Genomic DNA, 144,179 nt, shown 5'->3' with positions numbered 1-144,179 from the left:
GAGAATGAAATTGCAGTGGATAAACAGGAGAAAGAGGAATGTATCTTCTCACTATAAAATATTGTACAAGGAGAATTAACAACTTCTGTGCAGGACCTTTATATCATTAGAAGAGAGCTGGGGTATAGTTAGGGCCAAGAGGTGAAGGGAATTGTTAGGATATTGTGCATTATAGAGAAGTTCTTTGAAACAGAATGGGATTCAATGTGGTTCCAGTAAAAAGAGGTAGAAGTAGAATCAGCAAGATAATGATAGCTCTGGGAGGGAGAAGAGATAAATTAGATGGAGGGCTTTGCAATGTGGATTATAGATCAAGGGCACTAGAAAGGCAAGGAATACAGAGGAAGATGGGATATACTTGAAAGTAACTAACTAGCCTCAGGGTTCCAGCTGGGGCTTTGATGGTAAGTTGTTTTGTTGCCACTGTAATTTCAGATCCAAGCTTTCTGGGGGAGCTAAAGAACAAGAGGTGAATTGCAAAATAATATTAAGGGCTACTAGATTGAGAAGAAGCTAGGATAAAAATAGAGAATAAAGTTTATCTAGGTGGAATACATTTTAAAAGGGTGTGGTGATTTGAGGGAAAAACAAGAAAAATAACACAATTTCTTTATTTTAAAAATTTATCTTTTGTGTTGTTCATTTACTTTTTAGTGGACGAGGTGGTCTGAGTGTTCTCCTCAGCTTGACCAAGTTTTAGACAATTTCTTTCTGCCTATGTATGTGGCTCAGTGGTAAAGAATCCGCCTGCAATGGCAGGAGACCCCGGTTTGATTCCTGGGTTGGGAAGATCTCCTGGAGAAGGGATAGGCTACCCACTCAATTATTCTTGCGCTTCCCTGTGGCTCAGCTGGTAAAGAATCCAGCCGCAATGCGGGAGACCTGGGTTCGATCCCTGTGTTGGGAAGATCCCCTAGATGAAGGGAAAGGCTACCCACTCCAGTATTCTGACCTGGAGACTCTTTTTGGAGGGTCACAAAGAGTCGGACACGACTGAGCGAGTTTCACTTCACTTCCTGCCTATAAGCTCCCTCTCTCTCATCCCTCCCTTTTAGGGAATCCACATGGCCTCACCCCCGAGGTCCCCCCCCCTTCCTTTCTCTAGAGCATTTCATTTAGAACACGTGTAATTGTACATTCTTTTTCTGCTCTATTGAGATGTAAATCTTTAAAAATCCCTCTTGCCAGTTTTGACAGTTTCCAGTACTGTCTTTTTCAAGGACCTGGAAGCTATGTCTTTGAAATATAATCATCATAAAAGATAGTGCTCCCACCTCCCTGTTTCTCTGGGAGGGCAAGAGCCTAATTTCAGTTGCCCCAAGTTGAAGAACTATCTCCTGTCATAAACATAGGAGAAAGTTTGCTTTTTCTCTGGGTGAGGTCAATTAGCAAACACAAATGGCTGATGTTCCCCTCTCACCCCAGTGATGAAAACAGTCTGACCCTGTGTTGCTGCGAGTTGAGCATAGCCGACTTCTGGTCGCTCTTTCCTATTTCAGTAGACTTGAGTGAAGACTTACACTGTTTAACTTTGCTCCAGCTTTTGCTTTGACAGGAGTTTGAGAGTATTTTCTGTCATTTTCTTAAAGACAGACTTTTCAAAAGTAGACTGTTTCCTAACCAAGGGCAGGGAAATAACAACTTGAAATAGCTTAGGAGATTTGATCATTCACAAAAAGTTTCCAAGCCTGCTAAAATTCTGGAGACAATTTTCACAGAAAACCTCGAGAAGTATATATTAAAGTATTCTTCTTTCCCTGGGATAGAAGAATGACACAGAATATTTTCAAAGTTAAGAGGAATAGAAGTTTGCCTTTGCATTACTAGTATTGACTTCTATCTAATCTGGGCTTTCAATGAGTCTTGCAATGGGATGATTAAACGTTCTGCCAAGTGGGTCTCTGAGAACTTCAGTTGTATTTTCCAAAAGGCACCACTGACCACACATTATTTCCTCCACGAATCACCCTCTCATTTATGTTTAGTCATCAATGGCACACTCGTGTGCCGCAGTCCATAGGGTCCATGAAGTCGTAAAGAGTCACATGACTTAGTGACTGAACAACAGCAACAATAAATGACAAATCAGGTGCTTAGCCAGTGCTTGATTGTGACAGTCTTTACCCTGTTTATAAAAGCAGGTGTTGGGGTACCGTATATTAGAAAACTTACTAATAGTATGCTCAGTGAGACTTGAGGTGGTGATTAGGAAGCATCTCCTTGAAATTCTTGTCTTGGAATACATGCTTAAAGGTGTGGTTTAGATATTTTAGACCATAACTGCTGCTGCTGCTGCTGCTAAGTCGCTTCAGTCGTGTCCGACTCTGTGCGACCCAATAGATGGTAGCCCACCAGGCTCCCCCCGTCCCTGGGATTCTCCAAGCAAGAACACTGGAGTGGGTTGCCATTTCCTTCTCCAATAACTGCTACTAATACAATCTTTATCAATAGATATTAATTCCCTTTCCAAATATTTTTTCTTCTATTGAGAGAATATACATATGTACTGGGTGTTAGTTTGAAAAAATAATATATGAATCAAATATCTGTGAACATGTGAGTGGATACTATTATACTTACATGAACCTTCCTTAAAGAAACAATAACAGCAACAACAGCAATAATACTTATAGAAAAATAATTATGCATTATCTGTGGCAAAGAGTCGGACACGACTGAGCGACTAAACAGCACTAATCTTTTGCTAAGAGTTTTGCACGCATTATTTAATTTGTACAACAACCAGATATTTAAATTATGTACATAATATGCATGCATGCTCAGTCACTCAGTCATGTCCAACTCTTTGTGACCCTTTGGACTGTAGCCCGCCAGGATCCTCTGTCCATAGGATTTTTCAGGCAAGAATACTGTAGTGGGTTGCCATTTCCTCCTCTGGGGGATCTTCCCAACCGAGGGACCAAACCTGTGTCTCCTGTATCCCCTGCATTGCAGGTGGATTCCATGGTGGTTGTAAATTCTGAGTTTCTTTTCCCTTTTCCAGCTCAGCTTGAGGGAGAAGGATAAACACCCCTTCCACTCTCCCTCAGGAGAGGAACCATCGCAATGTCTCTATATGGATTTCCTTCATTTTTATCTAGTTTGAATTTGTCAAAGGATTCATTTTGATGGCTCTTATTAAGTTCAATGTGTTTATCATAATGTATCACCCATTTTCTCCAGCTTTGAAGTATTAGGTAAAATTTTGAGACAACAGAAAAAGTTCTATTCTCTTTTCTCAATAGCAAATTTGATTATAAATTTGTTCCTCCTTATCTTCTGAATGTACAGACATGCTTAATTTTCATTTCAGTGTAAGTAACTCACAAAGGGAAAAATCAGAAAAGATAAAAGAGTGATTAGAAGACAAACACATTAAAACAAAACAAAAACAAATTTAAAACTAAGTGTATTGCTCTGCTTGAATAAAATGTCATAGAACTGGATAAATGTCTAAGAATCAAGGATTAGGTTATATAATCTCCAAAAGGCATTCAGGTATTATTTTAATTATCTTTAAATCCTTTCTATCTTTATTTCATAAGGGTTGAGTTTCATAGAATTCTCCTACAAATCAGAGAGATTAATGTACTCAGAGAGGCTAAAAAAAATCAACTTCTGGGTGTCATCTCCCCAGGAAATCATTGGAGAAAACTAATGGGCTATTCTGTCCTAACCGAGAGTTTGTTTTGCAGGGAAACACTTCACTAGGTCAATTTCTGAGGCAAATCTGATTTAAAACCTATCTGGGGACATTAGCTGCTTTTTGAGTCTCCTAAGAAGCAACTAGAAAAGCCACATTTATTTTCTTTAACTGCAATGAATTTATGACATTTCTATTCTAGTGTTTCCAGTGTTCTATGAGCTAGATTACATTGGGCAATGGACCCAAGTTAGGACTTCTTGAAACCGATTGCTGCTTAGAATGAGATTTTGATGTGTGTGTGTATGTGTGTGTGTATAAACGTGTTTATTTCTCTTGCATAAATAGTCAAAAGTGGGATTTTTGAGCCATACAGTAAGTGTGTTTTAACTTTATGAGAACCTGCCAACTGTTTTCCAGAGTGACTATGCCTCATGCATATTCTCCTTTACTTGGATTTTTTTCTCTATACCAACGGTACGCTGATAACAAGGACCTCCTTTGTGGCTCAGCTGGTAAAGGATCCACCTGCAATGTGGGAGACCTGGGTTCAATCTCTGGGTTGGGAAGATCCTCTGGAGAAGGGAAGGATACCCACTCCATTATTCTGGCCTGGAGAATTCCATAGACTGTATAGTCCATGGAGTTGCAAAGAGTCAGACCCAACTGAGCGACTTTCACTTTCACAAGAATAAAAGAATTATGACAATGGGAACTATGCTATCTGTAGGATAGAATTAGAAGGGAAAACAGCTTTCTAGAGGTGGAAATAGTATAGCAATGGAAAATATATGCTCCTGATTTTCAGATTAGTTCAGACTTCAAGCATGAACCCAGGTCCTGATTTTGGCATTCAAAAGGACTCTGCTAAATTTTCTTTCATAATAATAAGTAGTACAAGAATTATAAAGTTATGTACATTTAATTTTTTGCTGTGGAAGACTATTTTATTTTTTAATTTAATGTCTTGAGGTCTGGTTCAAGATCCTGCAATATACATTTAGCCATAGTGAGGGTTTGTCTTGGGACTTATTAACTCAAAGTACTCAAAATGTGTAGTTATATAAGTATGCTTCATCTATACTAGAGTTCCATTGCATGGAGCTCCTTTATCTTGATTTAATGAACATTTATATAATGCTTAACAGTTTTACCCCTCAAAACACTCATTTTGTTATTATCTCTCATAAGAAAAGTAAAATTTTGGCTCAAGGTAGCTTCTGCTTGGAAGTCTTTAGCTGCAGGATCTAAGGAGGTCCAAAAGGAGGCCCTGACAAATGAGAACTAAAGCATCATTTGTTCACGTTGTGCTCTCGTTTCTTTGACCTTTAATGGGAAAAGGACGATTGCTGATTTCTGTTAGATTCAACCAAGGTCATCCATTTAAGACATCAGATTAGGGACTAAGGCACAAAATCAAGCCGTTCCCATGCTTAAACCCTTTACTCAAAGAAAACAATTGCAATTTTCTTCAAATTCTCCATTTTCATTTGAGTTTTCAAATCATCTTATTTTTGCTGCGGTGCTGCCTTCCCCTGTTCTCTCTGGCTAATTCCTTATTTGAAGGCAGAACCCAAGCTAAGGTTCATGGTGAAGCCGTAACTCCTCTGCAGATTGACCATATGCTGATTCATATTGTGCTCTAACTTTGATTTCCACTTGGTGAGATTAAGATTCCATGTAGTATTGAGCCAGCCATTATCTGTATGTAGAATTCACGAAAAAATATCACCCCCAAGACAGTCTCCAGCCCTTCCTCCTTTGCTGAATAGCAGCAACTTCAAGTTGTAGGAAAACAAAACAACAACAAAAGAAAAGGCTGGGCGGTAGGATCTGTGTCATTCCTACTTTCAAGCACTGATGAAGGATATGGGTATTTAATTTTAACAGCTTTCTATAATTTGACTCATTATATTTCGTAAATACCTTTATTGTATCCATGAATATCTATGGTTAGTCTGGAAAAGCTGCTGACTAGGAATGAGATAGTATTTAAATCTTTATTCCAAATTCAGGTTTACCATGGGTACCTTGGCTGCCTGGCTTTTATCTCTCTTAAAGGCTGTTCGTAAACTACATCTTTCCTTCAGTCTCTTTATTTACACTATATTAAAAATGACAAAATACTCTTTTCCCTAGCAATTATCTTCTTATCTCAAATTACATCTTTTGCAGAATGAAATTATCTAAGGAAGCAATTGTAATGTGTATCAGCTCAGATCAGTATGTAAGCTTATTAGTAACTTTACTAAAAGTTTTAATTTCCTAAATTAAAGTACAACTTTTAAATTTCTGTGAAGAAATTAATTATTGAGATAAGTTGGTTAAATGCAAAGAAATAGTTGTTTCTGCAGTTACTAAAATTTTAATTTTGAAATGTTAATCTCCATGTAGTGAAACTATTATTGACCAGATCTGCTTAAAAGGCTGTCATATAATTATTTTTGCTAGAAATTGCTTTAGTATAGCTTTAGTATAATACTGGTCAGAGAGAAATGCAATAAATTAGCCTATAAAGACTATAAAGGCTTAATTCAGTTTGGGGGCATCCTCAGTTAGATGACTTTGTTTAATGAGTATCAGTTCATTGGAGATAGGAGCTCTGGAATTTAATGCTTTGAATTTTACATGCTTATAATTTTGTGATTTTTGAAATATCTATTTTCTCTGAAGCTACTTACTCTTTTATTTTAGATGTTTTTCTGGAGGATAAATTAATTGATATGTTTATAACCTTTGAAAATTATTTTCTCCAATAAGTGGTTCCTCTGCACTGAAACTGAGATTGATATTATCATTTTTCCTACCTTGTTGCAAAAAGCAGAATTTCATTCTTTTTTAATGACTAATAATTCATTGTATGCATATATACCACATCTTCTTTATATATTTATCTGCTGATAGGCATTTATGTTGCTTCAGTGTCTTAGGTACTGTAAATAGCGCTGCTGTGAATATTTGGGCACATATATCTTTCTGAATAAGTATTTTCTTTTTCTTTGGATATATTTCCAGCAGTAGAATTACTGGATCATATGTAGTTCTATTATTAGTTTTTGAAGAGTCTTCATACTATTTTCTGTAACAGCTGTACCACTTTATATCTGCACCTACAGTGTAGGAGGGTTCCCTTTTCTCTACATCTTTGCTGACATTTGTTATTTGTGTTTTTCTTGGTGATAGCCATTCTAACAGGTAATCACAATCTCACTGTGATGTTGATTTGCATTTCTCTGGTAATCAGTGATGTTGAGCATCTTTTCATGTGCCTGTTGGCCATCTGTAAGTCTTCTTCAAAAAATGTCTGTTCAGGTCTTCTGACAATTTTTAAAATTATTTGTTTTTTGATAATGAGGTGTATGAGTCTTTTACATATTTTGGATATTAACTCCTTATCAGTCATATTATTTGTGAGATTTTCTCCCATTCTTTTTTTTTTTTTCCATATTGTCCATGGTTTCCTTTGCTATGCAAACTTTAAAGTTTAATGAAGTTTCACTTGTTTAGTTTTGCTTTCATTTCCTTTGTCTTAAGTTGTTATTGTTGTTCACCTACAAGTCATGTCCGACTCTTTGCGACCCCCTGGACTGCAACATGCCAGGCTTTCCTGTCCTCAACTATCTCCTGGAATTTGCTCAAATTCATGTCCATTGAGTCAGTGATGCCATCCAACCATCTCATCCTCTGTCGTCCCCTTCTCCTCCTGCCTTCAATCTTTCTCAGCATCAGGGTCTTTTCCAATGAGTCAGCTCTTTGCATCAGGTGGCCAAAGTATTGGAGCTGCAGCTTCAGTCTCAGTCCTTTCAGTGAATATTCAGGGTTGATTTCCTTTAGGATTGACTGCTTTGATCTTCTTACTGTCCAGTGGACTCTCAGGTGTCTTTTCCAGCACCACAATGTGAAAGCATCAATTATTCGGCTCTCAGACTTCTTTGTTGTTCACCTCTAACATCTGTACATGACTACTGGAAAAACCATAGCTTTGACTATATGGACTTTTGTCAGCAGTGATGGCTCTGCTTTTTAATACACTGTCTAGGTTTGTCATAACTTTTCTTCGAAGGAGCAAGCATCTTTTAATTTCATAGCTGCAATCACCATCTGCAGTAATTTTGGAGCCCAAGAAAATAAAATGTGTCACTGCTTCCACTTTCTCCCCTTCTATTTGTCATGAAGTAATGGGACCAAGATCTGTTTTAGGTGGTGGTGTTTTGGTCGCTAAGTTCTGTCCAGCTCTTGCAACCCCATGAACTGTAACCTGACAGACTCCTCTGTCTATGGGATTTCCCAGGCAGGAATACTGGAGATGGTTGCCATTTACTTCTCCAGGGGATATTTCAAACCCAGGGATCGAACCTGGATCTCCTGCATTGCAGTTGGATTCTTTACTGACTGAGCTACGAGGGAAGTCTCTCTGTCTTAGGAGACAGATGCAAAAAAAAAAAAAAAAAAAATTGCTGTGATTTATGTGTGTCCTGCCTGTGTTTTCCTCTATAGGTTTTGAGCAAAAGACTCAAGCCAGCACTTACAAGAAGAATAGATCTATACAACCAATATATTTTTAAAAGGGTACTCAGCTTCACTGGTCATCAATGAAACACAAATTAAAACAATAAAGGATAGGACAGCTAATGTGAAAAACAGTCTCAAAGTGGTTGAGGACATGCAATAAATGGAATATTTGTAGACTGCCCAAGAGAGTATCAATTACTGCAACCACTTTTGACAGTACCTACTAAAACTGAACTTGCATATGCCCTAAAACTTATGACTAAGGCACCTAGAAACAAATATAAGAATATTTCATAGCATCACTGTTTGTAATGTCCCAACACTGAAAATATCCAGTGTTCAAACATAGAACAAGGGAGTACTATACAGAATTAACAAATTTCAAACCCCATGCAGCTAAAGAAGGTCAGTAGTTGCTTTCAAATGTTACTTAAATCTTTAGTTCACTGTTGGATTTTATTTTTGGTGGTGACCTATTGGACTTGACATAGTCATATAACCTAAAATAGAACTTCCTATCATCAAATGGTATATTATATGTTATATGTTGGAGTTTTCACTTTCATGCATTGAAGAAGGAAATGGCAACCCACTCCAGTGTTCTTGCCTGGAGAATCCCAGGGACGGGGGAGCCTGGTGGGCTGCCGTCTATGGGGTCGCACAGAGTCGGACACGACTGAAGCGACTTAGCACAGCATAGCACTATAACTTTTGTATATTTCTATACAATTGTACTGAGGCTTAAACAGAGTTTGGGAGACATGACTTAAAAATAAACAAGACTAGAGCTCAGTCTAATAAAGTATAAAGGGCAAACTGTCTCTCTTACATGCTTATTTACAGCTTATTTATTTTGCTATAATTTTAAGAATGGATTTTGACTAGATGCTCACAAGGAAGTTATATGAGTTCTATTCAATCCCGTTTAAAACTGTCTAACAGTTGAGAAATCTGAGTAAATTAGAATTTCATAATTCCAATTTTACTTCCTTCTATGTGCTGTCTCAGAAGTTATTAGAGGCTGACTGCAGTTGACCATGTCTGTTTAATACTGGTTTTTATTATTATGTAGGTACTGCATTTTAGGAATTGTTTAGAAACATGAAACTTGTGATATGAGTTTCACAGGAAACACCTGTGAAACAGTTATTTTCCCCATTCTACAGAAGAAAATTAAGATTCAGAAAGATCACAAAGCTAGCGGGATTGGAACGATGGCCTGTATTAATCCAAATTTTATGCTTTAACAGCTGTGTTCCTTTGCTTCCTTCATTTGTTCGTTTAACCGTTTTATATTAATTTTCCTTATATGTCAGACATGGCCCTGGATACTGAGATTCCCTTGGTACATAAGCCAGTCTGATATGGGAGACAGTTATCAAGTAAATGAGTAAATAAATAAAGAAAGGTATCAGATCAAAAAATGTATGAGTTGATAAGGTGGAAACTGAGAAATCAGGAAATATATCTAAGAAGAAATATTTTAACTGAGATCTGATGGACGATAATTAACCAGCCATGACAAGATCAGAAGGAAGGTATTGCTTGGCAGAAAGAAACTAACTTAAAAGCCCAAAGGCAAGAATTCTAGGGAGAGAAGAAGAATTTAGTTCTGTTGTTGAAACAGAGTGGATGATGTGAAGCATAAGGCCAGATGAATCAAGGAGGCAAGCGGAATGAAATCATGTAAGACTTTGTAAGTCAGGAGAAGAACTTATATTTTGTTTTATGTATGATGGCAAACTACTAGAATTTTTAAACTGGCTATTGCGTGAATCATGAATTTTTCATAGTAAGAGTTAAGGCTAAGAGTCTAGATAGGGGATCACTGTGTTGATATAGGTGAGAGATGCTGTGCTGTGCTGTGCTTAGTCTCTCTGTTGTGTCTGGCTCTTTGTAACTCCATGGACTGTAGCCCGCCAGGCTCCTCTATCCACAGGGATTCTCCCAGTAAGAATACTGGAGTGGATTGCCATGCCCTCCTGCAGGGGATCTTCCTAACTCAGGGATTGAACCCAGGTCTTCTTCATTGCAGGTGGATTCTTTACCATTTGAGCCACCAGGGAAGCCCTAGGTGAGAGATAATGCTAGCTAAATATGAGAGGCAATGCAGGTGGAAAGTAACAGATAGTTTTGGGTTACATTTCTGAGGCAAAGTTGATAAGACTTGCAAACAGATTAAATGTAAGAGGGAAAGAAAACTGTAGAAGTTAGCTTATTGACTTAAGCAACTTGTTGGATGGTGCACTATATATTAAAATGTGGATCAGAAGGAATTCATTTTGTAGATGTTATGACCATGTCCTATTCATTCCATGGCTGAAGGAGAGCTCCTATGTCCCAAATCATAGAAGATGGTAAAATAACAATACTGATACTAGATAGATGCGATTGACAACTTATCAGTCATGTATTCTCACAGCTCAGCGGAAGAGGATACCACGTGCCATGCCAGGTCTAACAGGTGTTGCACTCTGGGCCGCAGTGAACCAGAAGGGGCTGTGGAAGTAGGTCGTATAGTAACAAGAGGGTGAGTTGCCCATGGTTCCTGCCCTCTGATTCCTGCAGTAGGATATGATTAGCTTGCTTAAATAATTTCATAAGTTGATAGGCAAGTGATTTTGTTAGCTTGAGAACCAGGTGGAGGCAACTGGTTCAGCTGAAAGGGAACTAGTAAGATGGGAAACATTTTCTATTGGGTAGGAGCATTTCTGGCAAGAGCATGGAACTCACAGCTAGAACTTTGGGACCCTGTGAAGCTCGGAGATGTCATGGCAGCACTTAAGATATCAGATCTTATAATACAGCAGGAAAATAAAGTTCTCTTTGGTCATATTATGTTTTAGATGCTTGTGTGAAGATTCTATTCAAGTAGAGCTGTCAAACTGTATATACACATCTAGAACTATGAGAGGTCAAAGCTGGAAGCAATGATTTAGGAGATAGAAATATTTAAAATGATGAATCTGGATGGGAGAATATATTGATAGGGAAGAGGAAGGGGCCTAGGACTTAGCTTTGGATACATTTTCAAAGGTATCCAAATGTACACTGAGAGAAAGAGTGTCAAGCAGACTAGGAAGTGTAGATGGTGAGATTGGATGAAAACCAAATGGCTGAAGTTTCTTGATCCAAAAGAAGCATTCCAAGAAGGAAGGGATCATATATGACAAATGCTCCTGAGTTGTCTTGTAAGATATGTAGTCATTAGAATTAAAACATGATAACCACAACAAGAGTCTCTGTGGAGTTGTGGAAAATGGAGAGGATATTGGAGATTCTTTGTTGATCCTCATTTAGAGTTCATCTCTCTTTCAGAGACCAATGTAAGAATTTGTGAGTTGGGTTTTACGTAAGTACTTAACACCTGAGAAGTCACAAAAAACAGGTTAGAGCAGCCAGCTCACGGTGCTGCCTTCCTCTCATGTCATACTCCCTCAGTATTTACCTTTGGAGCCTTGATAACCTTCTTTTAGTTTCACAAGCAGGACAAGTTTCTGCTCCAGAGAATTTGTATACACTTTTTTTCTCTGCCTGAAAAAAGAAACTCCCATTTTCTTAAGGATAATCTAAATCAGGATCAACTTAGGTTTCTGTTTAAATGTCTCTTTTTTCAGGAATCCTCCATGTGCTTTCAAATGAGGTTATGTTTCTCCAATTGCATTCTCACTGTGAATTCTTCCTTCACAACTCTTCCATGGTAATCATTAAATGCATATCCATGTAATTATTTCAGTATTGTCTCCTTCACTTGACTATAGGTTCTATGATGTCTCAGACTCTATTTTGTTCTTAATGGTATTTCATGTGCTTGACACAAGTGCTGGTATGAGAATGAACAATAAATATTTCGATTATTGTCTTCCCAGTCATAAGTAAAAATGGAAGAGCTTCATTCAATAGGAAGGATAAGGACAGAACCCATTCTTTTATTTTTTTAATTTTTTATCTTATGTCTAGGATAGCTTTTTAGAAAATTGAAGTATAGTTAGTTTACAGTGTTGTGCTAGTTTCAAGTATACAGCAAAGCAATTCAGTTATACATATATATCTGTTCTTTTCAGATTCTCTTCTAGTTATTACAAGATATTGAAGATAGTTCTCTGTGCCATACAGAAGGTCCTTGTTGTTTATCTTTTTTATATATAGTAGTGTGTATATGTTAATTCCAAACTTCTAATTTTAGGATAGCTTATTGGAATAATTTTATTGAAAATATTAGTATGTGGTGTGGAATTTCCATGCTGAACTTCATCCTTTAAAAGTCTATTCAAAGTTTTAACTGTAATATTGAATTAAAAAATAATAATTCCAAGGAAGACTACCCTAGTTAATATATTTTATTATTATTATAAGTTATTTTATCTATCTTTGTAGCTATTTTTATATTGCATATATCTGTTAAATATTAGTAAATGATAAATATGGGAAAATTTTGTTGGTATTGGAATAGTGCCTTGGAATTATTTTTTTTTTGTTATCTCATGGACATAAGTGTTAGTAATCTACTCAGGAGCAGTAGAAAAGGTTCTGAGGAAGGGCACTCTGACATGGATTCATTACCTTTACTTCATGCTGATCTTCATCTCATTCTGAACTTGATGTCATTACATTCTTAATCTCTGTATCTTTATTCCCCCCTCCACCTTAAGTCCTTGATCTCTTTACTCATACCTGACTCTCATGTCTTCCTTCATTTCATCCCTAATCTTAAGAAATTAGTCTCAGCCATGCAGTAAGTTCATCTGTTTTACATTAAAGTCTTCCTGAAGCAAAAATGATTTTATTAATGTTGCTGGGTTAAAATAAAATGTTATGTATCCAGTAGCTCCGATAGTTTGTACAAATAGTGTAAAATAATTTAAAAATTTTTTTTGGAGCTTAATGAGGCCTTGCAGGGCAGGGAGGCCCAGCCCGCGTGTGGCCGCAGCCAGGGACACTGAAGCTGGGGGATTGCCCTAAGGCGCTACCCGGCTGGGCTGTGAGCTGGCTGCAGCATTGGCAGTGAGGCCTCCAGGATGCCAGTTGGAGCTCTGCAGCGCAAAACAGAGGCTGTGCCCCGGTTACAGGCAGGGATAGAAGGCCAGCGGGTCGGCTCTCCCATGCACAGTGGATGCAGATGCGGCAGCAGCGATGGATGTCCTAGAGGAAGACAGCTTTGCTCTGTCTTCCTCTTGTGCCTCTGATGCAGAATTTGATGCTATGGTTGGATATTTAGAGGGCATTATCATGGATGATGAGTTCCAGTTATTACAGAGGAATTTCATGGACAAGTACTACCAGGAGTTTACAAGCCTTTTTAAAATAAATATATTTCTTTGGTAGAAAAGTATGTAGAAGAACAGCTGTTGGAGTGGATTCCTGGATTTAACATGGCAGCTTTCACTACAACTTTCAGTTCAGTTCAGTCGCTCACTCGTGTCCGACTCTTTGTGACCCCATGAATCGCAGCACACCAGGCCTCCCTGTCCATCATCAACTCCTGGAGTTCACTCAGACTCACGTCCATCGAGTCAGTGATGCCATCCAGCCATCTCATCCTATGTTGTCCCCTTCTCCTCCTGGCCCCAATCCCTCCCAGCATCAGAGTCTTTTCCAATGAGTCAACTCTTCGCATGAGGTGGCCAAAGTACTGGAGTTTCAGCTTTAGCATCATTCCTTCCAAAGAACACCCAGGGCTGATCTCTTCCAGAATGGACTGGTTGGATCTCTTTGCAGTCCAGGGACTCTCAAGAGTCTTCTCCAACACCACAGATCAAAAGCATCAATTCTTCAGGGCTCAGCTTTCTTTTCTTTCTCAACTCTCACATCCATACATGACCACTGGAAAAACCATAGCCTTGACCAGATGGACCTTTGTTGGCAAAGTAATGTCTCCGGTTTTCAATACACTAAACTTTACAGCACCATAAAAATGAAGTGGCTGGTGACATTTTCAACATGCTGCTCACATTTATGGATTTACTGGCTTTTAAAGAAATGTTTCTGGATTACTGAGCAGAAAAAGAGGGCCGGGCACTGGACTTGAACAGCGGTTTAATGGTGACTTCACTGTGCAAATCATCTTCTGTGCCAGCCTCCCAGAACAATCTGTGGTCCTAGGCCCCACCTCTAGGCTGTGGGCTCTTCCTGGAGGTCACCAACTCAATAGAGTGGGAGAGGCTTTGGCTAATGACGTCAGAAGAATACATACTAACTCTGTTCTGCAACTCATTAATGTTAAGTATTGATGGGTCAGAAGAAAATTACTTGACCTTCCTGGGACAAGATGTTCTTGTTTTTGGTAACCCTAGTACTCCTTCCTGAGTAGACCCTTCTCTCAGACTTCTGAGTCTGGCTCCTGCAGCAAACCCAAGTCCAGCATTCCACCTGGGATTCCCATCCCCAGCATTCATGTCGGGGTGTCTGTGTTGGGAAAATCCACCATCACCAACTCTCTTGGCTGAGCTGGTCTTACATATCCCATCAGGCTTTTCGTGCACTCATAGCTCTTAATATGGATCATAGTCCTGCAGCCTCAGTGGGCGTTTTGACTGGGGGTAATTACCTAGGGGTTAACTCAAGTTAGCTGCCCATCTCAAGATTTCTGAAAATCCTACCATCACAGCTAGTAGGAATCAACTTGCAGAGATTTCCTTTACCTAAAAGCTAATGTGAAAATGAATTCCTAGTCTTACATGTGCAGTCTTTGTATCACTGTCTTCTACAGGTCCAGATGTTGTCCCATTGTTTCTATAACCCTTGTTTACGTGTTTTTGAAAAAATATTTTCGTAGGTGAATACTCAGGCTAACCTAGTGGATACAGTCTTAGAACTTCTGTGATTACTCATTTCAAGATCAAAGTATTATATGCTGTGTGCTTTTTAGCTGTTAGTGTTGTGAAAGCTAAAATGCTTTCTACCTTGGTGGTCCATTTTACTGGGTGCCAATGAATGTATGCTGGAAGTAGTCTAAAAGATATCCTTTTCTTAGATCATGTTTGTGTTTGTGCAGGTTTGCTTAATACCCTTTCTATGTAAATCAGCTCCTTAGGTTTGGGGTAGGGGCTCTGCATTTCCTTCTTGGCTGTCAAAATAATCCCACCAAGATAGTGTTCCATGGTCTAGCTTAGCATGAGTAGGAGATAGCAAACAGCTTTACTGGTCATCTGCTTAGATTCAGTACATTGTCTTATTACAATGTTTGATAGAACGTTACTGGCCAGAAAACATGGGTGAAAGAAAAAATATAGTAGTTCAATTCCCAATGTATAATTTTTTTGTTTGTATTTTTCAAGTAAAAGAATCTCTAAAAAAAATTTTTTTTAATTGCCTTTACTGACCTAGGAAACACACTGGACTCTGAATTTGATCTGAAATGTTACAGAGGAGAAAGGCCTTGATCATTTGTAATCAGATTAGCATCCGTTCTTATGATGTTGATGCATGGTTGGAAGAACCTAAGGAGAATGTGAGAGGGCACTTTGTGTGAATCTAAATTGATGTTAAAAAAGGTAACTGGCTCTGCCTAGTGGAAGTGATTTATTATTTGGCATAGTCAAGCCTCAAAATAATTTTAGGGTTGCCTAATGATGTACTGTTAGCTTCCTTTATTTTTAACTTTAAAAATAATTTAAAAGCTAGTGGGGAAAATGTAGATTATTTAGGCCTCCTTGGCCCTGTACACTCTGCTTTCTGTGCTTCACTTCTTCTTCTCCTTGGAGAAGAGATTTATCCTTGAGGATTCAGCTCAAGCATCACCTCTCCTGTGAAAATTTTTTTCTCTATACATCTCCTTTTTTTCTTCCCAATTTTCCCACACAGACAGAGGTGCTCTTTCCAAGGCACCTTATAAATATATTCTTTAATCCTTTGCTATATTGTAGTGAAATTATTTGTTGGCAAATGAAACTGGGACATAGCATTTTGAGGATTCAACAAGAGAGATTCAAAAGAACAGATGTTATGTTCGTCAACAGTGTCTTAGTCATAGTTAAAGAATTGTCCAAGGAGAAACATACAGAGAAAACTAATAAAAGAAAATGACTATAACTCTTGTTCTGATTCCATTCTCAATAAATTTCCTGAATAATTGTTTTTCCATGTAGGAAGCTAATATGCTAGTTAACTAGTATTCTGATATCTTCTCCAGTTGCTTGTGAGATTTGCTAATATTACTCAACTACTGAATTTGGAGTTAACTCTGGGATGCTGCAAGCTTAGACTAAGAACCAGGACTGACATTTGTTTATTGAGGTAACCAGACCTCATAAGATGTTTCAGCATCTAACTGGTCAGGATCGTCTTTGAAAATTCTACATGTTTTGAAATGTTTGATGGTAGTAGTTCATCTACTTCAAAACCACCAAATGCAATATATACTATCCATTCTTTAAAGATTACAATATCAGAATGTGTCAGGATTCTTTGCTTCCTAAGATTATTAGCAGAGTCAGAGACAGACATACATAACCTTTATTTCATTTTATGTAGCTGGATCTCACAAATTACTAGTCAAAGGTATAGATAGCTTCTGGAGTCAAATACTCTGGATTCAGAGCTTTATTTTCACCAAAAACAAGCTGCATAATTTGGGCAAGATGCTTAAAATATTTGTGTTTTCATTTATTTACTAAATTAGTAAATAAATACACGTATAATATTTCACCTTATAAAGCTGTATAAAAATTAATGAGCTATGCATGATTTAAAAATAGAGTCTAAGTGCTTCATTTGGTAATAAAGAGGGTGAAGCTGATCGAAGATGAATTTTATTTGTTGAAATAAATATGTGAACTTTAAAAATATTTTAGTAAATTGGGCATGATTTTCTCTTGCCTTCACATAAGTGTTTTTTTGTTGGAAACAGACAAAATAAACTGAGCAATCTCTATGTCTACATGGCAAGGAAATCCTTATTCTTTGGCATAAGATTATGGATTATTGTGAAAGTTCTGTACCCTCACAGTCTGTATATACTCACAGTTTCTGAGGATGAGCATAACAATAAATTTAAAAATTATGGTTGTCTCAACCCTGTACTGAACAATGAAAGTTTGTATGATCATTGAGAAGTATTAGTACCAAAGCAATTATATAATGTTTAGATAATTTTTAGCTGCTTTCACCTTTATCCATACATGGCTATCCTTAATAGTCTGCTCTTCTGTTATTATGTGAGATAAATAGACTACATTTTAAACTTGACCTGATCTTCGTGGACTCTGATGGGAAAAAAGGGAAATGATTGACTCATGTTTGCTGGAGGTCCTTTGATTACCGAGAGAAATTAGGAGGTGAAATCCAAGAGAAGTTAAGCCATGGGGAGGAGGCACTCATCTCTTTGAACTTGAGGTAGTTGGGGTGATAGGTTTTTCAGCTTGAGGAGAGCAGCTAGCTAGCACGAGTACTATAATTGTCATATCAGGCTCAAAAGAACTTTCCAAACAGTTGCTTAATTTTGGTTTACTATGAACTTGGAGCTCCAAGTCTGAAAGAAGGTTTCCAATAATCCAAGAACAAAAAGGAAAACTGCCTAAAAAATTCCTTCTTATATTCATACTTATAAAACCTAAAAACATAATTTTCTGAAATATTTAAATCTTCTAAATTAAAAGTTTTATTTTCAACACTTAGGCAGAATGTTAAAATATATGTTAACCTAAGAAGATACAGTACCTTTCAGTATGTTAACATAAGCAATTAAATTGCCAAGCAGAAAATAAGTATAATTATTTATTTTGTATGCTTATAATCTTAAGAGGTATTTTTACTTATCTTGTGTCTTAAAGACCATAGTCAATAGTAAAGGGAGCTGATAACATCTTGTTTTTACATTTGATTCTATACACGTATTTGTGAAGCATGTATTTTTAGATATGACAGTCATTAAAATCAGCTACTAAAATACTCCACTGCCAGGTAGACACAATACTTTTCCTCTAGAATTTTATCATTGCTAAAACCAGTGCCTGCTGCTTACTTCTATTTTTTCCCTTTTTTGAATTTAAGTTTGTAGTTATATTTGTTCTGTTCTTTTCCCACCACTGTACATTGGATGTGGGGTGGGACAGATGCTTGTCTTTTAGATTGTAGATTGCTGTGCCAGGAGTAACTCCAATCAGGTAGATGGAGAGGGCTGCACACCACCAGGATATCCTAATCTTTGTACTGGATGAAGTAACTGGGTATCACTTTCTGATGTCTACAATGGGGTGTGTGGGGAGTCTATTCCATTTTGAGCACAAATGGTGCTTATAGACATTTAGTGGTCAGATGGATCATCTGTGGCAGGGGCTAAATTTCCGTGAAAGAGTTAGGCTATCCTCCCATAGTGCAAAGTTGTTGCTGAGGAGTGGCTGCCTAGCCAAGGTTGATATTTCTTTGGCTTCCTTGCATTTAGATGGTGCCATGTAGATTAGGAATCAGACATACCTAAACTCATTTCCCTCATGCTTTGATTCAAGATAATGAACTCACTTTGGAAGCTGGGTTTTGAAAATACTGATGCTGCAGAGGAAAAGAGCTCGGTTCATTCACTCAGCTTGGAGGAGAACCACATCTTCCTTCTCAAAGACAGAAATTCCATCTTTGAACTTTGTGTGAAAAATAAACTGTTAAATATATTTAATGATTATTTTATAATATACATTTTTTTGTTTCATGCACTTAATTGATCATTACTTGTACTAATGCCAATATGTGTTTGATATTTAGAAGTCAAATTCTTCAAATACACTATTTCGTGACTTTAAATTGGCTATGTTTGTGAGGACTATTTTTAGTTTTTGTTTCTCAAGGAATGAACATCTGATTTCTGAAACTATTGTTCATTTTTAATTTGAAGTAGTTAAGCTATTAGCTTTAATGCATCACAGGTCTGTGTTTTCCATAATATCACCTTGTTCTTTACATTTTAGAGGACTAACAGTCTTTCTAAAGTTTTTGAGTTTGCAGACAGCTATCTCTTTGCCATTTCCACTATTGGTATTGCAAACCCAACCTTGGGATAATGTAAAGGTAGGATAAAAGCAGAGCACTGACTTGCCCAGCGGTGGTACAGGATAACTGGGTTGAGGAGATGCAACATAAAAGGATAAGGTGAGATGAAATGGAATTCTTGTGTAGCAGCAGGGTCTACTTTGGTGAGTTGGGAGGTAAATTGCACAAGTTTTTTGAGCATATTAGCCTGGATGACTATTCTTTAGTAAATAAACTGTTATTCTGTACCCATACTTGCAAGGCTTTGGAATGAAAAAGGTAAAGAATATTGGCCAAGAATATATGTTCTTCTTTTCATACCTTTATTGTGTATGCAGAAAAAGTTTAATTTCAGTCAGATCCCTCATTCTTTAGTAATTAGACATATTTGTCAAGATTTGCATTTTAGCATTAATTCTTTGAATATATAAACTATTTTTAAGCATGCAACATTGTTTTTGAGATGCCTGTATGCCTTACCTTTGTGGTGTTAGTCACTCAGTCATGTTTGACTCTTTGTGACCCCATGGACTGCAGCCTGCCAGGCTCCTCTGTCCATAGGATTCTCTAAGCAATAATACTGAAGTAGGTTGCCAATCACTTCTTCATGGGATCTTCCTGACCCAGGGATCAAACCTGCATCTCCTACATTCCAGGCAGATTCTTTACCATCTGAGCCACCAAGGAAGCCCATTCTTTCCCTAATACCCAACATTTTTGAGCCTGTTTCTCTTACTTAAAACCCTCATACAGCTCTCATTGATCCAAGGTCCCCACTGGACTCCCCCTTAATCTGTTGCACTTAGTTCCAACTTGCCTAATTTAGGTTCTTGGTGGCTTCTTGAGTGCTAAGAATTTGTTGCTAACATCAGTGCATATTAATCAGTTCATTCATCCGTGCATCTTGCAAACTATCTCTATGCCCTACACTTGCGTATTTTATTAATGGTGCTCTGCCAAATGAAGAGTCTTGTACTTTGAAGCTCTGCCTAAATTTTAGGAACACAAAGCTGAGGCTTTACATATTTTAGTGCTTCTTTAGTCTAGTGCATAAACATATGCTCAACGGTTAAATTCATTTAAAATTCATTTATCCTCTCAGGCTAACTAGGACTTCCCACCCAGATCGACTCAGAGTATTTGGAGGTTGGAGGAAGATGGAATCTAACAATTGAAACCTCTGGTATAGATAATGATTCTGATTTAGAATGTAGGACAAATTTCTGATACCTTTTATTTTATTTTTTTCAAAATGTTTTGTTTTATTTTATTTTTTTAAATATAAATTTATTTATTTTAATTGGAGGCTAATTCCTTTACAATATTGTATTGGTTTTGCCATACATCAACATGAATCTGCCATGGGTGTACACATGTTCCCCAAATTGGAGTTAGTTGCTTTACAAGGTTATGCTAGTTTCTGCTGTAAAATGAAGTCATTCAGCTATTTGTATTCATATATCCCTTTCTTCTTGGACTTCGCTCTCACCCCTCCCACATCCATCCCACCCCTCTAGGTCATCAAAGGGCACGGAGCTGGACTCCCTGTGCTGTACAGCAGGCTCCCACTGGCTGTCTATTTTGCACATGATAGTCAATCCCAGTCTCCCAATTCATCCCACTCTTCCTTCCCCCTGCCCCATGTATCCATACATCTGTTCTCTATATCTATATGTCTATTCCTGCCCTGCAAATAAGTTCATCTGTAGCATTTTTCTAGATTCCACATACATGGGTTAATATACAATAATTTGTTTTCCTCTTTCTGACTTACTTCACTCTGTGTGATGCCTTTTTGATTCATACACTAGAATCCTTTTCTACATCCTTTCCAATGCATTTTAGAATGGGCTGTGGGCATCTTGTTATAAACTGAAAAGAATATTTCATTGCTAAAACAATGTAAAGTTAATTAAAAGAGGTCTTCATCTCATCCTCCTGAAATCTCAGACCAGGCAGAAGTTCAAATTCTTCAGGAGGAGATTGGGCCATTCATCACTGCTTGTTTGGCTTGTCAGAGTCACGGGAGTTCCTTTCTAATTTATACCATTTCTTTAGGAATGTGACATTATATTTAGAGAGTAGTTATGTTAATTTCCCCTAATCGTGATATCATCTGCCTATCAATAGCCAAATATTCTGACCTGTAAAAACCTGTAGCAATTGTTTTTCAAGTTTGCAAGGTATGGTAACCTTGAAAAAATGGAGAGATTTCCTGTGAATTCCACTTAAATAGTTTTACTCTTCTCCTCAGAATAATACTCTTAAGATTTTTATTACTTGTGCAGCATATGCTTATTAAGGAAAATATGATTAACACAGGAAAAAGAAAAATTGTAAACTGTGTCTTCAGATGAGGGAATGTGGTATGGTTGATATCTGATTGTTAAAGGGGTGTAGCATGGTTTTTACTGTTATCTTGGTGGCTGCATGGAAAGCTTGTGCTGGAGTTGTTGAAAGATGGTAGTGGTAGGTGTCAACTGTTTGCTGCTGCTAGAACGCTGCTGCCCAGAATCTTTCGCCTTCTATGTTCTGAGTTCCTTCTACTGACTCCCATTACAGACCCTAACAAATTCAGGCAATAAGACAATGTATACTTTTACCAAGAATTAGTCTTGGTTTCACAGTGAACAGCATACAGAAGAGGGGGCTTGGTGGTGAGAGACAGCTGGAAAATGTCATCTGACATACTCTTATTTGAGAAATGGTGGCTATATGAAGAAATGATGGCTTCAATCTCCACTATACTTTGTATCAAAGCTTTTATATTCACTCATTAATTTAACAATTATTTAGTGAGTCCATTCCCTAGTAGAGTTTATATTGATCTATTTGGGGGTAGGTTATAAATATAATGAATAAGTAAATTATATGGTATTCTAAACAATGATTAATGCAGGCTAATGTTAGGTCAGCTGGTAAAGAACCTACCTGCAATGCAGGAGACTCCGGTTTAATTCCTGGGTCGGGAAGATGTGCTGGAGAAGGGATAGACTACCCACTCCAGTATTCTAGGGCTTCCCTTGTGGCTCAGCTGGTAAAGAATCTGCCTGCAATGTGGGAGACCTGGGTTCGATCCCTGAGTTGGGAAGATTCCCTGGAGAAGGGAACGGCTACTCACTCCAATATTCTGGCCTGGAGAATTCCATGGACTGTATAGTCAATGAGATTGCAAAGAGTCAGACACGACTGAGCGAGTTTCTCTTTACTTCTGTGAAAAAATAAAGAGCAAGGTGGATAATTGGGAGGAAACGGAGTAGGGGTGAAGATTTGTTGTTTTAAATGAGCTGATCAGGATTAACCTCACTGGGCAAAGATTTAAAAAAAACGATGGAGTTTGTCACGTGGTTGTCTTGGTGGAAAACATACTGGACAAAGGAATATTTTGAGTAGAAAGCAGGAGCAGATTAACTGGACCATAGACTCAAAAGCCAGTTCCAGAGTCCTGAGGTTGTAGCATGCTTGACACATTCCAGGAAAGAAGTTGATGTAGATGGCCCTGTGGATCCCGTGGGATATGGGAGAGAAAAGCAGAAAAACTAAGAAGGGTCATATCATGAAGGGCCTTGCAGGCCATTGTGAGGATTTTGGCTTTTATTCTGAGTGGAATGGGAAGACATGAGAGGATTTTAAGCAGAGATGTGAGATGATGTGATGCAGTTTTAAAAGAATCACTCTGGTCGCTTTCTTGAGAATAAGCTTTAAGGAGGGCATGGGATGGAGATTGTTGCGATAATCCAGGCAGGAGGTAATGGCGACATAGATCAGGTTAGTAGTGGTTGATGTAATGTGACTCTATAGAACATTGGATATCTTTTAAGAGCTTAGAAGATTTCTTGATGCTTTGGATATGTGGTGGCTGGTGAAGATATCTTGCTTTTTTCTCTCCTTCCTTCTTCATGATAAATTGTTGGGATAGGTAGCAATTGCTTGTATCTAAATGAGGTTGAGAGACTAAATCAAAAAAGCTGTTCTTGCAGCTGGTGGAAATAGAATCAGTGTGGGTCACTGCTGTCCCCTGACCTGAAATTGTCCCAAAGCACTCTTCCTTGGAGCAGTCAGTGATGCTGCCAAGGAAACTGGAAAGGAAAAATTTCTGCTTTTCCTCCCTCATCTCTTATCTCCTGAAGTTTAACATTTTCATTATTCAACCTAAAAGGGTTGCACCATTCCTAAGAACTGAGTTTAGTTCTGTGTGTCTGAAGCTACTCCTTCTATTAATTGGCCATTTCTAACCCTTCACCTGTATAGCTTTCCATACTCAGGACCTACAGCCAGATGGCTAATTTCCAGAACACTCAGGTAATCTCTGAAATTTTGTGCAGACTCTGGAAACAGCCCAGAGCTCAGAGATAGGAGGCTATAAGCTACTTATGTCCCTCAGGATCTTTGGATGAAGGCAGAATGATACAGGCAACAAGGGTTTCTTTAATCCCCCCATAAACACAATGACACCAATGATGTTTTCGAACCTTTATTTAATGTTTGACTCTGCCTTATTCACATACTAGCTCATTCAACCCTCACATTAGCACTTTGAAGAAATTACTGTTTTCTTTTTTCACTGATGAATTAAGTGATGCTCAGAACAGACAATCACTTGCCCCAGGTCCCCTAGCTAGCAGATGGTGAGGCTTAGGTATAAACTCGAGTCTGTCACTTGTTACAGCTCTGATGCCATGGCTCTAAGATGCTCTGCTCCATACTCAGCTGCATGCACTTGTTTTATTGGAGTTGAATTGCTTTACAATGTTGGGTTAGTTTCTGCTGTACAGCATCATGAATCACCCGTATGTACACATATATCCCCTCCCTCTTGAGCTGTCCTCCCCGCACCCTTGCATCGCACCCCCGTAGGTCGTCACAGAGCACCAAGCTGAGCTCCCTGTATAACAGCTTCCCACCAGCTCTCTGTTTTGCTCATGGTAGTGTGTCTACGTCAGTGCTACTCTCTCGGGTCATGCCACCTCTCTTTCCCACTGTGTCTACAAGTCCACTGTCCGTGTCTGTGGCTCTATTCTTGCCCTCCAGCTATAGGCACTTTTGAGTCTATGTTCCAGTTAATCTGCTCCTGCTTTCTACTCAGAATATTATTCTACAGTTTAATATCTTTGCTCCCCATAGATGCTTTTTCTGAACCAAAGTAATTTAGGAAAACTAGACCTTTATGGGCTTTCCTAGCTGGCATTAGTAGTAAAGAACTTGCCTGCCAATGCAGGAGACACAGGAGACATGGGTTCAGTCCCTGGGTTGGGAAGATCCCCTGAAGGAGGAAATGGCAACCCACTCCAGTATTCTTGCCTAAAAAATTCCATGGACAAAGGAGCCTGGCAGGCTACAGTCCATGTTGCTCACACAGAATTGGACACGAGTGAAGCAGCTTAGCAGTAGCACTAGACATTTTATGAGGAAAAATAAGGGAGGAAGCACAAAATAGCATTGAGGGATGGTTACGTATGTTTAGAGAAGATAGAACTTTCCATAACATATGTTTTGCTAACCAGTAGGAAAATATTGACTGCTTTTATTTTTAATATTATTTTTAATGATTTTAAAGGAAAATAAAAATAAATCAAATCTGTTACACATACCACACATACAAAGGGTAATGAATGTATTAAATCTATTAATGCTCAGTATAATTATTGCAACTTGAAAATACTTTATTCACTAGCTACAAACCGTATATACATTTATTTCTTATGTACACAGAATTTTTGCCAAGCTATTTACAACACACAGTTACTATTGGACATTATTCTCCACTGATGCTTGGCCCGAAGGAAAATCTCACAACCTGGCCGATGTCATGCTTGAATTTTCTTAACTTTTGGCACACTGTCAACAATAAGTGGTATCTCAGATTGTTACTTTTAAAAGTGTGAGAAATCACTATAATTCTCCTGCCTTTATAGTTGATGGAATAATTTGCCAGACACTAATCAGAAGTTTTCTGATGGAATTCTGCATTGACAAAAATCAAATTCAGATTCTGAGCTAGCTAGCATTGATTTTTCACATTTATTTTGTGCTTCTGAGGTTTGATACTAAGCTTCTTGGCATTCTTCTGTGTGCTTTGTAAGGATGGAGCTCACTGTGAAGTACCTAGGATCTCTGTTTATGAGATTGGGCAGATCTGGAAAAGAATATGAATTTGGCTGCTGGGTCAGAAATGTCATCATCATGAATTTGGAAGACAGAATAATACAGCAGCATACTGAGCTTGCTAAAAAAATGAAAGCTGTTAGCTTGTATTCTGTAGTAATCACATTTGCTTTAATTTTTTTCCCATGCAGGTAATTTAAAAAACATTTTGTCCAGATGCAAAATAATGAAAATACAATGTTAGTTATTTTTTTGTCTTTAAGAAGAATATTTTAATTGAATCTTTTCTTGAGAACTTTTAGAGTGCTCTCAAAATAGTTTGTATTTTTCTGCTGCTGATCTAGGTACAAAAAAATCTAGAATGTTTTGACCATCTGCTGGTATTTCCAGTCAGTGTTTGCCTACAAACAATGAAAAAGATTCACAGTGAACTTGAACATCAGAGAGTAGAGTGAACTTTGGAGGCCAATTCTTCCAAACCCTGACAAATATGAAAACACTGGCACAGCTTTATTTAAAATGACATCTACTAAAGCTGGTTTCCATGTGGTATTCTACAGTTCTCAGTGTGAAGATTCAGACAAAAGGACTAAAATCTTATCTCTTTCATTCTTTCATATTGTACTCATTTGTTTTATTATTATTACTTTTCAAATTTTTGAACTTAAAATATTCTGCTTTATAAGGTCTTGGTTTAAGAGTCATGAGCATTGAGTTAATGATGTCAGTTTTCTGTAAAAAGTATTAAGGATACTGTCTGGACCTCAGGTACTTCCATCATGCCAGAAGGATGATCCTTGGCAAGCAAAGCAACAACAACAAGAAAACATACAAAACAGCTGATTGGAGCAATATTTTCCCTTAGATGTCCTACGAAATTATGTTGAGTTTCTGTAATGTGTGAAGGCAGGAGCTATGTTTTTCAGATGTATTAATGTGCTTTGGTAATGGCTGATTACATTGAATTTGAGGGCGAGATTTCACATTCTAATCTACAGCTGAATATGGTCCCATGCATGAGAACATTCATTAATGCTGGTCTCACAATCATTCATAAGTTTAAGAAGAAGAAATGTTTGCTTTAAAATGTTAGTGATAAGCATTTACATGTTTTGGAATGAACACTTAAACACTATATTCAATGATTAGGGACTAAATAATAATACATTTGCTTATCTAAAGCATGCATACAAGCTTCACAGACTTTATTGAGCTGTTTGTGGTAACTCTGTAATGGCCACTTACTATTTCAGCATTCAATTTTGAATTTAATTCCTTGAGGTTTTTTTTTTGCATGCATTAAACCAATTGTATGTGTCTGCACACTTGCATGTTTATGTATATATGTGTATCTGTTTATTAGTGTAATTAAAATAAATTTAGCTTAAACACTTATGATAGGGGTGTTTAGACATTTAAAACTTTGTAACAATTAGATACTTCTGATGCTGGATCCAAAACAGGGGAGGAAGATTGGAAAATTTAATGTTCTGGCGGCAAACACCATATATTCTCTTGAAATAATTGTTTTTTATCTTGTTCTTAAGAAAAATGGTTCTATATTGATGGAGGCATAACAATCCAGTACAGTGTCGCAGGTAATTGTAGTTGGATACCTTTAAAAATCTAACTGAATGTTTTGAATGAGAAGTTTGTCCTACACATCCACATTCCCAGAAGGTTACTGCTTTCTTGAGCCGGATTGATGATATCTCTAATTCAAGAAAAGATGGCTTTTGAGCACTGAGTCTGGAAGATAAATTCCACACTTAATGGTGTGCCTTGATTTGTTATAGCTCTCAGAAATGTGTCCGTATATTTTTTTCTTATAGTAAAACAGATTCTTCTTTAGGACTATTAGCTCATTTCTTTCTGGGGGAATTTCTGAATTATCTAAGCAGATAAAGGAAGGCTCTTTCTGTATAAATAGGTATATTATACTCCTGTTTGCCCGGTATTAGTTCACATGTATCCACATTTTGTCCAGCTTTTTATTCTAACAGTTGATTCCGTTTTCTACATCTTACTTGATTTACCTAGATGTATACTAGTATGTCCTGTGGAGGAGGGCATGGCAACCCACTCCAGTATTCTTGCCTGGAGAATCCCATGGACAGAGGGCATGGCAGGCTACAGTCCTTAGGATCACAAAGAGTTGGACATGACTGAAACAACTTAGCATACACTCAAACAAGTACTTATAAGTAGTACATAGACTTTTGTCCTAAGGCTTTGCATTTAAGTGTATTTTCTGGTACCTTCTCCTAGTCCTTACTCTTTTTTTTTTTTTTTTTCCAGTGGGGGAAGGGGAGAGAATAAGGGCACTGTACAGTTGTTAATACTCACCTTAAACTTTTCCCTTGGGTTATGAAGGGAAAATACATTTTCCTTTGGACCTAATAGATGCTCTTGTCTGCTGTCATAGCTATAAATTAGTATCTTTAATTCTTGCCTAAAAATTGGTAGTCAGTTTCAGAGATAAATGAGATTCTTCCCTTCTTCATTAGAAAGCCTCTTTACTATTATGTAATCTATTTTTTTCTTAAACCTACAAATATTTGTGAAAAATAAAATAAGGAGGCACTTTGGCCACCTCATGCGAAGAGTTGACTCATTGGAAAAGACTCTGATGCTGGGAGGGATTGGGGGCAGGAGGAGAAGGGGACGACAGAGGATGAGATGGCTGGATGGCATCACCAACTCGATGGACGTGAATTTGAGTGAACTCCGGGAGATGGTGATGGACAGGGAGGCCTGGCGTGTTGCGGTTCATGGGGTTGCAAAGAGTCGGACATGACTGAGTGACTGAACTGAACTGAACTGAGGGATTTGCTTTGTCATTTTGAAGTTTTATCTTTGACTATTTCTTAGTTTGGCTCTTTAAAATATGTAATAGTCAAAAACTAAATGATTATGTTTTTCTTTTGAAAACACTTTCCCAGAAAAATAAAGAGAATAATGTGTGCAGCTACCTAATAATTTGATCAGGTTTCTTTTTCAATTATATTTCATGGCGAATATCTTTAAATCTCAAAAAACTTTTATCCTACAGAGTTAATTCTCTTTAGCAAAGATTTTCATCAATTTTTACTCTAAGAGGTTAATTTCCCATCATTTTAGTTGTAAAATAAGTCATATAACTTTTTTCTTTAATAGCTATAGATGAAAATTTTCATTTTATATAGATTTTATTTTTATTCACTCACATCATTGTATTTTTATGGTTCTTTAATCTTTTGGGGAAATCATATGTCACCTTAATGTCATAAATATATATTGCAATTTTTCAATGAGAAAAATGAAACTCTTTACAAATACTTGTCAGAAATATTTTTCTGTTACATACAATTACTAAATTTTTCAAAGAATAAATTTAAAGCCCATTTTATTTTTGAGGGGGCAAATACCTTAATAGTGTCTTTGCTAAACTCAAATGCTACCTTTCTCAGTTGAAACACAGTTGCCTAAAAATTGCCCTCTTTTTTACAGAGACTATGTAGGACAGGGCTGACAATCAGGAGAGTGTGGACACTATGGTGACGCCTTGATGGCCTCACTCTACTCTTTCTGCTCAAGAAATGAATTTAAGAATATTCATCCACAGAAGTATAGGGTGAGCTTATGAAACTTGAAGTGGTGGAGCCAGATTTGGAATTCTGGCGGGAGCAACCATTGAAGCTTGGGTCTCTTGGAGGCACTCTCTTCTTCCGACTGGATCTGGTGTTATCTGCATCACTGGGGTCAAACACCACCGTCATGGACTCCATCCTGGTCACAGTGTACAGGCTGCTTTGCCGAGTCGGGTGAAACCTGGTAGTCTTGAGCTCCAGCTCATCATAGCTAGAAACTTCAATGAAAGGACACCAGCGGAATGCTCTCTTGAAGCCTGCTCGAAATCTGAGGAGAAGCAGGCCACAAGAAGAAAAAGTCATATTTTCAAGTGGACATTTCCTTCAACTTCTACAGAAAGCTCTGCTTAATGCAATTAAGCCAACTCATTTTTTATATTTAATTTTCTAGTCTAACTTTTAGAATTTATGCCACAGTATTGGTACTAGTTTTCTAAGTCCTTTTTGTTTGAATTGAATCTTAATTTCTCATTGATCAAAAGCAAGTTGTCAAAGAGTAAAAGTGCAGTATCAGTAATCAATATGCCAAAGAAGCAGTGTAGGTTTCTTCAATAACTTTATACATTTGCATAAGTGAATTAAGCTTTCTGGGTACCGCCCTGAAAAATGACATAGTTTGAAATAGATTCTTATGGTAATAATTACACATTTATAAATTAGTCTCATTTAATATTAAAATTAATTGCTCAGCTGGATGTTTTTATCTAATTGCATATGAAAGTGAAAAATCCTTGGCTTTGTAAGCCATTAAATGAAGTTGATTAAAAACATATGCTCTGCTTTTGGGGTTATTTGAATTGATATATGGCTTGTGCAATTAGTGAAAAAAAGTAAGAATTAAATAATATTTTTAAGAAACTTAAGGAATGGTGTGGTAGAGGTCTAACCTAAAATAGAGCTGAGAATTTAGGTTGAGTAGTTACTTACACGAAGTCCTGTTTCTACTTGTGTACCATATTGGTTTATTAAGGAAATTATTCACCTTATGAAATTTAACACTACCCCCTCCATGTGCTAACCTTACAACTAAGGTGTTTTTAATCTGGAAACCAAAGTTTACCTTTTTTTTCCCAGTCTTAAATTTAATTGTGAATATTTCTCCTTTTCTTTCCAACTTCACTTAAAAACTAGCTTCCCCTCTTCCAGAGGTTGCACCCTGTCTTACTCACTGACTTCATCATACTGGAGGGAGGTTTGGGATTCTTCTCTTTAGTGTTGCTTCTGTTACTCTTATGACACTTTCTATTTTGAAGTCTATTTATAAAACACCCTTCTTAATAGGGTCCACTCACATATGCCATCATCTCTCCATCTGTGCATTTTTACAAAGTGTCTTCATTTCTTTGAGGACTTGAGCACACCTTCACCTCACCTCCTTTAATAATAGGACATTTCTTTTTCTTTGACAAGTAAAATTCTGAAGGATTTGAAGAGAGAATTTGGCCTATTTAGAAATCAGCCGTTTAGAACCCCCAAGAGCATTGTTTTGAGGGGGGAATTGTTAAGGTGAGATAGTTCATTAAATAGGGAGGAGTTGGGCTTCCCTGGTGTCTCAGCTGGTAAAGAATCTGCCAGCAATGCAGGAGACCTGGGTTCTATTCCTGGGTTGGAAAGATCCCCTGGAAAAGGGCATGGCTACCCACTCCAGTATTCTGGCCTGGAGAATTCCATGGACTGTGTAGTCCATGGGGTTGCAAAGAGTCAGATATGACTGAGTGACTTCCACTTTCACTTTTTCACTAGAAAAATACCTAGCTCTGTGCTCCTCTCAGTGAATTTTTCAATTTTCCATTCCTTTTGAATTTTAACTGGGTACCAAGAAGCTTAAACAATATTATATGCTTTCTAGTGAAGCCAAAAGTGACACGGAACTTGCATTTGGTAATCTTATTTTTACCTCTTATTCAGACAGCAGTAGATGATGGGGTTGTACATGGTTGAGCTCATTGCCAGCCAAAAGCTAGCCAGATAGACCTGCTGAATATATTTCCACCTGTTTAGTTGTTGATAGATTGCAGTGAGGATGAAATAAATATGATAAGGCAGCCAGCAGATAGCAAATGTCACCACAACAATAATCATCATTTTTACAACCTGGAAAGAAAGAAAGAGGTAATTTTTGGCAAATATGGAAGTCATTATATTAGTTCTAATAGCTTACCACAAATCATATTTTGCTACTGATACAGTTAAATATATGGCTTGCCTAAGAAATAGTCAATAAGTTAAAAAATGGCAAGGTAATATCGGGAGAGTTACCTAAGTTTCAAGAAAGCATTCTTGTGTCACCTCATGAATGGGTGGCACTCACTCAAATATAAATATATTTTAATTGGCTTGAAGAAAATAAGTGTTTATAAAACAACAAAGACCCTGGGAGCAGAAAGGAGAAAGAACTAGGATTTGGCTGTGCAAGCCCACACTATAAAAGAGTGAAGACATTCTATCTAGAGAAACAGACTGTTGAGTGACAGTTGGGGTGTATCAGACTGTAGGGGTTGAGCAAGTTCCTCCGTATTTATTATTGCCTGAGTATAGCTCATGACTATTCAGATTTCTTTACTTTAATGCCATGCTCACTGGGAAACCTTCAGAATGTTAATTTGGTTTCTTTTGTAATTGGATATTGGGAGAGGTTTCTCTCAATAGTGATAAAGGATATTCACGTTAGTCTGAGAAAATATCACTAACTTTAAATTTGTAAGTAGGCAGTTGGCTTATACACCTGGTCTATATATCGATTTCTGTGATTTTGGAAAGCATGGATTATTTCCTCTTTCCACACTTTTGAACTACAATATGTTTGAAAGCTCCTGTCAAAGTAGAATACAATCTCTCCTCCACTAGTCTTTAAATTCCTAAAAAGAATAGAGAATTCTTAATTATCTTAATATCCCTAGCATCTAGCACAGTGTCTAGTATATTGCTAGAGATAGATAATTAGATATAAGATGAATGAATAAGGAACTACTATACAATTTGTAACAGGAAGTTGAGTGGGAGGATGTTTTGTATGTCTCTAAATAGGATAAAATAGGATAAAATTTGCTAGACTCAAAGTAATCAACACAGTGATTACTGTGATCACAGTGATCAATACAGTGATTAAGTGCATAGAAAGCCAAGTGGCTTGGCTTGGCTTTCTAAGTGAAAGGGAAAAGTTAGTAACAACATTCTAGAATAACCTCATTTAATATTTCTCACTTACTCAACCAATCTGTTGAGTAAATTTGTTCATACTTCTTTTGGGAATTTGTAAAAAGTTTAAAATAATGCATATTAAACAAAATAATTTTGAGGTTTACCCATAGTCATATTAGAACACAAATCAGAGAAAGTCCTGATGTAAATGACCTATGTAGCATCTTGAAACTATGAAAATACATTATTTAAGTACTGGGTTCATCATTTGATTGCAAGTGGGGTTCAGATGAAAGTTGACAAGGTTAAAAATCATGAGAGACAGGATTCTAGAAATAGACAAAGCATGAAATGGGTCAGGGTGGAAGGCAAAGCTTTCCCAAGGGTCTAATCATGGTAACATCTAGGTATCTAGTATTAGGTGATAAAAATTGGCCATCAGAGCTGAAAATCCAGATCAGTTCAGTCAGTTCAGCTGCTCAGTCATGTCCAACTCATTGCGACCCCATGAACCGCAGCATGCCAGGCCTCCCTGTCCATCACCAACTCCCGGAGTCCACCCAAACCCATGTCCATCGAGTCGGTGATGCCATCCAGCCATCTCATCCTCTGTCGTCACCTCCTCCTTCTGCCCTCAATCTTTCCCAACGTCAGGGTCTTTTCCAATGAGTCAGCTCTTCGCATCAGGTGGCCAAAGTATTGGAGTTTCAGCTTCAACATTAGTCCTTCCAATGAACACCTAGGACTGATCTCCTTTATGATGGACTGGATAGATCTCCTTGAAGTCCAAGGGACTATCAAGAGTCTTCTCAAACACCACAGTTCAAAAGCATCCATTCTTAAGTGCGCAGCTTTCTTTATAGTCCAACTCTCACATCCATACATGACCACTGGAAAAACCATAGCCTTGACTAGACGAACCTTTGTTGGTAAAGTGATGTCTCTGCTTTATAATATGCTGTCTAGGTTGGTCATAATTTTCCTTCCAAGGAGCAAGCATCTTTTAATTTCATGGCTGCAATCACCATCTGCAGTGATTTTGGAGCCCCCTAAAATAAAGTCTGATACTGTTTCCACTGTTTCCTCATCTATTTGCCATGAAGTGATGGGACCAGATGCCATGATCTTAGTTTTCTGAATGTTGAGCTTTAAGCCAAATTTTTCACTCTCCTCTTTCACTTTCATCAAGAGGCTCATCAGTTCTTCTTCACTTTCTGCCATAAGAGTGGTGTCATCTGCATATCTGAGGTTACTGATATTTCTCCCGGCAATCTTGATTCCAGCTTGTGCTTCCTCCAGCCCAGTGTTTCTCATGATGTACTCTGCATATAAGTTAAATAAGCAGGGTGACAATATACAGCCTTGACGTACTCCTTTTCCTATTTGGAACCAGTCTGTTGTTCCATGTCCAGTTCTAACTGTTGCTTCCTGACCTGCATACAGGTTTCTCAAGAGGCAGGTCAGGTGGTCTGGTATTCCCATCTCTTTCAGAATTTTCCACAGTTTATTGTGATCCACACAGTCAAAGGCTTTGGCATAGTCAATAAAGCAGAAATAGATGTTTTTCTGGAACTCTCTTGCTTTGTCGATGATCCAGCGGATATTGGCAATTTGATCTCTGGTTCCTCTGCCTTTTCTAAAGCCAGCTTGAACATCTGGAAATGGGCAGTTCACGTATTGCTGAAGCCTGGCTTAGAAAATTTTAAGCATTACTTTATTAGCGTGTGAGATGAGTGCAATTGTGTGGTAGTTTGAGCATTCTTTGGCATTGCCTTTCTTTGGGATTGGAATGAAAACTGACCTTTTCCAGTCCTGTGGCCAATGCTGAGTTTTCCAAATTTGCTGGCATATTGAGTGCAGCACTTTCACAGCATCATCTTTCAGGATTTGAAATAGCTCAACTGGAATTCTATCACCTCCACTAGCTTTGTTCATAGTGATGGTTCCTAAGGCCCACTTGACTTCACATTCCAAGATGTCAGGCTCTAGGTGAGTGATCACACCATCGTGATTATCTGGGTTGTGAAGATCTTTTTTGTACAGTTCTTCTGTGTATTTTTGCCACCTCTTCCTAATATCTTCAGCTTCCGTTAAGTACATACCATTTTTGTCCTTTATCAAGTCCATCTTTGCATGAAATGTTCCCTTGGTATCTCTAATTTTCTTGAAGAGATCTCTGGTCTTTCCCATTCTGTTGTTTTCCTCTATTTCTTTGCATTGATTGCTGAGGAAGGCTTTCTTATCTCTCCTTGCTAGTCTTTGGAACTCTGCATTCAAATGGGTATATCTTTCCTTTTCTCCTTTGCTTTTTGCTTCCCTTCTTTCACACCGATTTGTAAGGCCTCCTCAGACAGCCATTTTGCTTTTCCAGATCAGTAGCTCACTAAATGTCATCATTAGCTACATCATATAAAATGTTTTTATTTTTTCCCATGTTTTTTCAATTGCATTTTTTTTTCTGAATAACTGTGTTCAGAATTCTGCATTTTATCTCTCTCATTTTAATTTATATATTTGTAGAATACAAGTAAGGGGCATATTTAAATATAATTTACATTTATACAATGCTTCACACATCTAACAACTTACTGACTGGTTTTCAATTGGACTTTGGGAAGCTAAGGCAAAGGCCAAAGGACTTGACCACTGTGATTCATGAAATCTAAGTTATATTTTTTAAAACCCAGACTCTTAAGTCTGTTTTTTCTGCTTGCAATTAATAACACTTACTGAATGTCTACTGGGTCTAAAAAAACATAATAGAGAAAGATAATGGGTGGAGAACCAATTCCTTATCCTGAAAAAGATTATGATATAATGAAAAATATTGAAATATAAATTAAAGTTCATAGAAATCTGAATATAAACATGTGTAAATAAAGTAAAAAATAATATTTATGAGACCTTGAAAGTGAAAGTCGCTCAGTCTTGTCGGACTCTTTGCGACCCCATGGACTATACAGTCCATGGAATTCTTCAGGCCAGAATACTGGAGTAGGTAGCCTTTCTCTTCTCCAGGGAATATTCAATCCAGGGATTGAACTCAGGTCTCCCATATTGCAGGCAGAAGCCACAAGGGAAGCCCAAGAATACTGGTGTGGGTAGTCTATCGCTTCTCCAGCAGATCTTCCTGACTCAGGAATTCAACTGGGGTCGCCTGCATTGCAGGCAGATTCTTTACCAACTGAGCTATCAGGGAAGCCCATTTAATCGTTTATTATAAGCAGGAATGACTCAATGCATGTTACCTGTAGATTAGGGGAGATTAGGTTGAATGACATGGGTTTGGTTGATTTTTTTTTATTCTTGAGTATGTGAACGTCATACTGTTCTTCCAACATGGTGCACAGAAGTCCTGTCCAAGATTATTCTCCTTAGCTCCTCCCTCTTCCTAGTTTTCCCCACTCTCCCTAGCTCCTCCCTTCCCTCTTGCCCCAGTTATTCTCATTGACTAACAACCTCTTCTCCCAGAAACTTTTGCACAATTATCACTTTTTCTATGATCAGCCTATTCAAAATTGCAATCTGTCCTTCCAACACTCCCTAACCCCCTTAGCCTGTTCTTTATTTTCAGTTTATGTGTCATGTGTATTCTTTACTTTGTGTCTCCTTATGCTACAATACTAAAAAAAAAAAAAGCAAGTATTTTCTGCTTGTCTTATTTACTTACATATTTCAGTCATGTAGACTAGATTTCACACAAAATTGGTGTTCAGAGTTTTGAAAAATAAGTTAATTAAACTGAATAAAAAAAGAAAGAAACTAAAAGACATGTAGTTGATTAGGTGATGCTCATGATTTTACTCCATCATGAATTACTCGTATCATTTGTCCTCCAACTTTAGATGACCATATGTAATATACAATGAGTTATTTCCCTTTCCAGGCAAACAAATTCAAGTAATGTGTATGAGTGCAAAAGTAATATTATCAATATATTATTTTTGATGCATGAATGCATTGCATTTCATTCTGAATAAATGTTAAGAGCAAGAAAAACTATGACAGTGTGAACATGGTTCAAGCTACTATGTTAAATACAGTATCAGCAAATATACATAAAATTGCTTTTATACAGATTAACCGAAAACTCTCTTTGCATGAAATTGTTTTCCAACAATAGCTGAAGAGCTGCAAAGGCTATCAGAATCTTTTAATGTAACTGCCAACCATCAATGCAGAAGAAGTCCAAAAAGAAGGAAAATTAAACTGCATGTGTAGAAACAGTATCAGATGACTTATAATTCACATACACATGGCCTTAAGGATTCTGTTGCAAGACATTTAGAAGCTTATTTGAAGATTTTTTACGAAAAATCTAAAAGAATCTAAGAGAATGGATCTTTTACAGTGAAACACCTGCTATATTTTATTTATTGCTATACAATGTTTCAATCATTACTGTGGGTCCCTGCTCATAAAATTTTGTGAAATGATTTCAGATATCAAACTCTCAGTCCTCCAGGTTTGATGTAAATGCAAAAGTAGTCTCTCAGGTGGACAGAATTATTTTGCTTTATGAAATACTGAAATCATGAAACTGTAATCATCTCCCTCATAAAAAGGCAAGGGAAAGAGCACTTGGAAGCACAAACCTTGAGCAATGATAGATGTGTAACTGCTCAGTTCCCCCCATGTCTCATGGCTAGAGAGTGGCACTAGCTCAGATAGGCTCTAAATGCTCTTCAGGAAAGTTGGTAGACTTAATATGTTTTAGGCAAGATAAGAGACTGGGATGGAGATTACTCAAATCTCTCACCATGTCTTAACAAATTTTATTGTGACTTGATACAAAGATGGGTTGGTGTGGGTATTTCTTGAAGCTGAAAGACATATCCAGCTTCTGAGGCAATGGGATTTATTTTCCATGGCAACATGGACACTTGTGGCCACCCTGTCCTTACTAGCACTTACTAGCAGAAGAAAAAGGGAGGTGGGACAAGTAGCTCTTGTAACAACACTGCCCCTCTTTAATAGTTTAGAATCCACTTGACTCACATAGGCAGGATTGAATGCATATCAAAAGTTAGTGAGAATAAGCTTTGGGCACCTTTTATTCATGTATCTAAGGGAAAAATATTCTTTGATTTTCATATCTTGTGCAGGTTAGACTGGAATGCCTGCAGCTGTTCTTATCTATCATATTGAATTGATGCAGGATGGATGATTTTGAGGTTTTTAGTTGTAAAAGAAAAATGGATCAGGCTAGGAGATTAAGTGAAATATTGCCAATGTTAAAAAAATCTGGGAATTATACTCTTCAAGGCAGAATTTATTCTTTGTAAATGTCTAGATTGGAAATGGTCAACCTGTAGTGAGAAGAAACATCCTGTTTTGATTAAAATCTCAGAGCATGTTTTAAAGAACCATCCCATGACTATACCCTACTACTTCTCTGTAACTTTTGTCTGCACAAATGTTCTTAAATTACAAATGTATCTCTTTAGGTCAAAATTACATGCTTGCTTATTCTAGCTTCATATTAGCAAATTATAATATTCTCAAGAATAATATATGGAAAAAATTAATGACAAACATCAAAATATAAAGTACTGCATCTTGGATTATTTAGGTGGGCTTTTTTGTGATTTCAGTTTCAAGGAACACATTTTAAAATGTCAATCCCAAGTGAGAAAATAAAACTAAGTAGTAACACTTGTGAAAAAAGTTGAGGGTAGTCCAGAAGATGAGTTGAATTTTCTCAATAATTTCAGAATTAAATGAGAATATTGTGTTAGTGTCATCCAAGAAATTTGACACTGTTGCCAAATCCAGCTACGTGACTATCCAGTTAACATTAGCTTAGAGCAATGATTGTATGGAATTATGTTGAGGTCAAACAAAAAACCATATATGTATATGCATGCAAATGTGTAAAATGCTTCTCTGTGTGTGTGTATGTTTGTGTGTATGTGTGGTATTGTGTTTAGATTCCACTTCTTTACATTTCATTGGTTGTTTCACTTTTAATGTAATTTTAGTTTTCCAATGGAAACAGCCTTTTAAAGTATTATTAATTTCAGGTTAATGATGTTCTGAAGCCAAAACAAAAAGGAATGTCACATAAAGGAAGGCAAGAAGACATTAGAGAATAAAGTAAATTAAGGCAAGAGGGATAAAGACTGATGTTATGGGATCATGGCTAGAGATAGAACTTATAGAGGCTTACTAGGGACTGAATTATGTCCCCACCCCCACATTTTTAAAGTTTACTTATCCTTTAATTTATTAAATTTTTTCTAGATTTATTGAGATATAATTAGCTCATAACACTATGCAAGTTAAATTGTACAGCATGATGATTTGATGCATGTACATATTGTGTCACCTCACACAGTTACTTGTGTGTATATGTGTGTATGTGTGTGTGTGTGTGCTTGTTGAGAACATTTAATATCTACTCTGGTGTAAAATCTATGAGGCATCCCCAGTGGCTTGTGAACTGGCTTCCTGATGGGATCCATGATGGGTTGGTAGGATCTGAATGGCTTTGACATGTTCGGTTTGGAGCCCTGCCTACTTCTCTCCCAGCTCTCTCCATCCCCTAGTTGTGCAGATCTCCACAGTCCTCTGGATAGAGGGAGACAGAGATGGGCTCTTTGGCAGGGCTCTGCACATCTGAGGAAGCTGAGAACTCATCCCTGACATCCTCTTATTACCACCACCCCCTCCCTCAGGGAGAAATCACAGCTCAGAAGACCATCTTGGTACCAAGTTGCCTTGCCATGGGAAGGATGTGATATGTACAAAGTCAGTTTGTTCCTCTTACTCTTTCCAGGACATCCAATCTCAGATTTTTTTTTTTTTTTTGTACTGCAACTTCTCTATTGGAATCCCGGACTTCCACAAAGGTTCTCTGATCCATGGGTGACCATCTAAGTCAGTTTTTTCGAGGGACTCCTGGTTCACAGCTAAGGGCCACTCCAGGGTTCATGGAGTGAACAGGGTGCGAGGTCTGTATGTTTATTATCTGACTCCCAGTGGGCAAGACTCTTCCCAGGTTTGGTGCTGGTGACAGAACCAAAGCCAGATGGGGATGTGGCCAAGTCCTCTGAGGTGTGGAGTTGTTTCTGGGTCTATAGCTGGGACCATGGTAGGTAAGCCATCCTCCAGGGTGTAGGTCTAACTTCTCAAAGTGATTCTGCTCATTCTTGTACCGCACTGTGGTTTTAGTCTCCTACCTGGATCCCCCAGCTACCAGAAAGGCACTATTGTTTATGGATAGATTTCCAATTGTTGTTGTTGAGGGGGGTATGATGAGGGACATCTTATTTGGCCATCTTTCGGATGTCACTCCCCCAAATTCATATGTTGAAGTCCTAATCCTCAGTACCTCAGTGTGTGACTGTATGTGGAGACAGGTCTTCTTTAAAGAGATAATTAAGTTAAAATAAGGTTATTAGGGCGGGACTTAAACCGATATAACTGGTGTTCTAAAGGGAAAAGACAATTAGAACACAGACACACAGAATGAAGACCATGTAAAGACAGAGGTTTGCAGCCATCTTCAAACATGGCTGACAGGTCTTAGAAAAACCACTCTTGATGACACTTGAACTTATACTTCTAGCCCCTGAATTGTGAGAAAATATTTCTGTTGTTTAAATAGCAGTCTATGTTATTTTGTTATGGCAACCTGAGCAGATTAATATTATGTTTGAAATGCTGAGGACAGTTTAATATGTATGGCTTCATTCCAGCAAAGTAGGAGGCAAAATACTATACATTTTCCCAGTGAAAATAGAGATTTCCAGAGAGATTCTGATTGCCTGAGAATTGCTTTCAGGGAAGTAAAGGACAGATCAGGATCTTTATTTCCATCAGTTGAGCCTCTCTTAGGTTATATATGGCCTTCCTCACAAGCGCTGTTTTCCATGATAATTCCTTTGCAACAGAAATGACAAGCACACAGAAAGCTTACTTGCTGGGCAAGGTGATAGGTTTTTCGTGGTTGTTATACAAATCAAAAATCCAATTGAATCTGTCACTTGAACTTAGACTGAAGAGTGGTTCCTTTGTTTAAGGCAAAAGGCTTCTTTGTTATACACTTAGATATTCTCTTCTGAAGGAGCAGATCTGGCTTGTTAGTATTTAGAGGAAAATAATCAAAATAGAAAATAGCCATAAAAAATTCTATGGTTTATAAAACAATAGAAGTAGATCTATTTGCCAATATTTCAGCTATTCAATTAAGCAAGATCAATTTCAACAGGGATTAACAAAAAACAAATTGTCACCTATTATGAATATTGGGGCCAAGTCATGTTTTTGAGGCTTCTTTTATGGTAGAATAGGGAAGAATGTTAAAATATGGTTTAAAATGTGGTTTACTTTAAAGGCATACATCCAGCAAATAACACAAAAATGTAATGAAATTAAAAGTGTGTGTGTGCTCGGTCTGTCCAATTCTTTGAGGCCCCATGGACTGTAGACTGCAGTGCTTCTCTGTCCATTGAATTTCCCAAGAATACTGCAGTGGGTTGCCATTTCCTGCTCCAGTAAAGGTTTAGGATCTTTTGACAAACAGAAGGGGAGAGACTCAAGAAAATTTCTGCCTCAATTACCCTTCTATGGAAGAGGGTTTAAGAGAGGAAAGAACTGAAATCAACTGCCAGGTCACCTCATCTTTCTGTGTTCTAGAAGTTGCAAGGAGAGATCTGTTTTCTTGCGAATGGGCCTGGCCAGAAAAAGGACTAGGCTGATATCATTTGCAAAAAAAAAAAAAAAACCAAAACAGATTTCATGTCTTGTTATGTGTTGACATAGCTTGTCCTTTAAAATATATTATTAATATGTTATTATTAATATATTGTGGTCCAAAATGTTGAGCCAGCCAGTGTCTTTTGCAGTTGACTTTTTATCTTGAAGGTGTGCATACTTTGTTTTTGTGAAATGGCATAAATCTGGAATATTTGAGATTACTCTTTTCTGTATTTCTGTAGAAAATATGATCAGTCACTGAAAATTAATTTTTTCTCTACAGTATATGACACACTAAAAATATGATTTGTAAATGATGCTGTCCTTATTTGTAGTTACCTTGAAATAAATCTGCATGATTTGTACATGCTTACCCCTGGAAAGTCCCAATCCAGTTTCTTTCCCTGTAAAAATTTCTACCGAAACTTTGGGAGAGTAGTACCTCAAGCTCACTTTTGGAGTAGCTTCCCTCATATTTCTTCATGCAGGTAGGGTTTAGATACTTCCTAATTAGACCTAGTGAGCTTCCCAGGTGGCACTAGTGGTAAAGAACCTGTCTGCCAATGCAGGAGGTGTAAGAGAGGCAGGTTCGATCCCTGGGTCAGGAAGATCCCTTGAGAGGACATGGCAGCCCACTCCAATATTCTTATCTGGAGAATCCCATGGACAGAGGAGCCTGGTGGGCTACAGTCCATAGGGTTGCAAAGAGTTGAACACAACTGAAGCGACTTAGCACACATACATGCAGTTAATCCTAGCATATTATATCTTATAACACAGATACATATTATAGTCAAGCCTGTTTCTATTTCCTTCTCTCTGGATATGGGCACGTACATTATTAATCTTTGTGTCTCCAAAACTTAACATAGTTCTTGACATTCAATAAATACCTTTTGATTGAGGATATCTTAACTTTACCATCCATGTTATGAAAATTTTGATTGCAAGAAATATCATTTATCTTTTTCTTACCAGTGTTTTGCCCTATCATGCACATAATAAGAATTCAAAAATAGTATTAAAGTAAACTTAAAAGCAAAAATTATTTCAAATGTTTTAAACCTAATTAAAATAATTGTTATTGCCCTTGGTCTTGATATTTAGCTGGACGTTTGGAAAGAACAGTTATATGAACCATGTAAAGGTAGAACCTTAAGAAAGAAGTTCAGTTATCTTTGTTTACTTAATCAATTATATCCTTAAATTACAATTGTTCTACAATAATGCCATTTTTTTCTAGAGAAACCTAGGCCCTACGCTCTAGAGATACAGTGCTAAATTAAAAAGAAAATATATTTTCTATTTTCAGAACACTTACATTATACTAAGTTCAGTTCAGTTGCTCAGTCGTGTTCGACTCTTTGTGACCCCATGAATCGCAGCACGCCAGGCCTCCCTTCCATCACCAACTCCTGGAGTTTACCCAAACTCATGTCCATCAAGTTGGCGATGCCATCCAGCCATCTCATCCTCTGTCGTCCCCTTCTCCTCCTGCCCCCAATCCCTCCCAGCATCAGAGTCTTTTCCAATGAGTCAACTCTTCGCATGAGGTGGCCAAAGTACTGGAGTTTCAGCTTCAGCATCAGTCCTTCCAATGAACACCCAGGACTGATCTCTTTTAGGATGGACTGGTTGGATCTCCTTGCAGTCCAAGGGACTCTCAAGAGTCTTCTCCAACACCACAGTTCAAAAGCATCAATTCTTCAGTTCTCAGCTTTCTTCGCAGTCCAACTCTCACATCCACACATGACCACTGGAAAAACCATAGCCTTGACTAGATGGACCTTTGTTGTCAAAGTAATGTCTCTGCTTTTGAATATGATATCTAGGTTGGTCATAACTTTCCTTCCAAGGAGTAAACGTCAATTTCATGGCTGCAATCACCACCTGCAGTGATTTTGGAACCCCCCAAAATAAAGTCTGACACTGTTTCCATTGTTTCCACATCTATTTCCCATGAAGTGATGGGACCAGATGCCATGATCTTCGTTTTCTGAATGTTGAGCTTTAAGCCAACTTTTTCACTCTTCATTTTCACTTTCATCAAGAAGCTTTTTAGTTCCTCTTCACTTTCTTCCATAAGGGTGGTATCATCTGCATATCTGACGTTATTAATATTTCTCCCGGCAATCTTAATTCCATCTTATGCTTCCTCCAGCCCAGTGTTTCTCAAGATGTACTCTGCATATAAGTTAAACAACCAGGGTGACAATATACAGCCTTGACGTACTCCTTTTCCTATTTGGAACCAGTCTGTTGTTCCATGTCCAGTCCTTTTTTTTTTTTTTTTAAGGTTTCAATATTTTATTCAAGTTTTATTTTAAGTGATGTTAATTACAGCATTTGAAGGGGAGAATCTAATTCCACACAAAATGGAACTCTAAAATGTACCCATTAAACTGCTAAAAAATAAACTTTAGTGGTGAGAATACAACAGAAGTCCAATTTAGATTCTGAGTGTTGTCACCATGTGATTACAGTCACAGAGACTCTTCCCAGCTTGCAGCTGGGGCTCTTAGAAGCTATTTCATACTCTGGTGCAAGGGCAAAAAAACCACAACGTGAGAGGGAATTAAGTCCTGAATTATTGGCTTCATCACAACTTCTCCACCCCAAAATGGCACAAAAGAAACAGCTACCACATCCTGCAGACTACTTTTTGTGTAAAAGAGGTGATGGATGGAGGTGGAAAAAGTCCCTGCCTAAAAAAGTCCCTTTCAGATAAGTTTGTACACACCATCAAACAAAGAGCCTCTCCTCAATCAATTAGGGGAGGAAACCAGGGTTCAATTCTCAGGAAGTTACAATTTCATTCAGTTACTCAATAGGAATTTACAAAGTGCCTGCAAATTATCAGCTTCCACTTGCAGCCATTTCTAGGTAAAAAAGAAACCTGACATCTCTAATGGGGCCAGCAAGCTCCCCACCAAGTCTACAACTGAAAGGACCTTTTTTTAAATTGGGTTTCTTCTGTACCTCTGAGAGGGTAACACCCTAAAGCTGAATCATCTTTAACCTGGAAATCTAACACTGTCGGCTCTGACAAACTGACACTGTCGGCTCTGCTGGATGGCAAGAACGTCAATGCTGGTGGCCACAAGCTTGGTCTAGGACTGGAGTTTCAAGCATAAATGACTATTGTACAATCGTTTAATTTTGAACTATTTTGCAGCATAGCTACCTTCAGAATTTAGTGTACCTTTTAATGTTGTATGTCTGGGATACAAGTATTGCTAAATATCATGTTAGACTTCCATGTCCAGTTCTAACTGTTGCTTCCTGACCTGCATATAGGTTTCTCAAGAGGCAGGTCAGGTGGTCTGGTATTCCCATCTCTTGAAGAATTTTCCACAGTTTATTGTGATCCACACAGTCAAAGGCTTTGGCATAGTCAATAAAGCAGAAATAGGTGTTTTTCTGGAACTCTCTTGCTTTTTCCATGATCCAGAGGATGTTGGCAATTTGATTTCTGGTTCCTCTGCCTTTTCTAAAACCAGATTGAACATCTGGAAGTTCACGGTTCACATATTGCTGAAGCCTGGCTTGGAGAATTTTGAGCATTACTTTACGAGCATGTGAAATGAGTGCAATTGTGCGGTAGTTTGAGCATTCTTTGGCATTGCCTTTCTTTGAGATTGGAACGGCGGAGCATGTAGGAAGCATGGCCGAGAGGACCTACCCCATGCCCAGAATCAGGGGTGGTGACCCAGACTGCCAGGCTGGGAAGGCGCAGGGGTGGCTGAGAGGAGCTACCCCATGCCCCAGGAGTGGTGGCTGTTATGGTGCAGGGGGGCTGAGAGGAGCTACTTCACATTTAGGTCAGGAGGGGTGGTGACTCCTCCAAGGTAAGGAGCAGCAGCTGCGCTTTGCTGGAGCAGCCATGAAGAGATACACGTCCAAGGTAAGAGAAATCCAAGTAAGATGGTAGGTGTTGCAAGAGGGCATCAGAGGGCAGACACACTGAAACCATAATCACAGAAAACTAGCCAATCTGATCATATGGACCACAGCCTTGTCTAACTCAGTGAAACTAAGCCAAGCCATGTGGGGCTACCCAAGATGAACGGGTCATGGTGGAGAGGTCTGACAGAATATGGTCCACTGGAGAAGGGAATGGCAAACCACTTCAGTATTCTTGCCTTGAGAACCCCATGAACAGTATGAAAAAGCAAAATGATAGGATACTGAAAGAGGAACTCCCCAGGTCGGTAAGTGCCCAATATGCTCCTGGAGATCAGTGGAGAAATAACTCCAGAAAGAATGAAGGGATGGAGCCAAAGCAAAAACAATACCCAGCTGTGGATGTGAATGGTGATAGAAGCAAGGTCCAATGCTGTAAAGAGCAATATTGCATAGGAACCTGGAATGTTAGGTCCATGAATCAAGGCAAATTGGAAGTGGTCGAAAAGGAGATGGCAAGAGTGAACGTCGACATTCTAGGAATCAGCAAACTAAAATGGACTGGAATGGGTGAATTTAACTTAGATGACCATTGTATCTACTACTGTGGGCAGGAATCCCTTAGAAGAAATGGAGTAGCCATCATGGTCAACAAAAGAGTCCAAAATGCAGTACTTGGATGCAATCTCAAAAATGACAGAATGATCTCTGTTCATTTCCAAGGCAAACCATTCAATATCACAGTAATCCAAGTCTATGCCCCAACCAGTAATGCTGAAGAAGCTGAAGTTGAACGGTTCTATGAAGTCCTATAAGACCTTTTAGAACTAATATGCAAAAAAGATGTCTTTTTCATTATAGGGGCCTGGAATGCAAAAATAGGAATTCGAGAAACACCTGGAGTAACAGGCAAATCTGGCCGTGAAGTACAGAATGAAGCAGGGCAAAGCCTAATAGAGTTTTGCCAAGAGAACACACCATTCATAGCAAACACCCTCTTCCAACAACACAAGAGAAGACTCTACACATGGACATCGCCAGATGGTCAACACCAAAATCAGATTGAGTATATTCTTTGCAGCCAAAGATGGAGAAGCTCTATACAGTCAGCAAAAACAAGACCAGGAGTTGACTGTGGCTCAGACCATGAACTCCTTATTGCCAAATTCAGACTTAAATTGAAGAAAGTAGGGAAAACCACTAGATCATTCAGGTATGACCTAAATCAAATGCCTTATGATTATACAGGGGAAGTGATAAATAGATTTAAGGGACTAGATCTGATAGAGTGCCTGATGAACTATGGATGGAGGTTCATGACATTGTACAGGAGACAGGGATCAAGACCATCCCCAAGAAAGAGAAATGCAAAAAAGCAAAATGGCTGTCTGGGGAGGTCTTACAGATAGCTATGAAAAGAAGAGAAGCAAAAAGCAAAGGAGAAAAGGAAAGATATACCCATCTGAATGCAGAGTTCCAAAGAATAGCAAGGAGAGATAAGAAAACCTTCCTCAGTGATCAATGCAAATAAATAGAGGAAAACAATAGAATGGGAAAGACTAGAGACCTCTTCAAGAAAATCAGAGATACCAAGGGAACATTTCATGCAAAGATGGGCTCGATAAAGGACAGAAATGGTATGGACCTAACGGATCAGATCAGATCAGATCAGTCGCTCAGTTGTGTCCGACTCTTTGTGACCCCATGAATCGCAGCGGGCCAGGCCTCCCTGTCCATCACCAACTCCCGGAGTTCACTCAGACTCACGTCCGTCGAGTCAGTGATGACATCGAGCCATCTCATCCTCTGTCGTCCCCTTCTCCTCCTGCCCCCAGTCCCTCCCAGCATCAGAGTCTTTTCCAGTGAGTCAACTCTTTGCATGAGGTGGCCAAAGTACTGGAGTTTCAGCTTTAGCATCATTCCTTCCAAAGAAATCCCAGGGCTGATCTCCTTCAGAATGGACTGGTTGGATCTCCTTGCAGTCCAAGGGACTCTCAAGAGTCTTCTCCAACACCACAGTTCAAAAGCATCAATTCTTCGGCACTCAGCTTTCTTCACAATCCGACTCTCACATCCATACATGACCACAGGAAAAACCATAGCCTTGACTAGACGAGCCTTTGTTGGCAAAGTAATGTCTCTGCTTTTGAACATGCTATCTAGGTAGGTCATAACTTTCCTTCCAAGGAGTAAGCGTCTTTTAATTTCATGGCTGCAGTCACCATCTGTAGTGATTTTGGAGCCCCCAAAATAAAGTCTGACACTGTTTCCACTGTTTCCCCATCTATTTCCCATGAGCTGAAGATATTAGGAAGAGGTGGCAAGAATATACAGAAGAACTGTACAAAAAAGATCTTCACAACCCAGATAATCACGATGGTGTGATCATTGACCTAGAGCCAGACATCCTGGAATGTGAAGTCAAGTGGGCCTTAGAAAGCATTACTATGAACAAAGCTAGTGGAGGTGATAGAATTCCAGTTGAACTATTCCAAATCCTGAAAGATGGTATTGTGAAAGTGCTGCACTCAATATGCCAGCAAATTTGGAAAACTCAGCAGTGACCACAGGACTGGAAAAGGTCAGTTTTCATTCCAATCCCAAAGAAAGGCAATGCCAAAGAATGCTCAAACTACTGCACAATTGCACACTATACTAAAGAGGTAGTTATTAAATAATAAATAGACATATATGTATAAAACTACAAATTATGATGAATTCTATAGAGAAAAAGAATGTCTAGGTTATAGAATACAATGGAAACTCTATTTGAAGAAGTAATATTTCATCTGGAATCCAGAAGATGTGCAGAGAGAAGTATCAAGTATCTATGTCCTGATAACAGTGTGAATGAAGGAAAGGGCAGCTGAAAGCAAGCATCATTGGAACATACTATGGGAATAATGCAGTTGCATAGGATTAGAATGAGAATAAATAGTAAGATTTGCAAGATTCTGCAGGACCCCATAAATTGTTTTTGGAGTTCCCAATTTTTAAAATCTATTTTTCTTAAATATATTGGGGAACCACTATAAAGCTAAGCAGATTGCAAGAGTTGATTTAGAATTTTAAAACATCATTTTTCACAGCATGATGACTACTGTTAATAATACTGTATTGAATATTTAAAAACTGCTAGGAGAGTAGGATCTTTGAGATTCCCATAAAAAGAAAAAATTATATGTACCAATGGACTTATTGTGGTATCATATAGTGATATATACAAATATTGAATTTTATGTTGTACACCTGAAACTAATATAATGTTATATTATAAATTACATCTCAATAAAAATTCTTGGATGCTGAATAGAGAATAAATCTGGAGAGAACAGGTGGAGATCTGGGGAAATGTTGGAAAGGCTGCTCTAGCGGACCTAGTGGCTGTTGTAGTAATAGTATCTTGGAGAGTTTCAGTGGAAGTAGAGAGAAGTACAGAGATGGGAGATATTTTTAGGGAGGAGAATCAATAGGATTTAGTGACGCATTAGGTGGCAGTGAGAGGGATAGGGAAGTTTCAAGGATGACTCTTTGCAGAATTTAACATCTGGGTAAATGGAAGTAACAAGTACTAATATTTGGATGACTGGAGGAAGACTCTCCTTTATGCCAGATATGAAGACAAACTCAAAGATCAGTTTTGTATACTATAATTTAAAAATAGCTCAGAAATAACAAAAGCAAGGACATCAATTACGCAGCTGATTATTGTATAAACTTAGAGCTAATGGAGGAAGAACTGACTTGGAATAGACACATCAGAGTCAGTGATCTACAGATGATATTTAATGTCATGGAAATGAATGAGTATAGGAATGAATATAAAAATAGAATAATGAATATCTTTTATATAATTGGTTCTCTTTCTATGGAGAACTCTGATATAGCTATAATATACTTCACAGTTCCCTATTATATACTCTATATGTTTCGCCATTCTAGAAGTAGTCCAATTTCTGGGCACTTTCATTTTAATATAAAAATATATTTGATCTAGGGGAGAATATATATTTTTCTGATCATCTATTCTATTGCTCATCAGTAGCTAATGCCATTTAGTTACTGCCTTTATAGCATTGCTTCATACTTTGTTAATCCATTGATTCTGCAAATGTTTATTGAGCATTATATATATATATATATATATATATATATATATATATATATATATAGTATTGCCTCAAACAATTAGGAAGCCTGAGAATTTCCACAATTTGCCATCTGCAAGGTGGAGACCCAAGAAGGCTGGTGGGGAAAATTGATATAGCAACTCAAGTAGTCAGAGAGAGAGCAAATTCAACCTTCTTCTGCTTTTTAGTTGTATTCAGGCTCAATATGATGTCCACCTACACTGGGAAGGACCATCTGCTTTACTTAGTCTACCAATTCAAATGTTAATCTCTTCTGGAAATATCCTTACAGACACACCTAGAAATAATATTTAACCAACTCTCTGGGTACCCAGTGTCCCAGTCAAACTGACACATAAAATTAACCATTGCAATAGCATAGGGTTCCTTTATGCCATTGAATTGAATTTTAGTATATTACTGATCAGTTCAGTTTAGGCTCTCAGTCTTGTCTGACTTTTTCTGACCCCATGGACTGCAGCATACCAGGCTTTCCTGTCCATTACCAACTCCCAGAGTTTACTCAAACTCATGTTCATCACATCAGTGATGCCATGCAACCATCTCATCCTCTGTCGTCACCTTCTCCTCCCAACTTCGATATTTCCAAGCATCAGGGTCTTTTACAATGAGTCAGTTCTTCACGTCAGGTGGCCAAAGTATTGGAGCTTCAGCTTCAGCATCAGTCCTTCCAGTGAATATTCAGGACTGATTTCCTTTACGATGGACTGCAGTCCAAGGGACTCTCAAGAGTCTTCTCCAATACCACAGTTCAAAAGCATCAATTCTTTGGTGCTCAGCTTTCTTTATAGTCCAACTCTCACATCCAACCATGACTACTGGAAAAACCATAGCTTTAACTAGACAGACCTTTGTTGTCAAAGGAATGTCTCTGCTTTTTAATATGCTGTCTAGGTTGGTCATAGCTTTTCTTCCAAGGAGCAAGCGTCTTTTAATTTCATGGGTGCAGTCACCATCTGCAGTGATTTTGGAGGGCCCCCCCCCAAAAAAATAAAGTCTGCCACTGTTTCCACTGTTTCTCCATCCATTTGCTATGAAATGATGGGACTGGATGCCATGATCTTAGTTTTCTGAATGTTGAGCTTTAAGCCAACTTTTTCAGTCTCCTCCTTCACTTTTTATCAAGAGACTCTTTGGTTCTTCTTCACCTTCTGTCATAAGAGTGGTGTCATCTGCATAACTGAGGTTACTGATATTTCTCCTGGCAATCTTGATTCCATCTTGTGCTTCATCCAGCCTGGCATTTCGTATGATGTACTCTGCATATACATTAAATAAGCAGGGTGACAATATACAGCCTTGACGTACTCCTTTTCCTATTTGGAACCAGTCTGTTGTTCCATGTCCAGTTCTGACTGTTGCTCCTTGACCTGCATACAGATTTCTCAAGAGGCAGGTCAGGTGGTCTGGTATTCCCATCTTTTTAAGGATTTTCCATAGTTTGTTTTGATTCACACAGTCAAAGGCTTTGGCGTAGTCAATAAAGCAGAAGTAGATATTTTTCTGGAACTCTTGCTTTTTCGATGATCCATCGGATGTTGGCAATTTGATCTCTGGTTCCTCTGCCTTTTCTAAATCCAGCTTGAATATCTAGAAGGTCATACTTCATGTACTGTTGAATCCTGGCTTGTAGAATTTTGAGCATTACTTTGCTAGAGTGTGAGATGAGTGCAATTGTGTGGTAGTTTGAACATTCTTTGCCATTATCTTTATTTGGGATTGGAATGAAAACTGATCTTTTCCAGTTCTGTGGCCGTAAGATAGATATTTGTCTGCATTGCTCATTGCATTCTATTTCAATGGTGGCCAGAGAAACTACTTCCATACACAAACTTACTTTTATAACATGTGTGATTGTGTCAGTGAAGATTTATTTATACCCTAGGGTAAATATAAGTCAAAAATACATATTCTAGAAGCTTGTACTTTCTTCTCTTAATAGAAGCAATGGTAAAAAAGAAAGAACTTGCTTTTTTATTTTTTAATTTTTGCAATGCTGTGTTGGTTTCTGATTGCAAATCAAAACTACAGTGAGGTATCAGCTCACAGCAGTCAGAATGGCCATCATCAAAAAATCTACAAACAGTAGATGCTGGAGAGGATGTGGAGAAAAGGGAATCCTGCTGCACGGTTGGTGGGAATGTAAACTGATACAGCCATTACAGAGAAGATTATGGAAATTCCTCAAAAAACTAGACCTTGCTTTTTATTGAAAGGAGTAACTCAGAAAAGAATAACACTATGTAGGTACATTTATTGTTATAAGACTATTTAAGAAAGAGGATAACAGATAGATAAATAAATAAATGATAAATAAAACCTCAAAAAGTAAAAGTAAGGGACAAACACTTGCTTCCTGAAGCAGAAGGGAAACTAAAACTTGTTGAGGCCCTTTTATGTGCAAGATGCTCTGCTTGCATTGTATGCATTATATGCTCATTTTAATTAATGCTACTGGTATATATTAGCAGTGCCTAGCTAGCCATGTTTTAATTAAATTGAAATGTCTAGTAGGTACAAATTTATTTTCTAATAGAGAGTGTTGTCAAGGAGTTGCAGAGGCTGATTCTGGCGGTAAAGGTAAATAGAGCATTTTTCTGTACATGAAATTCTATTCAAGTGAGTGACTCCACATTGCTAAGCTAGACCTCTCTTCTAACCTGTTATTTTTTGCCTTGTGATCCTTAGATACTTTGCAAATCTGTTTGTGTTTTGAAGTATTTCTTCACTTTTCCATGGTAACATCTTTCAACAACTGGAATTTTAAATTTGAAAATGATACATGTAATCTCCTTATTTTCATGCCATAATTAAGAGATCTTATCTTTTCTGTTTTAGTCCATGAAGTAAACTTAATCTAGGTACTCCGGTTCTTTGTCTTGTTTCTAGCAGGTAGATTCCTCAAGGCTTGTTTTTATTTCCTTTTTGTAAGTCCAGGCTCTATCACTCTTTGCCTGTAAAGATAAACTGAAAGTGTTCTTAAATTTGGACATCATAGAAGGAGCACAGGCTTCTCTCCTGCTGGACAGCTATGTGTCCTCAGAAGACGGAGCAATCTGCCCCATCTGTTCCTGCTGCTGCTGCTGCTAAGTTGCTTCAGTCGTGTCCGACTCTGTGCGACCCCATAGACGGCAGCCCACCAGGCTCTCCTGTCCCTGGGATTCTCCAGGCAAGAACACTGGAGTGGGTTGCCATTTCCGTCTCCACATGTGTCCCTAGTGGGTGCATCAGCCCTGTCACAGTCTCAGGAATAATGAGGTTGTTGTATAAAACCCTCTACTTTTCTCCCCTTGATTGCAGCACCCACTTGGCTTTACATGCTCCTCTGAGCTCTGCCCACTGTCCCATCACAGTTGCTGTTTCACTCAGGAGATCTGGCAAGTGGCAGATGAGAAGGTAGAATTCAGGCCACCGTCTTCCCCAAAGACATCAAAGTTTTATGTATTAAAGACATCAAAGTTTTATGTATTAAAAAAGCTCCCTTGATTCTCCTGTCCCCCTCCACCGCACCTCCAAAGCTGTTCTTTCCGTGAACTTCCCTATCTTAGTAAATGGCACCACCACCCATCTAGACACTTAGAAGACATGTTTGTTTCTTTGCATCAGCTCATTTTCACTGCCCCTCTCAATACCTAGGAAAATCCTGTAGGCCATGTCACCAAAATATCTCAGCCTTTTGTCTTAGCTCTATTACAATAACCTCTGACAGAAATCATTATCTTTCTCCTGGACAAATGCAATAACCAGCAAATTGGATTTTACTGAAAGCGTGAACTTTCGCTTCAATTTGAAGCAAACTTTGAAGTCTGCATTGCACAGTGGTATACAGCAGTGTCAAGAGCACTGGACTCAAATACTTTGATTTAAGTCTAGGCCCTGATTGTAAATAGCTATGTAAAATTGGGTAAATGACTTAAATCTTTCTGAACGTCAATAATCTTGTTAGTAAAGAAGAGATAAGAACACTCATCACACAGGGGATTGTGAGGATTAAGTGGAAATGAGACTGCCAGGCTCATAAAATACTCAGGGCATGCTGAGGTATTCATTTTTACTTCATTCCCAGGAACTGACTAACTTATAAGCATATTTTAAAGTTATTGGTACTATGGCCTAAACTGATTATGAATTTTGTAAAGGCAAAGGAGGGCTCTGGTGGTGGGCTGGGGGACAAGAGGTAAAGTGAAGACTGGGTATCGAAGAACTCAGGTTTTCTCTTAAATTTTGTGATAGAAGGTATACAGACAATAGGAGTTTTAAAAACAGCTCTTTTTAAGAATCGTAATTCCTGCTCTCTGTGTTTATATGATTGTGACTAAAAGTAGAGATATATAGAGATGGCATCAAATCCATGTTTTAAGCCCAGTCATTTTATAGTTACAATGGCTTTATCACTTCTTTAATACAGCATATTTCTATAAAAGAGCAAGATAACTGATATTCCTTGAAAAGCATTTCTATAAGAAAAATGATTAAGATTTTTATAAGAGGGGGAAAAAGGAAAAATAAATATTCTCTTCTTGATATATATTTTAGTTTTATACTAGATAATTAGCAAATTGAAATTTATTTAATAAAATATTAATTTAACAACAAAAAGATTAACCATAAATTAACCATGAATATTTTTAAAAGTTAAAAATACTTAGATTTACCTGGCCATTTATTTATTATCTATAATATTTACAGCATAAAATTAATCCAAGGCATATAATCTCAGTATCTTTTTATTGGTATTTAAGATTTCAATTTGTTTGCAAATTTATCGAACAAAAATAAAAATTAATCTGTCTATATATTTATTCTTTTAGATACATGAATAATTTCTGGACAGAGAAATGTCCTATATTCTAACAATTCCAGAAATATATTTTAAAACATCAAATTTAAGTCCATGGGATATGACAGGAAAATTGGGGATGTTCCAAAAAATTAGCTTCTTAATCCTTAACTGCTCCTGCAATATGCAGGACAAAACTATGAGCAGTTAATTAGGTGAAAAACAGTTGAAACCTTTGAAGAGTGGAGATATTTTAGCAGCTACCCCTCATAAGGGAGATAGTATTTAGAGTTTGAGTCTCATCAGACTAGAGTCTCAGGAAACAACTTGAGTTTTCCTAGAAGTTCTGGGACTTAGGAATAAATACTGTGCCAAGGATTAAGAGATTAACCTTAATACCAAGGGCAAAAGTAAAATTGATTCATCCTAAAAAAGTACCAAACCTCTGCAGATTTGAATGATGAACTGGCAATTTAAATGCCTGCTAAGAGAAAGCACTGCATTTTTCAGATGAACAGCAGTCTGTGTCTTATCATGTCTCATAGTATTCAGTATACCACCTCAGATGGGCATATATGCAAAGGAATTAAAAATGTGATCATAATCAAGAAAAAATGAGTCAGTAGGTTTTGCAGTTAATAGGTAAAGCCTTTAAATAACTATGCTAAATATGTTAAGTGAAGTATTTACAGAAACAGATGGTTATAGTGAATTAAAAGGTGGAGAATTTCAGGAGATAAGTGAAAATTGGAAAACTAAAAAATTCATGTGGAAATATTAGAACAATATCTGAAGTCATCTAATAAAGTCCTAGATGTTTCATTTCAATTCTGACTATGTAAATATTGGATAATACATACTAGATAATGCTTGATTCATTTTGTCAGTATCTCTTATCACTGTCCAAGATTGTACTCCCAGAAAAAGACATTTCTTTTGTTTCCACTACTATTAGAAGAGAAAAACACTTTTTTAGGATCACTGAAGTGCTAAGTTCACATTAATTGATTCTCTTTCTGGCCAGCGTCTATTCTTGCTAGCAAGTCACAAAACTTGGTACATTAATCAAAAATAATTGCTTCTTCTCAGGAAAGCTATGGTAAACCTAGACAGGGTATAAAAAGCAAAGACATCACTTTGCCAACAAAGGTCTGTATAGTGGAGGCATTGGTATTTCCAGTGCCTGCACTTGGACTGCTGCCATTTGAAGTGCAGAGTGACTGCCCAGTTGGGTGGGAACAAAACTCAGGTGATCGTGGCTGCAGTAGAATCGTGCTGGCAGGTTCATCTCATGGCCTTGGACACTAAGGCAGAGTGCCAAAGAATTGATGCCTTTGAACTATGGTGCTGGAGAAGATTCTTGAGAGTCCCCTGGACTGCAAGTAGATCAAACCAGTCAATAGCTCCAATACTTTGACCACCTGATACAAAGAGCAGACTCATTGGAAAAGACCCTGATGCTGGGAGAGATTGAAGGCAGGAGGAGAAAGGGATGATGTTTGGATGGCATCACTGATTCAACAGACATGAACTTGGGCAAACTCTGGGAGAGTTTGGAAGGACAGGGTGAAGGTGAAGGGAAGCCTGGTGAAGGACAGGGAAGCCTGGCGTGCTGCAGCCCATGGGGTTGTAAAGAGCTGGACACGACTTGGCGACTGAACAATAACAACAACAAAAATGAAAACCAGATTTGGAGAGCCAAAATGAGTCATGATCTTTTAATATTTTGAGTCATAGATGTTAGAAGATCATGAATCATTTGAGTTGTGGTTTAAGACAAGCAAACAAAGAAACTTAGAAAACTTTCATTCATTTTGAAATATTCCATCCTTCATAATAAGTGTGACCTTTCACATGCAATAATAATTCTTTTTAAAGTAATGATTCACTTGAGCCCTTAGGCTTTGTAAAATTTGTTGGAAGAGCTAGTTAAGCAAATTGACGTTTCCTGTATAATGTTGTAAGTTGCATGCTAGAGTTTGCCATGTGATATAATAGAAGCACATAGACAAACACTGAATGCAGATTGGGGGTGGAAGTTTGAAAGAGGCTTTCTAAAGGAAGAAGTGCCTGTGATACAGTTTTAAAGACAAATAGGAAATAGCCAGGTGAGAGAACCAGAAAAGGAGTGGGAGAAAGGGGAGAAAAGTGCCCTAGTCACCGAAATAAAATATGCAAAGCTCAGGCCTCCCTAAGTACTACAAAGTTTGACGGTGATTTAGTGCATAATATTATTATGAGATATGCTGATGGAGAAAGTGAGAGAGATAGAAGTTAGACCAGGGAGGGCTAGAGAAGTTACTACAGGACTTTTAAGGAGAGTATTAATAAATTTGGGGCTTCCTGGTAGCTCAGATGGTAAAGAATCTACCTGCAATGAAGGAGATCCTGGTTCAATCCCTGGGTAGAGGAGATTCCCTGGAGAAGGGAATGGCAACCCACTCCAGTATTCTTGCTTGGAGAATCCAATGGACAGAGGAGCCTGGTATTCTACAGTTCATGGGGTCTCAAAGAGTCAGACACGACTGAGCGACTAAACACACGCATATTAATAAATTCAGATTTCAGAAAGATTACATTGAAGACAGTGTAGTATCAATTTTATTTGATCAGATTTAATGGATGCAGGAAGATCTTTAGTTGAAAAGCATATTAATCTAGGCAAGAAACTGTGGGTGTGTGCAAGTTGTGTCTGACGCTTTGCAACCCTATGGACTGTAGCCTACCAGGCTCCTCTGCCTATGGAATTTTTCAGGCAAGAATATTGGAGTGGGTTATCATTTCCTACTCCAAGGGATCTTCCTGATCTAGGAATTGAACCCATATCACTTGTGTCTCTTCCATTAGCAGGCAGATTCTTTACCACTAGCGCCACTTGGGAAGGCCACTTTACTAGGCAAGAAACTATGTAGATCTAAACATAAGTGAAGCAGGAGCTTAGGAAATAAAAATATATATATTTGAGTGCTTTTAGAGTTAATTTAAAGGACTTTGTAATTAACTGGATTTCAGCTGAGGAAAGAGAGATGTTATAGATCATTTCCAGTTTCTTTTGTCTTTGGCTACTCTATGGAGTATTACTCACAGTAATATTACTCACAGTAATATTACTCACAGTAATATTCTGTGAAATGTGAAGAGTTTCAAAGAATGTTTAAAAATTTTTATTATTATTATTACTTTTTACTTTACAATATTGTATTGGTTTTGCCATACATCAACATGCATCCACCATGGGTGTACACATGTTCCCAATCCTGAACCCCCCTCTCACCTCCCTCCCCATACCATACCTATGGGTCATCCAGTGCACCAGCCCCAAGCTTCCTGTATCCTACCTCCAACCTGGACTGGCGATTCATTTCTTATATGATATTATACATGTTTTAATGCCATTCTCCCAAATCATCCCACCCTCCCTCTCCCACAGAGTCCAAAAGACTATTCTATACATCTGTGTCTCTTTTGCTGTCTCTCATGCAGGGTTGTTGTTACCATCTTTCTAAATTCCATATATATGCATTAGTATACTGTATTGGTGTTTTTCTTTCTGGCTTACTTCACTCTGTATAATCAGCTCCAGTTTCATCCACCTCATTAGAACTGATTCAAATGTATTCTTTTTAATGGCTGAGTAATACTCCATTGTGTATATGTACCACTGGTTTCTTATCCATTCATCTGCTGATGGACATCTAGGTTGTTTCCATGTCCTGACTATTATAAACAGTGCTGCGATGAATATTGGGGGTACACGTGTCTCTTTCAATTCTGGTTTCCTTGGTGTGTATGCCCAGCAGTGGGGTTGCTGGGTCATAAGGTAGTTCTATTTCCAGTTTTTTAAGGAATCTCCACACTGTTCTCCATAGTGGCTGTACTAGTTTGCATTCCCACCAACAGTGTAAGAGGGTTCCCTTTTCTCCACACCCTCTCCAGCATTTATTGCTTGTAGACTTTTGGATCACAGCCATTCTTACTGGTGTGAAATGGTATCTCATTGTGGTTTTGATTGCATTTCTCTGATATGAGTGATGTTGAGCATCTTTTAACGTGTTTGTTAGCTATCTGTATGTCTTCTTTGGAGAAATGTCTATTTAGTTCTTTGGCCCATTTTTTGATTGGGCCATTTATTTTTCTGGTATTGAGCTGCAGGAGTTGCTTGTATATTTTTGAGATTAGTTGTTTGTCCGTTGCTTCATTTGCTATTATTTTCTCCCATTGTGAAGGCTGTATTTTCACCTTGCTTATAGTTTCTTTTGTTGTGCAGAGGCTTTTAATTTTAATTAGATCCCATTTGTTTATTTTTGCTTTTATTTCCAATATTTTGGGAGGTGGGTCATAGAGGATACTGCTATTGACAAGCTTATTTTGAAGTGTCTGTTAGACATAGCCCTGGTGTGAGAGACAGTTAATAGGACTTAAATCTGGAGCTCAGAGCCTGAATCTTAGAAGTCTAGATAGGAACAGAATGCTAATGTCAATTTGGAAGTAATTTTCCAAAGGTGTTAATGTCCTGGGAGTGGATGAATTTATCCAAATAAGGCTGTATTTGAAAGCTATAAAAATGTGGAGAATTGGCTTCTGTGGTAAAGAACAGCATTTATGTGGTAGAGGAAGGAAAGTGAGTAAAGGATACTAAAGAGGAGTGGCCTGAGGAGAGAAAGGAGGTAAATAACACGGGAGGAGAGACTTCTGAAGTGGAGAGTGATGAGAAGGTTTCTATTGTGCCAGTCTGGTCAAGGACTGAATATATCCAGTGAGATTAGCAACAAAGAAGGCAAAGGTAACTTTGGCAAGACTGGTCTCAGCAGAATGGTATGTTGGAAGTCACCAGGCATTAACCAGAGGAGTAAAAGATTGGTAAACAGGAGAGAGCAAATGTGAGCAAAACAAGCTGGAAGAGCCGTGCTTACATTTTGAAAGGGAAGTACAGTGAAATGAAAGAGGTCATGGTTCAGAAGAGAAATGGCTTAATTGAGGGATGACTGCTCTTGAGAAGAAGGTGCTAAGGATCTGGAACATAGGTAATGCGTGAAGGTAATGGATGAAGAACATAAGAAGACAGTGACAGAGGAAGAAGGCAGCCACTTGACGAGGTGTGTGGACAGTGAGCCTCGTCAGCAGTCCATGACCACTTGAACACCCATCCCCACGCTGAAGGGAATCCAAATATAATACTGCAGAAGAGCTGTGTTGTCATGAAGATGTGGAGCTTAGTTGCAAGGAGCGATCAGACCCAGAAGAGACCAGTGTCAAGGTGACCGGATAAGGGTATTCATTAGCTTTAAGGAATCACACTTCCAAAAATAAAATGAAGCACATAGTTTTAACCAAAATGAATGGTAAGGAAAAATGATCAGTGGGCATGTTGTGAATTCATTTGCTATATCTGTTGCTGCTGCTGCTGCTAAGTTGCTTCAGTCGTGTCCGACTCTGTGTGACCCCCTAGACGGCAGCCCACCAGGCTCCCCCGTCCCTGGATTCTCCAGGCAAGAACACTGGAGTGGGTTGCCATTTCCTTCTCCAATGCATGAAAGTGAAAAGTTAAAGGGAAGTCACTCATTCGTGTAGGACTCTTCGTGACCCCATGGGCTGCAGCCTACCAGGCTCCTCCGTCCATGGGATTTTCCAGGCGAGAGTACTGGAGTGGGGTGCCATCACCTTCTCCAATTTGTTATATCTACCTGCTCTGAAACAAATACCTACAATCTCAGGATAAAGGATTCAAACTGAATAGATTAATTATTTTTCCTAATACTTAAAGCTAATATAAATAAAGCTATCAATATAAGCTTTTCCCCACTCAACTAGTATAACCTGGTACTTTAGTTTGGATGAAAAAAATGATTGTGTGTGAAGCAATCCATTTCAGAGAAGTGAGAATCTGAAAAGTGCTGTTAAATCACCCAAAGACACAGACTCTGTGACTGTCCTCTAAAACTTTAAAATGCTATTAACAAATTCATGTGTGGAAAATAGTTCCTTTTGTGTATGATATTTTTTTTGTTTTATTATCACAGAATATAATAGAGCAGCCATTGCTATACCTTTTATGTATTCAGAAATGAAATCATGTAGCAAAACTCTCCTAAACTATGCTTCTCATCTCAGGCTATGAGACTTGCTGCTGCTGCTGCTAAGTTGCTTCAGTCGTGTCCGACTCTGTGTGACCCCCTAGACGGCAGTCCACCAGGCTCCCCCGTCCCTGGGATTCTCCAGGCAAGAACAGTGGAGTGGTTTGCTATTTCCTTCTCCAATGCATGAAAGTGGAAAGTGGAAATTGAAAGTGAAGTCGCTCAGTTGTGTCCAACTCTTAGCAACCCCATGGACTGCAGCCCACCAGGCTCCTCTGTCCATGGGATTTTCCAGGTGAGAGTACTGGAGTGGGGTGCCATTGCCTTCTCCAATGAGACTTGAAGAAGGTATAGGTAAACACCTTTCCCTTTGAATCATTTGCTCGAAACTGCCTAAATTCTCAGATATAGGAAACAGATAAGAAAGCAAAAGAAATGGCATTGTAAGGTATAGTGTTTCTCATTCATTGTATTATAGGTGATACTTAAGCAAATGTGTCTCTTTTATTTATTTATTAACTCAAAGCACCAGAGTTTGTGCTCATTGTACTGAATACTTCCTAGTGAAAATATGTGGTCTGGTAATGAGATGTTCCAGGAGATGCCTCATGAAATCTTATGTCTAGAAGATAGACTGTGATGTTCCAGGTATTGTAATGATGGAGATCTGGTTTGTATTTTCAATCAAGTTAAGGATCTTCTAGTTCTCCATAAAGCCTTGTCTAAAACAAAATACTCTCCCTTGTTCAAGCTGGATTAACTGTGGCATACAAATTTATGGTCACCAATCATTGGTTTTCAATTTCCAAATGATGCACTGTGTATGTAGGGAATTATTATCACTTGATTTTCTGCTTTTTAATCAGCATGGGTGGCATTTGAAGGATGTTTATTCTAATGAATACTGGGGTTCCTATTCCCTTTGGTATGCAACTACTATTCTGTCCATTGTTTTCAGTTCTTTTAGGATGCTGTTTTCCTTTACAAATTTAATATGTGAAACATATTCCTTTAAGGTATCAGTGAAAATCCTTGTTTTCATCTGGGCTTAGATGGCTGTGGCAAAAAGGCTTTAGAAATCCCTATTTCAGAGGCTTATGTAATTTGTATGATTTATATTTCAGAGCATGTTGGAGGATGATGAAATAATGAGGGTAATACCTGAGAATCCAAAGTTAAGAAGTATCCATGATATATTACTTCACCAGTTCTAAATATTTCCATTTCTCTGATAATGAGTGATGTTGAGCATCTTTTCATGTGTTTGTTAGCCATCTGTATGTCTTCTTTAGAGAAATGTCTATTTAGTTCTTTGGCCCATTTTTTTGATTGGGCCATTTATTTTTCTGAAATTGAGCTGTAGGAGTTGCTTGTATATTTTTGAGATTAGTTGTTTGTCAGTTGCTTCATTTGCTATTATTTTCTCCCATTCTGAAGTCTGTCTTTTCACCTTGCTTATAGTTTCTTTTGTTGTGCAGAAGCTTTTAAGTTTAATCAGGTCCCATTTGTTTATTTTTGCTTTTACATCACTCATTATCAGAGAAATGCAAATCAAAACCACTATGAGATACCATTTCACGCCAGTCAGAGTGGCTGTGATCCAAAAGTCTACAAGCAATAAATGCTGGAGAGGGTGTGGAGAAAAGGGAACCCTCTTACACTGTTGGTGGGAATGCAAACTAGTACAGCCACTATGGAGAACAGTGTGGAGATTCCTTAAAAAACTGGAAATAGAACTGCCTTATGATCCAGCAATCCCACTGCTGGGCATACACACTGAGGAAACCGGAAGGGAAAGAGACACGTGTACCCCAATGTTCATCGCAGCACTGTTTATAATAGCCAGGACATGGAAACAACCTAGATGCCCATCAGCAGATGAATGGATAAGAAAGCAGTGGTACATATACACAATGGAGTATTACTCAGCCATTAAAAAGAATACATTTGAGTCAGTTCTAATGAGGTGGATGAAACTGGAGCCTATTATACAGAGTGAAGTAAGCCAGAAAGAAAAACACCAATACAGTATACTAACGCATATATATGGAATTTAGAAAGATGGTAACAATAACCCTGTATATGAGACAGCAAAAGAGACACTGATGTATAGAACAGTCTTTTGGACTCTGTGGGAGAGGGAGAGGGTGGGATGATTTGGGAGAATGGCATTGAGACATGTATAATATCATATATGAAACGAGTCGCCAGTCCAGGTTCGATGCACGATACAGGATTCTTGGGGCTGGTGCACTGGGACGACCCAGAGGGATGGTATTGGGAGGGAGGTGGGAGGTGGGTTCAGGATGGGGAACACATGTATACCTGTGGCGGATTCATTTTGATACATGGCAAAACCAATACAATATTGTAAAGTTAAAAAATAAAATTAAATTAAATTAAAAAGATAAATATTTCCAAATAGAAACAGATTAAAGAAATGTTTGGGAGAAGTACAAATGTACAAATTTGAAAATCTGTAAGTTTGGAAATATACTGAGTGAAGCATATAGAAGAACAGAGAATCATAGTCCTTTGGGGATCTACTGCTTAAGCAAAGTAGTAGAACAGGGTCTCTATGAAATCTTTTCATAAGTGAAATGAAAATGAAAACAGTAGAAGAAAAACCTATGGAAAGACTTGGAGCAAGTAGTTAGAATTACATCCATAAAGGGTTCACGTGCTACCTGGTATGAGAGAAACAGTAACAACAGCGATGCCAGCATTAGTTTTCTATTTATAGTCCTCTCCTGACTTCAAGGAGAGTGAAAGTGGGTCTATGAAGATTATCTTGTTTGCTGAGAAGGGTAGTGGATATAGATGGAGATTGTAAGTTTGGAATCCTTTGAATCACAGGATCTGTGCTACTGTTTGAATTGTAGGAACTGTGCTGGATTTGTTTGGAAAATTATGGGTGAATGGTCTTTCTGAGGCAGAGAAATAGATCAAGGAGAGACTACAAGAAGGAAGTGTAAAGAGGGAGAAGGAAAGTGGGAAGGAGAAGAAGGGGGAAAGAGAGACATACATGTCTCTCTTAATACAGTCGCCCAGGAGCTGACTAGAGAAGAAATGCCAGAGGAGTTTTGTGTTCTGAGAGGCAAATTCTTTGGACTAACATACAAAATCCTCAGTAAAATTTACATCTCTCATTCAGGTTACGTGAAAATGAAAAAAAAAAAAAAAAAAAAGTGATAGACATGAAGTTAGTTAAAATTTGGGTCATATAAATAAAGGTAAGTGAAAATAGGTTATTGGGAACTAGCTATCCTACAAAATTAAGGGTAAGACTCACATACAGCACTATGTGGAGGCAGACAGGTGTGAGTCTACGCTCTTCTAAAGACTGCACTGTCCCCTGATGCAAAAAATAAGGAAAGATGGAAAGGCAGAATAATTTCAAAAAGAACTGTCTCCTTTAAGGCAGGAATGAAGAAAGAGGGGTCAAGGAGAAAGGGGAAATAGAACAGCTCTCAAAAGTAAATTGCCCACTGGGAATGAGATAAAGAAGTAAAACGTTCAAGTCAAACAAACAGAAAAGCAGTTTCGTCATTTTCTTTCTGCTCAAGGATATGCTGTTAGAATGAAGTGGAGAGGAGTGATACTGGTCTCTTGTTAAAGAGTGCTTGCGCAGGCCAAGGATCATGTACCTTTGTCGCAGAGCAGAAGTCCTCCTTGGTGGCCAGAAGCCCTTGACTCTATCAAACCCTGTGTCCTCACGGTCAACCAGGGGGACATTACTCATGTACTCTTTACGTTTAGAATGTACTCATGTATTCTTTACGTTTAGAAAGGAGTTTTGTTTTCAGGAAAATTATTTACACCTGATGTTACCAGCTGAGGGGCTGGAGTAGAATGGGAGGCTCGTGGAAATATTTGCTAGGCTACTAAAACTGTTTTGGGGATACTTACCACTTAAGCCCAAATGTATAACCCCTGTGATCCATGATTCTGTTAACTGAACCTCTCAATTATTTTCTCAACTCAGATCAGATCAGTCGCTCAGTCGTGTCCGACTCTTTGTGACCCCATGAACCGCAGCACGCCAGGCCTCCCTGTCCATCACCAACTCCCAGAGTTCACTCAGACTCACGTCCATTGAGTCAGGGATGCCACCCAGCCATCTCATCCTCTGTCGTCCCCTTCTCCTCTTGCCTCTAATCCCTCCCAGCATCAGAGTCTTTTCCAATGAGTCAACTCTTCGCATGAGGTGGCCAAAGTACTGGAGTTTCAGCTTCAGCATCATTCCTTCCAAAGAAATCCCAGGGCTAATCTCCTTCAGAATGGACTGGTTGGATCTCCTTGCAGTCCAAGGGACTCTCAAGAGTCTTCTCCAACATCACAGTTCAAAAGCATCAATTCTTCAGCATTCAGCCTTCTTCACAGTCCAACTCTCACATCCATACATGACCACAGGAAAAACCATAGCCTTGACTAGACAAACCTTAGTTGGCAAAGTAATGTCTCTGCTTTTGAATATGCTATCTAGGTTGGTCATAATTTTCCTTCCAAGGAGTAAGTGTCTTTTAATTTCATGGCTGCAGTCACCATCTGCAGTGATTTTGGAGCCCAGAAAAATAAAATCTAACACTGTTTCCACTGTTTCCCCATCCATTTCCCATGAAGTGGTGGGCCCAGATGCCATGATCTTCGTTTTCTGAATGTTGAGCTTTAAGCCAACTTTTTCACTCTCCACTTTCACTTTCATCAAGAAGCTCTTTAGTTCCTCTTCACTTTCTGCCATAAGGGTGGTGTCATCTGCATATCTGAGGTTATTGATATTTCTCCCGGCAATCTTGATTCCAGCTTGTGCTTCTTCCAGCCCGGTGTTTCTCATGATGTACTCTGCATAGAAGTTAAATAAGCAGGGTGACAATATACAGCTTTGATGTACTCCTTTTCCTATTTGCAACCAGTCTGTTGTTCCATGTCCAGTTCTAACTGTTGCTTCCTGACCTGCATCTAGGTTTCTCAAGAGGCAGGTCAGGTGGTCTGGTATTCCCATCTCTTTCAGAATTTTCCACAGTTTATTGTGATTCACACAGTCAAAAGCTTTGGCATAGTCAATAAAACAGAAATAGATGTTTTTTCTGGATCTCTTGCTTTTTCCATGATCCAGTGGATGTTGGCAATTTGATCTCTGGTTCCTCTGCCTTTTCTAAAACCAGCTTGAACATCTGGAAGTTCACGGTTCACATATTGCTGAAGCCTGGCTTGGAGAATTTTGAGCATTACTTTGCTAGCATGTGAGATGAGTGCAATTGTGCAGTAGTTTGAGCATTCTTTGGCATTGCCTTTCTTTGGGATTGGAATGAAAACTGACCTTTTCCAGTCCTGTGGCCACTGCTGAGTTTTCCCAATTTGCTGGCATATTGAGTGCAGCTCTTTCACAGCATCATCTTTCAGGATTTGGAATAGCTCAACTGGAATTCCATTACCTCCACTAGCTTTGTTCCTAGTGATGCTTTCTAAGGCCCACTTGACTTCACATTCCAGGATGTCTGGCTCTAGGTCAGTGATCATACCATCGTGATTATCTGTGTCGTGAAAATCTTTTTTGTACAGTTCTTCTGTGTATTCTTGTCACCTCTTCTTAATATCTTCTGCTTCTGTTAGGTCCATGCCATTTCTGTCCTTTATCGAGCCTATCTTTGCATGAAATGTTCCTTTGGTATCTCTGATTTTCTTGAAGAGATCTCTAGTCTTTCCCATTCTGTTGTTTTCCTCTATTTCTTTGCACTGATTGCTGAAGAAGGCTTTCTTATCTCTTCTTGCTATTCTTTGGAACTCTGCATTCAGACGTTTATATCTTTCCTTTTTTCCTTTGCTTTTTGCTTCTCTTCTTTTCACAGCTATTTGTAAGGCCTCCCCCCCCAGACAGCCATTTTGCATTTTTGCATTTCTTTTCCATGGGGATGGTCTTGATCCCTGTCTCCTGTACAATGTCACGAACCTTATTCCATAGTTCATCAGGCACTCTATCCATCGGATCTAGGCCCTTAAATCTATTTCTCATTTCCACTGTATAATCATAAGGGATTTGATTTAGGTCATACCTGAATGGTCTAGTGGTTTTCCCTACTTTGTTCAATTTAAGTCTGAATTTGGCAATAAGGAGTTCATGGTCTGAGCCATAGTCAGCTCCTGGTCTTGTTTTTGCTGACTGTATAGAGCTTCTCCATCTTTGGCGGCAAAGAATATAATCAATCTGATTTCAGTGTTGACCATCTGGCGATGTCCATGTATAGAGTCTTCTCTTGTGTTGTTGGAAGAGGGTGTTTGTTATGACCAGTGCATTTTATTCGCAAAACTCTATTAGTCTTTGCCCTGCTTCATTCTGTATTCCAAGGCCAAATTTTCCTGTTACTCCAGGTAAAAGGAAACAAGAGGGCATCGGAGGGCAAACACACTGAAACCATACTCACAGAAAACTAGTCAATGTAATCATACTAGAACCACAGCCTTGTCTAACTCAATGAAACTAAGCCATGCCTGTGGGGCAACCCAAGATGGGCGGGTCATGGTGGAGAGATCTGACAGAAGATGGTCCACTGGAGAAGGGAATGGCAAACCACCTCCAGGTGTTTTTTGACTTCCTACTTTTGCATTCCAGTCCCCTATAATGAAAAGGACATCTTTTTTGGGTGTTAGTTCTAAAAGGTCTTGTAGGTCTTCATAGAACCGTTCAACTTCAGCTTCTTCAGTGTTAGTGGTTGGGGCATAGACTTGGATTACTGTGATATTGAATGGTTTGCCTTGGAAACGAACAGAGATCATTCTGTCGTTTTTGAGATTGCATCCAAGTACTGCATTTCGGACTCTTTTGTTGACCATGATGGCTACTCCATTTCTTCTGAGGGATTCCTGCCCGCAGTAGTAGATATAATGGTCATCTGAGTTAAATACACCCATTCCAGTCCATTTTAGTTCGCTGATTCCTGGAATGTCAATGTTCACTCTTGCCATCTCTTGTTTGACCATTTCCTATTTGCCTTGATTCATGGACCTAACATTCCAGGTTCCTATGCAATATTGCTCTTTACAGCATCAGACCTTGCTTCTATCACCAGTCACATCCACAGCTGGGTATTGTTTTTGCTTTGGCTCCATCCCTTCATTCTTTCTGGAGTTATTTCTTCACTGATCTCCAGTAGCATATTGGGCACCTACTGACCTGGGGAGTCCCTCTTTCAGTATCCTATCATTTTGCCTTTTCATACTGTTCATGGGGTTCTCAAGGCAAGAATACTGAAGTGGTTTGCCATTCCCTTCTCCAGTGGACCACATTCTGTCAGATCTCTCCACCATGACCCTCCCATCTTGGGTTTCCCCACGGGCATGGCTTAGTTTCATTGAGTTAGACAAGACTGTGGTCCTAGTGTGATTAGATTGACTAGTTTTCTGTGATTATGGTTTCAGTGTTTTTGCCCTCTTGCAACACCTACTGTCTTACTTGGGTTTCTCTTACCTTGGGCGTGGAGTATCTCTTCACGGCTGCTCCAGCAAAGCGCAGCCATTGTTCCTTACCTTGGACGAGGGGTATATTTGATGTTGATAAAGTTAGTCTTGCAGAATTCTGAAGTGTTTTTTCCCCTCTAAGAAAGAAAGAGGCAATTTTTTTTCCCCCAATGTAGTTTGATGTTAAGGGAATTCGGAATTTTACAGTGACAAGTATATGCATGGTATAAATTCTTTTTACTAACTTAAATTTTCAGGTTACTGGAATACTATATCAAAAATTGTGTACAATGGGGGAGATCCTATATATTGTTTTACTTGTGGCAGGCCTAAGAAATGTTTTTATTTAATGAAATATAGAAAACTTTCAAGAACAGTTTAATTTATTCAGCAATAGATGAGTAAACCTCATTTTTAGTTCTGAGGGTATTAATATAATCCTGAAGACATGCATTTTGTCCTGAAGATTTAGACCAAAATCTTTCCTCTGTGTGCTGGGTCTAGGGGTAGAGCATCAGGTTAGAACTCAGGAGACTTAGTTCTCCTCCTAATAATTTTTGACCTTTAGCAAATCATATTACATGCCTACATTTTCTCATGTAGAAAAGGAGAAAGTAGCTGATTCACAAAACTTCATTCTTTCAATCATTTATTAATTCACCATCCATCCATCCATCCAGAAAGCATTATGCTAGGCACCAAGGAAACCAAGGTGAGTACAGCACATCTCTTGATCAGTAGTCTACAACAGATCTGAGAATTTACCTGTGATAAAATGCCCCACATTTCTTAGGGGTATTACCAAGCATTATTTTAATTTAACCTAATTTTAATGTACCTTATTCTTTCCTCCTCTATTTTTTGTATACTGTAACAGTACTTGAACTTACTTGAAAATGAGGTTTAATTATAAACTGAAGAAGTGTCGATGGTTATTAGATGATACATTATTGTTGACATAGTGAAATTTCAATCATTCACACATAATCTAGTTAAAACTATTTAAATTTACTTTAAGAACTACTCAAGCAAGGCAAAATAGGAGAATATGATTAACACTTAGCAATGGGCATTAGTTTTAAGAGCAGGGAAAAGACAGCATGTTCGAGGAGATTTACTTTTATCAGATTAGAAGTGGAAAACATTGAAATGCATTTTGTCAAGAAGAGACTCAGAAGACCTTCACACTGCTGGGTTTCAAGGAAGATTTTCAGATGGACGTTTTTAAGGTCTTGGCGGCCATCCTATATCTGGGCAATGTACAGATTGCAGCAGTGGGCAACGAGAGATCGGTGATCAGCATAAGATATGTGACCTAAGTCAAGAATCTTGTCAACCGAAAACCTGCACTAAAAGCTCGATGAAAGAACATGAACAAAGAAAACCACACATTAAAGTACAAAGACCAATCTATTCCCATATAAGAGGTGCCATTGGAAAGGCAGAAAAGCATTTTAGCCTTAAGTACAAATCTAACAATTGGGCTTCCTGGGTGGTGCTAGTGGTAAAGACTCTGCCTCTTTCCACCTTGCTAGATTCTCCTCAAGTAAATTTATCTTCTTCATCCAAAACTGCTATATTTTCTCACAGGCTTCATAATTCTTGTCAATAATGTCCTAATTTTCTCAGTGATTGAGTCTTTAAATAGAATCTGTCAATTTCCTCTCCCTCAGTCTTCTGATCAAACTGATTATTTTAAAAGTTTTTTTTTTCACATAGTTCTTCAGTTGCTAAGTTGTGTCCTACTCTTTGACACCCCATGGACTGCAGCATGCCAGGATTCCCCGTCCTTCGTTATTTCCCGGAGTTCGCTCAGATTCATGTCCACTGAGTTGGTGATGCTCTCCAACCATGTCATCCTCTGCCACCTCCTTCCCCTTTTGCTTTCAGTCTTTCCCAGCAGCAGGGTCTTCCAGTGAGTGGGCTCTTCACATCAGGTGGCTGAAGTATTGGAGATTCAGCTTCAGTATCAGTCCTTCCAATGAATATTCAGGGTTTTCCAGACTGATCCCTTCTATTTTGCCATGAGCTTCTCTAGCTTCAACATTTCTGCTTATCTGTCTTTAAAATAAAACATTTTCCATCTATTCCAAAATATTATTATGAGGTAAAATAAAAAAATGTGTATAGATTGCATTCTATAAAAAATAGAATTGGCAAAAAAAAGAAAAAAAAATGGAAAAAATTGTCCTCACAGATTCTGAGCTAGTTTTGGACTCCATGATTGCTCTCTTGCTTTTTCATCTAGGGCACATATATTTACTATGTGGATTTTACATGTATTCATATATACACATTTATAAAAGTAATGGATACAGAACTACTATATGTAAACAACATGATATTGCACTATAAATTGATGCTCTACATATTAATATTTCCTGTGATTTTACTTCCTGTTTCTGTCCCACTAGTGTGCCTATGAAACACCTACCTAAACATAGATCAAAGCATGTATTTTTTTCTTTCCTCAAACTAGATAGGGCTAGAGGTAGGATAAGAAGGATGTGGAGGGGTGGCTGAGACTGGAGAGAAAAAGTGTAGGAACTGAAGTCCAACAAAGTAGAAGAACAAATTTTATTTTTGAGTGGGGGGTGCTTCATGCTAAACTGACCTTAAGTGTTGATCTTCCCATCCCAGTCTCTGCACAGTATCCTTGCAAACAACAGTATAATGAGTGACTGGTTACTTCAGTCAGTTCAGTTTGGTCTCTCAGTCATGTCCGACTCTGCAACCCCATGAACCACAGCATGCCAGGCCTCCCTGTCCATCACCAACTCCCAGAGTCCACCCAAACCCATATCCATTGAGTCGGTAATGCCATCCAAAAATCTCATCCTCTGTCATTCCCTTCTCCTCCTGCCCTCAATCTTTGCCAGCATCAGGATCTTTTCAAGAGTCAGCTGTTCGCACCAGGTGACCAAAGTATGGGGTTTCAGCTTCAGCATCAGTCCTTCCAATGAACACCCAGGACGATCTCTTTTAGGATGGACTGGTTGGATCTCCTTGCAGTCCAAGGGACTCTCAAGAGTCTTCTCCAGCACCACACTTTAAAAGCATCCATTCTTTGGCATTCAGCTTTCTTTATAGTCCAACTCTCACATCCATACATGACCACTGGAAAAACCATAGGCTTGACTAAATGGACATTTGTTGGCAAAGTAATGTCTCTGCTTTTCAGTATGCTATCTAGGTTGGTCATAACTTTCCTTCCAAGGAGCAAGCATCTTTTAATTTCATGGCTGCAATCACCATCTGCAGTGATTTTGGAGCCCAGAAAAATAAAGTCAGCCAGTTTCCACTGTTTCCCCATCTATTTCCCATGAAGTGATGGGACCAGATGCCATGATCTTCGTTTTCTGAATGTTGAGCTTTAAGCCAACTTTTTCACTCTCATCTTTCACTTTCATCAAGAGGCTGTTCAGTTCTTCACTTTCTGCCATAAGAGTGGTGTCATCTGCATACCTGAGGTTATTGATATTTCTCCCGGCAATCTTGATTCCAGCTTGTGCTTCTTCCAGTCCAGCGTTTCTCATGATGTACTCTGCATATGAGTTAAATAAGCAGGGTGACAATATACAGCCTTGATGTACTCCTTTTCCTATTTGGAACCAGTCTGTTGTTCCATGTCCAGTTCTAACTGTTGCTTCCTGACCTGCATACAGGTTTCTTAAACTTATGCTGGGTCAAAGGTGTGAAGGAAAATTTTGCCTCCAAGTTAAATCAACTATACAGAACCCATTAGAAAATTTTCTGTAAGCTTTGCTCACTAATATTTATGACCTGAAATATATCCTCTTTTATAGGATTTTATAAAGTTTAAATAAAATCATTTGTGCACAATGCCTGGTCCACATTATATGTTAAATAAATATTTGATGATCTCAATCATGGATATGTATAGCTGAAAGAGAACTTGGAAGTGATCTGCTTCAATCTTCTCATTTTACAAATATGACAATGAGCCCAGAGAAAAGTGATGATTCAAACAAAGTAAATCTGAAATAAAATATCATGTTTGGAACTCAACTGTCCAGAGTCCCAGTTCTTCCACAGTAGTATCTCTTATATCTCTTTTGTTTTGTATCATATCTATCACTCTCTTTCCTATTACGTCTCTCTCTCAAGCACACACAAGACATTGTGCTCATTTGGCTTTACAAATCTGAATTTTCTCCAGATATGAGGAACAATTACACTTATATCTGTCTATTGATATTTGGCAGTGGCAATGTAATTATTATGGAATATTTTTAGTTGCAGCAAAACCATTAATATCATTATGTTTTAGGGTGTTATATTAATTGAGGAGAATTTGTTAAAGGAGGTTGTGTATGTTTTTATTCAACATATGTTAGAGGAGCTTTAAAGTGTTTTAAAAACTCATTTGAACTAAAAATAAAAAAAGTACTCAGTTGAGCTGATTTATAATTTTTAACAATCAAAACCAGGTTTTAGTGTATACTTTTACAGGTAAAATAGATGCCTCCTCACTTTGGTAATTGCATGCAGTTCTAGTGTACAGATAAACTGTTTTTTAAGATGTAATTTTAAAGTTGATTGCTGGTACTAGAAATAAGTGTTAAGTTGACTGGTGGTACTGGAAGATAATTTTTTCTTAAAAACAACATTATGTATTTTGGTCAGTTTAATCTACAAGAGCTTTTAAACTCAGAATGTATCAATAAATAATACAATAATTTATTCAATTGTACTCCTGGTAATTAAACAACTAGAAAGATGGAAAATAATTACTTTATCTTATTATCACCACCACCCAGCAAAGTACAGAAATGATCATTAAAATATAGAAATTATGATCACCTTCTCTAGAATTAGACTTTCTGGGTTTATATCCTGACTCTGTCATTCAACAGACTAGGCAGTTACTTAACCCAGCTAATAACTGTTTCTTCATCTGTCAACTGAAAATAACAATAATGCCTCCCTTATGTGGTTGTCAGAATTCAATTGGCTAAACTATTTAAAGCACCTAAATCAAGTGTCTGGCACATAACACGCACAGTAAATGCTTGTTGCTTATATAGAGTTATCACAAGCATTGTTCTTTATATTAATGATAATGATTAGGTTTATTTTTGTCTCATAAATAGATGAAGATACATGCGGATTGGAATTGCATGTTTATGACATTAAGTACCAGACACATTAATACATACATTATCTTGATTAGCCCTCATCAAAAAACTTTCAAGAAAAGGGAAAATAAGTTCATATACTGTGAATGAGAAAATGGACAGGAGACTGGCTCAAGGTAGCTGCCAACTCTTTGCAGTTCAGTGTAATGGAAAGAATGTATTCCACAGGACTGAAAGGGCTTATTTATGCTATTACAGGCTGTATGAATTTGGGTCCCATTCACCTTCCCAGACCTTCAGTTTCCTGATTTGTTAAAAATGGAAGAAAATAATTTTCACTATGCCTACCTCCTATTGATCCGTTGGATTGTATAAAAAGCAAGAGAGTTCCAAAAAAATATCTACTTCTGCTTTATTGACTATGCCAAAGCCTTTGTGTGGATCACAACAAACTGTGGAAAATTCTTCAAGATATGGGAATACCAGACCACCTTCCCTGCCTCCTGAGAAATCTGTATGCAGGTCAAGAAGCAATGGTTAGAACTGGACATGGAACAACAGACTGGTTCCAAATCTGGAAAGGAGTATGTCAGGGCTGTATATTGTCACCCTGTTTATTTAACTTATATGTACAGTACATCATGTGAAATGCCGGGCTGGATGAAGCACAAGCTGGAATCAAGATTGCCAGGAGAAATATCAATAGCCTCATGCAGATGACACCACCCTTTTGGCAAAAAGTGAAGAGGAACTAAAAAGCCTCTTGATAAAAGTGAAAGAGGAGAGTGAAAAAGCTGGCTTAAAACTCAACATTCAAAAGATGAAGATCATGGCATTTGGTCCCATCACTTCATGGAAAATAGATACGGAAACAGTGACAGACTTTATTTTCTTGGGCTCCAAAATTACTGCAGATGGTGACTGCAGCCATGAAATTAAAAGATGCTTGCTCCTTGGAAGAAAAGCTATGACCAATCTAGACAGCATATTAGAAAGCAGAGACATTCGCTGACATAGGTCCGTCTAGTCAAAGCTATGGTTTTTCCAGTAGTCATGTATGGATGTGAGAGTTGGACCATAAAGAAAGCTGAGCACCAAAGAATTGATGCTTTTGAAGTGTGGTGCTGGAGAAGACTCTTGGGAGTCCCTTGGACTGCAAGGAGATCCAACCAGTCCATTCTAAAGGAAATCAGTCCTGAATATTCACTGGAAGGACTGATGCTAAAGCTGAAGCTCCAATACTTTGGCCACCTCATGTGAAGAACTGACTCATTGGGAAAGACCCTTGATGCTGGGAAAGACTGAAGAAGGCAGGAAGAGAAGAGAGTGACAGAGGATGAGATGGTTGGATGGCATCACTGACTTAATGGACATGAATTTGAGCAAGCTCCAGGAGCTGGTGATGGACAGGGAAGCCTGGTGTGCTGCAGTCCATGACGTCACAAAGAGTCGGACATGATTGAGTGACTGAAGTTATTTACTTACTTACTTAGACATACCTCTTGGGACTACTGTGATGTTAGTACAGTCTATGTATGAGAATGCACTTCATATAATATAAGTAATACTTGGATTTAAAATATCATTCTGAAACCTATTCCTTTGAGATAGCTCTCTGAAAGAACTCTAAAAACTTTGTTTAGGATTCAAGTCCAAGTTCTGCCACTTGTTAATTTTGTGAATTTGGGGCTCAATTTCATTTTTCTGTAAAACAAGAAAAAATCACATAGATAATGTGAGAATTCAATAATATTCATGTGAAAGTTATTTACAAACTGTGACTCATGTTAAAATGTAGGTCAATATTATGTTTAAATAGATAAATGACCCGTTTTATACCTCTTTACTTTTCTACCACATGATGCTTTCTGATCTTCATAATAAAGTGCTTTATATATTCAAAGTAAAGTGCCTATTTAATAAAGTGCATATATATACAAAGTGCCTTAAGTAACAGGTACAATTTACTGAGAACAGTTCTATGTGCCAGGAAATTTTTGAAGTGCCACTGGTATTATTTTCAAAGTATGCATATTGTTAGGCAGGACAAATGTAAATGTTGAGTGGGGGTGGTTAATCCTCATTTTTCTGACAGCTTCATGTTAGTTTAACTTTTAGACGTATTAGGTTCTATATAGCTTAGACATGGAATTTATTTCCACTGGCTGTTCTTCATAGAATTTAATCTACAGGACTCAAAACTGAATACAGTTCCTGAAGACCTTAAGAAAAAAGAGAAATGGAAGCAATGCTTCTTAGTCGTTGCAAAGATCTTTTCAGTGTTCTGACTAAAATTTCTTAAACTTTTTTTAATTCTTATTCACATGTCTGGGGAGCTCAATCAGTAACTGCAGTTTTTTTATTAATAGTACATTGACTCAGAGTTGTTTATGGAGTTATTTTTTCCCAGCAGTCATGATGAATTTGCTCTCTTGTAACCAATACTGTCTTGTTTCTCAAGTCCAATCTGTAATATCAAAGATGTAATCTCCCATCCAGGGTAAAATTCATATCTTTCACCTAAACAGTCATACTGATATAAGAAAAGAGCATAATTACTAGAAATAACTGTATTCCAAACTATACTAGACAATATTCAAATTTTAAATAAAAAAATTAAGAGAAGAGCTATTTTTATTTTGAAATTTTAAATTTTGGGGCAAAATGAGGGTTACTTTCACAATACTAATGGTCATATCGGTAAGTGACTGAAAGAAACCTAAGGACAGGTGATTTATTATGAGAAGCCCATGTCATAGATGTCATTTTATACTATTTCAGCCAAGATCACAACCTGAGAAATAGAAATATGGATTAGAACTTTTATATATCTTAATTTTTGAAATATGCTAGAAGAGTCAATCTCTCAGTTTGAATTGATATTTATACTTTGAGAAGGAAATGGCAACCCACTCCAATGTTCTTGCCTGGAGAATCCCAGGGATAGGGGGAGCCTGGTGGGCTGCCGTCTATGGGGTCGCACAGAGTCGGACACGACTGAAGCGACTTAGCAGCAGTAGCAGCAGTAAAAATGAAATATGTATGCCATATTCTCATCTGCTATAGAGGGGCAAATGCAAAAATATTCCCTCTTTCTTTTGTTCCCTCTGGGATTCAACTCAAAAATAAAAAGGAACACTCAGATTAAATTTTTATCTCTTCCTAGAAAAATATTACGTCAATATTAAGGAAAAGGAGCTATAATCTATAATTACTGAACTTATTTTAAGTTGTGTAGAATTGAACAGGGGAAAAGTATTTTAAAAATGCTTAAACTAGTAGGAAAGAAATAAAAGACAAGAAAGTAAGCAGGAAGTACAAAGACAAGTGATTCTGAAATATAGCATGTAGAATATTGGGCTCCCCTGGTGGCTCAGTGGTAAAGAATTCTCCTGCCAATGCAGGAGATGTAGGAGCCATGGGTTCGATCCCTGGGTCAGGAAGATCCTTTGGAGAAGAAAATGGCAGCCCACTCCAGTATTCTTGCCTGGGAAATCCCATGGACAGAGGAGCCTGGTGGGCTATAGTCCCTGGGGTAGAAAAGAGTCAGACAGGACTTAGCAACTGAACAACAGCCAACTATGTAGACTATCACATCAGTTATTTAATATGATTATGCCTAAAACATGTTAGAGAATATGCCCCCTGCCAAGAGGATCTTGCAGCATGATCAAGATGTTAGAAAGTGAGAATCAAAATAAAGGAGGAGAAACTGTTCACTTAAGATGATCATGTTACTGAAGTTCTGCTAGTTCTACGATTCTTTTTTTTAAAAAATGTGGTAAAGACATAGTTTGCTTGTTTGTGCACTTCATTTTTAAATTTTATCGAAGTACAGTTGATTTACAAGTTTTGTTAATTTCTACAACAAATTGATTCAGTTATACATATATACATTCTTTTCCATTAGGTTTTTATCACAGGCTATTGAATATAGTTCTCTGTCTATAGAGTAGCATCTTGTTGTTTATCCATTCTAAATGGAATAGTTTGCATCTACTAACCCCAAACTTCCAAGCAATCCTCTCTCCCTCCCCCACTTTCCCTTGGGAACCACAATCTGTTCTTTATGTCTGTGAGTCCATTTCTGTTTTGTGTGTGGTTGCGTGCATTCTAAGTCACTTCAGTCATGTCTGACTCTATGCAACCCTGTGGACTGTAGCCCAGCAGGCTCCTCTGTCCACAAGATTCTCCGGGAAGAAATACTGGAGTGGGCTGCCGTGCCCTCCTTAGATAAGTTCATTCGTGTCATATTTTAGAGTCTACCTATAAATGATGTCATATGGTATTTGTCTTTCTCTCTCTTACTTCACTTAGTATGATCATTTCTAGGTCCATCCATATTACTGCAAATGGCATTATTACTTTCTCTTTATGACTTAGTAGTATTCCATTATATACATGTCCCACATCCTCCTTATCCATTTGTCTGTAAATGGAAAATTAAGTGGTCTCTTGTCTTGGCTATTGTAAATAGTGTTGCAGGGAACAATAGGATGCATGTTTCTTTTTGAATTATAGTTTTCTCTGATATATATGCCCAGCAGTGGAATCGTGTACTTCATTTTTAAGGTTTTTTCCCAAAGAGAAATAAAATGAAATTATATATATTATAGGCTGAAATAACTAAATTGATGTGAAAAAATGTTTGCTTTCAAATACTCAACCTAATGATAAAATGCTAACCAAACATAAAGTCTTATCTGTTTGTCAATAGAGAAAAACCTATTAATGTTAAAATAAAATCTATTTTCTATACTAGATTTTTAAAACCTGATTGATTGTTGTTAAGTGAGTATAGGTAAGTAATAGTTCCACGTAAATAAATGAATCATAAATGGAATAATAATAATTGACATCATCACTTGGAGAGAGAAAGATGGAATACAGATTCTAAGATTCCTTTTAACTATGCAAATTTATTATAAAAAATCTCACTCACTGAGTCACATAATAGTAGTCAGAAAAGGAAACAATGAAAAAATAATCCTGCTAAAATATCACTATGATAATTTTTATAGGTTTTCTTGCTTAATGTCAATTGTTCAGAAATAAGTTTTATCATGTCACCCAGTAAGTTGTACAACAGTATTAATGTAACTTCATTTGTTAATCAGATGGCTGTGTAGAAACCAGATAAAGGATAGGGGTGGAATGTGGGGAGATGTGGGGAAGAGAAGAATGGGATACATAAATGGATATTACAGAATTATAGCACATACTAAGAGAGATGCCTTTCCTGGGATAAATAAAACTTCTGAAAGATTATATAGTACATCAGAGGCATTTTATTTAATAAAAGACTAAGATAACTAGAGCTGCAGAAATACAACCAACTGTGACTCCTACAGTGAAATTTCAGAAGTTTCTGGTGGTATAATTAAGACTATTTTGCAAAAGGTAATAGTCTTTCTGTAGGGAAGTGACTACTCTTGTCATAAACTACTATTGTACATGACTAGTGGGTTATAGACGGAGAAAGCAATGGCACTCCACTCCAGTACTCTTGCCTGGAAAATCCCATGGATGGAGGAGCCTGATGGGCTGCAGTCCATGGGGTCGCTAAGAGTCAGACACGACTGAGCGACTTCACTTTCACTTTTCACTTGCATGTATTGGAGATGGAAATGGCAACCCACTCCAGTGTTCTTGCCTGGAGAATCCCAAGGACAGCGGAGCCTGGCGGGCTGCCGTCTATGGGGTCACACAGAGTCGGACATGACTGAAGCAACTTAGCAGCAGCAGCAGCAGTGGGTTATAGAAGATAAAAAGAAAGCAAAATTTAAAAAAAAAGAAAAGGAGAAAAATAAAAGTAGGAGTAAAGCATCAAGTTATATATTAAAATGCCATAACTAGATTTTTTTCCCCTTCTCTGATGCACCACAATTTACGCAAAATGCTGGGAAAGTTATACAGAACAGTACCTTTCTTTTAGCCTTTAGCTGCTCATGATACTTGTCACAGGTGTCCCCCGGGATCTCTCCTCCCCAGAGGGTGATTCCAACGATGGTGTATGTGATACCCATGACAAGCAATGGGAAACAGTACACCAGTATAATAACAATAATATGGTAACTGCAAGAAATAAGAAAAATACATGCTGAAGAGCATATTGGAGTAAAATAAAGAGACTTTGAATTCATTCCATTTTAAGTCATAATTGAAAATGCCAATGCTCAGCCCACATTTTCTCTTCTAAGTCCTCATCTCACAATTTCACCAAAACACCTAGCTATTGTCACCTGTGCTGTGTGCTGTGCTCAGTCGCTTCAGCCGTGTCCAACTCTTTGCAACCCCGTGCAAAGTAGCCCACCAGGCTTCTCTGTCCGTGGGATTCTCCAGGCGAGAATACTGGAGTGGGTTGCCATGCCCTCCTCCAGGGATCTTCCCGACTCAGGGATTGAACTCATGGCTTCTGCGTCTCCCACATTGCAGGTGGATTCTTTACCACTGAGCCACCAAGGGAAGGCCTAGCTATTGTCATCTACAATCATCCATATACTACCAGTTTAACTTTGTCAATTTTTACTTCACATATGAAAACTATAGCATTCTTACAGAGCTCGTTTAAACTGCACATTTCCCCTTGCCTAGAGGCTTCAAGATGAGTACTTTTCCTTTGCTTGGTAATCACTAGGCTAACCTGATTAAACAGATAATCAGAGGAAAAGAGATGGCACAGAGTAAACTGATCAACTGATACATTTTCTTCTGTGTAAATCTATTACATACATCTTGCAACATCAGTCATATTTGAAATAAATCATTTTTCATCCAAAGGGAAAAAATGTAACTAGATGTTCTGAGTCATATTAGAGTTTTTTCAAAGTCTTGGCACATTTTGATTGCATCATTAAATTTGGTAAATAACATATGGAGGTATTGCTGCTGCTGCTGCTAAGTTGCTTCAGTCGTGTCCGACTCTGTGCGACCCCATAGACAGCAGCCCACTAGGCTCCTCTGTCCCTGGGATTCTCCAGGCAAGAATACTGGAGTGGGTTGCCATTTCCTTCTCCATATGGAGGTATTAGTCACGTCAAAGTCATTATACTATAAATTATCAAACTAAATTTTGGGATTTCATAGCTTTCAATAAAAATTATAAAAATATTACTATGGTGGACTAAGATGGCAGCCAATAATATAATAGCCAAATTAGAATTTGTATAAACTTTTGAGTGACTTCCACTGTCTTAGGAAGGCTTTAAAGTAATTAAAGATTTTGGTATACTAATCTCAATATCTGTGTTTATTTGGTAAAGCTGTCTTCCTGATAGCTTATTAAGTGTTAAAGTCAGTGGCGAATTGATTCAGTCAACAAATAATTTAATTTTATTATTATGAATAATTTTGTTTTGCTATCATACAAATAAGATATATTAGTATTACATAATGGAAAGAATGCAGTCCTCAGTTTAATAACTGCTGCCTGCTTTTCCTTTAATAAACACTCCTCAATCTTTTCCTTTAAAAATCTGGACTCTGAGTAGAGCAGAGTTTGATAAAATATCTGCTTTAAAAGATGATCATTGTATTTGCATTATGTGTTAGTTTGTAAAGGAAAAAAATAGATCACTAAATAAGAATTTTATTTGAAATAAAATTTAAATGGTCAGAATAAAAAACAAAATGGAAACAAACAATTATTTTGCTAATTTGCTTTTTTAAAGGTGTGTCCAAAATATGAAATACCAAATTCTAACATGTAGCATTCCTATCTCCTTTCCGACCTAAGTGTTTAAGTTTTTAATGCTAAAACAAAGGAACACAACCAGGAACATACCAAGACTCCCTTTCCTTTCAGCCGGGCTTCTTACAAGAGCAATCCACACCTTTGGGTTTCAGTTCCACCCTTCTCACTCATTCCTTAATCCAGAACAATGCTTTCATCTCCAGTTATCTTATCATCTTCTCCGGAAACTCTCCAGAGCTACCCCATATAAAGGTCATCACATTTTTCCAGTTAGAAATCATTGTAACTTATACAAACTAATTGATCATATCATACTGTACTATATATAGATAGTATAGTATTTTTATGTGTCTTTTTTCCCAGGTAATGTTTGAGCCCTTGAGGGAACTGTCTATGTCTTATCTACTTAACTGTTGTTCCCAACCTAGGTTCCTTAAGTGTTCAATGCATTTAGTTGAAGATTATAATAGATAATTAACTTACGTGAAATGTTGTTTGGGGCCTTCTGGCCATTGCACGTAGCAAAGAGTACGGCCCGGCATGACTTTGGTTTTGGAATAAAGACACTGAGGGAGTGCAAGTAGAAATGCTAGAATCCAAATGCCTCCAATGACAATCTTGGTTGCGGTGGCAGACAGTCTGGGCTTCAAGGGGTCAATAATGGCCATATACCTGTATAAAAACAAACAAAACCATTTTGTTGGGTCTCTTGTTAGTGGAATTTAAAGTGAGTTTCAGAGGAGTTTCAAGGGCCATGGTTATCTCTTTTCTAGTAAACAAATTGATAAAAATTTCACTTGCATAGAGTAATTATGGCATAGTCTTATCAATCAGACAGATCAAGGTTCAAATCCTATCCTGTCACTTATTTAACTTTTGAGCTTCAACTTTATTATTTTTAAAATAGAAATAAGAACACCCCCTCCTAGTGGTGAAGTCAAGATCAATAGAAATAATACAAGTGAAAGGTATCGATTATTTGGTGTTGTGCCTAGCACATTATCAGAACTCTGCTGAATGGAATGGGAAACATATGCATTAAGCACTTAAATATATGAGTTCTGTACTCCAAGACTCCCATTTTTCTTGTGTATGTTTAACTTTATAAAAAGAAAATTCTAAAGAACTAATATGGATAATGTCTACATGATTGACAAAGATGAGGAATCCCTAGAAAAGATATTGTCAACATATCCATTGAAAAGCATCCAGAGACATCATTCAGGATTTAGAGGAGGATGAGTAAATCAAGTTTGACTAAGGTTATGCTGTTACCTCCAAAACTGAGTTCATACTACATCATATAAATCTTCATAGTGTCTATGTAACTATATATAACATAATTGTCATAGGAAAATATATTTAAGGCTCTAAGAAACATGCTGCTGCTGCTGCTAAGTCGCTTCAGTCGTATCCGACTCTGTGCGACCCCATAGACGGCAGCCCACCAGGCTTCCCCATCCCTGGGATTCTCCAGGCAAGAACACTGGAGTGGGTTGCCATTTCCTTCTCCAATGCATGAAAGTGAAAAGTGAAAGTGAAGTCGCTCAGTCATGTCTGACTCTTAGCAACCCCATGGACTGCAGCCCACCAGGCTCCTCCATCCATGGGATTTTCCAGGCAAGAGTACTGGAGTGAGGTGCCATTGCCTTCTCTGAAACATAAGCACGTATTATTTTTACAGTGCAACTTTTTGGGAAATTAGAAACTCTTTGAATATGGTAACAAAAGTCAAGCTTCATTCACTTGGTAAAATAGTAACACTATGTCTGGGAGAATCAAATTCTAGTTTTAAATTGGATAATATGGCTCATTGCCAACTTATGGCCAATAGTCAGGGTAGAAAATAATGTATGCTAAATCAATTGTATCTTGGCATTTCTCTCAATAAAGCATATTATTTAATCATACTACTTTTACTATTGACCATTTTGTATTTCTCAAAGGTAACAGTTTTATCAAAGAATGAATATTACTTAAACCAAAAAAATTTACTCTTATGAATAAGTATTTCAAAATAAGAGTAGTTCGTTAATTTGCTTATTGCTCTTTGCTTTTGCAACTATTAGGTAGAACTAGATCTTCAGTGATATATTGGTACTTATATACTATTCATAATATTAGCTTTAGTTGTAATTTACTTAGAGGAAATACTCTTAATTTATTATATATGACAGCTAATGTGTCCGATTCTTTACGATCCTATGGACTGTAGCCCGCCAGGCTCCTCTCTCCATGGGATTCTCCAGGCAGGAATACTGGAGTGGGTTGCCATTTCCTTATCCATTGACAGCTAATAGGCAAAAGTGAATGTTAGATATGACAAAAGTAACCGTAAACAGTACCTTGGTTTAAGCAAATACACTGCCGAAAAAAAGAAAATAAAACGCATATGTTTGAATCTGAAAACTGTTTAAAATTCACCTCTCATGCTTATGTTGGTAAAAATTAATTCTAGCAATGTGTATTGATTGCTAAGCATAACCAGGCAACTTATTACACACACACACACACACACACACACACACACACACACACTGTATATATATATATATATATATATATATATATATATATATATATATATATACATATATATATTTAACATCCAGAAAAGTTCAATAAATCAAATAATACTATCTCTATTTTACGGAAAAGAAAACTTGAGGCTTAAAGTTTAAGTACATTGTTTAAAAATGTCCTAGATGGTAAGAATTGGAATTCTAAGCCAGCTCTGCCAATCCTTGAAGTCTATATAGGTACAGATTATGGCTTTGAATTTAACTATTCACATAAGGAAGAGAAAGAGAAATATGTAAGGTAGATGTCTTCCAAAGAATCAGAAGTCACATTTTGTTTATAAATTCAAACATTTATGTGTAACATTAAAGACAAAAGTCAAATATATCAAGGCAATAATTTTGGTTGGTTATTTCTGTTCTGCCTGCCGTGGACTGTAGCTCACCACGCCATTTCTCTTATTATATTGAAGTGTTGCTTTATGGTATTTACAGAGTCAGACACAGAACTTATCAGTAAATGTTGTACTGAACTGAATATTCTTCAATCCTATTGTAATCTTTGCTTTTTTTTTGCTTGTACTGGAAATTTATGAATCCAGTTCGAATGTTTAGACAGTTGCTATGTTGAAACTAAAATGAGAAGTTGAGTGACATGAGTAGGTTTAAAGTCCTGTACAGCCACTTCAGCATGGATAATTCAAAATAAACTGCAAAGTTCTCACTGATCTTTTTTTTTTAATCTATTAGTTTAGTGTTAGAGAAATTATTTCCTATAGGTAGAATACTGTTTCACTTAAACTGTATGAAAGCAAGCAATCAATTTATGTTCTCACCAACACTTAAGTGAAAGTAGAAATTTTGAAACTTCAAGCTGACATTTTTGTCACTTTTGGTTTGATCTATTATTCATTCATTCAACCAAATATTTATTGGATGCCTGCTGTAACATTCCAGACACTGTAGTAATACAACAGTGAGAAAAAATGATCTTTGCAGAACTCACAGTCGAGTGAAGTAGGCAGATACTAATCAAATAATCTCAAGAATAAGTTTAAAATTACAAATATAATAAGTGTTACAAAGGCAATGTTTATGGCTGTTTTAGTGCATTTACTGGAAAAAGCATTTAGATGATCAATCAGTTCTCCCTGAGAAAAGAGTTCTGGGTTGAAATCTGAAAAGGTGACTAGGCAAGGTAGCAGAAGGGTGAGAGTTGTAAAAAAGATTTCTGGGAGAACAAACAACACGTGGAAAATTCCTGTGCAAATGGTGGGTTTTTCAGTTCTGTTCAGTTCAATTGCTCAGTCATGTCCTACTCTTTGTGATCCCACGGACCGCAGCACGCAAGGCCTCCCTGTCCATCACCAACTCCCGGAGTTTACCCAAACTCATGTCCATTGAGTCGGTGATGCCATCCAACCGTCTCATCCTCTGTCATCCCTTTCTCCCACCTTCAATCTTTCCCAGCATCAGGGTCTTTTCCAATGAGTCAGCTCTTTGCATCAGGTGGCCAAAGTATTGGAGTTTCAGCTTCAGCATCAGTCCTTCCAATGAACACTCAGGACTGATCTCCTTTAGGATGGACTGGTTGGATCTCCTTGCTGTCCAAGGGACTCTCACGAGTCTTTTCCAACACCACACTTCAAAAGCATCAGTTCGTCAGTGCTCAGCTTTCTTTCTTTTCTTTTTCAACTCTCACATCCATACATGACTACTGGAAAAACCATAGCCTTGACTAGACGGACATTTGTTGGCAAGGTAATGTCTCTGCTTTGTAATATGCTGTCTAGGTTGGTCATAACTTTCCTTCCAAGGAGTAAGCATCTTTTAATTTCATGGCTGCAGTCACCATCTGGAGTGATTTTATGGGTTGAATTATGTCCCCCTAATAAAAGATACATTCAAGTCCTAATACCCAGTATCATAGGAGGTGACCTTGCGAGGAGATAGTTTTATATAGGTAATCAAATTAAAATAAGGTCATCAGGATGGGCCCTAATTCAATATAAGGTATAAAGGAGAATTCTGGAAACAGAAAAACAGAAAGAATGCCAGATGAAGATGGAGGATTGAGTGATGTGTCTACAAGCCAAGGAATGCCAAAGACACCAGCAATCCACCAGAAGCTAGGAAGGTCAGGCAGAATTTCCTCATAGGCCTCAGAGGAGCATGACCCTTGCCAACCCCTTGATTTCAGACTTCTAGCTTCCAGAAATGTGAGAAATAAATCTCTGGTAAGTCACCCAGTTTGCTCTGGTTTGTTACAATTTGATAGGTAAGGGTGGGAGAACCATGTGCACTTGAGGAACTGCAGGCTAAAGTAATTGAAATGCTGAAAGTGAAGGGGGAAAGTGATTTGAGATGAAGTTGTAGTATAGGTCATGGAATTTTGTCCTCTCGAAAGTAATTGAAGTGATTCAATCAGGAAGGGAGAGTAATCAGATTTTAGCCTGGAGAATGGATTGAAAGAGGGAAAGAATGGAAGCAGGGAAGTAAGTTACCTCGTTACTGTTTTTGTTTGGGAGAGAGATGATTGCTGCTTGGGGCAGAGTATTACCACTGGAGACTGAATTACATTAATGCCTGAGGAAGATAAAGAAATGTTGAAATATTGTAGAAAGGGAGAGCCAGTTGGCCAAAAAAATAGGTGGAACTGCCTATTCAGCAGTACCTAATAGGTACTGCTGAAGAAATTGGTGATTAGGAATTCACTGTGGCATCGATATTTCCTATTCTGCAACTCTCTCTAGAAATAATAATTCATTCAACAGTGACATGAAGAAAATGGATCCTTAGGGTCTGCAAATAAAGACACTTTGGACCTTAAGGAGAAATGATCAAATCCAGGATATAATTTTACTCAAATGATTGTCAGTACTTTATTATTCCTTTAATAAATATATATCTTTGATATGATCACATTTGACTTTTCTAGGTGTTTGTTTGAGCTCACTACCATTCTTCCCTCACCAAACAGATTCTCAGTATATTAGAGCCCCCTTAGTATGACTTGTTTTCCAAAAAATAGCTATGATTGGATTCTTCACTCTTCTGCTTAGCATATCACCTAAGGAAGTTTTAAAGTCACTTTTTTTAAAAGATTTTTTTTTTTTTTGATGTGGATGACTTTTAAAGTATTTTTTGAATTTGTTACAATATTGCTTCTGTTTTATGCTTTTTTTTTTTTGTTTTTGGCTGCAAGGCTTGTAACTTAGCTCCCTGACCAGGGATTGAACCCGCACCCCCTGTGTTGGAAGGTAAGGTCTTAATCATTGGACCACTAGGGAAGTCCCTATATCCATCAGAAGCTCACATTTAATGCCATCTTTTATTAGTTTTCTTTTTCACTGCAATACTAGATCACTTTCCTTTATCATTTACTTCTTTTTCTGATATGATTCAAGGGGTCTTTTTCATCAGAAAGATGTCTTTTGCAAAATAGAATTATTTGACATAACTGCTTACTTTCAGTAAGTAAGCCTTTCCATTTTGTAATTGTTCTTGGTATATGGTATAATTCTTCCTTTTGTTAACCTTTTTATAAGCTCTGTTTCTGGATCTTTATATGCTTATACACACTTAAACTTTTGGGTATAAAGACAGTACAGCCTTCAAATGTTTGCTTGCTTATATTAAGTATTATTTACCTGAAATAATACAGATTTTACTATTTTCCACTTTGCTTCTGGCCAGAGTAGACACTGTTTTGGTATGTAAATTCAGGACCCTCTAATCTGAAGTGAAGAGATGAAGCCTTAGGAAGAAGTACTTGGTAAGAAATATGTGTACAGCTGGAGACTTAGCCAATTTGTAGCAAAACTGAAAGGCAAGAGTGGTACATATATCTCAGAAGTTATGTTCTTCCTGCCATGCCCGCCAGGGGTCTACATTAGGTAAAGCCAAGAAGAGGCCAAAGAACAAGGGATGCTATTGATATAGTCAGTCTATAGAAGTAGTCAGCCTGGTAGGCAGGGTCAGAAAAAAGAGTGGAATAGACAGTGAGTAGATCTGAATTGAAAAATGGAAATTATCCAGCTCAGATAGTAATTTCAGGTTTTTTCACATGCTGGTTTCCTTGCTGAAGTGATTTTCTCTTGCTCATACATTATTCTAAAGTTCTACGGCTGGAAAACTTCTATCCATCCTTTAATTTCCACTCTGATTACAGAACGACACTGCAGACTCTTTTCCTCTCTCTATCCAGAGCTTATTTTTATGTCTACAGTGCTGCAACAGAATTATGCTCATACTTTGATTTTAGCTCATCAGAGATGTGATTTATTCTTCAGTGTTCTCTAGCACCTAACAAATTATCCATAGTAGTCAGCTTGATTGTTGAATAGTGACTGCAAATAGTTGTTGAATATTTGGACAGATAGATAAGTGAATAATTGTTTATAAATGAAAACTTCAGAGTGTACACAATTTTAAAAAGGAAGAAAGAAGAAAACAAGGGAGGAGAAGACAAACTAAAAATGATTTGGGAATATCAACAAATGGTTGAGACTGAGCTAAAGTTAATCTGTTATGACAATCTGGATGCACTGGACACCTCATTCCAGCAGCTAACACTGGTGAGTCCAAGGTTTTCTATTATAAAATGAAAGGGGACTACCACAGGTGTCAGGCTGAATTTGCCACAGGAAATGACAGGAAGGAGGCTGCAGAGAACAGCCTAGTGGCTTATAAAGCTGCTAGTGATATTGTAATGACAGAACTTCCACCAAAACATCCCATTTGCTTAGGTCTTGCTCTCAATTTTTCTGTATTCTACTATGATATTCTTAATTCCCCTGACTGTGCCTGCAGGTTGGCAAAAGCAGCTTTTGATGATGTAATTGCAGAACTGGACATGCTGAGTGAAGAAAGCTATAAGGACTCTACATTTATCATGCAGTTATTACGTGATAATCTGACACTATGTACTTCAGAATAAGGAAGCTCTGCAGCATGTGGAAGATGAAAATCTGTGAGACATAAAAGTCAACAAGAGAAACCATCTCTGACCACCCTAGACCTTCCCATCCTACCCCTCTTGGAATTCCCCCATTGTCACTGAGAACCACCAAATCTGACTTTTACATTTGGTCTTAGAATTTAGGTTCCTGCCCTGTTGGTTTTCTTTCTTTCTTTTTTTTTTTTTTAACAGTTTTCAAAAGTGCTGGGAGCCAGCATGGGTGTCCCCACCCATGACAAGGTCATGTGGGAGAGCTCTGATGGGCAAGGCGAGTCAGAGTTCGAGGCCCCCGTCCCCCTGGACCTGCCTGAGTGTCTACCCCAAACCAGAATCTGTCTGTTTTATTATTTCATGACCTTCACCAACTCCTCTGACATTTACAGGGGCTATCCCCGACCACCTTTCTCTGTAAGAAAATCAACTTAGAGCTCTAGTTAATAAGTCTCCAGGGTATAATGGGTGTGTTCCAATTCAAATCCCTTAGAAAACTTTCTAACCTGCCTGAACAGGTTTCCGGACTCTTACAGCTACGCATGTGATTGTTCGCAGCCTCCCAACCATGAGAAGCACAGGAAGTTCAAGATATCCTAACAATGCAGAGCCTCTTGGGGAGTTAGAAACGGTTATAATAGAACTAATAGAGGATTTCTTTGTTGAACCAATGCCTGCTGCCAAGTTTCCGTATCTCCTACCCACTCACTGTACCCCTGGGAGTGTATTGATTAATATAGTTAGTATATAGAAATATAAGTAGTAACTTTAATGTTAATAACCTTAGACCTTTGAGCCAATAAATTCTTTCCTTGATTATCCCCCACTGCACCTTTTGCCACATATAGGAATGCAACTCTATCTAGTGTGCTCAGGGAGTGGCGCTAAACTCTATGAAAAATCACCTGAGGAGAAAATAAGTTTTTCTGGTTAATTAACCCTTATCAGAAGAAGAATGTTAGCAGGTCTCCTGACCAGAAGATGATGTAAATCACCTAAAGCCTTTGTTTATGATAAGTTTGTAGAAAGAAAGCCTGGTTTCAATAATGGTCAAGGTCTGCTGACCTTGCATGACTCTGCATCCCCTATTATCTTCTATGTATAACTTAGGGTATAAAAGCTCCTTTTGAAAATAAAGTTGTGGACCTTGCTCAACAGGCTTGGTCTCCCTGTGTCGTTCTTGCTTCCTTTTCTCTCCTTTTCTTTTCTGTTCTTCTTCCAGGCCAAAATAATTGGAGCGTGGGGGTCCTCTGAGACCACTTACTTGCCTGGGCTTCTAAGACCCACTGGAGAAGGTGCCTAAGGTGGGGCATCTTCCGCTATTCGAGAGGGCGCCTGCAGCCTCTGTGTTCAGGGCAAACCTGGTGTCACGGGTTTTATTGATTTTCCACGTAAACCAGTTATTATAGGCCTCTGATCTCTCTGCTGTGATATCCCTTTAATCGCCAACACCGTCCTCCCGAGGGAATCCCTGGATCCAACTGGGGCTGGACCCCGGTACAAAAGTTCTTAAAAGCAAGAGTGAATTTCTGTGGATTTTACTAGTTCCAGCTTTTAGGTTAAGAACACTAACAGGACTGCATAGAGGCTTTTTCAGCATTACTGTGTTGTCTCCTGCCAGACGTGGCAAGATCACCATTAGAATGGAAATTACATTCATTCGAAAGCCATTAGAATTTTACCTGATGCACGTATCTAAGAGAAAGGTTAATTGCACTATAGAGGTTATGTGGTATCATTTCCCCTTTTTCTAATTGTTTAAGTTGAATTTTATACCAGTGTTTAAAATTAATTGGATGTTAACTTGAGGTGGTAAAAGGTTGTTTGCGGAGTTTGTTGTAATAGTTTTGCTGTGTTTCAAACTCTGCTGAAATGTTGCTGAAAAGCATGGTGCTGGTAACAGTTCAACAGTCCATGGCTGCTCATTCTTGCCTACTTTTACTCTCCCTCTGACGCAGGTTAGCATTGAAGGTGGTATGGAAAAGCCTGCATGCATGTTCAATTCTTTGTTTCTTTTCTTTACCTCTCCCCCTGGGCCCTGCCCCTCCACTCCTTGCTCGTTCAACGTCTGTCTTTTGTTCAATATGTGTAATGTGAAGCTAATTTGTACTGCTGGATATCTGACTGGAGTCACAGGTACAGAATCTGTATCATACTGAAATATAGCATGGATTAACATTAAACAAATAAAACAAACCTAAATTAAAAAGGAATAGCTTTCTTTGTTGCTGTTCAGTCATTAAGTCGCTTAGGTTTCTTAACTTTGCTAAATGGGAATAATAAATATAATGTAGAGTATAATTGTGTGGTAAAAATGACATTAAATAACATAGTGTATACAAGGAGACTTAGATAATATCAGGCACAGTAGACCCTCAAATCATGCTAAAACTATGTTGAATACAATTAAATTAACACTTGAAACTTAAAAAGCAAGATGCTATGGTAAGCTTGAGATAAAACCAAGCAAAGATAACACATCTAATGTGGTTCTTAGCTAGTTGTGAATAGAGTGGAAAGAAAAATAAGTTCATGCCAAAATTCTAACCTAAGGATTAAAACAATTTCTTTTGATATTATCCTAGCTCTTCAACAGAAAATATTTAATCAGGGTAGTGCATTATGGGTTATTTCTCTTTCAAATCTCTCCCTTAGGCAATTTCCTGTATGGAGACTAGTAAGGTCTTTGCACCCTCAAGTCAGGGCAACTAATGCTCAGTGGTTCAGTGATTAAATAGAAAGGTTCAATGTTATATTTGGAGACTCTGTAAGTTCTTTGGGTGCAGTGGGAATTAATTTCCTTCCCTCAATTTTGTTTAATATGCATCTATACCATCTTAAACTCCTTTTTGAAGTGGCCTGTGGCAATTCTCGGAGAAGGCAATGGCACCCCACTCCAGTACTTTTGCCTAGAAAATCCCATGGATGGAGGAGCCTGGTAGGCTGCAATCCATGCGTTTGAGAAGAGTTGGACACGACTGAGTGACTTCACTTTCATGCATTGGAGAAGGAAATGGCAACCCACTCCAGTGTTCTTGCCTGGAGAATCCCAGGGACGGGGAAGCCTGATGGGCTGCCATCTATGGGATCGCACAGAGTCGGACACGACTGAAGTGACTTAGCAGCAGCAGCAGTGGCAATTCCACTCTGTTATCTTTAACATTAGAGAGACGGTGTTGTCAATCAAGCATAAGGACTTATACATCTTCAGGTAATTTGAGTTGTGATGATGTAAATGCTTACTTAAAAGAAGTATAGATAACTGTCGCAAAGAGTTGGACTCGACTGAGCCACTGAACTGAACTGAAGAAACTAGAATAATAATATACTCTTGGATATCATGCTCATGCTCAGTCGTTTCAGTCATGTCCGACTCCTTGCAACCCTGTGGACTATAGCCCACCAGGCTCTTCTGTCCATAGGATTCTCCAGGCAGGATTACTGGAGTGGCTTCCCACGCCCTCCTCCAGGGGATCTTCCTTACCCAGAGGTCGAACTCAAGTCTCCTGTGTTGACTGCATTGCGGGCAGATTCTTTCCCTCTGAGCCACTGGAGAAGCCCATTCTTGGATATATACTTAGATTATAAATATATTCATAACATCTGGGATAATACAGCATATATTTGGCACCCATAACATATTTATTGGGGGTTCCCTGGTGGCTCAGTGGTCAAGCACTCACCTGCCAATGGAGAATATGTAGATTTGATACCTGTATTGGGAAGATCCCTGGAGCAGGAAATGGAAACCCACTCCAATATTCTTGCCTGGGAAATCCCATGGACAGAATAAGCCTAGTGGGCCACAGTCCATTGGGTCACAAGACTCTAACACAACTTAGCAATTAAACAACATATTTATTATATGACTAAATTAATGAATGAATGGAGGTAATTTTAAAAATTGTTTTTCTATCATTGAAAAATTTGTACTCAAATTAACTTAGTAAGGTATTATGAATATATAATTAAAAAGAAAAATCAGCTGAGAAAATAATAGCAAACAGTAGCAACAATAACAGCTACAAAGAAAGAAAGAAAAGGCATCCAGATTCAACAGGAATACTGTGTTTATTACTGACAGGAGTAATACTAGCAGAAGTAATACTGCTTTTCTTAGCAGATGAAATGATCTTCCATATTTCCATTGCCTACTCCAATTGAAAATCCTAAGGAATCCACAAAACTCAAAACCCATTAAAATTAATAAATAAATTTAGTATGGTCACAGGATACAGGTTAAATCAACTGTATTTCTATATACTGGTTATGTCTTGCCCACACTAGTAGTAGATATGTGCAAGACATAACTAGTATATAGAAATACAATTACATCTATTACTGTGGGCAAGAATCGCTTAGAAGAAATGGAGTAGCCCTCATAGTCAAAAAAAGAGTCCTAAATGCAGTACTTGGGTGCAATCTCAAAAATGACAGAATGATATGTGTTCATTTCCAAGGCAAGCCATTCAGTATCACAGTAATCTAACTCTGTTCCCCAACCACTAATCCTGAAGAAACTGAAGTTGAACAGTTCTATGATGACCTACAAACTTCCTAGAACTAGCACCAAAGATGTCCTTTCCATCATAGGGGACTGGAATGCAAAAGTAGGAAGTCAAGAGATACCTGGAGTAACAGGCAAGTTTGGCCTTGGAGTACAAAATGAAGCGGGGCAAAGACTAATAGAGTTTTGCAAGAGAACACACTGGTCATAGCAAACACCCTCTTCCAACAACACAAGAGACGACTCTACACATGGATATCACCAGATGGTCAACACCGAAATCAGACTGATTACATTCTTTGCAGCCAAAGATGGAGAAGCTCTATACAGTCAGCAAAAACAAGACCAGGAGCTGACTGTGGCTCAGATCATGAACTCCTTATTGCCAAATGCAGACTTGAAGAAAGTAGTGAAAGCCACAGGCCCATTCAGGTATGACCTAAATCAAATCCCTTACAATTATACAGTGGATGTGAGAAATAGATTCAAAGGATTAGATTTGATAGACCAGGTGCCTGAAGAACTTAGGAGAGAGGTTCATGACATTGTACAGGAGGCAGTGATCAAGACCATCCCAAGAAAAAGAAATACAAAAAGGCAAAATGGTTGTCTGAGGAGCCTTACAAATAGCTGAAAAAAGAAGAGAAGCTAAAAAGAGACAAAGGAGAAAAGGAAAGACATACCCATCTGAATGCAGAGTTCCAAAGAATACCAACGAGAGGTAAGAAAGCCTTTCTCGGTGATCTATGCAAAGAAAGAGAGGAAAACAATAGAATGGGAAAAACTAGAGCTCTCTTCAAGAAAATTAGGGACACCAAGGGAATCTTTCATGGAAAAATGGGCATAATAAAGGACAAAAATGGTATGGACCTAACAGAAGCAGAAGATATTAAGAAGAGGAGGCAAGAATACACAGAAGAACTATACAAAAAAAAAAAAAAAAATTCGTAATGACCCAGATAACCACGAGGGTGTGATCACTCACTTAGAGCCAGACATCCTGGAGTCTGAAGTCAAGTGGGCCTTAGGAAGTATCACTATGAGCAAAGCTAGTGGAGGTGATGGAATTCCAGCTGAGCTATTTCAAATCCTAAAAGATGATGCTGTGAAAGTGCTGCACTCAATATGCCAGCAAATTTGGAAAACTCAGCAGTGGCCACAGGACTGGAAAGGTCAGTTTTCATTCCAATCCCAAAGAAAGGCAATGCCAAAGAATGCTCAAACTACTGCACAATTGCACTCATCTCACACACTAGCAAAGTAATGCTCAAAATTCTCCAAGCCAGGCTTTAATAGTACTTGAACCAAGACCTTTCAGATGTTCAAGCTGGATTTAGAAAAGGCAGCAAAACCAAGGATCAAATTGCCAACATCCACTGGATCACTGAAAAAGCAAGAGAGTTCCAGAAAAACATCTACTTCTGCTTTATTGACTATGCCAAAGCCTTTGACTATGTGGATCACAACAAACTGGAAAATTCTTCAAGAGATGGGAATACCAAACCACCTTCCTTGCCTCTTGAGAAATCCGTATGCAGGTCAAGAAGCAACAGTTAGAACTGGACATGGAACAATGGACTGGTTCCAAATTGGGAAAGGAGTATGTCAGGGCTGTATATCGTCACCCTGTTTATTCAACTTCTATGCAGAGTACATCATGCAAAATGCTGGGCTGGACGAAGCACAGGCTGGAATCAAGATTGCTGGGAGAAATATCAATAACCTCAGATATGCAGAAAACACCACCCTTGTGGCAGAAACTGAAGAGGAACTAAAGAGCCTTTTGATGAAAGTGAAAGAGGAGAGTGAAAAAGCTGGCTTAAAACTCAATATGCAAAAAACGAAGATCATGGCATCTGGTCCCATCTCTTCATGGTATAAGATGGGGAAACAGTAGAAACAGTGACAGGCTATCTTCTTGGGCTCCAAAAATCACTGCAGATGGTGACTGCAGCCATGAAATTAAAAGACACTTGCTCCTTGGAAGAAAAGTTATGACCAACCTAGACAGCATATTAAAAAGCAGAGACGTTACTTTGCCAACAAAGGTCCGTCTAGTCAAAACCATGATTTTTCCAGTAGTCATGAATGAATGTTAGAGTTGGACTATAAAGAAAGCTGAATGCCAAAGAATCGATGCTTTTGAACTGTGGTGTTGGAGAAGACTCTTGAGAGTCCATTGGACTGCAAGGAGATCTATCCAATCCATCCTAAAGGAAATCAGTCCTGAATATTCATTGGAAGGACTGATGCTGAAGCTGAAGCTCCAATACTTTGGCCACCTGATGCGAAGAACTGACTCATTTGAAAACATCCTGATGCTGGGAAAGATTGAAGGTGGGAGGAGAAGGGGATGACAGAGGATGAGGTGGTTGGATGGCATCACTGACTTGACCGACATGTGTTTGAGCAAGCTCCAGGAGTTGGTGACGGACAGGGAAGCCTGGTGTGGTATAGTCCTTTGGGTCGCAAAGAGTCAGACACGGCTGAGCGACTGAACTGAACTGATACTAGTTATGAACAATCTGAAAATGAACTTCAAAAAATTGTATTCAGTAGCACAAAAAAGTAACATTTAGTAAAATTTAATAAATATAGGAAGAAATGTAAAAAAAATAATTGATACCTGTATATTGAAAACTGTAAATCATTGCTGAAAGGAATTAAAGAAGACCTCATAAGTAGAAGTCCATGTCCATGGATTGGAAGACTCAATATTGTTGAACTGATAATGCTTTCCAAATTCATTGAAAGGCTTAAGACAATCCTTATAAAAATTCTTACTCTAATTCCAGAATTTTAAAAACTTACCCTAAAAGTAATTTGGAAGTACAGTTCTTTTAGAATAGTCAAAAATTTTGAAAAATAAAAAGTTGAAGTACTTATACTTTCTGTACTTCAAAACTTACTAGAGGGCTACAGTAATCAAGATAGTGTAGTACTGGCATAAAAATAGTCATGTAGATCAATAAATCAAAAATATCAAGAGTCTAGAAATAAACACATTTGTGTTCAATTGACTCTTGGCACATACATCCAAGGCAATTTAATGGGATAAATAGTATTTTTTTCAATAAATAGTGCGAGGACAGTAGCTATCAAAAAAAAAAAAAAAATGTACAAGGCATGCCAAAAGACACACAGAAAAATTGAAGAGATCAAGCAATCTTCAGAACCAGTCATAGAAGGGATGTTGGAATTATCATACTGGGAATTTAAAACAATTGGATTAATATCCTAAGGGCTCTAATAATAAAGTAGATAGCATGTAAGAATTACTGGGCAATGCAAGTGGAGAGACAGAAATCCTAAGAAAGAAAGAAACAAAATTAGTAGGCTGAGCATGGCTGAAGAAAGAATCTCTGAGCTAACTTATATATAAGGTTCTGAAAACCTTAACAGACACCTCAGCAAAGAAGATATACAGATGGCAAATAAGCATACAAAAATATGCTCCGCATCATACATCATCAGGTAATACAAATGAGAACAACAATGAGATACCAGTAGATACCAGTTAGAATGGTGAAAACCCACACCACCAGATGCTGGAAAGGATGTGAAGCAACAGAAACTCTCATACATTGCTAGTGGGAATGCAAAATGGTACAGCCATCTTGGAAGATAGTTTGGTTGCTTCTTAAAAAGCCAAACATACTCTTACCATAAAATCCAACAATTGTGCTCCATGATATTTACTAAATGGAGTTGAAGACTTATGTCCCACAACAGCTCCCCCCACAGCAGTGTCACCCCCCACAAAAAACCCTGCACATGGATGTTTATCACAGTTTCATTCATAATTGCCAAAAACTTGGAAGCACCGAAGATGTCTTTCATTAGATGAATGAATAAACAAACTATGGTGCATCAGATAATGAAATATCATTCACTGTTAAAAAGAATTCTATATCAAGCCATGAAAAAGCATTAACAACATTTAATCCATAATTGGTAAGTGAAAGACGCAATCTGAAAGAGGCTACACACTGATTCCAACTGTATGATTACGGAAAAGATGAAACTATGGACACAAGAAGAAGATCAGCATTTGCTAGGGATTCAGGGAAATAGGGTTGAATAGGTAAAGGACAGAGAATTTTCAGGGTCCTGAAAATACTCTGGAGGAGACCATAATGGTAGATACACGTCATTATACATTTGCCTAAATGCATTGAATGTATAATACCAAAAGTAAAGCCTAATGTAAATGACAGGGTTTGGGTGATTATGATGAGTCCGTATAGGTTCATCAGTGCTAACAAATGTACCAGTCTAGTGGGAGATGTTGATAACAGGGAGGCTGTGCATAAGGGGGATGGGCAGAAGATATATAGGAAGTCTCTGTACTTTCTCTTCATTTTTGCTGTTAAACAAAACTTTCTCTAAAATAAACCCTTAGAAAAAAAAAGTCCTGAATCTGAATATTGTTTACTTATTCTTTCGTATAACATATACAGAGCCAGCATATTTTTTTTTTGTACCTTTGTGAGGTTGAATTGACTTCAACATTTTATTCTTGAACTTGGAAAACGTTGAAATATCTCTGAGAGGTTTTGTTTTGTTTTTTAACATGACGATTTTGGCCAGTGTCTCCTCCTCTCAGACATCTTCCTCATTTGTCAGTATCATTTTCCTCATTTATGTTGATAAATTCACCTTTACTAATTTCCCCTGGCTGCATACTTTGAGTCTCTTGTTAAGTGACTGTCAACATTCACATATGCAGCTATTCTTCTTTATCTTCACCTATATTGAACTTGAATTTCACTTTTGGTGTTAATACTTTTTATTTCTTCACTACACCTTCTTCTTTGTTGGCAAGTCTTTCTTTTGATTAGCCATTTTTCTAAGATGTCATTTGAGGTTATCACTGAAGGACAACGAGGCAATGCAACTATGTGCTTTGCTGTGTGTGCAGGAAGCAACTAACAGATTATCAGGGACCAGTCAGTAACAGATTTTGAAAAATAGGAATATGATTGACAACTGATTATGAAGTGCATATGTTATTTGTGGAACAATTCATGGACTGAAAAGCTAACAGCTTTACTTTATGCAAATACAGTTGATATGACATGGTAACAAAAACTTGAGCTTGCTCTTGAGGGGACTGGTATTCTTTTATATATATATATATATAACTATTATGTCTGTTATATTACTATATTACAAATAAATGTATAAATATATAACTAAATAATCTTGGTTAATTGAAATTCGTGTAAAGCAAGTTCATGTATAGAATTGTGCACGCATAGAATTTGTTGCATATGTGTGTGTTCTTTGGCATATGTGTCCTATTTTTGAGCTGCTAAAACTTTAAAATAGTATCCTTTTATATGTTTCTAAGGAGACCTGTTTCATTCATTTTCATTAAAGATAGTCTCTGCAATGGTTTTGTGACTAGTCAATGGGGATTGTCAGTAATTTCTTAGGTAGAAAAAATTAGTAATCCATTATTTTAAACATATTATTATACAGTTTTGTTTCTGAAATATCAGAGCCCTCAACATGAAATTTAGATTATGTTAATTTTTGTTGAAGAGATATTGAAAATATTTATATTTTTGGAGTAAAACATTTTAAGCTAATGAAACAAGAAGGACGTTTAAAAGTTTTGAATTTATTTTATACCATGTAGTTAACTTAATGGAGAAAATAGCCTTCATATATCCCTTTAGTTTGAAGATTTAAAACTACGGTACTGGCAGTGCTCTATGGGAGTGCTGCTTAGATCCTTCCAGGTCCTGGGCCAGTGCCTCTGCCCAGGTCCGCCACCATCTTGAACTGAGCTGTCCGAGTTGGGTGCAGACATTTCCACTTGGAACCCTGGTCTGAAGTGTCCAGCGCAACGCCTCCACATGCAGTTCCTTAGGAGGAAGTGAAACTAGACGAAGCAGAGGGAAAAAAAGAGAGAAGAAATACAGCTCCACTCACCAGAACCCCGACACAAGCTTCCCTAATCAAGAAACCTTGACAAGCCACCTGTACAAACCCACACAGAGAGAGGAAATGCCACAATAAAGAGAACTCCAAAAACTGCCAGAATACAGAAAGGACACCCCAAACTCAGCAATCTAAACAAGATGAAGAGACAGAGGAATACCCAGCAGATAAAGGAACAGGATAAAAGCCCACCAAACCAAACTAAAGAGGAAGAGATAGGGAATCTACCTGATAAAGAATTCTGAATAATGATAGTGAAATTGATCTAAAATCTTGAAATCAAAATGGAATCACAGATAAATAGCTTGGAGACTAAGATTGAGAAGATGCAAGAAAGGTTTAACAAGGACCTAGAAGAAATAAAAGAGAGTCAATATATAATGAATAATGCAATAAATGAAATTAAAAACACTCTGGAGGCAACAAATAGTAGAATAACAGAGGCAGAAGATAGGATTAGTGAATTAGAAGATAGAATGCTAGAAATAAATGAATCAGAGAGGAAAAAAGAAAAACGAATTAAAAGAAATGAGGACAATCTCAGAGACCTCCAGGACAATATTAAACGCTACAACATTCAAATCATAGGGGTCCCAGAAGAAGAAGACAAAAAGAAAGACCATGAGAAAATACTTGAGGAGGTAATAGTTGAAAACTTCCCTAAAATGGGGAAGGAAATAATCACCCAAGTCCAAGAAACCCAGAGAGTCCCAAACAGGATAAACCCAAGGCGAAACACCCCAAGACACATATTAATCAAATTAACAAAGATCAAACACAAAGAACAAATATTAAAAGCAGCAAGGGAAAAACAACAAATAACACACAAGGGAATTCCCATTAGGATAACAGCTGATCTTTCAATAGAAACTCTTCAAGCCAGGAGGGAATGGCAAGACATACTTAAAGCGATGAAAGAAAATAACCTACAGCCCAGATTATTGTACCCAGCAAGGATCTCATTCAAATATGAAGGAGAAATCAAAAGCTTCTCAGACAAGCAAAAGCTGAGAGAATTCAGCACCACTAAACCAGCTCTCCAACAAATACTAAAGGATATTCTCTAGACAGGAAACACAAAAACAGTGTATAAACTCGAACCCAAAACAATAAAGTAAATGGCAACGGGATCATACTTATCAGTAATTACCTTAAATGTAAATGGGTTGAATGCCCCAACCAAAAGACAAAGACTGGCTGAATGGATACAAAAACAAGACCCCTACATATGTTGTCTACAAGAGACCCACCTCAAAACAGGGGACACATACAGACTGAAAGTGAGGGGCTGGAAAAAGATTTTCCATGCAAATAGGGACCAAAAGAAAGCAGGAGTAGCAATACTTATATCAGATAAAATAGACTTTAAAACAAAGGCTGTGAAAAGAGACAAAGATGGTCACTACCTAATGATCAAAGGATCAATCCAAGAAGAAGATATAACAATTATAAATATATATGCACCCAACACAGGAGCGCCGCAGTATGTAAGACAAATGCTAACAAGTATGAAAGGAGAAATTAACAATAACACAATAATAGTGGGAGACTTTAATACCCCACTCACACCTATGGATAGATCAACTAAACAGAAAATTAACAAGGAAACACAAACGTTAAATGATACAATAGACCAGTTAGACCTAATTGATATCTATAGGACATTTCATCCCAAAACAATGAATTACACCTTTTTCTCAAGCGCACATGGAACCTTCTCCAGGATAGATCACATCCTGGGCCATAAATCTAGCCTTGGTAAATTCAAAAAAATAGAAATCATTCCAAGCATCTTTTCTGACCACAATGCAGTAAGATTAGATCTCAATTACAGAAGAAAAACTATTAAAAATTCCAACATATGGAGGCTGAACAACACGCTGCTGAATAACCAACAAATCACAGAAGAAATCAAAAAAGAAATCAAAATTTGCATAGAAACTAATGAAAATGAAAACACAACAACTCAAAACCTGTGGGACACTTTAAAAGCAGTCCTAAGGGGAAAGTACATAGCAATACAGGCATTCCTAAAGAAACAGGAAAAAAGTCAAATAAATAACCTAACCCTACACGTAAAGCAACTAGAAAAGGAAGAAATGAAGAACCCCAGGGTTAGTAGAAGGAAAGAAATCTTAAAAATTAGGGCAGAAATAAATGCAAAAGAAACAAAAGAGAACATAGCAAAAATCAACAAAGCCAAAAGCTGGTTCTTTGAAAGGAGAAATAAAATTGACAAACCATTAGCCAGACTCATCAAGAAACAAAGGGAGAAAAATTAAATCAATAAAATTAGAAATGAAAATGGAGAGATCACAACAGACAACACAGAAATACAAAGGATCATAAGAGACTACTATCAACAATTATATGCCAATAAAATGGACAACGTGGAAGAAATGGACAAATTCTTAGAAAAGTACAACTTTCCAAAACTGGACCAGGAAGAAATAGAAAATCTTAACAGACCCATCACAAGCATGGAAATTGAAACTGTAATCAAAAATCTTCCAGCAAACAAAAGCCCAGGTCCAGACGGCTTCACAGCTGAATTCTACCAAAAATTTAGAGAAGAGCTAACACCTATCCTGCTCAAACTCTTCCAGAAAATTGCAGAGGAAGGTAAACTTCCAAACTCATTCTATGAAGCCGCCATCACCCTAATACCAAAACCTGACAAAGATCCCACAAAAAAAGAAAACTACAGGCCAATATCACTGATGAACATAGATGCAAAAAGCCTTAACAAAATTCTAGCAATCAGAATCCAACAACACATTAAAAAGATCATACACCATGACCAAGTAGGCTTTATCCCAGGGATGTAAGGATTCTTCAATATCCGCAAATCAATCAATGTTATAGACATTAACATTGTGTTTACACATTGTTAACACATTAACACATTAACTCATTAACAAATTGAAAAACAAAAACCATATGATTATCTCAATAGATGCAGAGAAAGTCTTTGACAAAATTCAACATCCATTTATGATAAGAACTCTCCAGAAAGCAGGAATAGAAGGAACATACCTCAACATAATAAAAGCTATATATGACAAACCCACAGCAAACATTATCCTCCTTGGTGAAAAATTGAAAGCATTTCCTCTAAAGTCAGGAACAAGACAAGGGTGCCCACTTTCACCATTACTATTCAACATAGTTTTGGAAGTTTTGGCCACAGCAATCAGAGCAGAAAAAGAAATAAAAGGAATCCAAATTGGAAAAGAAGAAGTAAAACTCTCACTGTTTGCAGATGACATGATCCTTTACATAGAAAACCCTAAAGACTCCACCAGAAAATTATTAGAACTAGTCAATGATTATAGTAAAGTTGCAGGATATAAAATGAACACACAAAAATCCCTTGCATTCCTATACACTAATAATGAGAAAACTGAAAGAGAAATTAAGGAAACAATTCCATTCACCATTGCAACAGAAAGAATAAAATACTTAGGAATATATCTACCTAAAGAAACTAAAGACCTATATATAGAAAACTATAAAACACTGGTGAAAGAAATCAAAGAGGACACTAATAGATGGAGAAATATACCATGTTCATGGATTGGAAGAATCAATATAGTGAAAATGAGTATACTACCCAAAGCAATTTATAGATTCAATGCAATCCCTATCAAGCTACCAACAATATTCTTCACAGAGCTAGAACAAATAATTTCACCATTTGTATGGAAATACAAAAAAACCTCGAATAGCCAAAGCTATCTTGAGAAAGAAGAATGGAACTGGAGGAATCAACCTACCTGACTTCAGGCTCTATTACAAAGCCACAGTTATCAAGACAGTATGGTACTGGCACAAAGACAGAAATATTGATCAATGGAACAAAATAGAAAGCCCAGAGATAAATCCACGCACCTATGGACACCTTATCTTTGACAAAGGAGGCAAGAATATACAATGGATTAAAGACAACCTCTTTAACAAGTGGTGCTGGGAAAACTGGTCAACCACTTGTAAAAGAATGAAACTAGAACACTTTCTAACACCTTACACAAAAATAAACTCAAAATGGATTAAAGATCTCAACATAAGACCAGAAACTATAAAACTCCTAGAGGAGAACATAGGCAAAACACTCTCCGACATACATCACAGCAGGATCCTCTATGACCCACCTCCCAGAATATTGGAAATAAAAGCAAAAATAAACAAATGGGACCTAATTAAACTTAAAAGCTTCTGCACAACAAAGGAAACTATTAGCAAGGTGAAAAGGCAGTCTTCAGAATGGGAGAAAATAATAGCAAATGAAGCAACGGACAAACAACTAATCCCAAAAATATACAAGCAACTCCTACAGCTCAACTCCAGAAAAATAAATGACCCAATCAAAAAATGGGCCAAAGAACTAAATAGACATTTCTCCAAAGAAGACATACAGATGGCTAACAAACACATGAAAAGATGCTCAACATCACTCATTATCAGAGAAATGCAAATCAAAACCACTATGAGGTACCATTTCACACCAGTCAGAATGGCTGCGATCCAAAAGTCTACAAGCAATAAATGCTGGAGAGGGTGTGGAGAAAAAGGAACTCTCTTACACTGTTGGTGGGAATGCAAACTAGTACAGCCACTATGGAGAACAGTGTGGAGATTCCTTAAAAAACTGGAAATAGAACTGCCTTATGATCCAGCAACCCCACTGCTGGGCATACACACTGAGGAAACCAGAATTGAAAGAGACACGTGTACCCCAATGTTCATTGCAGCACTGTTTATAATAGCCAAGACATGGAAGCAACCTAGATGCCCATCAGCAGATGAATGGATAAGAAAGCTGTGGTACATATACACAATGGAGTATTACTCAGCCATTAAAAAGAATACATTAGAATCAGTTCTAATGAGATGGATGAAACTGGAACCTATTATACAGAGTGAAGTAAGCCAGAAAGAAAAACACCAATACAGTATACTAATGCATATATATGGAATTTAGAAAGATGGTAACAATAACCCTGTGTACGAGACTGCAAAAGAGACACCGATGCATAGATCAGTCTTATGGACTCTGTGGGAGATGGAGAGGGTGGGGAGATTTGGGAGAATAGCATTGAAACATGTATAATATCACGTATGAAACGAGTCGCCAGTCCAGGTTCGATGCTCGGTACTGGATGCTTGGGGCTGGTGCACTGGGACGACCCAGAGGGAGGGTAGGGGAGGGAGGAGGGAGGAGGGTTCAGGATGGGGAATGCGGGTATACCTGTGGCAGATTCATTTCGATATTTGGCAAAACTAATACAATATTGTAAAGTTTAAAAATAAAATTAAATTAAAAAAACAAAACAAAACAAAACAAAAAATAACTACAGTACTCTGATATATGGTACTGTGACATCTTTTAAATTCAGTTAAGTTTATTCATCTAAGAATTCTGAATTGTGATTAAGAGTACTTATGCAGAATAAACACTCCATTTGTATTTTAATTTCTTCAGAATTGTTCCCTTTGCTCATTTGAAAATCTAATCTTTTTCTTTATAGATAATTCAGTTTAATATGATAGTTACATATTAAGCTGTATAGTTATTTTAAATGTTTCATTTTTATTTAAATAGTAACTACTCATAGCAAATTTACTAGGAGAAATTTTCTATACTTTTGTAAAATAACTTTAAAAATGTATCTAGATATATTCCCAGTACTGGGATTGCTGGGCCATATGATAGTTCTATTTTTATTTTTTTAAGGAACCTCCATACTGTTCTCCACAGTGACAGTATCAATTTACATTCCCACCAACAGTGCAAGAGGGTTTCATTTTCTCTACACCTTCTCCAGCATTTATTGTTTGTAGATTTTTTGATGATGGCCAGGATGGGGTTGGGGTGGAAGGAAGGAACAAGAAGCAGCCAATATATGTATACATATAGCTAATTCACTATGTTGTACATTGTAAAGCAATTATACCCCAATTAAAAAAAAAATCAGTGTTTCGCAAATAAAGGTGATCACCATGTGAAAAAAAGTGCTTCTACATTTCTGTGTTTTTCTGCTCTGCTGCAGCTGCTGCTGCTAAGTCGCTTCAGTCGTGTCTGACTCTGTGCGACCCCACCAGACGCAGCCCACCAGGCTCCGCCGTCCCTGAAATTCTCCAGGCAAGAACACTGGAGTGGGTTTCCATTTCCTTCTCCAATGCATGAAAGTGAAAAGTGAAAGTGAAGTCGCTCAGTCGTGTCCGACTCTTAGCGACCCCATGGACTGCAGCCTACCAGGCTCCTCCGTCCATGGGATTCTCCAGGCAAGAGTACTGGAGTGGGGTGCCATCGCCTTCTAGTGCTTTCCCCTGCTATGTGTTCTCATACTTACCATAGACTCTATTATTCATTTACTTCATAGAGATGAGCTGATTATATAGTATTTTAGGAGGTGATACAGATACATGTGACAAAGAAAAATTTAAAGCAATTAAAACAAGAGTGCTCAAGGTCCAAAGTAGTACAGGTAATGAACAATGTGGCTGTCTGGAGGAAGTGTTTCACAAAGAGTATAAGATTCTGAGGTGGAAATATGCTTAGCATATTGATGTAACAGAGAAGTCTAGAGATGGTTGAGCAGAGCTGTGACATGGTGAGTAGTAGGAGATAAGATCAGAGAGAAACAAAGGACTGCTTATTATAAAATCTTATAGACCATTGTAAGACTTTGATTTCTACCCTGAGAACTGAGGAGCCACTGGAGGACTTGCAGAGGGGATAAATGATCTGACTCATTACAGGATCACTTTGATAGTTGCATTGAGAAAGGGAAACAAGAGCAGGGATAGAAAAAACTGTTCAGTTCAATTCAGTCGCTCAGTCGTGTCCAGTTCTTTGCGATCCTGTGGACTGCAGCAGGCCAGGCTTCCCTGTTTATCACCAATTTCCAGAGCTTGCTCAAACTCATGTCCATCAAGTTGGCGATGCCATCCAACCATCTCATCCTCTGAGAAAACTCTTAGGTGAGAAACAGGATTGACTTGGACAATGGCACCCCACTCCAGTACTCTTGCCTGGAAAATCCCATGGATGGGGGAGCCTGGTGGGCTGAGGTCCATGGGTTGCGGGGGGTCAGACACGACTGAGTGATTTCACTTTCACTTTTCACTTTCATGCATTGGAGAAGGAAATGGCATCCCACTCCAGTGTTCTTGCCTGGAGAATCCCAGGAACGGCCGACCCTGGTTGGCTGCTGTCTATGGGGTCGCACAGAGTCGGACACGACTGAAGCGACTTAGCAGCAGCAGCAGCAGCAGGGAGGAAACAGTAGACATCTTAAGGAGTGATTAGATTCCATATATATATTTAAAGTAAAAGTGGTTAGATTTGCTAATTGATTAGACACAGAGTATGAAAGAAGAGATGACCTGAGAATACTTCCAAGAGTTCTGACCTCAAGACTGTAGGGTGAGTAAGTTTTGGAGGAATGTAGGGAACTCAGTTTGAAGCACGTGACTTCTGAGATGATTATTAAACATTCAAATGATGAAGTCCAATAGATTGTTGGATTTAGGACTATGGAATACAGCCAAGGGGTTCAAGTGGAGATGTTAATCACAGTTTCATTAGAATAGGGGACATGTCCTTCTTGTTTATCCCAGTGTGCCCTCTTTCTACACAGTGTTAATACTTACAAGGTTCTTAAGAAATACCTTCTGAGTGAGTGACTACAAGAATAGTGATTTGTGTGCTGGTAAATGTTTAACCACAGGCTCTCTAAAGAAAAAATGAACAGAACAAAGCAAAATTCATGATTTCTAGCATTTGCAGATTTCTGTGATGCAAATATTCCTACTATGATTTCAGGCTACCAAAGTAACATCGCTGACAGCAGAATTGAGAAGAAATATACACAGTTGATTCCCTCTAACAAGTAATAAAGCAGCTCCAGAACAGAACTGAGCCCTTTGTTGCTTAGTGATATAATCAGATACATATTTTCCTTACTTATAGGTATGGAAAATATAAATAATCTTTGACACTTGGGCAGATTTGAAGGTAAAGAAATTCATAGATGATAATTCATACGAGCTCAAAATCAAGGACTTGAGCAAATATTTAAAAACCTTTGTCATATACCAGACTGAATAGTAGAAATACTGAGCTAATTTATCCCTGTGCCTTTAGGTAGTCTTCTAAATTACTCCACACAGATGTGATATCTTTACATAACTCCTGAGAAAAAAATTTCAATTTACAAATTAATCCATTGTAATATTAACAGTACTCTCTTGCAAGAGTGTCTTCATGATTTCTAAGTTAGCCTAGAAAGTATGTTAAAAATGTTGCCATAAAACATTTATCAATAAAATATCTATACAAAGTTTAATCAAGTCACTATCTTCTTGAGTCCAAACTCTTTGGCTTGACTTTTTCAGAGTCATTATTGGGTTTTTAAACATTGTTTACTTATTTAATATTTAAAAAATTTTATTGTGGTCAAATATACCAAACATAAAATTTACTAGGTAACTATATCTAGGTGTACAGTTCAATGATACATTCGCATTGTTGTGCAACCATCAGCAACATACATCTCCAGGGCTTTAATTATTATTTAATTTTTTACTGTATTTTGTTTCATGTAAAAGAAGCACATTTTGTTGTAGATAATTAGAAAAGGAAAAGTATAAAAGAAAATAAAATTACCCCAAATCTCACCATTCAGAGCAAATCAAATCTACATCTACCTTATTGTACATATAGAATTATATCAGACTGTTAAATTTATTGTCTAACAATTCCTCAGATCCTGTTAAGTCTAAAATGCCTTTCAGATTCTGACTGTATGACCTGAAGTGGTGGGGCTGCAAATCCCAGTTGTATGTTTTGCAGCATTTATTTAATGTACCAGTGAGCGAGCCTTAATTAGAATGGTTTATTCTCAGAGCAATGAAGCATAGGGAAGTAGGACAATCCCTCATCCTGGACATATGCTTTAGAGCTGAGCCCCAGGGAGAGAGAGTTGCAAGTAGATGAAGGAACACTGGTCATTAAGAAATTGTTAATGGAGCGAAGCTTAGGGACAAGATAATTTCTCTGAATTCTATATGGAACACAAATAGACATCACAAAAATATCAGGCAGAGGGTAGTTTGTAACTTAAGACTTTTGCAGGTTTGGCTGCAATATGCCCAAAACAGCCACCAGGAAAGGGCATGGCTTATTCCCGACACACTGTTATGCTCTGTACCAAAGTGTTGACATTGCTTTTCCTTTTTTGTCTCTTTCTCTGTCTCTGGCCAGAGCGGAGTAGGGAGAATGGAAATGCTAAAGAAAACTACGGATAAACTGTTATCAGACCTTTCTAGGGATTCTTTGAAATACTGGAGACTAGTTGTCTTTGAAATAACTAGCAAGAAATGGTTTATAAGTAAAGGTTATGGACTAAAAAATGTTGGGTATGTTAATGTTAGCACATTTATATATATGTACCTAGAGACTTGATTGGGATTCCTTGGTGGCTCAGATGGTAAAGCATCTGCCCACAATGCAGGAGACCCGGATTCAATCCCTGGGTGGGGAAGATCCCCTGGAGAAGGAAATGGCAACCTACTTCAGTACTCTTGCCTAGAAAATTCCATGAATGGAGGAGCCTGGTGGGCTACAGTCCATGGGGTCGCAAAGAGTCGGACACGACTGAGCAACTTCACTTCACTTCAGAGACTTGATAAAATTGATGTTATATTCAAATGTAATTTCTAATTTGCTAGGTAAAATTTGATTTTTAAATGCTTCAACATGAATTTTGATTTGAAAAATGTTTTTGAACCTGTTGGAAAATTGCACCCCTGCAATTTGACAATACATATCCAACTACTAGATTAAATCATATAAAATAATGACATTTTAAGCTATAAAAATTGGCAGTTACATATGGTTCAATCTAAAAGCATGTGTAAAAATGTCATATTTACTACAATATAGCAATATCTGTAAATTTTAATGGAAAAAGGTTGTATCTCATCACTTTAATTTTTATTTGATTACTTTTATGATTATTTTATTCAGTAGTCTGGATTGTGTGCTTACCATGTGCCAGCTGGTATGACAGACGTAAGGACACAGTAAGGGCTAAGCACAGAATAAATATATTTTGATAACTCTGTGAATGGTAAATTTAAAATGACACAATAATGTGATGCTATTTTAGTTAAGTTTAGTAATTAAAAATGTATCTTTATTTATGCATATGTATAATGTACTATGATCCAGCGGATGTTGGCAATTTGAACTTCCAGATGTTCAAGCTGGTTTTAGAAAAGGCAGAGGAACCAGAGACCAAATTGCCAACATCCGCTGGATCATCGAAAAAGCAAGAGAGTTCCAGAAAAACATCTATTTCTGCTTTATGGACTATGCCAAACCCTTTGACTGTGTGGATCACAATAAACTGTGGAAAATTCTGGAAGAGATGGGAATACCAGACCACCTGACCTGCCTCTTGAGAAATTTGTACGCAGGTCAGGAAGCAACAGTTAGAACTGGACATGGAACAACAGACTGGTTTCAAATAGGAAAAGGAGTGCGTCAAGGCTGTATATTGTCACCCTGCTTATTTAACTTATATGCAGAGTACATCATGAGAAACGCTGGGCTGGAAGAAACACAAGCTGGAATCAAGATTGCCAGGAGAAATCTCAATAACCTCAGATATGCAGATGACACCACCCTTATGGCAGAAAGTGAAGAGGAACTCAAAAGCCTCTTGATGAAAGTGAAAGTGGAGAGTGAAAAAATTGGCTTAAAGCTCAACATTCAGAAAACGAAGATCATGGCATTCGGTCCCATCACTTCATGGGAAATAGATGGGGAAACAGTGGAAACAGTGTCAGACTTTATTTTTTTGGGCTCCAAAATCACTGCAGATGGTGACTGCAGCCATGAAATTAAAAGATGCTTACTTCTTGGAAGAAAAGTTATGACCAACCTAGATAGCATATTCAAAAGCAGAGACAGTACTTTGTCAACAAAGGTCCGTCTAGTCAAGGCTTTGGTTTTTCCTATGGTCATGTATGGATGTGAGAGTTGGACTGTGAAGAAAGCTGAGCACCAAAGAATTGATGCTTCTGAACTGTGGTGTTGGAGAAGACTCTTGAGAGTCCCTTGGGCTGCAAGGAGATCCAACCAGTCCATTCTGAAGGAGATCAGCCCTGGGATTTCTTTGGAAGGAATGATGCTGAAGCTGAAACTCCAGTACTTTGGCCACCTCATGTGAAGAGTTGACTCACTGGAAAAGACTCTGACGCTGGGAGGGATTGGGGGCAGGAGGAGAAGGGGATGACAGAGGATGAGATGGCTGGATGGCATCACTGACTCGATGGACGTGAGTCTGAATGAACTCCGGGAGTTGGTGATGGACAGGGGGGTTGCAAAGAGTCGGACACGACTGAGCAACTGAACTGAACTGAACTGAACTGATAATGTACTATGCAAGAGTTGTATATACACACACACACACACACACACACATATATATATATATAAAATACATACATGTGAGATAAATATATCACGACAAATGAGAGTTAAAATGTGAATGTCAAGATCATAGATTGGCTATATTTGGGGTGTAGGACAATTATGGATAAATTTAACTTTCTAATATATATGTTTAATTTTTTCACTATGCCTGTATACTCGTTATAATTAATCAGGGGAAAATACATTTAAATAAAAGATTGGTATAGAGGACGGATTAGGATCAGAAATTGGGGACTGGAATGAGAATGATTTACAGAGCTTTTACCATATGTTACAACTTTGAATTATTTGATTCTTAAGCTATATCCAAAGTTCAGGTAAAAAGATACTTTTGGAGGAAATGCATTTTATCCTTTCTGGCAGTTTTTTCAATTCAACAAATCAGACCATCTGGAAATTGTGATCAGATAGAGGTTTTACAGCTTCATTCACTGAGTTTGCTTTGGGATATGCCTGGGCTTGCCCGGTGGCTCAGTGGTACAGAATGGGAAAGAACCCACCTGCCAGTGCAGGAGACGCAGGAGATGTGGGTTCAGTCCCTGGGTGGGGAAGATAACCTGAAGGAGGAAAGGGCAAGCCACTCCAACATTCTTGCCTGGAGAATCCTGTGGACAGAGGAGCCTGGAGGGCTACAATCCATGAGATCGAAGAGTCGGACACGACTGAACTACTGAGCATGACACCAGGTAGAGAAGAATGAAGACGCTGGTCAGGCACAAGACTGATAAAGGCATTTAAAAAAATCTACTGAAGTATTTATAGCCATAATATTTAAAGCAATGGTAAAATTTACTGCAGTACATTTAGATAATTTGTTATCAGATTGAGGCCTCATGATTTATGATTATATATTTTTATCTGTCCACAATAAATTTCAAAAGAAATCAAGGTTCTATGAATACTTTGCATAACAGCTCTATGAAAAGCAAATTTTAAAAAGTATAGCATACAAGGTAAAATTTTAATGTATTTGGATAAAACAGAAATTATTTCAGTTAGATTAAATATTTATTTTAATAATTATTTATGTCAGGTGTCCCTGGGTTTGAAAAATATAAAGAATTTTTTGCTGTGTTTGTTAAGGCTTTGGGACTATTAAATAAAACACATTAAATTACATCCTTAAGGTTACCAGGTAAAAAAACAGTGACTGTCACTTAAAAAAGTCTTTAAATATTTTAATTGATACTGGACTCTATGCTCTGAAATTGTCCTTTCAGTTCAGTTCAGTCGCTCAGTCGTGTCCGACTCTTTGCGACCCCATGAATCGCAGCACGCCAAGCCTCCCTGTCCATCACCAACTCCCGGAGTTCATTCAAACTCATGTCCATCGAGTCGGTGATGCCATCTAGGCATCTCATCCTCTGTCGTCCCCTTCTCCTCCTGCCCCCAATCCTTCCCAGCATCAGAGTCTTTTCCAGTGAGTCAACTCTTCACATGATGTGGCCAAAGTACCAGAGTTTCAGCTTTAGCATCATTCCTCCCAAAGAACAACCAGGGCTGATCTCCTTTAGAATGGACTGATTGGATCTCCTTGCAGTCCAAGGGACTCTCAGGAGTCTTCTCCAACACCACAGTTCAAGAGCATCAATTCTTCGGCACTCAGCTTTCTTCACAGTCCAACTCTCATATCCATACATGACCACTGGAAAAACCATAGCCTTGACTAGACGGACCTTTGTTGTCTTTTACTGTATATTAATAAGGGCTTCCCTCATAGCTCAGTTGGTAAAGAATCTGCCTGCAAAGCAGGAGACCCAGGTTCAATCCCTGGGTCAGGAAGATCCCCTGGAGAAGGAAATGGCAACCCACTCCAGTATTCTTGCCTGCAGAATCCCATGGACAGAGGAGCCTGGTGGGCTACAGTCCATGGGGTCACAAGAGTCAGATACGACTTAGGGACTAAACCACATATACTAATACACTTTTCTAGAGTTTCTAACTTAACTTGAAAATGTGCTTAGAAAATGGAAGAAAATATTTTCTAATATCCCTATATATCAAGTGGTATACCATATACTTAAAAAGATAATAACTGTTCTATTAATAATTTTCTAACATCTTAAAATTCTAGCATTCTCAATTAAAACATGTAAATATATGAGATGTTTTATATATACATGTGAAATAGATAGCATAGACAAGTGCTAAATTTTAATATTAACCTATAGTTATCACAACTAGTTAGGAGTCATAAGAAAGTGTAGAGGTTAAGAACAGTAGGGGTCCTGGAGTGGACTGCAGTGGTTTGAAGCGCTACTGCGTGATCCTGTGAGAGCCAAACATCTTTCAGATAAAAGTTGTGTTCAAATGTTACATTTCAAAATGCCAAATTTGGGAAGGATAGTTGAGAGAAACAGTGACTCTTCATTGGCACTAATTCCACTGTGTGTGTGTGTGTGTGTGTGTGTGTGTGTGTAAGGATGGTGAAGTAGCCTTATAGGCAAGAAGGAACTGTGTAGAACTTAAAGATGATGTTTTGGTCTATAGAACATATATAAGATTTGCAAGAATTTCTAACAAAGCAAATACATAGGATGTTTCAGGATAAGATCAGAACCTGTGAACTCACATTCAAATCTTTAGTAGAATTATTAATTACATTAACAATGTGAAGTTAGAAGTCAAGCAATTCTTCCAGTGCAGAATGAGTGCAAAACATTTAAAGGAAAACACAGTGTTTTTATTTAAAAATGTGGGACTGTTGGTTTGAGGTTTTCCATGTGTAAAATACAAATGTTTATTAGGGAGGATCTGCAATCCTTTTCAGGTCTAAGATTTCTGAGGTCAGAGGAGGTTGTAAGCATTTTGCTACAGCTGAAGCGAAGCTATAAGTGCCTGCCTCAAAGCTGAAGTAGTTTTAAACCTCAGAAGATCTTTTTGATTTAGGCAGACGGACACAAGGGCTTCCCAGGTGGCGCTAGTGGTAAAGAATCCATCTGCCAATGCAGGAGACACAGAGATGCAGGTTGGATGCCTGGGTCGGGAAGACCCCCTGGAGTAGGAATTGGAAGCCCACTCCAGTATTCTTGCCTGGAAAATCCCATGGACAGAGGAGCTTTCAGGCTATACAGTCCATGGGGTCACAAAGAGTCAGACACAACTGAGCGCACACACATGGAGAGGGACACAGTGAGTTCAATACATTTTTCATTTAGGCTGGGAAGACGCAATTCAATTTATGTTAAATGGGAATAGAGGGGCTTCCCAGGTAGCACTAGTGGTAAAGAACCCACCTGCCAATGCATGAGACATAAGAGACATGGGTTTGATCCCTGGGTTGGGAAGATCCCCTGGAGGAGAGCATGGCAACCCACTCTAGTTTTCTTGCCTGGAGAATCCCATGGACAGAGGAGCCTGGTGGGCTACAGTCCATAGGTTCCCAAAGAGTCGAACATGACTGAAGAAAATTAGCACAACAAAGCACATGGGAAATTATACTCAATATCCTGTAATAACCTATAATGGAATATAATCTAAGAAAAAAATGGGAATAGAAAACACTCACAATTCAATAAGCCAAGTGTTACTATCACAATTTAAATGATGTAATCCTTTACCAATTAAGACCCAATTAGGGCTTATGTAATTTTATGGTTATTTCAATAAAGCATTAATTATATTGGAAACTAAAATTTCTTCAAGCATATTGCACTGAATATGCCTCAGACTTTATTGCAAATTGTATGATCCTTAATTTTGAGTAGTTTTGGTAATTGAATAATGTTTTCTAGTAAGGAAATAGTAAGGTGTAAGTAGTAAAACATTCATTGATTTCAAACCAGTGAATGTGATGAAATAGCATTACATTATCAATTAGAATAACTCCAGTGTTATTTCAGATTTTACATAAATATTGGCAGAAAGTAACTGGGAAAATGACCTTTTTTCCCCCTCACATACTTGAAACACTAAATTTTTTTTTCCCTCACAGCCTTCACACACTAAATTTTCATAAAATTTCATAATGTATCATTAACATTTTAAGAACATTGTGAGAATCTTACAACCTGATATGCTAATGCATATCTCCTCCAGATTAGAGCAAAGAATAAATCAAACCATAACAAAACTAAAGACAGATTCCAAACCAAAAAAACATTCCTTTCTAGATCAGTGGAGCAAGATTAGAGGTGCTTTCACTTGTTTTCCAACTTGGAACTGACTTTGTTTCTTCTTTGTACTCACCTTTGTGCCTACAAAAATGAAGGAGTGAGATACTTGAAAACTAGACATAGAGGGGAAAAGAAGACTGGCAGTGTCAGAGGCTTTAAAAAAATGTGGTTTTGTGCTTACATATCCTAGTCAGTGGTAACTAACCACTGCTCCTTCAATTTAACCCCATGGGCCTGGCATTTGAAAATTGTTTCTAAAGCTTTATGCCTTCAATACCTTCAATTTCAAAACAATAAAGACAGAGGATGGACTGATGGAAAAAAGTCATTTTTTTTTTCTTATTTTTTTTCATAATGGTGACTTACTGTAGTAAGAATTAATATTAAGCTACATTTTATTTTCAAACAAGTTTGTTAATATAGAAAAAAGTATTCTTTCCTTTTCATGGATGAGAACATTAATACTTGAAATTAAAGTCACTTCACCTCCCCTACCCCCATCAACCCCATGCAAACTGCCAATCACAAAATGGAGACTAAAAGCCACTAATGTGGTTCATTTTTAGCATACTATTGAATTAAAGTGTAACCATCAGTAACAGGGCTTCCCTGATAGCTCAGTTGGTAAAGAATCTGCTTGCAATGCAGGAGACCCCGGTTCAATTCCTGGGTGGGGAAGATCCACTGGAGAGGGGATAGGCTACCCACTCCAGTATTCTTGGGCTTCCCTTGTGGGTCAGCTGGTAAAGAATCTGCCTGCAACTTGGGAGACCTGGGTTCAATCCCTGGGTTGGGAAGATCCCCTGGAGAAGGGAAAGGCTACCCACTCCAGCATTCTGGCCCAGAGAATTCCATAGCCTGTATAGTCCATGGGGTCTCTAAGAGTCCAACCTGATTAAGTGCCTTTCACTTTCACTAGTAACAGGTAGATATTTACCATTGTCTTAACACAGTCTGCATTGTCCATAATATTCAATATGAGGAAGCAAACACACACTGAAATTTCATAAACTGGTTTATGAGAACAAATGTTGGATGTCTCTCCAGCTTCTTACAATTGCTTAAGAATCTCGGGATTCCCAAAGTAGATGGGGGAACATTCTAAAAGATTATCTTTAAACAGTTATCAAGTGGCATGCCTCATTTCCTAACCACTTAGTCTTTGGGCTTTTTCTTGCCTATCATCTGAAAGAGTCAGATACCATCTTCCAGGCACAGGGTCTCCACAGATTACTGGAAGTGAAAACTAACCTGGAGAACTGGAGAAACTGCTGGCTGCTAGCAATCATTTGGAGGGAGCTTACTGCCTCTGTTGGATCCTCCATAACTGGGAGACCAAACCGGTGCTGGCCTTGGGGCAAGGATCAGGCACAGGATGGATGGCACTAAGAATCAGCAAACCAGAGAGAGGAGGCAGGTAGCATTCATTTTTCTGACAGAATAGTGACTAACGGAGAGGAGGAAGCCTCCAAAGTACAAGTTAAAGGTCACGTAATTTTTGTGGCAATTGTTTGAAGCCATTTGAGAAAATGTACTAGTGTTAAGTGTTTTTAGTTGAGTTTGTCCTACTTGGAATGACAGGTTTTCCCATCTCTTTCATTCACCTTCTTCATTCTATCTAGATGACCTCAATGGGGATTAGGGGTTTAGGGTGGGAGTGGGGAGGCCATAGAAACAGAACAAGTTCAGCCATTGATGGACCCATTTGTAAATGGGTTCATCATCATCAGTGTTAGTCACTCAATCGTGTCTGACTCTGTGACCCCAAGGACTGTAGCCCTCCAGGCTCCTCTGTCCATGGAATTTTCCAGGCAAGAATATTGAAATGGGTTCCCATTTCCTTCTCCTGGGGATCTTCCCAACCCAAGAATTGAACCTGGGTCTCCTGCATTGCAGGCAGATTGTTTATTTTCTGAGCCACCAAGGTTAGTGACCTGCTTTAAGAACTTTCACCCAGTCCCTTTCCTTTCATCAGATCCATTTCTTTTTAACCTTATCCCACTGCCCAGCTTCTCTGTCTGTCTCCTCCTCCTCCTTCCTCCCAGTGTTCTCCTCACCTGTCCACCGAAATGGCTGTCATAGAGTAGATGCTGGCGAACACCGCTGTGATAGGAAAGAAGTTCTGGAAGCGACAGTAGTTGGCGCCGAAGTACCACTCGCTGTGCAGCGCATAGATGAAGTTGACCAAGGTGTTGAAGGCGGCCATGGAGGCGTCGGAGAAAGCCAAGTTCACGAGGAAGTAGTTGGTGACGGTCCTCATGCGCTTGTGGGCCAGGATGATCCAGATGACGATGAGATTCCCGAAGACGGCCACGGCCACCACCACGCCGTAGGCGAGGGACCAGAGCGCGATGCGCCAGGACGGCTGCACGAACTGGTTGGTGATATTAGACCGGGACTGCGAAGGCGCAGGGGAGGCCGCAGCCAGACCCAGCGGGGAGAAGGAAGCGGAAAGATTGCCGGCTTGGACGAGCAGTTGCAGCCACTCAGTCTCAGCCTTTCCCGCGGCTGCCCCAGGCTCGAGCGCACTCAGGTTCCCGATGTCCGCGCCGGCCGTTCCCCCGTTCGTCCAGTTCGCGGCTACGGGGAGAGAGGCCATAGCGATGGGTGTGCAACCTGAGTCCCCTCGCTCACCCACCGTCAGCCCGGCCCGTCTCCCGCGAAGTTCTTCTCCGCCTCCCAGTCGCTTCGCTGCTGAGCGGACCTCAGCCCCGCCCCGAATCGAGGTGGAGAAGGTACCACAGCCCTTGCTAGTTAAGGGATGCTTTGACCCTGTAGGTGATGGGGAGAAAGGAGGCGCTTTCTCCAAAAGCGACTTTGAGCATCTATCGGGCAAGAAGGATGAGACAGTCTGAAAAAAGTGATGTTAGGGACTGGCGCCAGCGGAGACCCTCCGGGAATCACTCCTGCTGGAGTTCCCGGGGCACCAGCTGAAGCGCTGAGGTTCAGGAGCCGCTGCGATCTTTATAGTCTCTTACAGGGCTCTGCTTCGGTGACGTTGTGGGGGCCGCGGAGCTGACAACCCCTTTTTGGAAGACGACTGCGCTCCTTTCCTCCACCCCCGCCCTCTGGGTTTCATTCATTCGCTACTCGCTGGAGCTTGGCGGGTTGACAGGCTCAAGGAAGGGCTGCACTTTCTTATATGTAATTAAAATCTTGACAAGATTGTTTTTCGTCTTTTAACTTCAAGATATTTTGCTTAAGTCCCTGCTTTCAGCTGTATTGTGGACTCTTATTTTCTAAACCAATTAAACCATTCACCCCTAAGGCATAGGCAAAGTCCCAGAAGATTTTCTGGCAAGATCGCCTGTGGGTGCAGTTAGCTGAGGACTGTGAGAACCGCTCGTTTGTTCACTGGCTTTTGGAATTTCACTCAAATTTCTGCTTGTGTGTTTCTGTTTTCCCTTCTCAGATCCCGTTGCTTTTCCCGCTTCCCAAATCCACCCATTCCCTCTCTTCCTGTAATCTCAGTCACCAGAAATTTGTCCCCTCCTCTCTCCTAACCCCCAGACAGAGAGAGACTTTGGCCCAGAGGATTCTCTCAGCTTGGAATGCCATAACATACTGAGGGTAAATCAGAAATGTTGAGATGTAGGTCTTCTTGAAACACAAGGACAAGACTTAAATTTCACCATTTCTCAGCAATGAATGTATCCTATGAACAATCTACATAAGTACACAGGGCTATAGTGTTTTGAACATTTGGAGCCTTGGCTTTTAGGGCCTGATCATGTGGATACACTGATGAGAATGAGACAAATGAACTTTGGCTGTCAGCAGGTGAGCTGGAGTGTTCTGTGGAGTGTGAGCTGGAGTCTGTGCTTAGGTGGATCTCACCAGCCATTTATCAGGAGAGCCAAGACTCTCTTTTATATTAGTCTCTTGTGGAAGGGATTTAGGGCTACACGTATTTTAGCAATCTCCCCAAAACACTTGAAATCTTTTCCCCCCTACTTGAGCTCTTTTTTCCCCCACTTGAACTCTTTGTGCCTTGATTTCTTTACTTGAAAGTGAAGATTATTTTTTAAAATCTACATTTCAGGGTAAACAGGGGGATGATAACAGCTTTTCAACAATACCAAGCAGGAGAGAGACCTCAATAAATGTTAGTGCCCTTCTCTCTTGTTACAATATGCATTACATAAAACATTTTCAGGTAAGATGTATTGGAGAGCAAGTTTGATTTGCTTCAAGAGAACGTAGCTTGTGATTTGTGAACACTATTCTTTGGTGTAAGTATCTATTCCTTAAAAACCCTAATTATTGCATATATGGACTTAGAGTGATGAATAATATTCTCTTTTTTTTAGTTTTTATGACAAAAAGTTAGTGTATAGAAATAAATTTGAGGCACCCTAATAATAATTCTATGGACACAGCACTGCTTCAAAATAAATGCATGCTGAAAATGATAATTATCAAAGGTTATTATTTTCTATTTTTTCCCAGAAAGACCTGAAAAACATGTGATAAATCATAAGTTAACAGATTCCACACTTCCTGCTAATTAATTCTAAATTAAATTGTTTTCTTTTGAAAGGCAAATTACTTCTGTCAATTTACCATCTTGAAATTACTTAAGTTAAAATGAAAGTCTTCCTTCCCTAATGAAATGAAGGAAGAATTTTTTTTAAAGTTCTTTCATATGACACACACCATTTATCAAGATTATGAAATGGACCACGTTGTGGTTTGGTAATTATAACTTTAAATATTTGATCAAAATATGCATGCTGCTGCTGCTGCTAAGTTGCTTCAGTCGTGTCCGACTCTGTGTGATACCATAGATGGAAGCCAACCAGCCTCCCCCATCCCTGGGATTCTCCAGGCAAGAACACTGGAGTGGGTTGCCATTTCCTTCTCCAATGCATGAAATGAAAAGTGAAAGTGAAGTCACTCAGCCGTGTCTGACTCTTAGCGACCCCAAGAACTGCAGCCTACCAGATTCTGCCACCCATGGGATTTTCCAGGCAAGAGTACTGGAGTGGGCTGCCATTGCCTTCTCCACAAAATATGGATAAAAGTTACTTATTCGTGTAAAAATCTATTCAGTTTACACTACTGTTTTACTTTTTTGTGTTAGTTGCTTCAGTCATGTCCAACTCTTTGTAACCCCATGGACTGTATCCTGCCAGGCTTCTTTGTCCATGGGCTTTCCCAGGCAATAATACTGGAGTGGCTTACCATTTCCTTCTACAGTTACTTGTCCATACAGATCATCATAAGTCTGTGATTTTGTCCTCATTGTACTTACACAGAAGTAGAAGTGATATGACAGAAAATGATTGACAATGGAATTAGGAGAAGATACAATAACAGGCATTTAAAAAGTTGATATATGGCAAAACCAATACAATATTGTAAAGTTAAAAAAATAAAATAAAAACAAACAAAAAAAGTTGTTTTCTTTCAGAAGAAGATAGGGATCCAATCATAGCTTTCCTTTTAGATCTGCCTTACATGGAAAGACCTTCCATGTGTCCTAGTAGAGGAGTTATTGTTCATGCATTGCTTCAATCATTCCTTTAATGTGTATTGAGTATACTTCTTTCTAGTTCAGTTCAGTCGCTCAGTAGTGTCCGACTCTTTGCGACCCCATGAATCGCGGCATGCCAGGCCTCCCTGTCCATCACCAACTCCCGGAGTTCACTCAGACACATGTCCATCGAGTCGGTGATGCCATCCAGCCATCTCATCCTCTGTTGTCCCCTTCTCCTCCTGCCTCCAATCTCTCCCAGCATCAGAGTCTTTTCCAATGAGTCAACTCTTCACATGAGGTGGCCAAAGTACTGGAGTTTCAGCTTTAGCATCATTCCTTCCAAAGAACACCCAGGACTGATTTCCTTTAGAATGGACTGGTTGGATCTCCTTGCAGTCCTAAGGACTCTCAAGAGTCTTCTCCAACACCACAGTTCAAAAGCATCAATTCTTAAGTGCTCAGCTTTCTTCACAGTCCAACTCTCACATCCATACATGACCTCTGGAAAAACCATAGCCTTGACTAGATGGACCTTTGTTGGCAAAGTAATATCTCTGCTTTTCAATATGCTATCTAGGTTGGTCATAACTTTATTTCCAAGGAGTAAGCATCTTTTAATTTCATGGCTGCAGTCACCATCTGCAATGATTTTGGAGCCCCCAAAATAAAGTCTGACACTGTTTCCACTGTTTCCCCATCTATTTCCCATGAAGTGATGGGTCCAGATGCCATGATCTTAGTTTTCTGAATGTTGAGCTTTAAGCCAACTTTTTCACTCTCCTCTTTCACTGTCATCAAGAGGCTCTTTAGTTCCTCTTCACTGTCTGCCATAAGGGTGGTGTCATCTGCATGTATGAGGTTATTGATATTTCTCCTGGCAATCTTGATTCCAGCTTGTGCTTCTTCCAACCTGGCATTTCTCATGATGTACTCTGCATATAAGTTAAATAAGCAGGGTGACAATATACAGCCTTGATGTACTCCTTTTCCTATTTGGAACCAGTCTGTTGTTCCATGTCCAGTTCTAACTGTTGCTTCCTGACCTGCATATAGGTTTCTCAAGAGGCAGGTCAGGTGGTCTGGGATTCCCATCTCTTTCAGAATTTTCCACAGTTGATTGTGATCCACACAGTCAAAGGCTTTGGCATAGTCAATAAAGCAGAAATAGATGTTTTTCTGGAACTTTCTTGCTTTTTCCATGATCCAGTGGATGTTGGCAATTTGATCTCTGGTTCCTCTGCCTTTTCCAGCTTGAACCAGCTTGAACATGTGGAAGTTCACAGTTCACGTATTGCTGAAGCCTGGCTTGGAGAATTTTGAGCATTACTTTACTAGCGTGTGAGATGAGTGCAATTGTGGAGTAGTTTGAGCATTCTTTGGCATTGCCTTTCTTTGGGATTGGAATGAAAACTGACCTTTTCCAGTCCTGTGGCCACTGCTGAGTTTTCCAAATTTGCTGGCATATTGAGTGCAGCACTTTCACAGCATCATCTTTCAGGATTTGAAATAGCTCACGTGGAATTCCATCACCTCCACTAGCTTTGTTCATAGTGATGCTTTCCAAGGCCCACTTGACTTCACATTCCAGGATGTCTGGCTCTAGGTCAGTGATCACACCATCATGATTATCTGGGTCATGAAGATCTTTTTTATACAGTTCTTCTGTGTATTGTTGCCACCTCTTCTTAATATCTTCTGCTTCTGTTAGGTCCATACTATGTCTGTCCTTTATCGAGCCCATCTTTGCATGAAATGTTCCCTTGGTATCTCTACTTTTCTTGAAGAGATCTCTAGTCTTTCCTATTGTGTTGTTTTCCTCTATTCCTTTGCATTGATCGCTGAGGAAGGCTTTCTTCTTGGTATTCTTTGGAACTCTGCATTCAGATGCTTGTATCTTTCCTTTTCTCCTCTGTTTTTCGCTTCTCTTCTTTTCACAGCTATTTGTAAGGCCTCCTCAGACAGCCATTTTGCTTTTTTGCATTTCTTTTCCATGGGGATGGTCTTGATCCCTGTCTCCTATACAATGTCATGAACCTCATCCATAGTTCATCAGGCACTCTATGTATCAGATCTAGACCCTTAAATCTATTTCTCACTTCCACTGTATAATCATAAGGGATTTGATTTAGGTCATACCTGAATGGTCTAGTGGTTTTCCCTACTTTCTCCAATTAGAGTCTGAATTTGGCAATAAGGAGTTCATGGTCTGAGCCATAGTCAGCTCCTGGTCTTGTTTTTGCTGACTGTGTAGAGCTTCTCCATCTTTGGCTGCAAGGAATAAAATCAATCTGATTTTGGTGTTGACCATCTGGTGATGTCCATGTGTAGAGTCTTCTCTTGTGTTGTTGGAAGAGGGTGTTTGTTATGACCAGTGCATTCTCTTTGCTTCTTTCCAGAAGCTATACCAGATACTAGGGATATAGCAGTGAAACGACTAGATACGAACCCTGTCTTCACAGAACCTGCAGTCTAGTAGTATTTTTGACATTGAGGTGAGAATCATGAGTAATAGAATGGGAAGGCACAGAGAGCAATGGAACTATGTCACCAAGGAAGTGGATGCTGTACCCACTGGATTCTTTTAACTTTGTTTAAAACTTTTCTTTGTGAGGATAAAGTGAAGTGCTAAAATGAAGATAGACTTAGCAGAAGCTTATGCCTTGAAAAATAGGAAGGCTTAGGAGATAATGGTTAAGGAGGAAGTTTTCCAACTAAGAGAATTTGTTGAATAATCTGGCCATCATAGCTCCAGAATCTGAATCCTGCTTTTATCTAAGCCCACTCTGCTGATTTCCTAATTCTTCCTCATCCTCTTTCTCTTAAGAACTCCAAAAGTCTGAGCCTTGAACTACCAAGGAAAGAGGCCAAGAGGCCAAGATGCACCTTCTAACACACTAGAAGGTGACTTAGAGAGGTATCCAGTGCTCCCACAGCTAGAATCGGGAAGTATGTTTGAGTATGTGCCTATGGAAATATCTGAGGATCCTGGGAAGTAGGCCAAGCATGGTACCGAGGGAGACATTAATAGGTTTTAGATTTAGTGTGTAAATCTTGGTTTGATGGAATAAATGTAATACAAATTATGATCGTTTATGTGAGTGTTTATAGTTTGTTCCTAAGAACCAAGAAATGTTTGCCCATTTTACTGTGCATAATAGATTACATTTTTCCAAATTTTATTTACTCTCCATATTTTTATTTATAATAGTTACTGGTGATGTGCCTCATTAATTTGCTAACAATTTATATTAATAGAATGGATCCTGGCCATGTATCATTTTTTTCCTCTCTTACAACTCAAGGAAACAATATGGCATATTTCATGCTTCTAGTTTTATTTTTAACAGGCCTCCCCAAAATAAACATTTCAGGATAGAATTTCAGGCACCGTTGCTGGCTAGTGAAGGAGTTATTTTCAGAAAGGAAAGGTTGTCAAACTTCCAGATTTCTGTCTCTGGCAATAATCTGTTTGACAGTTCTCCAGCACTTTTAGTTTCAATATGTTCATTATTCCCCATTATGTTGAGATATTATTTTTCATCAGTATCATTTCCTGGTAAGTCTACTCTTTGACTCTCGCTTTATTGGTTTCCCTTTATTATTTCATTGTACCTGCTTGGCAGTTACACTGAGGTCATTTCCACCCTCTGAGTTTTGGGCTCCTAAAATCAGAGGGCTCAGTATTGCTGGCAACCCACCAATTAATCAATAGTAGATCATCTCCACTTGATTGTGCAGACCGCTACTCAGCAATATTTGCTGTCTACCAGACACCCTTTCTATGATCGGTCTATGATCGGTTCCCAGCCATTCTTCAGTTCTCTTTCTTCTCCATCTCCCTCTTTGTGTTTAACAAATTATGTTGTTTCCAAAGTATCTGACAGAAGAATTTCACATTTCTGTGCATTCCATCCATCTCTTAGGAATTTATTGTCTCTGTGAAAGTGGTTTATCTTCTTTCATTTGTGCTATGCATTCTTTCAACAATTCCTATCCTCTCTCTCTCTTACACACTTACTTTTCTTTAAGACTGAGGCATATTTAAGAATCTATATGAAATAGCCCTTTTCCTGATTACATTCCATTTTGGTTACCACTGTTCTCTCTCTTCTTTTGTTTCTAGATGAAATTTTTAAACAAAATGTCTAAATTTAATATTTCCACTTCATCACTCACAATATCTTTAGGTATGAAAATACTTAATACTGTTGTGTCAGTGTTTAGTCCTATCAATTCAGTTCAGTTCAGTTCAGTCACTCAGGTGTGTCCGACTCTTACCAAATTGCATATTAAACAATTTTTCACTTTCCATCCTGAACTTTCTTGATCTCTCTGTAGCATTAGCATTTGACATTTGCATTAATTTCTTAGGGTTGTCATAACACATTACCACAAACAGAATGGCCTACAACAGCACTTATTTTCTCACAGTTTGAGAGGTTAGAAATCTGAAATCAGTACATGAACAAGGTCGTTTTTTCCTTCCTGAAGCTCTGAGGGAGACTGTGTTCCATGTACTCTCTCCTGGTATCTGTTGGTTGTTGTCAATCTTCAGTGTTTCTGGGCTTGTAGATGTATTACTCCAATCTCTGCCTGTCATCACATGGTAAACTTGTGTGTCTTTACATCACATCCCTGTATGTTGTTCTGTGTCCAAATGATCCTTTTCTTATAAAGACATTAGTTATTGGCTTAAAGGCAACCCCAAGCCAGCATACATCATCTTAACTTGCTTACATCTGCAAAGCCCCTATTTCCAAACAATGTCTTCACCTGTATAAATATATTCATTTTAACTCAACATGCCCCAAAGTTTTACCTATTCCAAGGTCAAGTCCAAAATCCTATGAAATATTAACTCAAAAAGCTCCAAATCTTATCATTATCAGAAATGCATAAGATTCTGTGTATAGTCTGTCATGCAGCAAAATTCCTCTCCATTTATGGATCTTTGAAACTAGAAAGCAAGTTATCTGTTTTTAAGATACAGTGCTGGGGGCTTTCATAGTGGCTCAGTGGTAAAGAGTCTGCCTGCCAATGAGATAGGTTTGATCTCTGGTCTGGGAAGAATCCACAAGCTACGAATCAGCTGTCACTGTGCCACAACTGAGTCTGTGCTGTAGAGCCCAAGACCACAACTACTGAGCCCATATGCCACAACTACTGAAGTCCGTGTGCCTAGAGCCTGTGCTCTGCAACAAGAGAGAATGAGAGAAGCCTGCACCACAACGACAGAGTAGTCCCTGGTTACCACAACTAAAAGAGACTCATGCAGCAGTGAAGACCAATACACCCCCAAATTAATAATTATTTAAAAAACACAATGGTGAGGCAGGCATGAAATAGGCATTCCCCTCCGAAAAGGGAGATAATGGAAGGAATTAAGGAATCACAGTTTTAAAGAAAATTCAGAGTCAAGCAAGGCAAAATCCATTAGATATAAGGCATGAAAATTACTTTCTGTTGCTTGATGCTCTGTCCTCTGGGTCTGCAGATTCCATCAGTCCTTGCTTCTGGGTCAACCAAAGCCCTATTTGTTCCTGCCTTGGGCTCTTAGTGGTAGTCCTGCCATTTTAGCTTGAGGTTTTCCCATCCTGCGGGCCCAAGGACAGGGGTAGCCCTATCCTCTAGAAATGAGGAGGTGCCATTTTGTTGACCACTCAACCAGCAGGATGGTTAAACAATGTTTCTTTCCTTTTTTGGAAAGACAACACACATTTACAGTCTAGTATCTCTACTAGCTTATTTCTTGTTTCCTACCAACAGAATTCCAAAAGTCCAAATGCCCTTCTTCATGTCATCCTGTCTCTCTCTGCTTCAGTCCAAGATGGCAGTGTTTCTGCTAAGATGACTGTTTGTATCCATCACACGCCTAGTCTTTCCAAAAGTTTGTCCAGCCGCACTCTTGGTGTTTTCTCCAAAGCACAGTATTCTCATTTTTTACCATATGGACAGGCTAAGAATTTTATAAACTTTCTCAAGTTTTCTAGCTCCTTGTGACTTAGCAGGGCTTTCTCCAAGGTAACACTTGCATTTTATTACAAGTAGCAAGTAGAAACCAAGGCTGAACTTCCATGCTTTGCTTGGAAATCTCCTCAGATAAACATCCAAGTTTGTCGGTTACAAGTTATACTCTCCACTCAAAAGCAAATCTCCAGTCAGCCAAGTTTATAACAAACATAACAAACTGGAAAATTTCTTCCAGTTTCCAGGAACTTATTCCTTATTTTCTTCTGAGATCTCATCAGAATCGCCTTGTACAATCATATTTCTTTTCTTTTCCTTTTTTTTTTTTTTTTACCATTTTTGAAGTCTTTACTGAATTTGTTACAATGTTGCTCCTATTTTTGTGTTTATGTTTTTTGGCCAAGAGGCATGTGGGATCTTAGCTTCCAGACCAGGGATTGAAATGCCCCCTATATTGGAAGGTGAAGTGGTAACTACTGGACCGTCAAGAAGTCTCTTCAACCATATTTCTAACAGTCTCTTCAAAGCAATCGAGGTTTTTACTACCATATACCTCAAAATTTCCTGAAGAAGAGAATGGCAACCCACTCCAGTATTCTTGCTTAGAGAATTCCATGGACAGAGGAGCCTGCTGGGCTATAGTTCATGAAGTTGCAGACACGACTGAACAACTAACACACACACACACACACACACACACACATCCCTCAAAATTATTCCAGCCTCTATCACCCAATTTCAAAGCCAATTTCGCATTTTAAAATATTTTTGACAGCTGCACCCCACTTTCTCACAATGTAACCTAAAGCATCACTATCAATGTCTTCATTCTTAACTTCCTCTCCCTCTATGAGGCTGTGGAACAACTATCTGCGGCTTTCTCCTCCCTCCCTACATCCAAACAATATGTAAAGGCTTTACTTCCTCTGACTGCCATTTATTTTTGGTGTTTTCAAGGATTACTGTCTTGATCCTTTGCTTGTGTTTCTCTGTATACTCTCTGAGATATCTACCTTATGCAAATACAAGTCTTTGCTGCCATTAGTCATGGTGTCTACCAAACCTACTTTTCCACGCTTGCATACTCAGCTACCTACTGGACATGTCCCTTCAGATGTTCTACGATCACTTCAGACTCTTCAGTACCCAAATCAAACTCACCCTTAAGGTCTTAAACCCATTCGCTCCATTTTTCCCATGTTGATGAGGAAACAAATATGGCTGAATTTAATTTTTCAAAGTACAAACTGGGAAATTATTCTAGATTTCTTTGCATTTCTCTTTCTCCCCTGATTCCACTCCCAATCACTTACTGACTTCGGTTTAATAGATTCAGCATTCTTAGGAGTTCTTACATCCATGGAATAATAGAGATTGAAAGACTGAAAGTATCCACTGGTGGATTCCTACTTTCAATCTTATTATTTCTTCTGTGGATTCTGTGACAGACTCATAATGGATAACTCTAGTGAATGGATCACTGCTGATTTTAGTTAACCCTCTTCCTGTCAACTATTTTTTACAATGGTTTAGAGAGACCTTTCTAAATCTGGTGGCTCAGACGGTAAAGCGTCTGCCTGCAATGTGGGAGATGGGGGTTTGATCCCTGGGTTGGGAAGATCCCCTGGAGAAGGAAATGGCAGCCTACTCCAGTACTCTTGCCTAGAAAATTCCATGGGTGGAGGAACCTGGTGGGCTATAGTCCATGGAGTCGCAGAGTCGGACATGACTGAGTGACTTCACTTTCACTTTCTAAACATAAATTAGGTCAATCATTTCCCTGCTAAAAAATCTTTCAGTGGAAAGCAACAAGACTCTTTATTATTGGGGTCCCGTTTGCTTCTTCATCTTCACCTTTTAATTCTCCCTTGTATGGCTCTTCTCTTTAACTATCGAAAAGTACTGGTAATTCTTCCAACATATCTTACTCTCTTACACATCTTGTTTTCCCAGTCCTTGTCTCTCCCCTGGAATATTTCTTCCCTTTCTGTACTTTATCCCCTATTCTTTAGATTTCATTTTGATTATTTTGAAGAGGCTTCCTATGATGGAGGCAGTCCACCATATTATCCTTGTTTATGTCATTAGCTTGCCTTTTTTCACAGGATCCTGTAATTACTGATTTACCTGGATGTCTTCCCAACTAAACTATGAAACATTCAAGAGCCAAGTATGGACTTTGTTCAGCAGGCTAGCTTAGAACCTATAACAAGTGTATGTGAATGGAATAACAATGCTGAACAGGCCAGTTCTTTCTATATATAATATGAAAGTAACAACCTTAAATTGGACATTGAATTATTTAAGAGCACATTTGACTTCTAAAAATGTGACCTTTCAGAAATAAAGTTTTATTTTATTGGGTTTGTTGTTTATAGGTGAAATTTATTTTGCATTGAAAATGGCAATTTTAGAAGTTAATTTGTGTAGTAAATGATGTTAGGAAGAAATAATTGCTTTATTCAGGAAGATACACTGTGACATTTTACATAAGAAATGATACACTGGCCTTTTCCCCTTATCCCAGAGACCTTGAGGTTAATACTGTCTGCCATTATTACTATATTTATAGAAGATCATATTAGATTGTATTTTTATAATAAGTTCATAATTGTCTCAAGATATATATTCATGTGTGCTTAATCAAATAGCATAGTTTTATGAATTCATTCAGTTTATATGCACACACACAGGGTATTCAAATACCACATTCATTCCTTGTAACAAAATATCATATTCACAAAATTTTAGTTTCTGTCCCCTTTTCATATAAAATATATTGAAAATGAGAATTTTCTTCTATCTGAGTGAGTTCATTAGAAACATTGAAACATTTGATTATATATCAAATACTGAAATATCCTCTAATAGCATATTAATAAAAATAAGTAATATGTGACTAAAATGACTGATTCAATTTATCACTGTTACTGGTTAACATCATCCATTCTTTTGTATATTTACCCTGTCAAATTTCAGGCAAAGAAATGCAATACAGATATATATAGTTTACATTTCAAGCAATAAGTTTGAGAAAACTTTGGCTTTGCATATTAAGTCAACTGAGAAAGTTTTGTAAAATCTCAATAAAGAAAAAGTGTACAATTCCACTATACTGATTGGGAATGTAAGAAATTAAGTTTGGAAGTCCAGTTGGTTTCCTGGAATCTACAAATGAATCACTTGTGGAAAAGAGACACTAATAGTTTATGATACATGAATCAAAGAACTATGTTAATTTTATATTATAATTAACTTTCCTTGAAAATGTACTATTTTCATAAAAGAGAACCTTAATTTTTCTTATTTTGTTTATTTTTGTCATTTTGTATTATGATTCAGTTCTATGTTCATATTATGTGGAGTGAATTTCCACAGAATATGAACATAATGAATGAATCATGCATAGAGTTACTTCTTTTTCTGCTACTTTTATATAAAAAACAATGACCCATATAGCTTAGGTAAAAAGAATAGTGAGATCTTTGCAACATAAGAAAATACTTTGGAAGCATAACTCATTTTTGGAGTAGCTATGATTTAAAGACTGGGGCCGTGGACGAGAGCATATGGATATGAGCCATAGTGATGACTCAGAAGTGATTGATATCCTCATTACCAATGTTTTTAACCATCCACATGTACAGCATAATCACAGGTTACATGAGGATTAGCTCTTACAGTTTGAAGAGAAAGTCATATTATTGAAGTCACCCTTGAGAATCCTCTATATCAGTTATATAGTATAATATGTACACACACCATATTTCCTAAGGGTTGATATAGATGGTCTTCAGGCTGGAATATATTGCTGCTTCTTCAGTTTAGCACATGATAAAGTATTAGATTGTATTTAGAGTCCAATAGTATAAAATACACATTTAAACACTAGAATCACACTTATTTGTCCAAAACCTTTATACAGAGAGTTGAGAATGACTGAATAGAAGATTCATGTCTCCCGTTCCTCTTTCCCCTGGGATTATGCTAAATGAATGAAATGAGAAGTGTATTACATAAATAATGCAAATTATTTCTCTCCTTTCTTTCTTTTCTCCCTACCTCTCATTCCCACTTTTATATTCTTTATTTTCCAAGTATATCTATTGGAGTCTTAGGAAATTAAATGCATATTTAATGTAATTCCATAGATTTATATAGTGATGATAATTTTGCCACCTGCATTTTAACTCAAGTAATTTGGAGACAATTTTCCAAAGAAATAAAGAACATTTTCATACAAATGAATTACAAAATAGTTGTAGTAACATTAGAATTTGTTTATTTTTGTGTAAGGAGAGAAAGTGTTCTATCAAGTAAGTATAGGGTGGTAAGTTAGACATCTGTTGATTATCTGCAGATATTGGGATTTCCCGTACTGATTCAAGAGATACAGGTGACATAATTAAGAAAAAAATTAATCTTTCAAAACCATTAAAGTACGTATTTTTCTAAATTTAAGAACTGCTGAATTTGAGGGGGAGTAGTTAGTTGAGCTTTCCTGATAGCGCAGTTAGTAAAGAATCCACCCGCAATGCAGGAGACCTTGGTTCAATTCCTGGGTCAGGAAGATCCTGGAGAAGAAAGGATAGGCTACCCACTCCAGTTTTCTTGGGCTTCCCTTGAGCTCAGCTGGTAAAGAATCCACCTGCAATGTGGGAGATCTGGGTCAGGAAGATCCCCTGGAGTAGGGAAAGACTACCCACTCTAGTGTTCTGGCCTGGAGAATTCCATAGACTGTATAGTCCATGGGGTCACAAAGAGTGGGATGTGACTGAGCGACTTTCACTTTCACTTTCAGTGGAATAACTCAGCTGCTTTTTAATCCTCAAAATGAGAGCTCCTTGGAGAGCTCCTATCTGGTAATTGAATCAGAGTTAATCAGTACAATTATAGGATTTCGTGATTGGTATACAATTTCTGTGCCACGCATTCATTTACTATCATTTAAAGGAAGAATCACAAATTATTAGGTACAGGAGGTGCTGATATCTTTTTTCAGCACATATGGTTGGCATAATTTTTCATTTGAAATATGATCACTGTATAAGCTCCACAAAATGGAAGTATATTAAAGAGAAAATAGGTCAAATTTACTCATAGTAGTGCATGAAATTTTCTGGATACACATTTATTCAGAAATGTTCTTAGTGGTCTAAGAAGATTTCTAAGAAGATAATCTATAAACAAATCAACATTTGACATGGTTTAATCTAAACATGGTTTAGATGGTTTAGATTAAAAATTCATATATAACATTCTCTCAGGTATAAATTATATTCTTTTTTAAAAATATTATTTATTTTTGGTTGTGCTAGGTCTTCGTTGCTACGTGGACTTTCTCTAGTTCCGCAAGAGTGGGGCCTACTTTCTAGTTGCGGTGTGTGGGCTCCTCATTGCAGTGGCTTCTATTGTGGAGTACAGGATCTAGGGCTCCTGGGCTTCAGCGTTCGAGGTACATGGGTTCAGAGATTTTGGTTCCCAGGCTCTAGAGCACAGGCTCAACGGTTGTGACATACAGGCTTAGCTGCTCTGCATATGGTATCTTCCCAGATGAGGGGTTGAGCCTGTGTCTCCTGCATTGGCAGACAGATTCTTTACCTGTGCAACACCTGGAAAGCCCCACCTAACTGGTATGGGAATATAAATTAAATGCAAATTAATTGTAAATAATTTAAAAATATGTTCCCCTTTATTTTCTTTTTCATTCTGTTAGCTTTTAAGAAATATCAGTACATATATATATATATTTTTTGTCTCACCTTATTTTCCACCCTTTGTGTGATGTAAAACTAGATTAGCTTCTTCCAGTGACTTCCCAATTAAACTGAGGCCGGAGAGTAGGTGAATAAGACTATAGATTTTCCTGTTGAAACATCTGGATTTCAATCCGGGTCCTGCTAGTTCAGTCTCAAATTACCTCTCTCACTATTTCCACTCATAGAGATGTTAATAACAATTATGGCATTCTTAAAAGTTACATATGAAAAAACAAAATTACATTTAAAAAAACAAAGTTACATTTGAAAAAACAATGGCTGGGGGAAATACCAGTGACACCTCTTCATTTCAATTTGGAGGTTTGATCCCTGGGTGGGAAATGGCAACCTACTCCAGTATTCTTGCCTGGAAAATTCCATGGAAAGAGGAGCCTGGTGGGCTAAGGTCCATGGGGTCGCAAAGAGTCAGACACGACTGAGAGACTGAGCACGTAGACACACATAGGCACATACCGATTAGATGCTTTTAATGGAAATAAGTTCTTATCAATTTCCCACAAAAACAAAACACCTATGAGGATATTTTACTTGATAGTTTCATTATTAATCTGAAAAATCAAATTCCTGATATAATCAAGTTACTTAACAGAGAAAGATCAGGGATTTCTAGGAAACAGGCCAAATATCTAATGGTGGTAGAATCTAGGAATTATAAAGTTCTCTGGTTAGTGGCATAAAATATTTTTTTCTTTTTCTCTTTCTTCTTAACAGGAATACCAATCTTAATTTTATAGGTAGATTTTAAGAAAAACACACTTCCTAATCTGTGAAGTAAATTGATTTTAATTTGAAACTTAAATATAGGAAAATTACATTAATTTTGAAACAACTCTCATGGTCTCATTATTTTTATGTTTTCTATGGCAAAGCAAAATTCTCTGAGTGGTTGATTCTCTAGATTCAAAATTCTCATAGGGTTTTGAAAAATGTACTAAGCTTATATGAAATAAGCCAGTATGAAAATCTGAAAATGCCAAGAAAATTAACATTTAAAAATCTCTAGGAATAACGATATTCATAAAATGATGAAATGGGAGGCATTATTCCATCTAAATGAGTATGAATAGTTCTAACTCTAGAATCTCTCTTTTATTGTTGGTCTCCAAGGGAGGTACATATATACTACATGCAGTGCTAGAGATGATTCATTAGGAAATGAGAAGACCTATTTGAATTTTTATTATTTTATAATTTATCTTGTCCTTTAAAGGTTTTATGTTGTTAGTACATTTTAAAATTTACATTTTAGTAAGTAGAACAAAAATATAAATTGTACATTGACGACTGTGTGTGTGTGCGCGTGTGCATGCATTGCATGCATTAATGTTTCAATTGGTGGAGATCTCTTATAAAAGATCTTTATGCTGTCCTTCCCTTTCCTATCTAATTTCTCCCCTGACACCTCATTCCCCAGCCAGAGAGAAGGTGCCTTGGTTTCTTCCCCTGACAGATATCTCCGTTCATTTAATGTAGAAGCACTGTGAAAATGCTGAGGTAACAGAAGACCACATCTACCCTCTCGTTTGTGCCATCTTCCTGAGTCTCAGTGGTGGTGTGAAAATTCAGTTCAGTCTCTCAGTTGTGTCCGACTCTTTGTGACCCTGTGGACTGCAGCACACTAGGCCTCCTTGTCCATCACCAACTCCCGGAGTTTACTCAAACTCATGTCCATCGAGTCGGTGATGCCATCCAACCGTCTCATCCTTTGTTGTCCCTTCTCCGCCCACCTTCAGTCTTTCCCAGCATCAGAGTCTTTTCAAATGAGTTCTTCCCATCAGGTGGCCCAAGTATTGGAGTTTCAGCTTCAACATCAGTCCTTCCAATGAATATTCAGGACTGATTTCCTTTAGGATGGACTGGTTTGATCTCCTTGCAGTCCAAGGAACTCTGAAGTCTTCTCCAACACCACAGTTCAAAAGCACCAATTCTTCTGCACTCAGCTTTCTTTCTTTTCCTTCTCAACTCTGACATCCATACATGACTACTGGAAAAACCATAGCTTTGACTAGACAGACCTTTGTTGGCAAAGTAATGTCTCTGCTTTTTAATAGTCTGTCTAGGTTGGTCATAACTTTTCTTCCAAGGAGCAAGCATCTTTTAATTTCATGGTTGCAGTCACCATCTGCAGTGATTTTGGAGTCCAAGAAAATAAAATCTATCACTGTTTCAACTCTTTCTCCATCTATTTGCCATGAAGTGATGGGCCCAGATGCCATGATCTTAGTTTTCTGAATATTGAGCTTTAAGCCAACTTGTTCACTCTCCTCTTTCACTTTCATCAAGAGGCTTTTTAGTTCTTCTTCAGTTTCTGCCATAACGGTGGTGTCATCTGCATATCTGAGGTTATTGATATTTCTTCTGGTAGTCTTGATTCCAGCTTATGCTTCATCCAGCTCAGCTTTTCTCATGATGTACTCTGCATATAAGTTAAATAAGGAGGGTGACAATATACAGCCTTGACGTGCTCCTTTCCCTATTTGGAACCAGTCTGTTGTTCCATGTCCAGTTCTAACTGTTGCTTTCTGACGTGTATACAGATTTCTCAAGAGGCAGGTCAGGTGGTCTGGTATTCCTATCTCTTTAAGAATTTTCCATAGTATGTTGTGATCCACACAGTCAAAGGCTTTGCCATAGTCAATAAAGCAGAAATAGATGTTTTTCTGGAACTCTCTTGCTTTCTCAGTGATCCAACGGATGTTGGCAATTTGATCTCTGGTTCCTCTGCCTTTTCTAAAACCAGCTTGAACATCTGAAAGTTCTCGGTTCACATACTGTTGAAGCCTGGCTTGGAGAATTTTGAGCATTACTTTACTAGCGTGTGAGATGAGTGCGATTGTGCAGTAGTTTGAGCATTCTTTGGCATTGCCTTTCTTTGGGATTGGAATGAAAACTGACCTTTTTTAATAATATAAATTTATTTATTTTAATTGGAGGCTACTTACTTTACAATATTGGAAAGATGGTAACGAAAACTGACCTTTTTCAGTCCTGTGGCCACTGGTGAGTTTTCCACATTTGCTGGTATATTGAGTGCAGCAGTTTCACAGCATCATCTCTTAGGATTTGAAGTAAGCTCAACTGGAATTCCTTCACCTCCACTAGCTTTGTTCGTAGTGATGCTTCCTAAGGCCCACTTGACTTCAGACTCTAGGATGTCTGGCTCTAGGTGAGTGATCACACCATCATGATTTTCTCGGTCATGAAGATTTTTTTTTTTGTATAATTCTGTGTATTCTTGTCACCTCTTCTTAATATCTTCTGCTTTTGTTAGGTCCATACTATTTCTGTCGTTTATTGTGCCCATCTTTGCATGAAATATCCCCTTGTTATCTCTTATTTTCTTGAAGAGATCTCTAGTCTTTCCCATTCTATTGTTTTCCTCTATTTCTTTGTATTGATAACTGAGGAAGGCTTTCTTATCTCTCTTAGCTATTCTTTGGAATTCTGCATTCAGATGGGTATATCTTTCCTTTTCTCCTTTGTCTATTTTTAGCTTCTCTTTTTTTCTCAGCTATTTGCAAGGCCTCCTCAGACAACCGTTTTGCCTTTTTACACTTATTTTCTTGGGAATGGTTGACCCCTGCCTCCTGTACAATGTCATGAACCTCTGTTCATAGTTCTTCAGGTACTCTGTCTATCAGATCTAATCCCTTGAATCTATTTTTCACTTCTACTGTATAATCATAAGTGATTTGATTTCAGTCATACCTGAATGGTCTAGTGATTCCCTACTTTCTTCAATTTATGAAAATTTGGATTATATAATAGCTTTTTTTTTTACCTTTAGGAGATTATTCTCATAATTGCTATTCTGCCTGGCAGAAGTTTAATCCAACCCTGATGTTTTACATTCTATCAAGTGTTAATCCTTTATCCAGATAGTTTAAATTGTTTTTCTGGGAATATTAGACTAATAGACTTATTGAGATATTTCCTTGTTTATTACTATGTTAAGATAGGGGTTTTCCCAATGGCTCAGCAGGTAAAGAATCCACTTGCAACACAGGAAATATGGCTTTCATCCCTGGGCTGGGAAGAGCCATTGGAGGAGGACATAGTTATCCACTGCAGTATTCTTGCCTGGAGAATACCATGGGCAGAGGAACCTGGCAAGCTATAGTCCATGGGGTCGCAAAGAGTCAGACCTGACTGAAGTGACTGAGCACATACACGTGTTAGGATAGATCAAGTGTAGTGAGAGGGAAAAGTCTGAGTAAACCATTCTTAAAATGGGAAAATTGTGATCTTAGCCTTTGCTATTATTACCACTTTATTGTTTGGTTGCTACAATTTGTTATTTGACAATAAAAAATATCCACTGAGCTATAAATAAGGCTGTGTCTTTGAAACCTTAGAGAGTGAGCTTATAAAAAGATGCAGCTATTTATAGAAGTGTCTCTTCAGACAGGCATTTATAACTCTTCAGACAATTGTTCTCCCTGGGCTTAAAAAAACTGATTGGTTATCTCCATAAATAATTTCCTTGGATGGCTGAAGAAATAAAATCAAGGGAGAGAAAAATTAACTCAAAAATATTCAGAAGTCTCTTGTTTTAGAGGGACAGTTGTAATCAATTAATCCAAATCTCTTAGACAAGAAGCAGTTGAGTCACCAGGAGTTGACAAGTCATTTGCGTTCAGTTTAGTTCAGTTGCTCATTCGTGTCCAACTCTTTGCGACCCCATGAATCGCAGCATGCCAGGCCTCCCTGTCCATCACCAACTCCCGGAGTTCACTCAGACTCACGTCCATTGACTCAGTGATGCCATCCAGCCATCTCATCCTCTGTCGTCCCCTTCTCTCCGGCCTTCAATATTTCCCAGCATCAGGGTCTTTTCCAATGAGTCAACTCTTTGCATGAGGTGGCTAAAGTACTGGAGTTTCAGCTTCAGCATCATTCCTTCCAAAGAAATCCCAGGGCTGATCTCCTTCAGAATGGACTGGTTGGATCTCCTTGCAGTCCAAGGGACTCTCAAGAGTCTTCTCCAACACCACAGTTCAAAAGCATCAATTCTTCGGCACTCAGCCTTCTTCACAGTCCAACTCTCACATCCATACATGACCACAGGAAAAACCATAGCCTTGACTAGATGAACCTTTGTTGGCAAAGTAATGTCTGTGCTTTTGAATATGCTATCTAGGTTGGTCATAACTTTCCTTCCCATAGTAAGCATCTCTTAATTTCATGGCTGCAGTCACCATCTGCAGTGATTTTGGAGCCCAGAAAAATAAAGTCTGACACTGTTTCCACTGTTTCCCCATCTATTTCCCATGAAGTGATGGGACCGGATGCCATGATCTTCGTTTTCTGAATGTTGAGCTTTAAGCCAACTTTTTCACTCTCCTCTTTCACTCTCATCAAGAGGCTTTTTAGTTCCTCTTCATTTTCTGCCACAAGGGTGGTGTCATCTGCATATCTGAGGTGATTGATATTTCTCCCAGCAATCTTGATTTCAGCTTGTGTTTCTTCCAGCCCAGCGTTTCTCATGATGTACTCTGCATATAAGTTAAATAAGCAAGGTGACAATATACAGCCTTGATGTACTCCTTTTCCTATTTGAAACCAGTCTGTTGTTCCATGTCCAGTTCTAACTGTTGCTTCCTGACCTGCATACAGATAAAATGACTTCGTGGTAGTGCAGAAACTATGCTAGTATTGCTGGACACTGGTGCTCAATATACTGTCATACCTAGTTTGCAATTGCTGGAATCAAAATTTCTGGGAGAAATATCAATAACCTCAGAAATGCAGTGACACCACCCTTATGGCAGAAAGTGAAGAGGAACTAAAGAGCCTTTTGATGAAAGTGAAAGAGGAGAGTGAAAAAACTGGCTTAAAACTCAACATTCAAAAAATGAAGGTGATGGCATCTGGTCCCACTTCATGGCAAATAGATGGGGATACAATGGAAACAGTGACAGACTTTATTTTCTTAGGCTCCAAAATCACTGCAGATGGTGACTGCAACCATGAAATTAAAAGACGCTTGCTCCTTGGGAGAAAAACTATGACCAACCTAGACAGCCTATTAAAAAGCAGAGACATTACTTTGCCAACAAAGGTCTGTCTAGCCAAAGCTATGGTTTTTCCAGTAGTCACGTATGGATATGAGAGTTGAGAAGGAAAAGAGAGAAGGCTGAGTGCAGAAGAATTGATGCTTTTGAACTGTGGTGTTGGAGAGGATTCTTGAGAGTTCCTTGGACCGCAAGGAGATCAAACCAGTCCATCCTAAAGGAAATCAGTCATGAATATTTATTGGAAGGACTGATGGTGAAGCTGAAACTCCAATACTTTGGCCACAAGATGGGAAGAGACGACTCATTGGAAAAGACCCCAAATGCTGGGAAAGATTGAAGGTGGGAGGAGAAGGGGGCAACAGAGGATGAGATGGTTCGATGGCATCACTGACTCAATCAACATGAGTTTGAGCAAGGTCTGGGTATTTGTATGGACAGGGAAGCCTGGGGTGCTGCAGTCCAGGGGATCACAAAGAGTCATGCAGGACTGAGTGACTGAACTGAACTGAACTAGTTCTTTGGGTTTAATTAGAACTTCTATTGAATAATGCAATTATTATGAGACCTGCAGTACCTATTGCAGCCTATATTGTAGCAGATCATCATCCCAACAGAGCAGGAAGTGCATGGAGTCTTTACATGCAACAGGGGAAAGCACTGCGGGCACCAACCAACCAAACCAATGAACATGAGTGCTAAGTCACTTCAGTCATGTCTGATGCTTTGCAACCCCATGAACTATAGCCTGACAGGCTTCTCTATCTGTGGGATTCCCAAGGCAAGAATACTGGAGTGGTTTGCCACTTCCTTCTCCAGGGGATCTTCCCCACCAGGGATCGAACCAGCATCTCTTACATCTCCTGTATTGGCAGGTAGGTTCTTTACCACTTGTGCCACCTGGGAACATGTGACTGTTATTCTTTGGGTTTTTCGTTAAATTTTCCTGAGGAACTATCTAACATTCTGGTTAAATGGAAATTTCTCAATAATCAGTTACCTGAAGATGCTAAGAATGCAACACAGTTTACAGATGTCTCAAGAGAGGAGAAAGTGAAACTGAAATTTGCTCAGTTGTGACTGACTCTTTGAGATCCCATGTACTATACAGTCCATGAAATTCTCCAGGCCAGAATACTGGAGTGGGTAGCCCTTCCCTTCTCCAGGAGATCTTCCCAACCCAGGGGTCAAACCCTGGTCTCCTGCATTACAGGAGGATTCTTTACCAGCTGAGCCACAAAAGAGCGGGTTAACCCTTAATCTGGAAAGCATCTATACTGTGACTGGTCAATAATAAGATATTACTAGAATAGATATTTAACATTTATAGGACAATAGTCAATGAATCAGCAATATATTTATTTAAAATGAGCCTTAGATAAAAAGACTGTCAGTAGTGCTGTTATAGAAAATATTATGAATGTCGAAGGGGAAAACTTGCTTATTCATGCATATCTGATCATTTTTCCATCATCTAGGAGGCTATGGAAAAGCTGGCAGGCTGTCAAACAAGATTGATAGATGCTGCAATCTCTTTCTCCTCACTCTCTTCTATTCTCATCCCTCTCCAGCGTTGCTCCAATTTCTTTGTTTGATAGGTAGTTTAGTAATTTTGATCTGTAATTTAATTTAATTTTTTTATTTTTTTTCATGACTTTCATATTTTTTATGAGTACAAGTCATTTACTTTGTATAATTTCCCTCAATTTTGGTTGATCTGATATATATATATATATATATATATACACACACACACACACACATACACATGATTTGGCTCATTGTTCACTCTTGAAAGTGAAAGGGAAAGTCCCTCAGTCATGTCGGACTCTTTGCAACCCCATGGAATATGGACTACGGACTACACAGTCCATGGAATTCTCCATGCCGGAATACTGGAGTGGGTGGCCTTTCCCTGCTGCAGGGTAATAATATTGGTTCATCCCGTTACTGACATGAACTTTTATCACTTTCCATTAGATTTCTCTGCTGGAAAGCATTATATTCTTTTCTTAACTAGTTATATTGTAATCTGTGTACATATCCTATTTCTGATTAAGTATTTACTCACTAGTTTTAGAATCCTTTGAAGGAAGCCTGCACCACTACCCATCAATGACCCAAAGTTAATAATACTGTCTGAGGACATGTGCACACACACATACTCAACTGTAAATTTATTTGTAATTTTTAAATGTTTCACACTAAAGATGTCTTAAGTTATCTATTTCTCACATTTTCTAAAAATAAATGTTTTTAATTATTTTTAATCCATACACACACATATTTTTAATCCATATCCATATTTTTAATCCACATGTGGATTAATTATTTCTAATCCACATATTTCTCAGTAAAATATTTTCTTGAATCTCTCTAATTCATTTTCACTTTCAAAATATATCTTACTCAGGACACTTCAGTAATCAGAAACTGATCATTTTTTCCTACTCTTTTGATACCTAAGCTATCATTACTTCATAGGATTTTTTAAAAATTATTTAACTATAACTTATATACTATAACATATTATCTTTTTGGAAAAAAAAACATAAAATATTTAAAAATATGTATTTTTTTGGTGATGGTTAAAGAATAGCAAGTAGTTTCTTCCAGAGAATTCAAGCATGTGGAGATAAGAATGTACCTTACCCATCTGAAGATTGTGCCTTTTTCTCTTAATGCATATAACAACAATCACAGCAATAGTAAAAAGAGAGCACTGAAGAAATCACTAGCACTAGACTTCTCTCTGTCTATGCAGGGGACACAGGTTTGATCCCTGGTCCCGGAAGATTCCACGTGCCAAGGGGCAACTAAGCCCGTGTACCACAATTACTGAGCCTGCACTTTACAGCCCATGCTCTGGAACAAGAGAAGCCACTTCCCTGAGAAACCTGTGCACTGCAACTAGAGAGGAGCCTCTTCCTGCTGCAACTAGAGAGGAGAACCCACCTGCTACAACAGAAAGCTGGAGTGCAGCAAAAAGCCAAAAGTATGTAAAAAAATAAAAGTTTTAAAAAATCGCTAGCACCAAAAAAGTACTCCAATTTTATAACATTCTAATAAGTATTTATTTTATTTTATTTCGTGTGTAATAAAGTTTTATTAAAGTATAAAGGAGATAGAGAAAGCTTCTGACATAGGCATCAGAAGGGGGCAGAAAGAGTACCCTAATTTTATTTTAATATCCACTGAAGTATGTGTGTGCATGTGCTCAGTTGCTCAGTCATGTCTGACTCTGTGCCACCCCATAAAGTGTGGCCCAACAGCCTCCTCTGTCCATGGGATTTCCCAAGCAAGAATATTGGAGTGGGTTGTCATTCCTCCTCCAGGGGATCTTCCTGACCCTCGGATTGAACCTTCATCTCTTGAGTTCCCCTGCTTATCAGGTGGATTCTTTACTACTGTGCTACCTGAGAAGCCCAAATGTGATTTTGTGCAGTTGAACTAATTGATAATTAAACTAATTCTCAATTTTAATACACATTATTTGTCTTTTGGTGAATATTTTTATCTCATTTTATATATATTGTAAAATTTATTTTTTTGTGGTTTTTTTCTTTGTTTTCTCCATCTTCAAGAAGTTTCATGGATTGCACCCCACTTTCATAGTAGTTTGTAGATACTATTCATTTTTTAGGTACCAATATGGGTTTCCTCAGTGGCTCAGTAGGGAAGAATCTGCCTGCCAATGCAGAAGACATGAGTTTGATCCCTGGGTCAGGAAGATCTCCTAGAGAAGGAAATGGCAACCCACTTCAATATTCTTGCCTAGGAAATCCCTTGGCCAGAGGAGCCTGATAGGCTACAGTCCTTGGGATTGCAAAAGAGTTGGACATGACTGAGTGACTAAACAACAACAAATTATAAATAAAGAATTCCAATATAAATTTTATTTTTTTATTTTTGTGGATAAGCATTTGACTTCCACTTGTAAACTTGTGTAATTATTTTTTTATTCCTAAAGTTCAGGTTTTTTAAAATTCAGAAATGACATGACCAGCTGTGAGCTTTTGTCAGTCTTCCAGCTTTGTTTCTCTTCATCTTGAGGACTTTCTTTTTCTATTCATAGCTTAATTTTTATTTCTCTGCATCTATGACACAACTGAAGTGACTTAGCAGCAGTAGCAGCATGCCTTCTTTTAAAACAGTTAGCTACTCTTATTTATACTTCATGTGCATTAATATATCCTCCAATCTCCTCATCTTTCTTTTCATTACATCCATTCCAGCTTTGCTCTGTGATTTAGTTATTTCTTCAACTTGATATTTCAATCCATTAACTTATGTTACAACCATTTCTGTCTCCTCATTCCATTAATCTATTGACTTTTTAAGCTGGTAAATCATGTTTTTTTTTTTTTGTTTGTTTGTTTGTTAGACTTAAAAAGATTTTTTTCATGCCACAGCACATTTTTGTTAATTTGCATCATCATCATCATTTTTCAGTTCAAGTTTCTCTTGAGTTCAGGAGCCTCTTGCATCAACTCTGTTTTGCTGGATATCCTTCTGTTTAACTCATCTTTCTCTCCTTAGGCAACTCGATCTTTCTGAGATACTAGAAGAAAGCCTGTTTCCTTCTTCTTTTCCATCTTAGGAAGCAGAAACAACAGAGTAACTCCTTCAGACTTTTAATTGCCTTCCTGGGGCCAGAGAGACTAGGCATAGTCAAGCTGCCAATAATATTCTATTCCCAATGACACCTGCAGGTCTCTTAGAATAAATTTATTTCCAGATAGTGAATTGTAGCTTTGCAATATAGTATCTCTTTTAAACTGGTCTCCAAACATATCCCCTTCCATAGATCAGATTACCTGTTTTCAGAGATTCCAGAATACCTGAATGAAACACTCCAAAGTCATCAGAAATTTAGTTTAAAAGAGAAAGATGGAATGGAGAGAAACCAGGGATGAAGGAAGATCTCCTTTTCCAGTTAGTTTTGTTCTCAGAATCCTTTTACACCTATCTCAGTAGGTCTGTTATAACTGAAATGCAAAACATAAATTCAAGAATATGTTAGTAACCTTTCTGAAGGTAGCGAATGAATTTTATAACATTAAAATTTTTCTTCAGCAAAGGAATGTAGGGGGTAAATAAATATCTAATTGATTACAGAGGCCAGCATTTCAAAAGAGTACACATGAACATCATTCTGTGTTTTATGATATTTTAAGAAATTGTTAAACCTCTGCTACCTATGCTATCTGAATGTGAAGCAAATTTCTTTCTCATAAAATATAAATCCCTTTAACTTTTGCTTTTCTATGAAAGGTTAATAATTTAAAGGAAACTCTTATGTATAGACAACTATTTATATGTAGAACTTTTATATTCTGATTTTTATTTCAAAGCACAACAAAAACATGAAAATATTATATTTTATTATTTTTTTAATTTTATTTTATTTTTAAACTTTACATAATTGTATTAGTTTTGTCAAATATCAAAATGAATCCACCACAGGTATACATGTGTTCCCCCTCCTGAACCCTCCTCCCTCCTCCCTCCCCATGCCATCCCTCTGGGTCGTCCCAGTGCACTAGCCCCAAGCATCCAGTATCATGCATCGAACCTGGACTGGCATCTCGTTTCATACATGATATTTTACATGTTTCAACGCCATTCTTTTAAATATATTTTGTATATTTAAATTCATACCACAATGTGAAGAATAGTCCTCAGTATTTTTATTGAAAAATAAACTGAGTATGTAAAACTCTTTCGCTCATTTAAATTATTATTTATTTATTGGATGTGCCATGTGGCTTGCAGAATCTTAGTTTCCCAATCAGGGATCGAACCTGCATCCCTTGCAGTGGAAGCATGGGGTCCTAACCACTGGATTGCCAAGGAATTCCTTGAATAATTTTTAAAAAATCATTTAAAAGTATTTCTTTATAGATTTTTTTTGATCCATGAAATTGGAACTAATAGTATTTTGAACAAAACATTTCCACTAATTCACTAAAATAGCTCTATCTACTGCAGGGAGTCACATAGTGAAGAATAGATTGTCTCCTATTGTAGTCAGTGCCCACCCAAGAGTATGAATGTAGCTTGCTTGTAGTGGTAAGGTATTTTCTCATTAGTTTTCAGAAGCATACGACTGAAAAGCAATATGTCAAGAACTATACTACAAAAAGCAAGATAGCAAGAAGAAAGAAACTGTGATAATGCTGTGTGAACTCTATTTCTACAAATATTCAGGGTTTTCAGTATAAATTTATGTGGAAGCATAACCTAATGAAACATAAAAATAGCTCTACAGATTATACTTATGTTTAATCAACTAGGATCTGCTTTTGGATAGCGTAGGTAATTACAATGGCTATTAGAGGATGTGGAGGAAGATAAAGATTTTCTCTGTGTGTGTGTGAATTTCTAAGGTTGAAGAAGTAGGAGAGAAAATAATTCAGAATTTGAGTGTGACTATATTCTTAATTATATTAATTCTTATTATTCTTAATTGCTCTAAACTGTTTTATAACTGTGTTTTTTACCACCATAGGGATGCCACAGAGAATTTCTCTGAAGCCTCAGAGGGGAAAAAATAAGAGAAAGTGGTTGAGATACTGTTTTCTCTCTTCAATAAAATTAGATTTTATTTAAAGGAAAAAAATCCATCATTATAAAACTTAAAAACACTGCTCAGGAGGGACTGGTAATCTCAAATGAGAGAGGTCATGGTGACCAGTTCCAGTAAGAGACTGTTCAGATTGAGTTGAGTAAGTATAAAACCTATTGGTCATAAGTACACATATTAGAAAGCTAAATTATTAATTTGCATTTTGAAGAGTTAAATGAACTCAAATTAGATCAAATTTATTCTTCCTGGAAAGTGATTCCAAAATAAAACCAATTAACTCTTTCTTGCAGGAGGATGTTTGAAAATGTTATTTAGAAGTGTTTCATAGGATTATTACAAGATTGGTTATTAGTTTTTCCACTAAAAAGTAAGTCATTTATTTCCAAATTATGTAGACTAAAAAAAAAAAAAAGTACAAAGAATGCCACATCCACTAAAGAGTAGCACAAATATAAGATGTAGCTCTCAGATATAGAAAGGCAGAGGGCTTTCAACAAACAAAAGTGATTTCATTAACTGCAAAGCAGTTAAGTATCTTGAATTGCAGAGTTTCTTCAGTTCAGTTCAGTTCAGTCGCTCAGTCGTGTCCGACTCTGCAACCCTATGAATCCCAGCACACCAGGCCTCCCTGTCCATCACCAACTCCCAGAGTTCACTCAAACTCACGTCCATCGAGTCAGTGATGCCATCCAGCCATCTCATCCTTTGTCATCCCCTTTTCCTCTTGCCCCCAATCCCTCCCAGCATCAGAGTCTTTTCCAATGAGTCAACTCTTTGCATGAGGTGGCCAAAGTACTGGAGTTTCAGCTTTAGCATCATTCTTTACCTGTGGTGGATTCATTTTGATATTTGGCAAAACTAATACAATTATGTAAAGTTTTAAAAATAAAATAAAATTAAAAGGAAAAAAAAACAAAAAAACAAAGAACACCCAGGGCTGATCTCCTTTAGAATGGACT

The 144,179-nt window shown here is 38.1% G+C and overlaps 1 protein-coding gene and 2 pseudogenes across 1 annotated transcript; 2 read left to right on the top strand and 1 right to left on the bottom strand.

The window, feature by feature from the left end:
• Positions 1–13,288: 13,288 nt before the first annotated feature.
• Positions 13,289–14,257, top strand: LOC109559988 (ADP-ribosylation factor-like protein 2-binding protein pseudogene; annotated as a pseudogene).
• A 9,318-nt stretch (positions 14,258–23,575) lies between these two features.
• TACR3 (tachykinin receptor 3) lies at positions 23,576–116,358 on the bottom strand. The gene is made up of 5 exons (XM_019962360.2): positions 115,449–116,358; positions 80,328–80,516; positions 78,076–78,226; positions 30,746–30,942; positions 23,576–29,116 (listed from the first exon to the last, which is right to left on the bottom strand). Exons 1-5 carry the CDS (start codon positions 115,988–115,990, stop codon positions 28,804–28,806), a joined length of 1,392 nt encoding a protein of 463 aa, XP_019817919.1. The 5' UTR covers positions 115,991–116,358; the 3' UTR covers positions 23,576–28,803.
• Positions 84,415–87,317, top strand: LOC109559947 (14-3-3 protein epsilon pseudogene; annotated as a pseudogene).
• Positions 116,359–144,179: the final 27,821 nt, after the last annotated feature.

The sequence above is a fragment of the Bos indicus genome, chromosome 6, assembly GCF_029378745.1.
Source record: "Bos indicus isolate NIAB-ARS_2022 breed Sahiwal x Tharparkar chromosome 6, NIAB-ARS_B.indTharparkar_mat_pri_1.0, whole genome shotgun sequence".
In the NCBI taxonomy this organism is placed as follows: domain Eukaryota; kingdom Metazoa; phylum Chordata; class Mammalia; order Artiodactyla; family Bovidae; genus Bos; species Bos indicus.
Note: the sequence above shows the minus strand (reverse complement) of the source record. Positions and strands in the feature narration are given on the sequence as shown.

What these genes read in the sequence shown, in the direction of transcription:
- TACR3 (XM_019962360.2), bottom strand. Translation starts at nt 115,990, where the DNA reads ATGGCCTCTCTCCCCGTAGCCGCGAACTGGACGAACGGGGGAACGGCC. An exon ending in ACAGCCATTTCGGTGGACAG is followed by an intron (nt 80,517 to 115,448) that starts GTGAGGAGAACA and finishes GTTTTTATACAG; the next exon opens with GTATATGGCCATTATTGACC. An exon ending in TACTGCTGTCTGAATAAGAG is followed by an intron (nt 29,117 to 30,745) that starts GTAAAAATAAGA and finishes GCTTCTCCTCAG; the next exon opens with ATTTCGAGCAGGCTTCAAGA.